We start from the raw sequence: 144179 nt of genomic DNA, 5'->3' as shown, positions 1-144179 counted from the left end.
TAGGGAGTGGAGCTGAGTTTTGAAATTTTTAAAAATTCTCAAAGAGATGTTAATGTGCAAAACAGTTTGGGAACTTCTGCACTAAGCGATTATTCTTGTTTTAAAATGTTTGCCCTCGTCTTCAGCAAGAACCATTTCCCAGTCATTAGTAAAACTGCTAATTCTGTAATGAAACAAAACCAAATCTCCATTCCTGTCTGTAAATAGAATTACCCAGCCAATTCCAGAAAGATTTACAGTAAGGTTTATGTTGTGTAAATGTGCTAAATTAAAGATTCCTTAAAGGGAACTTCATATTTGTGATCATATAAACATTGATTTAGTATTATGTCCAATAAAAAAATTTTAGCAAATTTTGTAGAAAATAAAATCCTATCCAAATTCTGTAGAACTATTTATTTTTGATCTGCTATCTAAGAATGGAAAACTATATACAGCAGTATCTTAAGAAAGGCAATCTTTAATTACATACATATTTCATTCATTTATTCATTTACCCATTCATTTATTCATGTATTAGTTTTTTATTGTAGAATTTTTTTCTTTTTAATTTTTTTTCTTTTTAATTCTTATGGGCACGTAGTGGGTGTATATAATTATGGGGAACATAAAATATTTTATATAGGCTTACAATGTGTAATACTCACCCGAGGGTAGCAGGGGATCCGTCACCTCAAGCATTCATGATCCCTTTGTGTTGTGAATGTTCTAATTGTACTCCCTGAGTAATTCTAAAATGTAACAAAATTATTGTTGTAATCACCCTGTTGTGCCATCAAATAGTAAATCTTATTCATTGTATATAACTGTATTTCTGTACCCATTAACCATTCCTATTCCCCCCACCTCACTACTCTTCCCAGCCTCTGGTAACTACCATTCTACTCTCTATCTCCATGAGTCTCCATGAGATCAATTGTTTTAATTTTTAGCTCCCACAAATGAGTAACAACATGCAAAGTTTATCTTTCTGTGCCTGGCTTATTTCACTTAACATAATCTCCTCCAGTTATATTCATATTGTTGCGTATGACAGACTCTCATTCATTCTTTATTGCTGAAAAGTGTACCATTGTGTATAGATACCGCATTTTTTTTTTTTTAATTTGAGACAGAGTCTCAATCTGTCGCCCAGGCTGGAGCCAGCTGGAGTGCAGTGGCACAATTTCAACTCAATGCAAATTATGCCTCTGGATTCAAAAGATCCTCCTGCCTCAGCCTCCCGAGTAGCTGGGATTACAGGTGAGCACCATCACACCTGGCTAATTTTTGTAATTTTAGTAGACACAGGGTTTCACCATGTTGGCCAGGCTGGTCTCGAACTCCTGTCCTCAAATGAACCGCCCAACTCAGCCTCCCAAAGTGCTGGGATTACAGGCATGAGCCACCACCCCTGGCCCACATATTCTTTATTCATTTTTTTTTGCTGAAGGACACTTAGCTTGCCCTCAAATCTTGGCTATTGTGAACAGTGCTGTGGTAACTATGAGAGGGCAGGTATCTCTTCAATATAGTGTTTTTCTTTCTTTTGGGTATATACCTAGCAGTAGAATTGTCAGATCATGTGGTAGTTATAGTTTTTGGTTTTTTAGGAATCTCTGTATGTTCCTCTAATTTATGTTCCCAACAACAGAGTAGGATTGCCTTTCCTCCACATCCTTGTCAGTATTCATTATAGTCTGTCCTTTGGATAAAAGCCATGTCAATTGGGGTGAGATGATATCTCATTATAGCTTTGATTTGCGTTTCTCTGATGATCGGTAATGTAGAGCACCTTTTCATATTCCTGTTTGCCATTTGTGTGTCTTCTTTTGAGAAATGTCTATTTAGATCTTTTGCCCGATTTTTAATTGGATTATTCAAATTATTTCCTATAGAGTTGTATGAGCTCCTTACATTACCTGGTTATTAATTCCTTATTAGATGGGTAGTTTGCAAATATTTTCCACCCTTCTGTGAGTTGGCTCTTCACTTGGTAGATTGTTTCCTTTGCTGTGCAGAAGTTTTTTTAGCTTAATGTGATCTCATTCATTCATTTTAGCTTTGGTTGCCTCTGCTTTTGGGATATTGCCCAAGAAATCTTTACCCTGAACAATGCCTGGAGAGTTTCCCCTATGTGTTCCTTTAGTAGTTTCATATATTCATGTCTTAGAAATAAGTCTTCAATCCATTTTGATTTGCTTTTTGAATATGGTGAGACACATGGATTTAGTTTCATTCTTCTGCAGATGGATATTCAGTTTTCCCCGCACCATTAATTGGGAGATTGTCTTTTCTCCAATGTATGTTGTTGGCACCTTTGTCAAAAATGAGTTCACGTAGATGTGTAGATTTTCTTCTGGGTTTCCTATTCTGTTAAACTAGTCTATGTGTCTTTTATACTGGTATTATATTGTTTTGGTTATTATAACTCTGTAGTATAATTTGAAGTCAGGTAATGTGACCCCTCTTGTTTTGTTATTTTTGCTCAGGAAGGCTTTGGCCCTTCAAGGTCTTTTGTGGTTCCATATAAATTTTAGGATTGTTATTTCTATTTCTGTGAAGAACGTCATTGGTATTTTGATAGGAATTGCATTGAATCTATAGATTGCTTTGGGTCCTATGGACATTTCAATACTCATTCTTACAATCTATGAACAAGAAATATCTTTTTATTATTTTTTTCTTTATTTATTTTCTTGCATCAATGTGTTATAGTTTTCATCGTAGAGATCTTTCACTTATTTAGTTATGTTTATTCCCAGGTATTTTATTTTACTCGTAGCTATTGTAAATGGGGTTACTTTCTTGATTTCTTTTGTAGATTGTTTGCTGTTGGCATATGGAAATGCTACTAACTTTTGAATGTTGATTTTGTATCCCGCAATTGTACTGAATTTGTTAGTCAGTTCTAAAGGTTTTCTTGGTTGAATCTTTAGGTTTTTCCAACTGTAAGATTATAGCATCTGCAAACAAGGATAATATGACTTCTTCCTTTACAATCTGAATGCATTTTATTTCTTTATCTTGTTTAATTGCTTTAGTTAGAACTTCCAGTACTATGTTGAATAAAAGTGGTAAAAGTGGGCATCCTTGTCTTTTTCCAGATCTTAGAGATTTTGCCCATTCAGTGTCATATTGCCTGTGGGTCTGTCACATATGGCTCTGAACTGTGTTGATGTATGTTCCTTTTATACCCAGGTTTTTGAGGGTTTTTTCATCACGAAGGAATGTTGAATTTTATCAAATGCTTTTTCAATATCAATTGAAATGATCACATCATTGTTATCTTTTATTCTGTTGATGTGATGTATCACATTGATTGATTTGCAAATGCTGAACCATCTTTGCATCCTTGGGATGAATCCCTCTTGGTCATGATAAACAATCTTTATAACATATTACTGAATTCAGTTTGTTACTATTTTGTTGAGGATTTTTGGGTCAATGTTCGTCAGAGATACAGGCCTGTAGTTTTCTTTTTCTGTTGTGTGTTTATCTGGTTTTGGCATCAGGGCAATCCTGACCTTATATGGTGATTTTGGAAGCATTCTCTCCTTTTTTGGGGGAACATTTTGGATAGGATTGGTATTAGCTCTCTTTAAATGTGTGTCAGAATTCATCAGTGAAACCATCAAGTCCTGGGCTTTTCTTCGCTAGGAGACTTTTTATTATGGTTTCATCTTGTTCCTTGTCATTTTCATTATTTCCTCATGGTTCAATCTTGGTAGGTTGCAGGTGTCTAGGAATTTATCCATTTCTTCTAGCTTTTCCAATTTATTGGCATAGAATTGCTCATAGTAGTCTCTAATGATCCTTTGAGTTTCTACAGTGCCAGTTATAATGTCCACTTTTTCATCTCTGCTTTTATTTATTTGAATCTACTTCCTTTTTTCTTAGTTTTGCTAAAGGTTTGTTGACTTTGTTTATCTTTTCAAAACACTATCATTTGACTTTTTGTATTTTTAGTAGTTTATTTCTGCTGTGATCTTTATTATTTGTTCTTCTACTAATTTGGATTTGGTTTGCTCTTGCTTTTCTAGTTCTTTAAGATACATTGTTAAGTTGTTAATTTGAAGTTTTCTACTTTTTGGATGTAGTCACTATTGCAATAAGATCTCCTCTTAATACTGTTTTTGTTGTACCTTATAGGTTTTTGTATCTTTTATTTCCATTTTCATTTGTTTCAATAAATTTTTAAACTACCTTCTTAATTTCTTCATTGACCCACTGGTCATTCAGTAGCATATTCTTTAATTTCCACGTGTTTGTATAGTTTCCAAAGTTCTTCTTATTACTGATTTCTAGTTTTATTCCATTGTTATCTGACAAGGTACTTGATATGATTTCAATTTTTTTTTTAATTTTTTAGGACTTGTTTTGTAATCTAACATATGGTCTATCTTTAAGAGTGATCCATGTGCTGAGGAGCATGTGTTAGTTTATTTTATTCTTAAATAAAGCATCAAGATACTTTCAAGCCTTTCTTCTGAGGTCTTCCCTCACCCTCTCCAACATGACCCTATAGGATAGAACATACCCCACATGGATTTCTCTCTCTCAGTCACATCTGGTCAACAGGAAATATTCACCCATTCCTTGTTCTGACAGACTTTGGGCAAGTAGGATAATTTGAATGGCAAGGAGAAGGTGTAAACTAAGAAAAAATAATAATAACTCCCCCTCATGTAGAAAGACATACTCCTCTACTTTTTTTATTTCAGAGCACTTTCTTTTAAAAATATGTACTTGCATATTCTTTCCCTGTCCCCTTGAGAGATATATATATATAAATCTTTTATTTAAAAGTTAAATAAACCTAATTCCAGCTTTATAACCCAGGAATATCATTCTTTAGGATCTGGGAGACACCTGTTTAAAATGGAATCAAGGAAAATAGAGCCCTATCTCCCAGTGGCGGGATAGGAGCCTACTAACTTGGTGGACCATGTAGCACAACATTGCAAAACTGTCTTCTGTCACACATATGAGAAGTTTTTTTTTTTTTTATAAAGCCTATTAGCTACCACAGATGGTCAGCCTAATTACCAAGTGAGTTTGCCATGCAGTCAAGTCCTCTTACTTGAAGACTGGTTATTGTTTTTCTTTCAAACACATATGTAATGAATTCTTTCTGCTTGCCTATGTAAAAAGGTAAGATTTCTTTCTGTCTCTGCAACCTCCTTCGAGATTTACTGTTTTTAGTGGATTGCCTGTGATACGCTTTGTATTCTGGTTTAATGTATATTTTACAATAAAACTATTTTATTTCTCTTTTATTGTTTTAGAGAGGTTTTCTGGGTTGAGATTTTTATTATTTATTTATTTATTTATTTATTTATTGAGATGGAGTCTCGCTCTGTCACCCAGGCTGGAGTGCAGTGGCAAGGTCTCGGCTCACTGCAACCTCCGCCTCCAGGGTTTGAGCGTTTCTCCTGCCTCAGCCTCCTGAGTAGCTGGGATTACAGGTGCCTGTCACCATTCCCAGCTAATTTTTGTGTTTTTAGTAGAAACAAGGTTTCACCATGTTGGCCACGCTGCTCTTTAACTTCTGATCTCTAATGATCCTCTTGCCTCAGCCTCCCAAGGTGCTGGAATTACAGGTGTGAACCACCACGCCTGGCTGAGATTTTGTTTTTAATCACACTTCCTCAACACAGTGCAGCAGCTTTCACTCTCTGGCTCTACCACCAAAACAACTCACTTTTCCTTTACCTCTAGAAGTATTCAGTAGTTCACTGTCTATTGACCTGTTATGAGTTAGGCACCTAAACAGAATTTTCCGTGGACTACCACCTCCTTTCCTTTCCTAAAAGAAGGATTGAGAACTGTGTTTAGGGTAACAACTTTCTCTAAAGAAATGTATTCATCAGTCACTTAATTTTCCTGTCTTTGACCTCTTTTTACAACTGTCATCTGACTTATGGATCTACCAAGAAATAGGAATAAATTTCTTGGAAACTTTCTAATTCCGCACATGGAAGTGAGAAGTTCATAGACATTTTGGTGTTCTTAAACTTATAGGGTAGAAAACATTTTCAAAAGTGGAGAAAGGAGCATTCTATTTAAATATTCTGCTCCAATTAAAATAGGTGGAATAGTAAAATATACATTATTCTTTGGAAATTAAGGATAAACTTTTTTTTGTGTATGAATTTTAAGCCATGTTCTTTTCACTGGTGACCATATTCTCATTAACAGATTTCCCCCTGAATATACAAAAATGTTGGATTGTGGATTTTTTATACTCATCATTACCTGTGTATCTGTGAAGTAAATTCATTATAAAAACACACTACATTTGACTTCCAACAGCCAAGATGTGTTAATTATAATTTTTAGTGTAACAATGTGTATGATTTACTTCAAAATATGTCTGCTATTGACAGTGTGATATCAGATAAAAATTGATTAAATTACCATTTAAGGAATTGTCCTAATTCAGAATTCATAGTCCAGAGCAGGCAGCTACATTTTCATCTGAAACACAAGCCTCAGCTATCCTTAACATGATTAACAACAGAGGTTTGCTATTTTGCACGACTATAATTGGTTTTCATTTGTAAAATAATGGCTTATTAGTGAATGATTGTTAGAAAGGGGTGTTCACTAGTGAAATTATTACTGGAAATATATTGTCTGGAAAAAAAGATTTTTAGAGACACCATTCTAATATGTATTAATAGACTTAAGACTCTAGCCAGTCTTGTACATGTTCTATACACTGAAGCATTGCTCTCCAGGCTTGATTCCAAACAAACCAGTTCAGAGGAGTCCTGATGCCCCGTATATGCAACATGAATATTGCAACATTTGTCTTAAGTAACCTTCTAAAATTTTTTTTCAGAGTACTCCCCAAAAAACAGAAAGCGAGGGTTTTTGGAGAGATTGCTTGTAGTCTAGTTTCAGGTTATTAAAAAATATGCATCTATCTGTTTCCTATCTCATGCTGTTACAGATCAAACGAAAAGAACCTAATAGTTTTGCACCACCAAACTCTTAATATTTTAGACCAGTTCAAAACAGCCAGCTGGAGATGGGACACTGGGGACCATGAGGAGGTGGGTTCCTGAAAGGTTCACAAAGCAGATGATATTCGAGTTGCATATTGAAAACTGAGTAGGCATTTCCCAAGTTGACAGGCAGGTGAAAGGGGAAACATTTCAGCAGGGGACAATTACATAGATTGTCCCAAGATGTGAAAGAGTGTGGATTATTTATTCAACTAAAGTATGGCTGAAACTTTGAGGTGTTAAGCTATAGATACAGGAAAAGCAAGATTATGAGGGGATCTATATGATCTACAGAAGTGTTCTTGAAGCTTTTTCTTAAACACAAGTCATAGTAAAATATTTTATATTACTCAAATATAAACACATAAAAATTAAAATCTCACGAAAATATTACATCTTACTGGGTAATGGGTACCCAGGTCTTTTGTATTCTATGCCTTTTGGTCTATTCCATTTTCTTTTATTTCATAAAAAATGTTGTTTTTAAGTAAATTGATTTTTTGACACATCATTCAGTCACTCCTACAGTATGAAAACTTTTCTCTGGAGACAACCCTGTAGAAAGTTGAGAGCTACTGAAAGGTTTTAAGCAAGTGTTTGTGATGTTTGCAAAGAACACTGTTCTGGTGATACAGAAAATGGATTAGAGATATAGAATTTAGCTGGAGGAAAAAAATAGGGAATAGTTACACTAGTCCAGACAAGAAATTGTGAGTGCATGATCTAGACATTAGCTTTGTGGATTGGGACATGGAAATCTCAGAGATAAATGGGTAAAATAAGGAAAACTTTCTCACTGAATCTAGGTTATTGTTTGGTGGTAAGGGTGGAGGCGGGATGACATGAAAGATTTGGGACTATGTTATGGACTAATGAATTAAATAACAAGTGTGTGTGTGTGTGTGGTCAGGGAGTAGCCCATAAATACAGAATAAAATGCAAAATATAGAGGAGAATTTCAATTCAGTTTTCTTTATTTTCTATTAAGAGAAGTTTACCACATTCTTTGTTCTCAGTGCGGTTTTGGGATTTTCCATGATTCTCTAATTTTCTTATACAGCATATTTTAGGAAGTATGCTGGCTATTTGTACCTTAGAAATTGTTTGGTTTAATGGATGCCAAACCTAATATTGCCTAAGACAGAATCCCTTTGGGAGAAGAATTCAAAGACATGCTTCACAAACTCCCCAATGGGTCATTATAGCAATCCTGTGACTGGAACGTTGCTATCACTGCTCTTTTTTACACGTATAAAAGATGAGTGCCTGGGATTTAGTGATTTCTGAAATTCACTCTATTTGGAGGCTTAGCTGGAACTAAAATCTGTTGTTTATCACTTTCTCCCACTGAAGTGTTTTTCTTAAAACCCACATGCATTATTATTCACTAATGACTTTGACTTATACTTTTAAGATGATCTTTCTATTTCACCTTAAAATTTTCCTGTACCTTCACATTTTCAGTCTTCCTTCAAGTCTGTCAGTAAGGTGTGCTGTTCTTTATTGCTAAGACTTTTCTCCAGCTGTTTTCATGGTTCTCACCACCTTTTTTTCTTCCAAGATCAATGTGCTGTTTCATTTGCTTTCCAGGATCGATATTTTTCAGATGCTCAACAGGCTCTTTAAGGATACTTTCTTTGGATTGTTATATTACCCCCATTTCTTTGTTGTTTAGAAACCACTTTTCTACTTTTAGTTGGCAAGGGTGGAAAACAAAATGATCTTTAGCTCTGGATAAAATACGTGTAAAACGAATCTGACCAGCCTAATTTATATATTTTAAAAGCTCATTCTTCCCAGCAAATTAAACAGCAGTAAAGATACAATGAACAACAATCTAAAATACTAAGGGGCAATACTAAAATACTAACACTAAATATTTAAACAGCAGTAAAGATACAATTAACAACAATCTGAAGTACTAAATGCAATCTAAATACTAATACTGGCTCTGTCGTGTACTATCAAATTTATTTACTGAAGCTTATATTTGCTAGAAATCCAGGTTGTGTGTGTGAGAGGGAGAGGGAGAAAAGGATACAAGAGTTATTTCACTCTATTTGCAATTTCTACTTATTGAAGTGGTAGATTAAATAAATATTAAATAGAATAAAGGTAGAAGTTGTGAATATTTTTGTGGTGTCAATGTAATTCACTGTGGTGTCTAGTGAATTTAATTTATGAACAAAAATCAATAAAACTTTCTGTCCTGTCTATCTTAATTTGGAATATTTAGAGGGTGGTGATGATCTGGAAGATAATAGTAAAGTATGAGAATTGAAAAGAAAAAGCCAGGCGCAGTGGCTCACGCCTGTAATCCAAGCACTTTGGGAGGCTGAGGCAGGCGGATCACTTGAGGTCAAAAGTTTGAAACCAGCCTGGCCAACCTGGTGAAACCTCATCTCTACTAAAAATGCAGATTAGCCAGGCCGGGTGGCAGGTGCCTATAATCCCAGCTACTACAGAGGCTGAGGCAAGAGAATCTTTTGAACCCCAGAGGCGGAGGTTGCAGTCAGTGAGATCACACCACTGCACTCCAGCCTGGGTGATACAGTGCGACTCTGTCTCAAGGAAAAAAAAAAAAAAAACCCAGAGAGAGAGAGAGAGAATTGAAAAATTAAAAAGTGGAATCTATTCAGTTTTGATATCTTAGTATGGGGAAATTAACTGTGCTGAAGACCATTTATAAAACTACTCGAACCTCTTATTCAAACATTTCTGTCATGATTTTTTACCGACAGGCATAACCTCAGAAGACAGGTTCTTTCCTAAGGAATATTAAAATTTGTTAGATAGAGTGGAAATAATCTAACTTAATTCTATCCCCTATTTGTAGTATATTTGCTAGATTATAAGTTATATTCTATAACCCCACATCCTGATATGTTGGAAAATTTCAAATTTCTTCATATGTATGCATTGATAACAACAACATTTTGAAAGAAACAGATATTGGTTGAATCCTGCCTCTGTTATTTACTACCAAATTTATTTTAAAATTTAATTAAAATATATATGGTTATTGTTGGATTTATGGGCTATTCGTGCAAAATAATGAGGATGGTGCTAGTCACACATTAATGAGGATGGTACTAGTCACACATTAGATGCCAAATAAATAGTGTTATTTATAAGTGACTATTTTCCCAAACTTGTAGTACATTCCTTTAAGTGTCAAATGTTAACACTTGAAAAATATTTTATAGAGAATATATCTACAAAGTCCTCATGTTTCACTACCATATTTAACTGTGTAACAGAATGGAAATGTTATTTTTAAGTAGTGTCCAGAGATGCAGCATTTCTTAGAGCTGTCTTAGAGACTGTGAGTTAAGAAACAGATGAGCGTTTGCATGAGTAGACATGCTTCAACCCAGAAAAGTTATTATGGCTGTTTATATATCAGAGTTATTTCTAAAATTTTCTTAGAATATTGGCTTTTATGGCTTTAAAATGTACAAAGCCAATTGTAGTGGTGCATGCCTGTAGTCCCAGCTTATTCAGGGTGCTAAGGCAGGAGAATCACTTGAGGCCATGAGTTCGAGACCAGCCTACACAACATAGAGAGACCCCATCTCAAAGAGAAATGCACAAAAATTCAAATAAATATTAATATATCAATTTTCCAAGACTCTTTTTTGGAAACATGTAGCTCATACAGAAAAAACTGAAAGAATAGTACAATTAATGCCCATATATCATCACCTAGGTCAATCAATGATTGGTAGATAAAGAGAGAGACTTTTTCTTTTTCTGGATCATTATGACAACTTATTCCTAAATATTTCAGTATATACTCCTTAGAACAATGCTATTTTTCTATATAAGCCTGAGACCAACATAGCTTTCACACCCAACAAACAATATTGATAGAAAATTACCATCTATTATTAAGGCCTTATTCGAAGTTTTTCCAATTGTCTCAGTTACAGTCATTGAAGTTTTACTGAAAACTTCAATATCCTATCTTGTTATTTAGTTGTCATGTCTCTTTATTATAAACTGAAACCATTTTCTAGCCATTAAATAATTATATATGTATATGTGCACATATGAAAGTATCTAATAATTCCTATTTCAGCAATCATTTTTATGAACAATTGGCATGGGATTTTGTTCTCATCCTTTCCATTTAAGCAAGATGCATTTTTTCCTTAATGTGGACAGTGAATTCTGATTGCTGTTATTTTCTTTTGAATTTTTCTGAATTTTTTTTAAATTTACAGTCAGATTAATCTATGAATTAGGTGGATTTTTTGGTGCCTTCCTTATCTTATTTAATGATCAACTTTATACTGTTTTCATAGAATTTACTTAAAAGCTTTTCTTCATTTTCTGTGATTTAGAATGTAACATTGGATCTACTTAATCTTTGAAGCTTTGGTAGGATTTTTCTGTGAAACTATTTCGGTGTGCTGGGTTTTTTTTGTTATTGTTGATATTTCTTGTTTTCTCATTTTTTGTAAGATAATTATTTGATAGCTTTTCTGTTTTCCTGATTTATATTTTCTATGTTTCTCTAAGAAACTGGTGGAAGCTTTAATCAAATATGATCAATCAAAAGGTCTTTATTCTAACACCACTTGGATTTCAGATTTGCTGATCTCTTTTGGGAGGTCCCAAGTGGCTCATTCATCATTTCTGATTACCATGGACTGTGGTCTTTATTTTCAGTCTTTTATTATTTACTCTTTTTCCTTAGGGTAGGTGTTTGTTTTAACCAATTTAAAGCTCTCCTTAATTTAAGTACTCATCATTGCTATTACTAGGGAGAGCAGCTTCCTCCCATAAGTGATAAAAATGTTTATTAGAGAAAATGGATGCATAATTCCACAATTCTTTGTCTCTCTAAAATAATGAATGTTCTTTTCCTGGCTGTGCTATCTGTGATTGCATTCTCTGCTGGATGCCATAAATCAAGGACTGTTTTAAATTCTTGTTGATGGAAAACTTACTTTTTGGTCAGAGTCTCAGCTGAAAATTGTTTATATCCATTTAATGGCAGCATGACAATCCCTCTCTCCTTTTATAGCTATTAAAACTCAAAACAAAACAAAACAAAAACTTGTTCAATTCAACTATGCCTATTTTAAAGTATTTGACGAATTTATTAAAAACTATCACCATGTTTCTATTTCAGAGGCTTCCCCATATTCACTTCAAACAAATTTTGTTACTAATTGTGTCTATATTGTTACATTCACTGAAGTGTTCAACCCAATTCACAGTTTGCATTTGTGTGGCCAAGGCTCCCACTCACTTTTCACAACTATCCTATATATAGAAAACTGAACAGTGAACTTCAGAATATAACATACAAGATTGATTAATGACCAGATTCATCATTTTGAGAAATAATTTAATTTATGTTTATCAACAATTAATTCCATCAATTACATAATTGTGTGATTTCAAACGTTTTTAGTTATTTTTACAAGCTAAAGTCTTCGTACTAGAAGAAATGTCAGAGAAGTGTTTAGAAATGGTTGTATACTTAGGCAATTGCAGAATTTCCCCTAAACGTAGTGCTAGTTCACTCACTTCTTCCATGTTATGTATTTTGTTCAAAGCATCTAAGACCAACGTGTTATGACAATACTATTATCTTCAATGCATTACAGGATGAAGAAAGACTTTAGGGCCAATTTTATCCCTACTTTGTAATATTTTCTCATCCTCCGTCCCAAATCCCATACACAAATTAGAGTGCTCTAGTGCCACCACCTACCACTTACTATAGTTACCATCTCAATAGTGAATAGTGGTGAAAGACAAAAAGCTACTTCCAGGATGTTGTTTCTTTTTTCTTCTCTCTCTCTCTCTCTCTCTCTCTCTCTGTGTCTCTCTTTACTGCTCAATAGAAAATTTCATGGTGATGCTGTTTGCTGGAGGTGTTAACGAGCAATGTGCAAACAATGTGTATAAGAGAAAATGTCTCTCTTTGGTCCTTTCTTCCTGGTCAAGTGCTAGATAACAAACATAAATGGTGAAAAAATAGGGACAAATTTTAGTCATTTTTATATTCTCATTGACAAACGGACAAGATGAAGTCATTCCTTGAAAGAGTAAGATCATTATATCAAATATATTCCTTATAGCTTTTAAGATCCCTCAGTGTCACTTAAATTGTTGCAGGAAGTCTGTGGCTTATTGATAACTGGTTTGTTTTTATTTCTATAAGAGAGTATGGCAAATAGTGAATTAAGTGACAGAGCACTTGGACTTTAAGTGCTTCTAGCATCCAGGCTGTTGTCCTGAAATTATTGTGCACTTTGGAAATGATTTCTTCTTGTATATAATCTGTTCTTTCTAAATTAAGAGTCAGAAAACTACCAACCTTGGGCCAAATCTAGCCTTCTGCCTGTTGTTATAAATAAAGTTTTATTTGAACACAGTAATGCCCATCTGTTTAGGTACTTCTGGCTGCTTTCCTGCTACAATGGCAAGGCTGAAAAATTGCAACAGATAACACATATAACCTGCAAAGCCAAAATATTTACTTTCTATGCTTCTATAGGAAAAGTTTGCCAACCCTTGCACTAAATGGTTGTACTTTGGTTCACTTGTAAAGTAGCTTCTCTTGCTCTGTTTCTATTCTGTTTTTTTATGATTTAAATACTGCTTATAGAAAAATCATTACCAAATGAGGGATAGAATAAGAAAGGCTTTCTATATTGCTACTTACTGTTACATATGAAAATGAATAACAGATTCAGTTATCTTTCCTCTATGTCCTCAACTTCAAGGGGGCACTAGTAATAGATTCATGATAGATGGATAGATTATAGATATAGATATAGATATGAGCTATATATAGATGATTTATCCATATGGATTCCCAATGTGATTTATACCTTGTTTCAATCAACTTTACAAAAAAAACTCATTTCCTAGATCCTGTCAGATTCTTGTTTCTTTAGTAACTCACTCAAATGTAACAAGTTAGCTCTTAGCCCATTTTTATCTGTTTTATCACCAAACCAACCTCATATTTATTTTATAATATCTTACATAATTGGGATATTAGCTGTCCGTGGTAGATTGATCACATGTGGCAATTTTGTCCTCCACCAAGGAACCCAAATTAGATATTTTACAGAAATACAATTGTCTAAATCAGGAAAGAAACACAGAACAGGAAAAGATTAACAGTGAAGGGGAAATATGAAAGCATATTTGAAAGATTGCGTGTTAGTTTAAATGTGTCTTAGCAGACAGAAAAAGCTACAATCTGCTAAGTAAATAGGAGGCTAATTTGCCATTAAGAGATCCAAAGTGGAAAGCCATTAGGGAAACAACTAGGGAAATCTTAATAAAATCTTCAGTTTATTTGTTTTGATAAATACGTTATGTTATGAGACAGGTTAACATGAAGAGAAGAAGTTGGGTGAACTATTTTTGTAATTCTTTTATAAGCCTAAAATTATTTCAAGATAAGTTGTTTTAAAAAGACACTTTCATCTCATTAAACAGTTCAGCACCTAGTAGGGAAACACATGGATAGAAATGCAAAGAAAAAAACATCAATAGTAATGAATATCATGCCACAAAAGCTCTGATAATGGTTTCCCCAAGGTACCATGGAAACCCAACGTAATTATTGATAACCCAAATCATACTATGTGAAATGGAAGCAGCTAGATATCAGGCACGCCTTCTTGGAAAAGGTGTGTCCACACTTTATTGTAAAAAATGAGTAAGATATATCAAGGATCTATAGTCTAAATTTGTTCCCTAAAAATCCCCTTGTACCAGTATTGGGAGAAGGGGCCTTCGAGGAAGTGTTCAGGTCATCAGTGATTTGACCACATGAATGCTACAGGGCATTAGAAATGTGATTAAGAGTGGAAGGTTTTAAATACTATTAATTGAGTAAAACTCAGGATAATTTAGTATCATTTGGATTTGGGGTTGTTGAAATATGAAAATCTAGAATGAACCTAGGTGATTACATAGAAAACTAGTTGCCGAAAAGTACCAGTCCCCAACATTTAGAAAAAAAGGGATAAGCAGGTTTGGTTGCAGGGAATGACTGCAGAGAATCATTCCCATTTTTACCTGTTATTTTCAACTGGACACAAAATTATTTTAAGCAGCTGTTAAAACTCAGCAGAGTCACCCTACATTAGCTATAAATTTAGAAATCATTTTCCACTTGAAAATATGGAATTAAATATATTTACATAGGGAAAGTTTAAAGTAAAGAGAACAAACAAAAATGAAACTCTGGGCAAACCAACATTTGAGTAAAGTGAAGGAAGATAACACTGCAAAGGAAATTAAACAAATCTAACACAAAAAAAGGGAGGAGAAACAAAGTAAAAGTCAGTGGTTTCCCAGGAGGCAAAAGAAAAAAAGTTTCAAGAAAAAAGGAGAGCCCAAAACTCGCAAATATTCTGGGTATCAAATGATAAAATGATTAAAAATATTTGGGGTCTGTAACTAGCAACTTATTGATAAACTTAAGAAAGCTATTTTAGAAGTCAGAATGAGGTGTATTGAATTGGATAAAGAAATACAGAAGAGTTGACCCTATTGACTTTCATATGCAAATGATAAAAATACCATTAAAAGGTTATTTATGATTGTATAAATTGTAAGCACATGTATATAATGATCACAAAGTGCAAGTAGAGAGGCTGGAGAAAGGAGAAAAAGAGAGAATTCATGGTAGAAAAGTCCCCTGAGGATCTTAAATGAAATTGAGTCCTTGCCCCAAGTGCAAATTTTATTGTTGATCAGGAGACAAGACTTCTTTAATACATAAAGACCAATAGAGAAGAGATAATCAAATAAATTATAATAGAACACTTCCCTGAGCCAAATAAATACTTCAGACTAAAATGACTTAGCTTGTTGGGCACCTTTAATATGAGAGATAAATATCTATTTGAAACAACTTCAGCAAAGTGTTTAAATTGAAAAATAAATACAATTTTAGGCCTTGAAAAAGATAAAAGAGGTATACTATTTCCTTCTACTGTATCTGCAATACAGAAAACAAGAAAGTCTATAAAACATGTACAGTTTGTGAGATAAAAATAACTGTGATCTCATTCATGATTTGGCTCTCTGCTTGTCTATTGTTGGTGTATAAGAATGCTTGTGATTTTTGTATATTGATCTTGTATCCTGAGACTTTGCTGAAGTTGCTCATCAGCCTAAGCAGATGGGGTTTCCTCGATATACAATCATGTCATCTGCAAAGAGAGACAATTTGACTTCCTCTCTTCGTATTTGGATGCCCTTTGTTTCTTTCTCTTGCCTGATTGCCCTGGCCAGAACTTCCACTACTATGTTGAACAGGAGTGGTGAGAGACGGCATACTTGTCCTGTGCTGGTTTTCAAAGGGAATGCTTCTAGCTTTTGCCCATTCAGTATGATATTGGCTGTGGGTTTATCATAAATGGCTCTTATTGTTTTGATATATGTTCCATCAATATCTGGTTTACCAAGAGTTTTTAACATGAAGGGATGTTGAATTTTATCAAAGGCCTTCTCTGTGTCTATTGAGATAATCATGCGGTTTTTGTCATTAGTACAGGTAATGTGATGAATTACGTTTATTGATTTGCATATGTTGAACCAGCCTTGTATCCCAGGGATGAAGCTAACTTGGTTGTGGTGGATATGCTTTTTGATGTGCCGCTGGATTTGGTTTGCAGTATTTTATTCAGGATTTTCACATCAATGTTCATCATGGATATTGGTATGAAGTATTCTTTTCTTTTCTTTATTTCTTCTTAATTAAAAAAAAAAGGATACATGCGCAGAACGTGCAAATTTGTTACGTAGGTATATGTGTGCTGTGGTGGTTTGCTGCACCTATTGACCCATAAGTTTTCTTTTTTTGTTGTATCTCTGCCAGGTTTTAGTATCAGGATAATGTTGACCTCATAAAATGAGGTAGGAAAAAGTCCCTCCTTTTCAATTGTTTGGAATAGTTTCAGAAGAAATGGTACTGGCTCCTCTTTGTATCTCTGGTAGAATTCAGCTGTAAATTCATCTGGTCCTGGGCTTTTTTTGGTTGGCAGGCTATTTATTACTGCCTCAATTACAGAACTTGATATTGGTCTATTCAGGGATTCAACTTCTTCCTGTTTTAGTCTTGGGAGGGTGTATGTGTCCAAGAATTTATCCATTTCTTCTAAGTTTTCTAGATTATTTGCATAGAGATTTTTTTTCCCAAGAGTCATTTGAATTTATTTGTATTGTTTAAGTGCTAAAGAAGTATGTATTATTTCATTCAAAATTTTTCACTTTGTCTACAGAGCCAAACTGCAGGTAATTGTACTTGTAGCTCTTAGTAAACATATTATGTATTTGAAAACACATATTTCTCAATTTAAAGAATTTTGCAGTCGAAGAAATGAAGACTATCATGCTATTACTAAGAGCTGCATAGAGATATTTATAGTATTCTCTGATTGTTGTTTGTGTTTCTGCAGTGTCTGTGGTGATATCCCCTTTATCATTTTTATTGTGCCTATTTGATTCTTTTCTCTTTTCTTCATTAGTCTAGATAGCAGTCTATCTATTTTATTAATTTTTTTGGGAAAAAAAAACAGGTCCTGGATTCATTTATTTTTTTTAAGGTATTTTTGTGTCTCTATCTCTTTGAGTTCCACTCTGATCTTGGTTAATTCTGTCTTCTGCTAGTTCTGGATTTGTTGGTTCTTGCTTCTCTAGTTCTTTTAGTTGTGATGTTAGGGTGTCAATTTGAGCTCTTTGTAGCTTTTGTATGTGGGCATTTAGTGCTATAAATTTCCCTCTTAACAGTGTTTTAGCTTTGTTCCAGAAATTCTGGTACATTTTCTCTTGGTTCTCATTGGTTTCAAATAACTTCTTGATTTCTCCCTTAATTCCATTATTTACCCAGGAGTCAATCAGGTGCAGGTTTTTCAATTTCCATGTATTTATGTGGTTTTGAGTGAGTTTCTTAATCTTGAGTTCCAATTTGATTGCACTGTGGTCTGAGAGACTGTTTGTTATTATTTCAGTTCTTTTGCATTTTCTGAGGAGTGTTTTACTTCCAATTATGTGATCAATTTTAGAGTAAGTGCCATGTGGCACTGTAAAGACTGTATATTCTGTTGTTTAAGGGTGGAGAATTCTGTAGATATCTATCAGGTCCACCTGATCCAGAGCTGAGCTCAAGTCCTGATTAACTGTATTAATTTTCTGTCTTGATGATCTGTCTAATATTGACAATGGGGTGTTAAATTCTCTCACTATTAGTGTGTGGGGATCTAAGCCACTTTGTAGGTTTCTAAGAACTCTCATTCACAATTGCTACAAAAAATAAAATATCTAGGAATACAGCTAACAAGGGATGTGAAGAACCTCTTCAGGGAGAACTACAAACCACTGCTGAGAGTAATAAGAGAGGACACAAACAAATGGAAAAACATTCCATGCTCATGGATATGAAGAATCAATATTGTGAAAATAGCCATTCTGCCTAAAGTAATTTATACATTCAATGCTATTCCCATCAAGCTACCAGTGACTTTTTTTGCAGAATTAGAAAAAACCTACTTTAAATTTTATATGGAACCAAAAAAGAGCCCACATTGCCAAGACAATCCTAAGCAAAAATAACAAAGCTTGAGGCATCATGCTACCCAACTTCAAACTATACTACAAGGCTACAGCAACCAAAACAACATGGTACTTGTACCAAAACAGACATAGACCAATGAAACAGAAAAGAGACCTCAGAAATAACACCACACATCTACAACCATCCGATCTTTGACAAACCTGACAAAAACAAGTAATAGGAAAAGGATTCTCTACTTAATAAATGGCTCTGTGAAAACTGGTTGGCTATATGCAGAAAATTGAAACTGGACCCCTCCCTTACATCTTATACAAAAATTAACTCAAGAAGGATTAAAGACTTAATTGTAAAGCCTCAAAATACAACAACTCTAGAAGAAAACCTAGGCAATACCATTCAGAACATAGGCAAGGGAAAGTATTTCATGACCAAAACATCAAAAGCAATTGAAACAAAAGCAAAAGTTGACAAATGGAACCTAATTAAACTAAAGAGCTTTGGCACAGCAAAAGAAACTATCATCAGAGTGAACAGGCAATCAACGGAATGGGAGAAAACAGGTGCAATCTAACCATCTGATGAAGATCTAACATCCAGAATCTACAAGAAACATAAACACATTTACAAAACAAAACAAAAAAAACCCTATCAAAAAGTGGGCAAAGGACATGAACAGACACTTCTCAAAAGAAGACATTTATGAGGCCAACTAATATATGAAAAAAAGCTCAACATCACTGATCATTAGAGAAATGCAAATTAAAACCACAATGAGATACCATCTCACGCCAGTCAGAATGGCAATTATTAAAAAGTCAGGAAACAACAGATGCTGGTGAGACTGTGGAGAAATGGGAACACTTTTACACTGCTGGGGGAATGCAAATTAGTTCAATCATTGTGGAAGACAGTGTGTCGATTCCTCAAGGACCTGGAACAAGAAATACCATTTGACCCAGAAATCCCATTATTGGGTATATACCCAAAGGAATATAAATCATTCTATTATAAAGATACATGCATGTGTTTTTATTTTATTGCAGCACTATTCACAATGGCAACAACATGGAATCAACCCAAATGCCCATCAATGATAAAATAGATAAAGAAAATGTGGTACATATATACCATGGAATACTATGCAGTTATAGAAAGGAACGAGACCATATCCTTTGCAGGGACGTGGATGAAGCTGGAAGTCATTATCCTCAGCAAAGTAACAAAGGAACAGAAAATCAAACATGATGTGTTCTCACTCATAAGCAGGAGCTGAACAATGAGAACACATGGACACAGGGAGGGTAACAACACTCACTGGGGGCTGTTGGGGGAGGACAATGTGGTGACAGCATTAGGGAAAATAGCTAATACATGCTGGGTTTAATATCTAGGTGACAGGTTGATAGGTGCAGAAACAAGGTGGGGAGAGCATTAGGGAAAAGAGCTAATGCATGCTGGTCTTAATACATAGGTGATGAGTTGATAGGTGCAGCAAACCACCCCATGGCACATGTTTACATATATAATTAAACCTGCATGTCCTGCACATATATACCAGATCTAAAATAAAATACAAATTTTGTAAAAGCCCTGAGATCTAATAACCCTATTCTTTCACAGACATATGAAGACTAAAATGAACTTTCATGCTTTTAAGAAGAAATTACTTAATGTCCCAGAAAAATGGCATGCCCTCTGTCATTTCTTTCAAGATTGTTCAAATGTCACCCTTTAAAGAATGTTTTTTAAACACTCTTAATAATGTTTCATTACTCCCTATCTCTTAACCCTGTCTGATTTTCTTGATATCACTTTTCATCACCAAATAATACAGTGTATAGTTGTTTGTCTGCATTTTTCACTGCAGTTTCTGCACTGCCTAAAACAACATCTGGAATCTGAGTGCTTAGTAAAATATATATACCAATGGCAGAAAATAAACTTTATGGTCTTTACTGGCTTTTACAAGTAGAAGGGGATATTTTCTGCTTAAAAAAAAGAGAGATAATATAAGGAACTTATAAACATGAGGAAAGTGATCCAAGTTTTTAATTGTTTTGGAGAGTTGAAAAGGTAATTAAATATAAGAAGCCAAAGGGATGCTGAAGGTCATTTATTGGTTCATTTACTTATTCGTTCAGCTACATTTACTGAGTTCTTACTATATTAACATCATTTCTTCCCTCTTGCCCTCTCAAGGACTTTGCTCTTTGGGTTCTTTAAGATTTGCATCATTTCTTTCTCTCTTTCTCAGTCATTACTGTCTTCCTTTTTATTGAGTGTTTCCATAGTCATGTAAACATGCGCTAGGAAATAGTATTCTATAGTGTTTTTCCTCTGACTCCACATCCCGCCTCAATCTCTACTCATTTTTTTCTGCTGCCCATAACAACCAAATATCTCCAGTTACATTATCACATCATCCACTATTTTCTAAATGTGGTAGAAGTTTTAAACTTTCAAGAATATAGTAACTCATGTACTATGAACATGTGCAATGCCAAAACTATAATTAACAAATATTAATATTTTGTCATATTGCTTGTGACTTTTGTCCATCAGTGGATGAATGCATAAAGAAAACATGGCACATATACATGAAAGGATACCACTGAGCCTCAAGAAAGAAGAAAATCCTGTCATTTGTGACAACATGGATTAACGTGGAGGATATTACGTTAAGTAAAATAAGCCAGTCATACAAAAATAGATACATAGACCAAAGTAACAAAATAGAGACCCCTGAAGTAAAACCACACATCTGCCACCAACAGATCTTCAACAAAGTGGACAAAAACAAACAATGGGAAAAGAATATCCTATTTAATAAGTGGCGCTGGGAAAACTGGCTAGCCATATGCAAAAGAATGAAACTGAGCCCTTACCTCCCACCATATATAAAAATTAATTCAAGATGGATTAAAGACTTTTAAATGTAAGATGTCAAATTGTAAAAATCCTGGAGGAAAACCTAGGAAATACTGTTTGGGACATCAACCTTAGCAAAGAATTTTTAAGTCCTTAAAAGCTAATGGAACAAAAACAAAGATTGACAATTGGGACCTAATTAAACTAAAGAGTTGCACAGTGAAAGAAACTATCAACAGAGTAAACAGGGAACCTACAGAATAGGAGAAAACATTTGCAAACTATGCATCTGACAAAGGGCTAATATCCAGAATCTATAAGGAACTTAAACAAATCAAATAAAGGAAAACAAAGAAGTTAAGTAGGCAAAGAACATGAACAGACACTGCTCAAAGGAAAACATACAACCAGCCAACAAACATATGAAAAAATGCTCAGAATAACTAATCATCAGAGAAATGTAAATCAGAACTATAATGAGATATCATTTCATACCCGTCAAAATGGCTATTATTAATACGTGTAGAAAATAACAGATATTGGTGAGGTTGCAGAGAAAAGGGAATGCTTTTCTGTGGGAAGTAGTTTGGAGATTTCTCAAATAACTAAAAATAGAATTACAGTTTCACCCAGCAATTCCATTACTGGCTATATACCCAAAAGAAAATAAATTGTTCTACCAAAAAGACACCTGCACTCATATGTTTATTACAGCACTATTCACAGTGGCAAACACATGGAATCAGCTTAGGTGCCCATCAACAGTGGATGTGGATTAAAAAAAAAAAAGTTACATTTACACCATGGAATACTATGCAGTCATAAAAAGGAATGAAATCATGTCCTTTGCAGCAACATGGATTCAGTTGGAGGCCATTATCCTAAGAAAATTAGCACAGAAACAGAAAACTAAATACCATGTGTTCTCGCTTATAAGTGGGAGATAAATGTTGGGTACACATGAACACAAAGATGGAAACAGTAAACACTGGAGATTCTGAAGAGGGAGAAGAAAGGAGAGAGCAAGGGTTGAAAAATTACCTGTAGCATTCTATGTTCACTACTTGATTGATGGGATTATAGAAGCCCAAACCTCATATCACTCAATATGCCCATGTAACAAACCTGCATGTGTACCTCCTGAATCTAAAATATAAATAATAAGGAAAAATAAATAAATAGATAAAACAAGCCAGTCACAGAAAGCCAAATATTGCATGATCTTACTTACATGTGGAATCTAAAAAAGTGAAATTCATAGACGTAGAGAGTTAAAAAGTAACTATACCAGATGTTGGAGTGGTGAGGTAGAGGGGTAGGATTAGAAAATGTTGGGCAAAGGACACAAAATTTCAGGAATAAGTTCAAAAGATCTATTGTACAACATTGTGACTATGGTTAATAACAATATATTGTATTCTTGAAAATTCATAAGAGAATAGATATTGTTACTACCAAAAAAGTGATAACTATATGAAGTAATGCACACATTAACTAGCTAAATTTAGCCATTCCACAATGTGTACATATATATATGTGTGTGTGTGTGTTCTATTTTTCAAAATATCATGTTGTATATAAGTATATAAAATTTGATTTGCCAATTTAAAAAAATAAAACAAAATTGTTAAAAAAACATTTCTCAGTGAATAAAGTTGTGGGTGACATATTCATCCTGGCCTGCATTAAATTTAAATTTAGAACTGAAGATAAATAAAGTAAATGCTAATAAATCATTAAAAAATACTACATACTATACATTTCCTAAATTAACAGAAGGAGAAATGTAAAATGAAAGTCTGGAACATATATAAATTATAAAAAAGAAAACATAAATGTTACAAACAAAAACCATTCTATATAGAAAGATAATTTTATGAGCAAATACATATATAAATTAATGTAAACAGATTAACCTCCATTTTTATATGCTATAATATTAGTTAATAATCAAGCTTATTTCTGAAATAATGCTTAATTCGAAGGGAAAATAAAAATGGAAAGAATATAGAAAACAATGAACCATAAACACAGGAATGCAGATATCTCTTTGATATACTAAATTTCTTGCTTACATATTCACCCAGAAGTGGGATCCCTGGATCATATGGTAGCTCTATTTTTAGTTTTTTGAGAAACCTCCTAAATGTTATCCATAGTGGCTGTACTAATTTACATCCCTACCAACATTGTACCCGGGTTTTCTTTTCTCCACACTCTCCCCAGCATTTGTTATTGCCTATCTTTAGGATAAAAGCCATTTTTAACCAGGGTAGGATAACATCTCAAGGTAATTTTGATTTGCATTTCACTTGTGATTAATGATATTGAGCACTTTTTTCATATGCCAATTACCCATGTATATGTCTTCTTTTGAAAAATGACTATTCAGTTTATTTTGTTCATTTAAAAATCAGATTATTTATTTTTCTACTATTCAGTTTTTTGAGTTCTTTATGTATTCTGGTTATTAATCCCTTGCCAGATATTTTGCAGATATTTTCTTCCATCCTGTACATTGCCTCTTCACCTTGATTGTTTTCTTTGCTGTGCAAAAGCTTTTTAGCTTGGTATGATACCAGTTGTCCATTTTTAATTCAGGTGCTTGTGCTTTTGACATCTTAGTCAAGAAATCTTTGCCCAGAACAATGTCCTGAAGCATTTATCAATGTTTTCTTCCAGTAGTTTTATTGTTTCAGGTCTTATATTTAAGTATTTAATCCATTTTATTTTATATTTATATATGGTTAAATATAGGGGTCTAGTTTCATTCTTCTGCATATAGATATCTAGATTTTCCAGAACAATTTGTTGAAGACTACCCTTTCCTGAGTGTATGTTCTTGGCACCTTTGTTGAAAATGTGTTGACTATAAATGTGTAGATTTATTTCTGGGTTCTATATTCTATTCCATTTGTCTACATGTCTGTTTTTATGCCAGCATCATGCTATTTTGGGTTTGTAGTATAATTTGAAATCAGGTAATTAATGCTTCCAATTTTATACTTTTTGCTCAGTGTTACTTTGGCTATTTTGAGTCTTCTGTGATTCTTATAAATTTTAAGATTTTTCCTATTTCTGTGAGAAATTTTGTTGGTATTTTAATAGGAATTGTATTGAATCTATAAATCAATTTGGGTGGTGTGGACATTTTAACAATATTGACTCTTCTATTTATGAACATGGGGTTTCTTTCCATATTTTTCATGTCTTCTTCAATTTCTTTCATCAATTTTTTATAGTTTTCATTGAAGAGATCTATTGCTTCTTTGGTTATATTTATTCCATGGTATTTTATCTTATTTTCTGTAAGTGCATTGCTTTCTTGATTTCTTTTTCAGATTGTTCACTGTTTGCATATAGAAATGCTTCCAAGTTTTGTGTGTTGATTTTGCATCCTGTAGATTTACTTAATTCATTTATCAGTGCCAATCGTTCATTAATCTTTAGATTTTTCCAAATATAAGATCATATTGTCTGAAAACAAGGACATTTTGACTTCTTTCTTTCTTATTTAGATGTCTTTTATTTATTTCTCATGTCTAATTGCTCTGGATAATATTTCCAGTACGACATTGAATGAAAGTGGTAAAAGTGGGCATCCTTGTCTTGTTCCAGATTTTAGAGGAAAGACTCAGATTTTCTCCATTCAGTATGATGCTAGCTGTGGGAAATGCCCATCAAGGGATGCATAGATAAAGAAAATGTGGTATAGATACATGATGGAATATTATTCCACCATAAGAATAAAATCCTGTCATTTGTAATAACACAGATTGAACCAGAGGACATTAGGTTAAGTGAAATAAGCCAGGCATGGAAAGAAAAATGTCACATGTTCTCACATATAAGTGGGAGCTACAAAAAATTAATCTCATGAAGGTAGTAAAGAAAATCATGGTTACTAGAGTGTGGGAAGGGAAGTGGGGAGAAGGAGAGTAAGAGGTGTTGATTAATGGGCACAAAAGTACAGTCAGATAGAAGAAATAAGATGTAGTGTTTGGTAACACAGTAGGGTGACTTTAGTTAATAATAATATATTGTATTTCAAAATTGCTTGATAAGCAGATTTGGAATGTACACAAATAAAAAAATAAATGTTTGAGATAATAGATATCCCAATTATTCCGACTTGTTTATTACACATTGCATGCTTTTCTCAAAATATCACATGCACCCCATGAATATGTATAAGTATTATGTATCCATAAAAATTAAAATAAGAAAGTGATGATACTAAAACAAATATGTATTAGAACCTATGAAGTCTAGCTAAAATATGCCCTATAAGGGCAAATACAAATTAGAAATAAGAGTCTTAATTTTTCCTATTGAAAATAAGAGAAGAGACTTCCTCCTTCCCCCTTTCCTTGTCTTAGAGCATTCACTTTAAAAAATCTGTCAGTTCTTTCTTTGTCCCCTTGAAATGATGTAAATATTTTAAACTGCTAAATAAATAATTGGACAAATAAAAATTACCACCTTTACAACTCGTGCATGGATTTCTCAAAAACCAGAAAGCCATCTCTTTGACATATAATCATCAAAAAGGGCACTATTCCATTTTGTGGGGAGAACAACAGCCAGATTTTGTGCAGACACCTTGGTGCATAACTACTTTTAGTCATAAAGATTTGAGCCTTTTATTTTTATTTTGGATAAAGCCAATTAACACAGACAGCCACGCAAATTACCAAGTGAAAACTGAATAAACTGGGCATGGCCAATAGTGCTGTCCAGTCCTCATACTTCAAAACTAGTTGTTTTCTTGAGAACATGTCTGTTATTGGTTCTATCTGCTTATCTATATAAAAGGGTGATATTTTATTATACCTGAAATCCTCTAGATTACCTGTGCTGCACCTCACATTCTAATTCAATGCTAGTCCAATAATAAAATTATTTTATTTCTCTTATACCTTTGTGGAAAGCTTTCTGAGTTGGGAAGAGATTTTGCTTTTAATTGTAATTCCCCTACACCAGTGGAAGATCCAATGCTTAAGTACTGACATTACAGAAACTCAAAAGAAAAAAGATTAATAATTAAAGCTATTTGTCAGTGTTTTTTACCATGTTAATAAATCAGAAGACATAATTACACAATTATCTCCCTTATATTTTTAGTAAGAATTATTAACATTCATTTGGAATTAATTTATGTTAGGTGATTCTTTCTTTGTTCTCTTGATTCTCAATCTTTATTTTTCTTTAATTCAATTTTTATTTCATTTAAAGCATCTCCTAAGTTATTCTTAGGAGAATATCAGATGGTAATAACCTTTCTGATTCTATGCACATCTGAAAATAATTTTGTTTTTTTTATCACACTGAGTGGCTCTGAATAGGACTTATAAACCAAAAGCAAAATTCTAAGCCTCCCAACCATCTGAACTGACCACCTCCTTGGCCAAGGGGATCCCAAAGAAACCTGAAAAACTAGTTCAGGTGATGATGAGAAGGGAGGTTGGACACGACCTTACACCCCCTCCCTTTGGAGTTTAGGCACAACTGACCAGCAATAACATTAAAATAAAGTTCATAAGATGGACAAAACAGATTCTTTGTAGCAATAAGATAACTAATTCCAACCTGACTCTGGTATAGCACCACAAGACAGACAGTGGTTCCTGAGAGAAATCAAAGTATTTTACTCCAAAATATATTCATTTGACATATTTTGATATGACTTTGCAAAGCTGTCTTGTGTGGAGGAATTTTGCATTCTGTAGAGAATCTTCCCTTTGTAGGTCTTTTCTGGATCTTTTTAAGGTCGGAAGAGAGATTTACCAACTACTCTCTCTGCAGCCTGCTACTTGGAGTCTTCATCCTCTTACCAAGAACCTTGGCTTCTACAACTCCCCTTATCTTAACTCAAGTGTTTCTTTTTATTTGTTTTTTCAACTTTTATTTTAGAATCAGGGGTTACATGTGAAGGACTGTTACAGAGGTATATTGCATGGTGCTGAGGTTTTGGATATGACTGAATAAGTTTCCCTGGTATTCAGCATAGTACCCAAAAGGTAGTTTTTCAGCCCTTGGCCCCATCCCTCTCTCTCTGCTGTAGTATTCCCCATGCCTATTGTCTCATCTTTATGTCCATGTGTCCTGCATGTTAGCTCTAACCTATAACTGTTTCTGCATTAATTCAATTAGAGTTATGGCCTCCAGCTTTTTCCATGTTGCTGCAAAAGACACGATTTTGTGTATATGTATCACATGTTCTTTATCCAATCCACTGTTGATGGGCACTTAGGTTGTTTCCATGTTTTGGCTATTGTGAATGGCACTGTGATGAACAGACAGGTACACGTGTCCTTTAAAGAAATCACAAATAACAAAAATAAATAGAAAAACATTCCATGCTCAAGGATTAGAAGAATCAATATCATTAAAATGGCCACACTGCCCAAAGCAATATGCAGATTCAATACTATTCCTTCCTCAAGCATTTCTTTCTGCTGACTTCAACTCTAGGCAAAGCTTAACTCTTTTCAACCAAATTGCCAATCATAAAATCTTTGGATCCAACTATGACCTGTAACTCATTCCCACCTCCAGCTTCCAGGTATCTCACCTTTCTGGGCCATCTATACTTTACATGTATTGATTTATGTATTTGCCTATAGCTTCTTTCTCTCTAAGATACATAAAACCACACCATACCCCAACCATCTCAGATGCATGTTCTCAGGACTTCTTGAGATTATACCCCAGGTCATGGTTACTCATATTTGGCTTAAAATAAGCCTCTTTAAATATTTTACAGTTTGTTTTTTTAATCAACAGATTTTATTTTATTTTTTTTTAAATTTATTTATTTTATTATTATTATTATTATACTTTAGGTTTTATGGTACATGTGCGCAATGTGCAGGTAAGTTACATATGTATACCTGTGCCATGCTGGTGCGGTGCACCCACTAACTCGTCATCTAGCATTAGGTATATTTCCTAATGCTATCCCTCCTCCCTCCCCCCACCCCACAACAGTCCCCGAAGTGTGATGTTCCCCTTCCTGTGTCCATGTGTTCTCATTGTTCAATTCCCACCTATGAGTGAGAATATGCGGTGTTTGGTTTTTTGTTCTTGCGATAGTTTACTGAGAATGATGATTTCCAATTTCATCCATGTCCCTACAAAGGACATGAACTCATCATTTTTTATGGCTGCATAGTATTCCATGGTGTATATGTGCCACATTTTCTTAATCCAGTCTATCATTGTTGGACATTTGGGTTGGTTCCAAGTCTTTGCTATTGTGAATAATGCTGCAGTAAACATACGTGTGCATGTGTCTTTATAGCAGCATGATTTATGGTCCTTTGGGTATATACCCAGTAATGGGATGGCTGGGTCGAATGGAATTTCTAGTTCTAGATCCCTGAGGAATCGCCACACTGACTTCCACAAGGGTTGAACTAGTTTACAGTCCCACCAGCAGTGTAAAAGTGTTCCTATTTCTCCACATCCTCTCCAGCACCTGTTGTTTCCTGACTTTTTAATGATTGCCATTCTAACTGGTGTGAGATGGTATCTCATTGTGGTTTTGATTTGCATTTCTCTGATGGCCAGTGATGGTAAGCATTTTTTCATGTGTTTTTTGGCTGCATAAATGTCTTCTTTTGAGAAGTGTCTGTTCATGTCCTTTGCCCAATTTTGATGGGGTTGTTTGTTTTTTTCTTGTAAATTTGTTGGAGTTCATTGTAGATTCTGGATATTAGCCCTTTGTCAGATGAGTAGGTTGCGAAAATTTTCTCCCATTTTGTAGATTGCCTGTTCACTCTGATGGTAGTTTCTTTTGCTGTGCAGAAGCTCTTTAGTTTAATTAGATCCCATTTGTCAATTTTGGCTTTTGTTGCCATTGCTTTTGGTGTTTTAGACATGAAGTCCTTGCCCATGCCTATGTCCTGAATGGTAATGCCTAGGTTTTCTTCTAGGGTTTTTATGGTTTTAGGTCTAACATTTAAGTCTTTAATCCATCTTGAATTGATTTTTGTATAAGGTGTAAGGAAGGGATCCAGTTTCAGCTTTCTACATATGGCTAGTCAGTTTTCCCAGCACCATTTATTAAATAGGGAATCCTTTCCCCATTTCTTGTTTTTCTCAGGTTTGTCAAAGATCAGATAGTTGTAGATATGTGGCATTATTTCTGAGGGCTCTGTTCTGTTCCATTGATCTATATCTCTGTTTTGGTACCAGTACCATGCTGTTTTGGTTACTGTAGCCTTGTAGTATAGTTTGAAGTCAGGTAGTGTGATGCCTCCAGCTTTGTTCTTTTGGCTTAGGATTGACTTGGCGATGCGGGCTCTTTTTTGGTTCCATATGAACTTTAAAGTAGTTTTTTCCAATTCCGTGAAGAAAGTCATTGGTAGCTTGATGGGGATGGCATTGAATCTGTAAATTACCTAGGGAAGGATGGCCATTTTCACGATATTGATTCTTCCTACCCAAGAGCATGGAATGTTCTTCCATTTGTTTGTATCCTCTTTTATTTCCTTGAGCAGTGGTTTGTAGTTCTCCTTGAAGAGGTCCTTCACATCCCTTGTAAGTTGGATTCCTAGGTATTTTATTCTCTTTGAAGCAATTGTGAATGGGAGTTCACTCATGATTTGGCTCTCTGTCTGTCTGTTATTGATGTATAAGAATGCTTGTGATTTTTGTACATTGATTTTGTATCCTGAGACTTTGCTGAAGTTGCTTATCAGCTTAAGGAGATTTTGGGCTGAGACAATGGGGTTTTCTAGATATACAATCATGTCATCTGCAAACAGGGACAATTTGACTTCCTCTTTTCCTAATTGAATACCCTTGATTTCCTTCTCCTGCCTAATTGCCCTGGCCAGAACTTCCAACACTATGTTGAATAGAAGTGGTAAGAGAGGTCATCCCTGTCTTGTGCCAGTTTTCAAAGGGAATGCTTCCAGTTTTTGCCCATTCAGTATGATATTGGCTGTGGGTTTGTCATAGATAGCTCTTATTATTTTGAGATACGTCCCATCAATACCTAATTTATTGAGAGTTTTTAGCATGAAGGGTTGTTGAATTTTGTCAAAGGCCTTTTCTGCATCTATTGAGATAATCATGTGGTTTTTGTCTTTGGTTCTGTTTATATGTTGGATTACATTTATTGATTTGCGTATATTGAACCAGCCTTGCATCCCAGGGATGAAGCCCCCTTGATCATGGTGGATAAGCTTTTTGATGTGCTGCTGGATTCTGTTTGCCAGTATTTTATTGAGGATTTTTGCATCAATGTTCATCAAGGATATTGGTCTAAAATTCTCTTTTTTTGTTGTGTCTCTGCCAGGCTTTGGTATCAGGATGATGCTGGCCTCATAAAATGAGTTAGGGAGGATTCCCTCTTTTTCTATTGATTGGAATAGTTTCAGAAGGAATGGTACCAGTTCCTCCTTGCACCTCTGGTAGAATTCGGCTGTGAACCGGTCTGGTCCTGGACTTTTTTTGGTTGGTAAGCTATTGATTATTGCCACAATTTCAGCTCCTGTATTGGTCTATTCAGAGATTCAACTTCTTCCTGGTTTAGTCTTGGGAGGGTGTATTGTTGAGGAATTTATCCATTTCTTTTAGATTTTCTAGTTTACTTGCGTAGAGGTGTTTGTAGTATTCTCTGATGGTAGTTTGTATTTCTGTGGGATCGGTGGTGATATCCCCTTTATCATTTTTTATTGCATCTATTTGATTCTTCTCTCTTTTTTTCTTTATTAATCTTGCTAGCAGTCTATCAACTTTGTTGATCCTTTCAAAAAACCAGCTCCTGGATTCATTAATTTTTTGAAGGGTTTTTTGTGTCTCTATTTCCTTCAGTTCTGCTCTGATTTTAGTTATTTCTTGCCTTCTGCTAGCTTTTGAATGTGTTTGCTCTTGCTTTTCTAGTTCTTTTAATTGTGATGTTAGGGTGTCAATTTTGGATCTTTCCTGCTTTCTCTTGTGGGCATTTAGTGCTATAAATTTCCCTCTACACACTGCTTTGAATGCATCCCAGAGATTCTGGTATGTTGTGTCTTGGTTCTCGTTGGTTTCCAAGAACGTCTTTATTTCTGCCTTCATTTCGTTATGTACCCAGTAGTCATTCAGGAGCAGGTTGTTCAGTTTCCATGTAGTTGAGCAGTTTTGAGTGAGATTCTTAATCCTGAGTTCTAGCTTGATTGCACTGTGATCTGAGAGATAGTTTGTTATAATTTCTGTTCTTTTACATTTATTGAGGAGAGCTTTACTTCCAAGTATGTGGTCAATTTTGGAATAGGTGTGGTGTGGTGCTGAAAATAATGTATATTCTGTTGATTTGGGGTGGAGAGTTCTGTAGATGTCTATTAGGTCCGCTTGGTGCAGAGCTGAGTTCAATTCCTGGGTATCCTTGTTGACTTTCTGTCTCGTTGATCTGTCTAATGTTGACAGTGGGGTGTTAAAGTCTCCCATTATTAATGTGTGGGAGTCTAAGTCTCTTTGTAGGTCACTCAGGACTTGCTTTATGAATCTGGGTGCTCCTGTATTGGGTGCATATATATTTAGGATAGTTAGCTCTTCTTGTTGAATTAATCCCTTTACCATTATGTAACAGCCTTCTTTGTCTCTTTTGATCTTTGTTGGTTTAAAGTCTGTTTTATCAGAGACTAGGATTGCAACCCCTGCCTTTTTTTGTTTTCCATTTGCTTGGTAGATCTTCCTCCATCCCTTTATTTTGAGCCTATGTGTGTCTCTGCACGTGAGATGGGTTTCCTGAATACAGCACACTGATGGATCTTGAGTCTTTATCCAATTTGCCAGTCTGTGTCTTTTAATTGGAGCATTTAGTCCATTTACATTTAAAGTTAATATTGTTATGTGTGAATTTGATCCTGTCATTATGATGTTAGCTGGTTATTTTGCTCGTTAGTTGATGCAGTCTCTTCCTAGTCTCGATGGTCTTTACATTTTGGCATGATTTTGCAGCGGCTGGTACCGGTTGTGCCTTTCCATGTTTAGCACTTCCTTCAGGAGCTCTTTTAGGGCAGGCCTGGTGGTGACAAAATCTCTCAGCATTTGCTTGTCTGTAAAGTATTTTATTTCTCCTTCACTTATAAAGCTTAGTTTGGCTGGATATGAAATTCTGGGTTGAAAATTTTTTTCTTTAAGAATGTTGAATATTGGCCCCCACTCTCTTCTGGCTTGTAGGGTTTCTGCCGAGAGATCCGCTGTTAGTCTGATGGGCTTCCCTTTGATGGTAACCCGACCTTTCTCTCTGGCTGCCCTTAACATTTTTTCCTTCATTTCAACTTTGGTGAATCTGACAATTATGTGTCTTGGAGTTGCTCTTCTCGAGGAGTATCTTTGTGGCGTTCTCTGTATTTCCTGAATCTGAATGTTGGCCTGCCTTGCTAGATTGGGGAAGTTCTCCTGGAGAATATCCTGCAGAGTGTTTTCCAACTTGGTTCCATTCTCCCCGTCACTTTCAGGTACACCAATCAGACGTAGATTTGGTCTTTTCACATAGTCCCACATTTCTTGGAGGCTTTGCTCGTTTCTTTTTATTCTTTTCTCTCTAAACTTCCCTTCTCACTTCATTACATTCATTTCATCTTCCAGGGCTGATACCTTTTCTTCCATTTGATCGCATCGGCTCCTGAGGCTTCTGTATTCTTCACGTAGTTCTTGAGCCTTGGTTTTCAGCTCCATCAGCTCCTTTAAGCACTTCTCTGTATTGGTTATTCTAGTTATACATTCTTCTAAATTTTTTTCAAAGTTTTCAACTTCTTTGCCTTTGTTTTGAATATCCTCCCGTAGCTCGGAGTAATTTGGTCATCTGAAGCCTTCTTCTCTCAGCTCGTCAAAGTCATTCTCCGTCCAGCTGGTGAGGAACTGCGTTCCTTTTGAGGAGGAGAGGTACTCTGCTTTTTAGAGTTTCCAGTTTTTCTGCTCTGTTTTTTCCCCATCTTTGTGGTTTTATCTACGTTTGGTCTTTGATGATGGTGCTGTACAGATGGGTTTTTGGTGTGGATGTCCTTTCTGTTAGTTTTCCTTCTAACAGACAGGACCCTCAGCTGCAGGTCTGTTGGAGTACCTGGCCAGCCGTGTGAGGTGTCAGTCTGCCCCTGCTGGGGGGTGCCTCCCAGTTAGGCTGCACGGGGGTCAGGGGTCAGGGACCCATTTGAGGAGGCAGTCTGCCCGTTCTCAGATCTCCAGCTGCGTGCTGGGAGAACCACTGCTCTCCTCAAAGCTGTCAGACAGGGACATTTAAGTCTGCAGAGATTACTGCTGTCTTTTTGTTTGCCTGTGCCCTGCCCCCAGAGGTGGAGCCTACAGAGGCAGGCAGGCCTCCTTGAGCTGTGGTGGGCTCCACCCAGTTCAAGCTTCCAGGCTGCTTTGTTTACCTAAGCGAGCCTGGGCAATGGCGGGTGCCCCTCCCCCAGCCTCGCTGCCGACTTGCTGTTTGATCTCAGACTGCTGTGCTAGCAATCAGCGAGACTCCGTGGGCATAGGACCCTCTGAGCCAGGTGCGGGCTATAATCTTCTGGGGCACCATTTCCTAAGCCCGTTGGAAAAGCACAGTATTCGGGTGGGAGTGGCCCGATTTTCCAGGTGCCGTCTGTCACCCCTGGAAAGGGAACTCCCTGACCCCTTGCGCTTCCCGAGTGAGGCAATGCCTCGCCCCTGCTTCGGCTGGCGCACGGTGCACTCACCCACTGACCTGCGCCCACTGTCTGGCACTCCCTAGTGAGATGAACACGGTACCTCAGATGGAAATGCAGAAATCACCCGTCTTCTGCGTCACTCACGCTGGGAGCTGTAGACCGGAGCTGTTCCTATTCGGCCATCTTGGCTCCTCCCCCCTAATCAACAGATTTTAAATTCAACTTTTTTTCCTTAAAACCTTTCTCAACATTGTTCTATTGTCTGGAAGCATTGGATCTTACAAATAAAAAAAGGTAGAAGCATTTCTGATTTTGGTTTGTAGGTCTCTTTGGAATTTGTTGTCATCTTTAATAATTTTCATTGCATTATTGGTGTTGAAAATTCACTAAAACCCAGCTAAATATAAATAGTTGTTCATTCTTCCTGTTATTTAGTGAGCATTTCATCTGAAAGTTTATATTTCTTCAATATTAACAATTCTTTTTCTATTTGCTTTTCTTCCCCTTTACTCATTCTTATTTTTCCTTCTGTTATTCTGTCAAATAAGTACTGGAATTTTAGGGTAAATACTCAATTTTTAAACTATTTCTATTGTATTTACTAGTCTTATAATTTTGCAGTAATTTCAGGGAGAATCCTCTGGTCCAATTTTCCAAGTCACTGAAGATTGGGCAATCAAGTTATACAGTTATTTTATTGGGATATTTTCCGTGATCATAAAATTGTTACTTTAAAAAATCTTTAGGTATTTATTTTCATAGATGCCATATTTTCTTCAATTTTTCAGAGAGTGTTCAGCTTAATTTTTTTGTCATTTATATGTTAGTTTTCTTAGTTGAGTCAGTTGCTTCTCTTCATGCTGCTTGTCTTTCTCAAAAGTTTTGTGATTCTTGATTGTCTGTGTATCATTAGGATTTGAAATATCTTATTTCCCAGATTGGGCACTTTAGGCTACCCTGGTCATGTTAAGGGGTCATATGAGAGATTCCTGGGTTCCTCGGCAGGCATTTTGTCTTCTTCTTATGGAGGCTTTCCATTACTTGTGAATATATGTTTCTACAGTAGACACTGCCTGTATTTAAGCCCCAGTTCCCACACTCATTGATCTGGTTTGGTAAAAATATTACTGCCCACAGCTCAACAAGAAGGTAGGTGGGAGGAGCCATGGCAGCAGAGGAACTCCCATATCCATGCCACCTTCTATTTGTGATCCTAAGCACTTCCTGCTTCATTTATCTGCTGCTTCAATGTTTAGGAATTTCTGGAATGGTCCTAATGTTCCAGTAGTCTCTTACTGTAAATGCCTTGAGCTGTGATTTTTCTAGCTTTATTTCTCTTCCACTTATAACTGATGTTTTTTGAATTTTTTTCAGGAATGTGTCAATATCTGTGGTCCATTTATAACATTCTAGTTTTGCATGACTACTATAGTGTGGATAGTTCTGTAACATCTATGCCATTTTAGATTACACTGGACAAATAAAATTTTTTTTAAAGTCTTGCCAATTTCTTCTTTGCCAATTCTTCTTCATTGGATAATTCCAATGATCAGCAGATTTTAACTTATATAAAGTTGTTATCTTATATCTTTCAAACAGCATTATATAATACATGATGAATTTCTGTATTTCATACATTCTTCAAAGTAAAAGCACTTATTTGGAAATTATTAAATATATTTTCTTAAAATACATGTAGTTCAGAAATTAACATACCCTAAAACTATATTATATACAGATAGTAGGATAACCTGAATGTGTTTATATTAAAACCCAGAATTTCATTTAAAAAGAAGGAATAGGGGGAGAATGCAGAACAGAAAACAGCATGATGACACTTGTCTCAGATGTATCCTTTCTTCTCTGAGCCTTATGGTGAGAGTGAGCTGCTGGCTAAGCCAAATGGGACATTTCTACTAGAAACTCTGTGAGACAAGAGGGTACAAGGAGTACTACATTTTTTTCCAGGTATCAAAGTGCTAACTCAAGTGAGGAAAAGAAATATTTTGTATACTTCTCGACAAACCAAAAATGGCTTCAAGGCTTAAGCACAATGAGGAAACAAGAGACCAGAATGGCAAATTAGCACCTTGTAAGTCTGCAAGCTTGGAAGCATCCACAGCAGCCTTAGCAGAGGCATTGTTGGGCCCAGTGGATAGTAGCAGTAGTGACAGAATAGAGACTCCAACCTCAAATGCCTGCTCAGGTTAGAGAATATCTAACATTTAACACTGAACTTATGTGAGACATTCCCAGAAACTGAAACTTTGCAGGTAAAATCTTACATCAATTCATTGTGTCCAGAGCCAACAAAATACCGATTATAAAATAAAATTATCACATGGTTAGAATGTATAACTACTAGCAAGACACATGAGGTTCTTTAAGTTGTTTTGCTGCAGAAATTACCATCTTATAAATTTTTGCAGTGTTATTCTATCATCGTGATTACATAGAAATGCAATTTATAAGGTTTTTTCCATGGACCTAAATCCTGTCATAAATTTGCAATCAATACTGTGCTTAATAACTTAATAACAACCAGGATGGAAATTATACACACACATACATAAACACTCACACACACGTACACACACACACACAAACACACACACACAGAGATTTATTTTAGGGAATGGGATCATGCAATTATGGGGACCGGCAAGTTTGAAATCTATACGGCAGGCTGAAAATTCAGGTAAAAAGTTGATGTTGTAGTCCTGAGTCATAAATCTATAGGGCTGGTGAGCAGACTGGAAATGTGGGCAGTATTTCTACATTGCAGTTTTGCAGCAGCATTCTGTCCCAAAAACTGGGAAACCTCAGTTTTTGCTTTGAAACTCTTCAAATAATTAGAGGAGGCCTACTCCCATTATGGAGGTAATCTTTTTAACTTAAAGTCAACTGATTATAAACGTTAGTCATATCTACAAAATACCATTACAGCAAAATCTAGACTAGCGTTTGACCAAACAACTGGGCACCATATCCTAGCCAAATTGACACACAACCATCACACATATCTAAAATCTGAATCTGACTCAAAATTGATTGCAACTTAAAATATAGGTTGGCCTAGTGGCAATCTTGAATGAGTTGTCACTGCTTGTTCACATACAAATAATAAAAGCTTTACTATCATTTTTTTCAGAATAAATATCTGTGCTGTGGAGGAAATTCTGGAGAATAACTTTTAGGAACCAAATTTTTATCAATATTGATAGGGAGATGGAATCGTCAGACCACTTAACATTCCCAAAGCAACAGTACAAAGTAGAATACTTCCACTGACTTGCAAAGCCAGTTCAAAAACCAGCAACAATGGTTTTGTCATTTTTTTATAGATTACTTTAGAAAATTTGTATCAAAAACTAACCCTCATAATGGCATGAAAAGTATTTTGGGGGGATAACAGATGTTAACAGCTCGAAATTTAAACAGGATTCAAAGGATAACCAGTTGCTATTATCTTCCATTGTATGTATTAACAATAATAATATACATTAAAATTATGCATAGTCTAAAAGTTATCTTTCAAAATTGATAAAATAAAAATTATAAAAACAAAAGAAAGCATTGCTATACTTTAATTCCTAGCATTTTTAAAATCTGATACAGTATACAAAATACTGTTGCATCTTACAGTATTAAATGAACATATCATGGTAAATACAAGGACATACTTAAAATATGATGACATTTTGTATATCGAAATCAAAAACTGTGTCTACTTTATATAGACAGTATCTTCTCTGTTTATATGTCAAGCTAATGTTAAGAAGTCTGATCCATATGGCCTGTTACAACAGTGTATCATGCTAAGAAAACAGCCAAGTTATTTCCAGTACATTTAGAGAATTAATTTGTGTTCTAATGATTTGGTTACTTAAGTTACCTGAACTACTAAGAAGTCTCTGTCAATAACTCTCAGGCTTAACTAGGTGAAATAGAAAAGAAATAATTTGGGGGTAATAAGATGGTATGAATTGGTTAGTAGAGTCGAATTTAGAGTTTCCTTTCTTTGTTTCTAAAAATTGTTAAAGAAAACTTGTCTAACCTTATGTATTTTAAAACTTAGGAAAAATATAAGCTTCTATTACATTTTAAGAGAATGCAATGGATCCATCAAAACTGGCAAAAAAAATTAGTCAAGCAAGGTTACAATGCAATACAAAAATCATAATTTTTGAGGAAATCGATATTGCTGTTTTATCTTTGCATATTCCTGTTAATTTTTATTGTTTTATTTCATTTCATATTTTAAATTTAATTGTAAAAATACTGATCTACCCTCTTAAATTTTTAAGTATACATTACATTATTGTTGACTACAGATACCATGTTGTTCAGCAGATATCTAGAGCTTATTTATCTTGCTTGACTGAAACTTTATGCCCATTGATTAGTAATTTCCTGCTCGTTTTATTTTGTATTGTTTACTTTTTGTATGTGGCTAGTCATTACCTTGGTCCAAAATGGTAACATGTGAGTTGCCCTATATATTATTTTCATTCAAGGAGTCAGAGGGTATTTAATCTTTATGTCCTAGCAGATGAAAATATTTGGGTACATGCTACATTTCAATGAAAAATGAGACCAGACATTAAAGATAGAAGAAAGGAGACTTCATAGAAATACATGGTGAGTTATCAGTTTGAAATGTTTATGGTGGATAATTACAACTAAAATTTGAGTAAGAGTAATAGTTATAAATTTATTTGAAGAACCATACTATAATGGGAAATTCCATAATAACCCAGAACAAAACATATTTCTAGAAAGATAAATTTATCATTTAAATTTAACACATCACTTGAGAAAAAATACAATGAAGGTAATGTTAAAAATGTATTATCTACCTTAATAAACTTGAATGCTTTAAATTTCTGAACCAAAAGATGAAATATTCCAAATGAAAAAATAAAGACAATCCATGTGCTTTCTATTTACCAGAACAAAGTATTAAATATTAAAAATACACAAAAATATACCAGGATAAATGCAATAAAATCAAAGTTAAAATAATTATATTAATACCTGATACTGAACATTCAAAGTTGAAACAGATTCTTTCTATATAGAAACGTATTGATGGAGAGGAAACAAGGATAAATATGGATACATAGTATATACTAAATTAAAATCACTATAAGGCTGGGCACTGTGGCTCAGGCCTGTAATCCCAGCACTTTGGGTGGCCAAGGCAGGCAGATAACTTAAGGCCAGGAGTATGAGACAGCCTAGCTAACATGGTGAAACCCTGTCTCTACTAAAAATACAAAAATTAGCAGGGCATAGTGGCACGCACCTGTAGTCCCAGCTACATGGGAGGCTGAGGCAGAAGAATTGCTTGAACCTGGGAGGTGTAGCTTGCAGTGAGCCAAGATTGCACCACTATACTCCAGCCTGGATGACAGAGCAAGACTCGCCCAAGTGACAGAGTGAGATTCTAAAAAAAAAAGACTGATTCTATTCATAATAGCTCCTGAAGTTATCTATTTTGTGGAATAAATATAGCAAAATATTTGAAAGATGTTTAGTAAACTAATAGAGAGGTATAGAAGATCCACACATGGGAAGAATTTATATATTATAAAAATCTCAATTATTCTCACATCATTCTAAATAAATTCAATCAAAACCCCAAAAAGAACTTGCCTAAATAGCAAGCTCATTTTAAGGTTAAAACAGTATAATAAATATTGTTCAGTATGTGAGGCAATTTCGTAAAAGAAAAACAAAGAGCCAAATAAATCAATAATTAATACTGATACGATGGTTCATCAATTTGGAAAAAAATAAAATAGATCCCATTTTCACATCTTGTCTTACGCTAACATAGAAAATACCGTAGAGTAGGTGTTTGGTTTTGTTTTGTTTTCGAGACAGAGTCTCGCCCTGTCACCCAGGCTAGAGTACCGTGGCATGATCTTGGCTCACTGCAACCGCAGCCTCCCGGGTTCAAGTGATTCTCCAGCCTCAGCCCCCTGAGTAGCTAGGACTACAGGTATGCACCTCCACACTCGGCTAATTTTTGTGTTTTTAGTAGAGATGGGATTCGCCTGTTGACCAGGCTGGTCTCGAACTCCTGTCCTCAAGTGATCTGCCCACTTCATCCTCTCAAAGTGCTGGGATTACAAGTGTGAGCCACTGCTCCCAGCCGAGTAGGTGGTTTAAACAACAGAAATTTATTTTCTCTTGGTTCCAATGGCTAGAAGTTAAAGATCAGGGTTCCAGGATGCCTGGATTCTGGTGAGGGCTCACTTTCTGGCTTGCAGAGTGCCATTCTCCTCACTGCGTGGCTCACATGGCCTTTCCTCAGTTCGTGCACATGGAGAGAGAAATATGACTCTTTCTCTTCTTCTTATAAGGCTACCAATTCTATAGAACCAGGATCCTACTCTTAGGACCTTAATTACCTCCAAAAATCCTGACTCCAGATATAGTCATCTTGGGGATAGGGCTTCAGCACACCTATATGAAAACAACGGTTATATGATTTCAAAGGTCCACATATATAAACAAAGAAAAACTATTAATATATAGATGATAATATAATAGTAATTTTATAACCTACTATTTCTCTATTTGTTCCTCCATTTATCAGGAAATATCAAAACTGTTAGCATTTAAACAATGTGTTATTAATAGAGGAATTTACATTTTTTCCCAATGGACTAGAAAAGTCTGAGAGAGAGACTGATGTATGCAAGGGATGGATTTTATTTCCAACCAATATATAAGGAGAGACAAGTCAACAAACAATCTTTGAACAATGGACTATTCATATGATGATTACTAAAAATTTTTATCTCTAGTGAGGATTTCTATCCTGAATTTTTCCAATAGAATTTGAGCTCCTTGAACATTAATATTATAATTTTTTTTGAGATGGAATCTTGCTCTGTCACCCAGGCTGGAGTGCAGTGGCATGATCAATATCATTTCTTAATTATAAGTTATCCCCATGTTTCAGAGCCCATGGTTCATTCATTAAGATAATCATAACAGTTGTGGACTATAAGCAGTTTATCTGTAACACTTAAAAATAATAGTTTAGGCATTATTTAAATAGTATAAATACTTCTAATTTTACCTAACGTCTGTAATGATAGGAAACAATGAACGGGGAGGGAAAAGTTCATGTGATCTTCCATTTTATTGAGAATATTACATTAACTTGCTAACAAATTCACTACAGATAAAAGCATTAATCAAGATGATCAGAATAAAGAATCTTATGAAAAAAGTAAATATCTATATGCACAATTTAAAGGACTGTCAGTATTGCTGCAGTGTCACTTCACATGACTCATGATTACATCCAAGGGCTGTCTCGGGGAGAAAGGGAAAAGAAGACAACGGGAACGAAGAGCTCTTTCAAAGAGGTTTGCCATAAAGGAGAGCATAGAAATAGGATGGTAGCTGAAGGATGATATGGGGTAAAAAGACTTTGAAAATATGAAAGATAGAGCCAGGCGTGGAGGCTCACGCCTGTAATCTCAGCACACTGGGAGGCTGAGGTGGGTGGATCACTAGGTCAGGAGATCAAGACCATCCTGGCCAACATGGTAAAACCCAGTGTCTACTAAAAATACAAAAATTAGTTAGGCAGGGTGGCGCACATCTGTAATCCCAGCTACTCAGGAAGCTGAGGCAGGATAATCACTTGAACCCAGGAGGTGGAGGCTGCAGTGAGCGGAGATCGTGCCAGTGCACTCCAGCCTGAGAGACAGAGTGAGACTCCATCTCAAAAAATATATATATACACATATGTATATATATACACACATACACACACGTGTGTGTATATACACACATACACACATACACACGTGTGTGTATATACACATACACACATACACACGTGTATATACACACACATACACACACGTGTGTGTATATACACACACACGTGTGTATATACGCATATACGTATGTATGAGAGACAGTACAGCACACATGTATGCTGATAAGATGATCAAAATAAAAAGGGGATGATGTTGGTGCTATAAAGAGAGATTGGCCAATAGATTATATTTGAGCAGATGGTTATCGATATGATGATTACTCATTGGCAATAACTTGTTAACTTGTATAACACTCATTGGCAATTAACTTGTATAACACTCTTCATTTGGCCAGCTTTATTTACTTTCTCTTAATGTTATTGGTGCATGACTTAGTAAGATAGCTAATAATACAAGCGAAAGGTGTGTGCCTGCACCTTATTTTTTAAATTGTTGTAAATAATTTGTTATGATAAATTTTTGAATTGCTTCATCGAAATCATTAGCATTGTCACTTGAGTATTACATATTTTTAAAAATACCAATTTATAGAACCACCAGTATAAGTGAATGCTACAATTGTGACATTCTTATGTTATTTATCTTGAGATCTGCGTCCATAGAATCTCTAAGGTGTTTGAACCACACATCCCTAATTTGCTCCCATACTCAGTTTTCCAGCAGTATATTCAACATCTTCATTCAAAGGCCTAATAAACACTTTCAGAATTAAGTTTGTCTAGACTACATTCCCTTTATCACACTCTATCCTTCTCACACCTGGATCCTCTGACAATTTTCCTTTTCTGAAACTGACTTTCAGGATTATAGGAAAGGTAAACATAAAAAATAAGTTTTTGGGTTATATTATTAACACTTAATCTTTCTCCCACAGTTCACATTAAATCTATCAGTAAATATTTTCATATCTGCTTTTAAAATATTTCAAAGACTAGATCATTTTCAGTGTTTATACCATCACCAGCTTATTAAAACCATCATCATCTCCCATTTGCACATTTCAGTATCCTCTAAATTGGTCTTACAGGTCTTCACTTATCCACCAGAGTATATGTTCTTGAAAGTGTCAATAATGGTCTTTTACAACACATTAGATTGTGTAAGAATTCTGTTACAACCACTTAATAGCTTGCAAAATTATTTACAATCAGTGAGATCAAGAGGGACTTTTCATTAAAAAAATTACACCATCAGAATAGTAGAGGTTTTCTTAAACAAGATCTAAAAAACAAAGTCAAGAATGATTTTATACATTTGAATACATCCATAGTCAACACTTCCATAAAATAACCCAAATTTAACACAGCCAGCAAAATCAGAGAATACATTTGTATCATAAAACAAATATCAAACTATCCATAATTCACACATATTAATAAAAAAGACAAAAAGGTCCAATAGAAAATATAGCAAAGACCAACAAATTCACAAAATATTAAACATAAATGTCTAATAAACAAAAATAAGCCAAAGCTAACTACTTCGGTGGAATAAAATCAATGCATCAGGTATCATTTTCATATAGATTGAAAAAAGCATTAAAGTCTGATAATACTAAAGATCAGTGAAGATATTGAGAAACAACTGATAGAGCTTTAAATTTAGAACAAGCATTCAGGGTAATCTGGAATATATTTTTAAATGTTATATGCTCATATAATTCATCGATTTCATTTCTAGGGAAACAGCACAAAATGAGATGTAAGAAAATAGAACAGTGAGAAATTTGCAAGTACCTAATGTTTTTGATAAGGGAAAGGCTAACTAAACATATGTTCATACAATTAAATATTATGTGGCAATTAAAAGTATGAATAGATCAATATGAACTAATGTGTCTATATTGTCAAGGAATATTATTGAAAGGGAAAGCAGTCCGAGAAAAAAACATAAAAATATAGGGTGTGATAAGCTTCCATACACCTGTGTTTGTGTGTGTAGATACACGTATTTGGATATGTGCATACATATGCTGTGAATATATATTCACAACACAATAATACATATATTTTCTATGACCACACATATGGATAGTACTATACTTAAGCACAATTCTTTGAAAAATCCCAAATTGATGTGTTTTTAATGAGATTAATACAAAATCATCTGTATTATCCAAATAATTGCAATGCCATCATAAAGACACATATTAACTGTTTCTGAAATATTGCACTAAAACACTTCAAATTTCTTTTTTTCTTAAAATAAATAGAAGAGTGGGAAAATATTCAGTAAAATAGTCAAATGTTGTTAGATAAAATTTTTCTATTAATCTGTGATGTCTTGTTTTTTGATAAATTATCTCATGAAATGTATTCATGAAAAAGGGCATATATTTCATATTCCACTGATGAAATTTACCAAGTTAGATGATAAAAATGTGACAGAATATAAATTTCATTGTCTAAGAGTATAAGTAACAGCTGGTAAGTATCTCTAAATGCACCTTGTAGAACTACCTTGAATAGTGAGCCAGATATTTCTATATTAAGTACTCTGAAACAGAGTTGATAATGCAATAGGCATCTCCATCCCACCCTACACAAACGCTGCAAATTTCATATTACTGGAGGTTATAACTATTTCTGCCATTTCACCTTTTTACAAATAATTGAGAGACCAAACACTCTAACCCCCAATTTGACCTGGCCCAAGTTAAACAAACCTTAAATTTCAAATTTGGGCTGTATCTTTATGTGAATAAAGGTTGCCACTAGTAGTCAATGGTACTATAATTCAGCATATCTTTGCAATAAATTTATCTGGAAACTTCTCTAAAAAATAATGTAAAATAAAATTTTGGGGGGAGTGTATTTGCATGTAGAAAAAAATGCAACTTTGCTCTTCAATATGAATTTAGACTGTATTGCCTCTAAGAAATTTTTATTTCTCCTTGAGTCCTTTGTGTTGTGTGGGTGTGTGTATGTTCCAAAAATAACTCACCAAAGTAAATAGTATTACAGAAGCAATGAAGAAGTCATCTTTTTATTTCCAGTGGGAAAAATCATTAAGGATAACAGACCTGAGATGTCAGATTACAACTTGGCCTGTTCCGCTGGACATGACTAGTAAAAGCCCAACTTGGACGTTGTCATGATGTTAATTTCTAATTGGAAAGGTCAAATATAGGAAGTTCTCTGCTGAGGGCCTCTCATATCTCGTGGATTTCCCTGATGGAAGACCTAAGTGGTCACCCAAGTAGTGCTGGATGAAAACAGGCAGGCCAACTTGGAGAAAGAGAAGCAAGACAAGACTAGAAACTGGGTTATACCCACAGGAATCTGTGCGAAATGATAACCACATTGGGGGAGAGATGGATAACTTCTCTCTCTCCTCTATTTTTCTTCCCCCATTTCTCCCTTTTAAAAAAATAAAATTACTTTAAGTTCCCGGGATACATGTGCAGAATGTGCAGGTTTGTTACATAAGTATACATGTACCATGGTAGTTTCCTGCACCTATCAACCCATCATCTCGGTTTTAAGCACCGCATGCATTAGGTATTTGTCCTAATGCTCTCCCTCCCCTCCCTGTGAGCTCTTAACATTCAGTTTTAAGTGTTATCTCCTACACTTTTAGCCATCCATTTAATCTCAGATCTTCAGTAAAAAACTACTGTGTATATATATCGTCCTGTTCACAATGCATAGGGGAATTAAAACATGAATTTAAGAAAAGGGAATTAATTCTGGCTTTGAGTTCTGAGTAGTTTCAGCAACATCATCACAGGAAAACATTGGAGGTAACAGCAGTGGTTTGAAAAATGGCTCAAGAAAAATGTAATAACAGAAGATAAAGCCAGGGGATGCAGCTACCAAGTAGGTAATTCAGGAAGGAACAGGAGGCATTCCATTTCTTCCAAATATGCTAGAAAAGTAATAGGGATAGAAATATGGTTTATATAACATTATAATGTATTATATAACCAGAACCAGCCCACTTATCTTAAACCATCAAATTGGCCAAAAACACTGTATAATGCCTACAACTAGCTTTTAATTGTCATTAGAGAATTCTATAAAACAAAATATTAATTGATTCTGAATTAATAGGTAAAAATATACTTTGTGGTAGGAAAGAGACAGAGATTCTTGACTTTCTTATTTCCACCTGGTGAAAGCCAGAAGGCTTGGATAATATAGAAACGATACAGAGAATAATTAGAAAAGAAATATAAAATAGAAATATTTGTGTATTCCGCATTATATAATGATGTGAATAATTAGTATTTCTTGAAATGAAATTTTTTTTTAGTGGAAACAGCTAAGATTTTTTAGCTATGCCTACAGGTCCTGGAAGATTTTGAACAGTTCAGAATCTAAATGGTTTAAAATTTTTCTTAGAATTGTAAAGTTTGACAAAACTCACTGTGGAATGTTTCAGGTTCAGCTGTACTATTTCTGGTATATTTCTACCTCATCAAACCAATCTTCAAAACTATTTTGGATTGGCACCCATGGCCCGTGAATCTGGCATAATTCTTCCTGATGGCAGTCACACCACCCTGACAGATGGGTCTGACTGCAGCCATGTCAGTGGGCAAGAATGCCCATCAATTTTAATTAAAGTTTGCAGGTTTTCTGAAATGGTAGTCATGCTGAAGTTTTTCCTACCTAATTTTAGTCTTCTATATAGCAAAATTTGCCCTAGTTTTTGCCTCTCAGTTCTTCCTTTTCACAACTTATCTATGCACAAGCATTGAGTTTTCATGCTGACTTCTGGGTTTATATTCCTTATGTTATTTTGTTCTTATTTCTCCCCTTCAAATCCTTCGACATCATGTTCTTATTCTGTATTGACAACTCCAAAACTTTTTAGTTCTGTATCCATTCTATCTAGTTTTGCCTCAGTCATTGCTTATTCTTGGCCTTTCCAGTCAAGGCTCCACCATTTCTTATGTGGATTACTAGGTAGTAATCTTAGTAACAGCCTCCTGTGCCCCTACTTTCTCTTCTCAACATGGCAGATGGTGAGGTTCATTTAAAAGAAATAACTCACATCATGTCACCCATCTGTTGAAATGCCTCCAATGTATTTGAGTGTCTCTCACAGTAAAAGCCAAATTACTTTAAAAAGCTATTAGGACATAAATGATCTGATCTGAGATTTTTCTTTTATATCTCTCAATATTTATCTCCTATCACTCTTCCTGTTTATTTATTTATATTTTAACTGAACTCCACGTACCTCAATCTCCTTGCTGTTCTTTGAAAACGTGAAACAGGCTCTCATCTGAGAGCACAGGATCTGTTCTTCCATTACCTGAAATAGTCTTCCCCCAATATCTGTGTGATGTATTTCCTCTACATATATATCCTTCTATATATATATATATATATATATAGACAAAAATATACACAGGTAAATACAAATTGTTATAGTGTATACATGGATCAGTATACATATGTATATTTCCTAGCTTTGTCTGCTGAAAGGTTCTAAACACAATAACACCCAGGTAGCAATGAGCACAACAACTAGGACTATAATCATACTTACTAAGTAGCATTCTCTAATAAATGAAACCAGAACTCCCTGGATAAATTTTAGAGCCGGTGCAGGAAAAATACCAAGATAAGCCTGGAGCAACTTGTATTGTCAGAAAGTAAGGACACACACACACACACACACACACACACACACACACGTAGTATATAGTATATATATGATATCTGTGTAGTATATTCGGTGTGTATATATATACATAATGCTGCAAAAGGAACCAGGAGCCACCCTAAAATAGGTTCCATTGACCAAAGATAAAACTATGTGCAAAAAATAAATAATGATAGTATTGGTTTATAGCCCAAAGAATAAAATAAATATATTGAGTCTATGGTGATATAAATGATAGAATAAGTAAATGTGAAAGAAGGAACAAATCTTCCTTATGAAAGGATTTCAAATAAATGTAAAAGAGAATGAGTGAAATAAAAAATTCATCCTTAGAACACCACAGCAATAATTGCTTCAGTAAAGATCCATCGAACCATGAAACTGTAAAAAGAAACATAATGGTTAGGTAGATCTAAATAAATTGTTTTCTCCAACATATCTGTTAATTACTCTAGTGGTGTCAACTTATGCCCACATACCCTTTGATACTCTTCTCTCGAGCAAGTGAAGAGTAATCCCCTCCCCTTTGGGTTTAGACTGGACTTAGTGACTCTCTTCTAGCAAGCCCAGTAAGGAAAGGGAAAAGTGGTAACTTTATTCTGGAGAAACCTGGCAGACACCACCTTACCCAGTGATCATGGCTAGCACCACCAGTGATGTCACGTTGATAACACGGACTTTCTCATGTGATGTGATGACAGGGGCCCTTCACCTCTGTTCTGTTCTTCATCCAAACTCATTGCCCCAGTCCAAAAATCAGAAAACATCAGCAAACCAAAAATTGAGGGACATCCTACAAAATGCTTGGCCAATACTTTTAAAAAGTGCAAGGTTATAAAAAACAAGGGACCAACCAAGAAACTGTTATAGATCAGAGCAGACTAAGGAGACACCATAACCAGAAGCCACATAGTCTCCTAGATTACATCCAGGACAAAGCACATTAGTGGAAAAAACAGGAAATCAAAATAGTTTGTAGTATAAAAGTATTGTGGTCAAGTTAATTTTTCATTTTGATAAAGGTACCATGGATATGTGAGATGTCAATCTTAAAAGAATCTCTGTGAAAGACCTAGGGGACTTCCTGTACTATCTTTAAAATTTTTTCATAATTTAAAGTTATTCTAAAATTTAAAAAACCTCTTTCCAGACAGAGCCATATTTTCATTTTTTATTTATTAAAAAACAAAACCACATTTTACTGTTTTGGAGGATTTTCACCTTCATCTAAGGCAATATCTTATTTTATATTTCTGCATATAATCATGTTTCATAATGCCAAAAAAAGTTTTAGGAACTACACTCATTATAGCAGGTTTTGATTTTTTAATTTGTTTTTAAAGTATGGTTTTATTTATTATTACCCCTTGATTCTTCTCTCTATTCTCACTTCCCTAGAATACCACTCTCAACTAGTCTATATCATTTCAAAATTGCACTGAAACATTTCTTTGATCAGCTCTTTATTAATGAGTTATCATGAGGAAACAGGAGAACAGGGCTTCCTCCTAATTAGTGGTATGAGTTTAAGCTTGATGTCTTCTTCTGTGAACTGTTACTTAATTAGATTAGTGGTTTTACACTGTCTTAGCCACTGAGCTTTTTATTCAAAGTATGTATCTCTCCTTCTCCAAAATGTCTGAGGAATAACATATTCTATACGATTCAAAAGTCTTGAAATAACTATCATTTTGAAAATATATTCTGCTATTCATTAAGGCTATGAATTTCAGGTATCTCTAGTGCTGATATCACTTGGGAGTGAATATCTACCGTTTAATGATGGTTTACAGGACTTTATTTCTCCTTTACTCAGAACTGTGTATAAGGCCATAATGACCTAGTTCAAACCACATTTCCAGCCCAATTTCATCAACTTCCCTGGAAAAGTTTGGTCCAGCCACATATGCTTTAGCCCATTTTTCTTACATCACTCAGGTAAGAATGCTCATTCCCTATTTTCTACCTTGTGAACTCCATTTTCTCTCTCAAGCCTTATAAATTCCCTAAGCACAGAGACACCTTTAATTTTACTCCCATCAGATTTTTAAGTAGTGGGTTTTTTGTTGTTGTTGTTGTTGTTTGTTTTAGTTACTATGAAACTCTACTATGATTATATTTTATTTTTGTTTACATAGCTGTATTTAACAATGAAATCTTCATTCCCTGAGATTAAAAACTGTGACTTATTTAATTTCATGTCCTTACTCCATCTGGAATCCATCAGTGCCTAGCACATCATTTAGTATTACAGAGAGCACATGGTGCCAACACATTTATTTAAAACGAAATGCTTGAACTTATGAGGAATGAAAAAGAATACATTTAAAATTCTTTATAACCTACATTGGACTCCAGATAGTTTATACTCTAAAATATTTAAATGGATTAATTAAAACATTCCTTAGAGCTTACAGTTCTGTTACCAGGCAGCTTAACTTCAAAACACATTATTAAACTTTTTTTCCCTTTCTACTGGTTTTCAAGTAAAACCTTGAAACTGCAGAAGTCTTTTCCCTTATCCTTAAAAGAGACGGCACATCCCTGCCTTTCTCACCATGTATACTCCCTTCACATTTATTTAATTGTATTCTAATATCTATTTACATGCCTTCTTAGAAATTCCAGGGGCTCATCTTGAGACAGACAGACAAATCCTGGGGACCCAATTGCAAAATTCTGGAGATTACTTCAAAGTCACAACCCAGCCATACTTGAGACAATGCCAGCCTGCAATCCAGGTGGGCTGGGACCCAAGATAGCCACGGGAAAAAGACACCAGACATTGTACTCAGCACATTTATTGTGTGCCTTCCTTATCGAATTTTCTCTTCTTAAACTCTTGCCTTCCCACCAGAAATCGAAGCGGTTGCTTTGGGTAGGAAATCGGCCACTTCCTCATTTCTAGTTTTGATTAATAAAAACACTTTCTTTCTACCAGATCTTGCTCTTTTTCACTGGACTCTGCCAGCCATGAGCATCCTGACCCATGTCAGTCCCATTTCCACTCAGTACTTTACTTTTACACCTTTAGTGATGCTCCATACAAGATAAACTATTTTGTGTAAGTTTTGAATAAAAAGTGCTTATAATATCATTGCTCATTTAAATATTCATGCAATGCATATTTATAAGTATAATGGAAGAGGAGCTAAACTAGTGTCCACGAGTGGAAACTTCCTTAATAAATGGTAAAAACAGCCAACTTAAACCAGATCTATAGCATCAATATACATTAGAATTGTCAGGATGGAACATCGAATCGTATTACATTATCTTGAGCAAGAGACATACACACTCAATTAAGATACAAAGAAGTTGAAATAAAGTCAACATTTTTTTAAGAAGAATATTTTGTCAAGAATATCACAGGAAAAATTTTAACTTCCTTGTGAAATATCACCTGTGCATAAGATGGGAATCTTTCCACTTATTATTTTCTTGAAAATTGCCATGTGTGAAAAGTAAATTACTATCAACTTTTAGTTCCAGCCAACATGGCATAGGCTCATTCCTCCCAGCTACTCCTTCTTACAATTAAAAAATCCTGGACAAAACACAACAAGCAAAGACAGAAAGACTCTGGATGGTGGAAAGAAGAAGGCAGCCTACCTCAGGACACCAGGACTTGCAGAATGACATGAGAACAAGTTTGATGGTTTCCATATTGCCTCCCATATACCCCAGCCAGAGTGCTGCTAACGCCTCCAACCTAGAACTACTAACAGACACAGATTTAAAAATAATTTTAAAAAAGAAGCACCTAAGAAAGTCTGCTTCCTCTAGCTAAGGAAAAACGGTGACCTAACAACGGAAAATCTTCTTGCCCATTCCCAAGATGGGAAATAAATACATATAAAGGTATTCAACTCCCCCCAACTCTAGCCATCACCAAAAGAAACTGATACTCCCAGTTCCTGTCTTCCTTCACCTTCTCACCCTCACCTCCCCCTAGTTTCAGCAGAGATGAACAGGAAGCTCATCATAAACCTATCTCTTGTTGCAGAGGCAAAAACTAGCTGCCCAGTTGTATCAGAGAGGCTGAGCAGGGAGCTAATCTTCCCACAACTGCTGGAATCATACAGTGGTATTATTACTCAATCGGGACAGTGTCAGCAGGATCCAGTGGGAAGATTAGTCTCCACCCTCACCCAGCATCAAGGAGAATGAACCAGATAGTGACAATTACCTTGGGCTAGTCAGCATTTCACATCCTGGTGTAAGCAGGACCCAGTGGGAAGCTGATCTTCCACACACCCAGCAGCAAACCCATTGAATGGGGTAATGCAAAGCAAGGCTAGTCAGTACTCTAGTTCCTACACCCCACCCCTGAAAATGGGGCTCAATGAGAAGGTGAGCCTCTTCCACCAACTGGAAACAAATAGACATAATGAGGCAGTTTGAGGTGGAACAGGATGGTATTCTGTGCCTACCCCCAAGAGTCACTCGGACCCAAAAGTGAGCTGAGCTTTTACCTCCATCCAGTAATCAAGGAAGTAGAATAAGGTGGTGGGAGGCTTAACTCTCAAAAGTCAACAGTAAATACAACAACAAACAATCCAATTAGAAAATGGGCAAAAGACGCATCATATGCTTCATCACAGAGGATATAAGATGGGAAATAAGTACATAAAAAGGTATTCAACATCGTTAGCCACACAGAATGCAAATCAGATATACACACTTATGAGAATAGCTAAAATAGAAAATAGAAACACCAAATACTGGCGAGAATGCAGAGAATCACTCATACATTGCAGGTGGGAACATAAAATAGCACAGCTACTCTAAAAGCTTCTTATAGTACTAAACATGCTCTTACCGCATATCCCAGAAATTGTACTACTGGAACGAAAAAAAGCTCCATTTATTTCAGCAAAATGAAAACTTTTTACACAAAATCCTGTGCACGAATGTTTGTGACAGCTTTATTTGTAATAAATTCCAAACTGGAAACAACCCAATGCCCTTCAAAAGGTGACTTGTTAAACAAAATGTGGTACATCCATGCCGTGGAATATAACTCAGTAATAAAAAAGGAACACTATTAATACATACAACATGGGTGGATCTCAAGGGAGTTATGATGAGTAAAATTAAAAGCCAGTCCCAAACATTACATAATGTAGGATTCCAATTATATAATAATTTTGAAATGACAAAATTCTAGAAAAGAGGACAAATTAGTCATTTTCAGTGTTTATGGAGGTGTGGACAGGAGGGAGGTGGGTGTGGTTATAAAAGGGTAGTAAGAGGGATTCTGGTGATGGAATCATTTGTATCTTGACAGTATTGGTTGTCACAAACCCACAATGATAAATTTGCATATAACTAAATATGTACATACACACACATGCACTTGAGTGCATGCAAAACTTGAAAAACCTAAATAAGGTTGAAGATATGTATCAATGTTAATTTTCTTGTTGTTATTTTGTATTATAATTATGTAATACTGATGATACCATTGTAGAACTAATTTAAGGGTATATGGAATCTATATTATTTCTTAGGCTGCATGTGAATCTACAATTATCTTATAAATGTTTCTTTAAAGTAAATTGTGAAGTATTTAAAGTCGATGCAACTCAGTAAAGAATACTGCTTTGTTATGCTTAGCCGTAGCACTCTATATTTCTGTTAGAAAAGGGATGTTTTTCTGAAACTTTAAATCATAAGCCATGCCTGGAATTATCACCTTTGTCCTGCAATATGCTTTGAAATATTTTCATGAATTCAGAGTTACACAAGCTGATAGTATAAGGCCCACCACTGCTGAGAGAAGAAAGTACTTTTAATAAACACACAGAGTTCCTCTAATCTAGTAAAAGATCAATCCTAATATAATCCTTGTACAGAATTTCGTAAGTGTGAGAAATGCTAAATATTAACAGTCCTATAACAAATCTATGCATGCTTAGAAAAAGTAACACACAGGCACACAAATACACACACACACAGATGTGATGTTACAATGTTCCACTAAGCACTGATAACCATGTACTTTGTATTTTGTAACCATTTTGATACAGGGTGAACATTTTCTAAAAAATAAATGTGAGCTTTTTAGGAAATGTATATTTTAATGTTCTATTAAGAGACATATTCTGAGTAAATGATAAGTATTTTCAAAGCATTGGGTAGTTTCCAATGGGCTGAAGATATAAAACCTAACATTATTGTAAAACAAGAAATAAAAGTTTACTTATTAAATGTAGGCTGGGCGTGGTGACTCACGCCTGGAATTCTGGCACTTTGAGAGGTCAAGGCTCCCAAGGATTACTTGAGCCCAGGAGTTCGAGGCTGCAGTGAGCCATGATTGTGCCACTGCACTTCAGCCTGGGTGGCAGAGCAAGACCCTGTCTCTTAAAACATAAAATAAAATAAAATGTAAATTTTAATTTCCAATGAAGGGATACATTCTGACAAAGCAACCTCTTGGGAACCTAAAACATGAAATGATATAAAAACAAAGTATATTGTTGTTCCCAGTGAAAATAGTTGTTATCTTTTTGTATCATTATTGTCAAGGTTGAAACAGGAAGTACCTGAATGATATCTCAAGCAATGCACGTTAAACTAAAGACAGGACAGCATTAAAGAACATGGTGACTCCTAAAGAGATATGATTGATTGATGGATCATATTTTAAAAGTCTTGATACTTGAGGTCAAGGAATGAAGATAAAAACTACCTGAAATTTTTCAAAAACAAAGTAAAAGGTGACATCACATCAGAACAAGAGTGAAAACTATGGAGGGAGAAACAACCAAAAAAGAAACTCTAAATTAAAATTAAAAACTTCCAGGGGCCAGGCACGGTGGCTCACGCCTGTAATCCCAGCACTTGGGGAGGCTGAGCCTTGTGGATCAGCTGAGGTCAGTAGTTTGAGACCAGCCTAGCCAACGTGGTGAAACTCCATCTCTACTAAAAATACAAAAACTTAGCTGGTCGTGGTGGTGGACACTTGTAATCCCAGCTACTCGGGAGGCTGAGACAGGAGAATCCCTTGAACCTGAGAGGTGGAGGTCGCAGTGAGCCGAGGTTGCACCACTGTACTCCAGCCTGGGCAACAAAAGTGAAACTCCATCTCAAAAAAACAAAAACAAAACAAACAAACAAACAAAACTGTCAGGGGCAAAAATACTTGACAGCATAGTTAGTTATTACATAAACCTTCATTCCCCGTGGCCCTGATAACATCAAGACAAAACCAAAAGATGCTAGGCTGAACCAGGAAGGGAAGTGTAATAACTTTATTGGATTGGACTGCCTTAGCCTTAGTGAGTGTGGGCGAAGTGAGAGGAACTTGTACGTTAGTGGATATAATCACAAGTGCATTTTTTGAAGAGAGCTCTTTGTTCTGTTCAGTTTAAATGGAATCTGTAAAAAAAGGGAAAATGGGATGTTATAAAGTTACCTTTCTCAATATCCTGCAGGTGAAAGGGATTTCTGACTCATATCAATAAAATATTTAAATTGAGACATTGAAAATTTGTGTTTGAACATAAATTAGAAAATAAAATTCATACTTTAATACCTTTTTTATCTTTACTATTCTAAAGAAACTGTAGGCTTAAGAAGATCTGGTGGGCAAGTCAAATTTATGAACAGAGTTAAGAACATTGAAAAATTGTGACCAGGAATATAAATAGAATGTTAGAATGTCTTTCCACTGTGAAAATGAAGCTTTATAGAACTTGTAGACATGGCAAAAATTCTATTTCTCAAAATCATAAAGAGAAACAGACAAAAAGGCTGGTCATAGGTCAGTTACCTTGATAGATCTGGTCAGATTGTGAAAGGGGCTCAGGCACTGAAAGGATAAATTACTTTTTACCTGCCTGAAAAAGGCCAAGGGAAAAAAAGCATCTTTGGGGCTGAAAACTATTAGAACATTGTAGCTGTCTTGTGGAAATTGTTAATATCCAGGACAGCCACATTAGTTATTTTGAAGAAAAAGTGTAGATTATGAGGAGGATATGGTTGTCTCATTATTGTTAGTAAAAAGATAGAGATGACTTATTTAGTACGTTAGGGTAAATGTGCTTCTATTTTTAGTCAATTATTAAATATTTAATTTTATTAAATATTAATATATTTAATATTAATTAAAATTAACATATTAAATATTTAATTTTATTAAAAATTTAAATTTTTAATAATTTCCCAGATGATGTTCATGTGCTAATCTAAGGACTACACTTTGAGAACCACTACCCTAGAAGAATTCAGAACAGGAAAGTTATCACTGTTGACTGGAATAGCTGAGCATGTTTTGCAGAGTGATGAATACATATTTAATTGTTATCAGTATATAATTTGTATTCAGGCAGTCAATGGTAAATTCAATAGTTATTTTGTTACTGTTTTTTTCCCCCTCCTGCTCCTTTTCCTTTGCCTTCTTATTTTCTTCTCTTCTTCTTTGGGCTGAGAATAAATCGTCTCCAAAATCCTTCATTATAATCTTAATTTTTTCTTAAGAAATCATGTGTGTGTCTTAGTAATTTAAACTGCTACATTCCTATGTGGTGCTGACCAATTTCTCAGCAACATTTTCCAGCTACATGTATAACTTGCCAAACATAGTTGTCTCTCCAGTAAACCAATCAGTCTGATTCCACTGACCACAGCAAACTTCATTATTGAAGCAAGGGAACAAATTGGGCTGCTATAATGAATGCCATACACAGATAAACTCTGCAGTGTCAGCAATGTTTGCTCAACATTTCTGAATGCAAAACCAATTTAAATAGTGAAATGTCAGGATAAAGATATAATAGGATGTAGGGACATAAGGCCAGATTTTTTTTACATTACTCAATGGAAAATTTTACCCAAAGGAACTTTTCTTTAACTCTAATAAACTTACTTTTATTTTTGAGATACATGAATTGTGGGGTTTTTTAAATTTTTGGCTGGTTATTTTTCCAATCAAAAGGTATCATATTTTATATAAAAATGCAGTGTTATTGTGTTTCCTCTCTTCAAATTATATCTTTGGTACTCTATCTGGAAAAGAGAGAGGGGCAAGAAGATTTATTATTTTTAAAATAGCTAAAATCTGTTTTTAAAATGACATAATGTACTTTATGATGCATGTGCCAACATATTTATATTAAGCATTAAAGTATAATCACAGCACTTTTACAGGAAGATGCTGATTATATATGTTTTCTATATCACTCACATAAGCATCTTTCTATGAGTGACAAATTGAAATCTTTAAACTCAGGTTTCTGCTGGTTACCAGTTTATTTTATTGAAAAATTGAATAGACTCCATTTTAACCTGCACATGCTGACCAAAGAGAAATTTAAAGTAATGATTTTTTTACTATAAATCCAAACAGACTTTATCCACATCATTTATATGGATGTAATATCTACCTATCTACCTTTTTATTCCAATTCAATATTATAGTAAGTTCTTTTAAATAAAATGTAATCTTTATGGTTAATGCCACCCACCTATGACCTAATTAATATGTAAATATTGGGTAGGTACATACCATGAAGAATTAAATAACTGATTAGTTTATTTTAGTTTTACTTTATTGTAAATTAAGACACTTTAACTTTTTGGTTGTTAAAGCAATGTGCATAAGTAAATGTAGAAACCAGAATCATTTAAAAAATAATTACAATCTAATATAGGTAAATGGAAGGTTTTATTTGAAGAAACAATAAGTTAAGTTGGATATGACTTGTTAAAACGCACCATAGCATTCAGCCTTTAATATTTTAAACATGTCAATTAAAAACAAAAGTCTTTTTTAAAGTAGTAGAAGCTTATAGCAACTTGAGAATAAAAGTAAAAGCAAACATTTCAAGTAAATAAAAATGACAAAGTTATTGATGTCTAATGCAACCCATCACACCCCCTGCTAAGATGAATCAGTCCTCAATCTGGTATTTTTAAACACTATCAGAGATGTCATATCTAGTTTTTGAATAGTTATTTCTCAATTTTGTTTTATTCTCATGACCTTTGCAGCCAAATATATGCTAGATTTTAATTTTTCTAAATTATGATCAATTCTTAGCACTGACACCAAAGTGAGTAGGTAGATTCTAATCAAGGACACCCTTACTCACGTCAGAATCTCAAATATCTATGGAAGTGCTTTTGGTGTCATACAACTTCATGGTCAAAACAATTACTTTTTATTGAACATTTGAGGACCCACACTTATTCTCACTGCTGTTTTAATTAACACTGGCTTCAAATCCTGTAAATTATATTAATATATTTTAAAAAATAACATATGGAGCACCTGCACAATCTTGGATCTGAAAGCCTAAGTACCTGCTCCAGAAAGAATTCATTGTCTTATGTCTGTAGCTATTTTTTGATCAAGAAAGCCATTAAACTTGACTTCGTATCACCAAATAGGAAGAACAGCAGCACAATTAATAATGTGCTAATATTCATAAACTGAATTAATTAAATGATTTGTGTAAGGGGTCTCATCCATGTTTTTGTTTGTACTTTGCACGAAGTATTGGGTATATTGACATTATTTTTCAGACTAGGAAATGAAGCCCATAACTTTAAATGAAAGAACTTTAAATGAAAGAACTTTAAATGAAATAACTAATACATATTTATGGAATATTTAAATATTGTTGAAATGTATTGGAGAAAGTCTTAGTCATCATTTAGTTCAATTGCCCATTGTTAGAGGACATGCATTCAAGTCTTGAACCAGAATAAGTTATCTAAATAGCTCTAAGCCTTAATTGCCCATCTGTAAAATTGAATAAGTATGCCAAATTCATAGCAAACTGATAATGATATGTGAGAAGCAAAAGTAATCTGCCTATGATTTTTATTTGAATGCAAGTAGGTATCTAGGCATCCCAACAATTTAGAGTAACCTTTTTGGAAAATATTTGCATATTATTCATTTTTACATAAGTAGTAAAAACACATGATACAGAATTCTAAAGGAAAATTTTAAAAGGAAAAGAATAAAAAGTAAATATCGACCATATTCCTTTTCTCCAAGATTAATTTAAACTGTTTGTTTTAGAAACTTTTTTTGTTTTATTATAACAAACCATTTGTTTTAGAAACATAATTTTTTATTAAAGAAATTGTTTCTCTTCGGGGTGCAGTGGCTCACGCCGGTAAACCCAGCACTTTGGGAGGCCGAGGCGAGTAGATTACTTGAGATCAGGAGTTCGAGACCAGCCTGGCCAATATGGGGAAACTCCCATTTCTACTAAAAATACAAAAATTAGCCAGACGTGGTGGCACGCACCTGTAATCCCAGCTACTACTGAGGCTGAGGCAGGAGACTCTCTTGAACCCGGGAGGTGGAGCTGGCAGTAAGTTGAGATGGCTCCACTGCACTCCAGCCTGAGTTACAGTGTGAGACTAAGAAAGAAAGAAGAAATTATTTCTCAGCCACACACAACCTTCACTGCACACTCCATCAGAATCATCAGTGTTCTCCCTGCACATGCATTCATTCAGGAGAGAAGAAGGGTTTCTGATGTGATACCTTAAACCATCTGATCTAGACTGGCTGCCCTGGAGCACAGCAATTATTCTCCATCATTACCATTTGGATTCCCTCCCTTTCTCTCATGTGTTTGCCTCCCCTTTTTTCATTTTCTGGTTTGTACTCTTGTTTGAGTAAAACATATACTCCAGCAGTTTAGGGAGAAAGAGCATGTAGGAAGTAAATTTTTGACACTTAATAATCTCTGAAAGCATTTTCCTTTTTCACTTTCACTTGGCTAGCAAAAAAATTCCAGTTGGAAATCAGTTTCCTCCATACTTTTAAAAGTTTTGCTTACAGTATATTTAATAGAATCTTCTAGCTTTCAGTGTTGCCCATAGTTATATTCTCAAATCCTAAATTTGAAATATTCTAAATTTTCCACAATATGCTTTAAAGAAAATATATTTTTAAAAGCCATCAACTGTTTCTCAACAGGCAGCTCACCATGAAATATATAAATAAATAAGGAAGCTCAGAACGCCCCAGCCTCACCAGGCACTCAGAGCTTGTGCTTGTAACCTGTTCCAACACTCCTACACAGGAGCACAGAAGTGTTGGGGAAAAAGAATTAAAAACAAAATATTTTTCTAGCCCAGATAACTTCTCCACAGAGATAAAAGAGAGGGGGAAAAAAAAAGAAGTTTATTATTGAATAATAAAGTCAGAATGTGATGTGCATCAGTGGCAATCCGCTCATAGATTTTATACAGTCACCCTTTCAGATAGGCAATCAGAGACGACCCAGCGCATACATATTCTCAGGATAAACAATGACTGGCCATGAAGTAAGAGGACTTGACAGCACCATTTGTCACACATAGTTAATCCTAAATTCACTTGGTAATTGTGGTGACCATCTGTGTTAGCTAAATGATTTATTCAAAGGAAAAATAAGCTTCTCGTGTCTTCATGACAGGAAGTAGTGTTGCCATTTGGAGCAGGACGTCTGCCCAAATTCAGCTCCAATGGAAATAGGGATGCCTTTCTTGATGATTACAGTTGGAAGAGAGGCAGAAAGGTGGCAAGAGGCTTATTTAGCTTTTAAAAATATTTGCATACATTTCAAAGAGACAGAGAACTTATAATTACAAGTTTTCTAAAATACATGCAGACGGAGTGGAGGTGTCTTTTTACTTATTTTTAACAGGGAGAATTAAGTCTCTTGTTTTAATCTGAATTTGCCCTTACACAAGCAAAAGTTTCCAGACATCTGAGGAAAGCCTCATAAATGAAAGACAGAATGCCATGGAAGAAAAAAGAGGAAGAAGAAAACTTGGAAATAAAACTTTTCATATTCTTAGAAAATATGACACTTATTTAAAAAACAATTTTATTTATAATCATTCAAACAATAAAAAAGAAGTCCTTGGAAATAAAAACTTAAAAGTAGTAAAATAAATAAAAATAGGAAGTAAAGCCAAGGAAATCTACTGGATGGTAGAGATTTGGGGAAAATGGTAGGGGGGGAAGGAAGAGAAAGGGAGAAAAAGAAAGACAAGGGAAATATAGAAATTAGAGAACCAAAAATTGAATTATAGAAGCTCCAAAACTAGAGAATAGAGAAAACAGGAGGAAAGCATCAATTAATTAGTGCTACTTAGCAAAATCCTTTTACTAGATGCGTGGAAGGTTACTGTTCCCTGGATTCTACACGCATTTTATGTGTTTTTAATATCATACAAATTTGCAAATAACTGAATAAGTCATCTTTAGCAACTCATTTATATTTCTCTTGGTTTCAGGTTTTGTTTGTTTAATCATTAATGTAAAAAAATGGTCTTAAAGATAATCTTGGACTCTTTCAAATCCAAAATTGAATTAATTCTAGTACAAAGCTTAGCTCAACATGTTACTTTTCCTCATGGTATAATAGCTGGTCACCACTGGCTCTTTAGTACCTCCAATATAGAGTTTCTGAGTCCAATTTCAAAGTATTATTTAACAACAAACCAATACCATAGATGAATCAGTAAGCTCAGTATTTGGAACTGAAGTATATGAATTCCAATATGTGGAGATAAAGGAAGATGAAAAGATAAGTGAACTGTAGTTTGGGACAGAAGGAGAAATAAAGAGAAATAGTACTTTCACTTTGAGTCTTCTTTCCATGCTAGGTTAGAATGTAAGATATTAACTCATTTCTTGCTTCCAGCATTATAATCAAATTACAATGGTTAAAACTACACATGGTAGGCTGATCATATACTCAGTTTATCCTGGTGATCAGTCAATGCTTTTTAATTATTTTATTACTCCCTTTCATCCTGATAAGTAAATTTTGAGAGGAAATTATCTAGTCACATTATTCTCCAAGAAGTTTTTTTTAAAGTAGGATATAAAAAAGTAATGATCAGTAGTAAAAATAGCAACCAGCAGTCCTGAGAATCATTGGCATTTAGAAGAGTGTCATCAATTTCTTAATCAATAGGAAATTTAGAGGGACTAAATATTGTCTTTTACTGCCTTTGTTCGGAGATGTTCATTAAAACAGTCAGGGCAAAAAGACGTGAGAAAGGCAGAAGGGGGAAAAGATAAGAAGAATATCCCTGCTGGGCATATTGAGATGACACCAGCAGATGCTTCAGGTGACTCTGTAGCATCAGCATTGTGGCCTAGCTGTCAATAGTTAGCAAGCATCACTGAACATGCTTCAAATGGGAGCACCTACTACCAATTTCAAGACAGAAAGCACATTAAAATCACATAAAATATCAAAACATAGTATGTGTTAACTACACTTTTAAAAACCTTTAAGTGAGGAAAACTTTTCTAAGTTTGACCAATACTCTAGAAACCAAAATTATTTTTTAATTGAAAGCTTAAAAGCAATAATAAAAATTATTCTGAATGAAAAAAATAAATCAAGCAAAGAACAAGTCTGGGGAAAAATTAACACCTATGGCAGAAAATAAGATAATTTTATTAATTAAACAAAAACACACCCAATAAAGAAATAGACAATATTAGTAGACAATTTACAAAACATAAGATACTTTGAGAAAACAGTAACAACAGCAAATGACCATCAAGGATCTGAATGTCCCACTGCATAATAGAAGCAATGTAAAATAAAAGTCAGATATATATATTTTTTCAATTCCCCAGTTGAAAAATATATATGTGTGTATGTAGTGTTTATTAACATTTTGTTGCTGGAGGGTGCTATGGCTTGAATAGGTCTCCCAAAGATCTTGTGTTGAAAATTTAATCCCCAATGCAACAGTTTTGAGAGGTGAGACCTTTAAGAGGTGACTAGATTATGATGATTCTGCACTTGTGAGTGGATTAATGTCATTATCAGGGGAGTGCATTAGTTATCTGAAGAATGGGTTTGTTATAAAAGCAAATTCAAACCCCTCTTGCTCTCTTGTGGATACTCTTGTGCCCTTCTGCCTTTCACCATGGGATGATACCACAAGAAGACCCTCACTAAGTGAGGCCCTAGCCTTGGACTTTCCAGCCTCCAGAACCATGAGCCAAATGTTTCTGTTGTTTATAAATTACTCAGTCTGTGGTATCCTGTTATACCAACAGCAAAATAGACTAAGGCAGAGTCGATTGGAAACATGCTTTTATGTTTTTTTGATTGTAGTATACATTTTTTATGTTTTTCTAGAGGGCAATTTGCCATTAGCTCTGTAAATTTTAACAGCATATATACTTTGCCCAGCACTTCTCCTGATACATATTCACCCAGACTTTCCAAAGAGTCTTCTCATCTGTTTTTCATCATTGCATTTAATTTATTGATAAAAAACTGCAAATATCAAAAATAAATATCAGCTTGATTTTTTAATGTAATCTACAATTAAAATTTAAATATAATTAATCAATAAAATAAATGGAGGCGATTTTTATGGACAACTCTTTAGAAATATTATCGGGAGGAATAAGCATGCTTGAGAACAGTAAATATGTAGCAAAATCCCACCTGTTGGCTCTTACTCTGCTAAGCATGCATAACAAAATGCTAACATTTGCAATACTTGGGGTCATTTGGGAGGAGGTAATAGAAGATAATTTTTATTGTTCATCACACAAACTATTTGTTTTTTTATCTTTATAAAATTATTTTGTACTGCTTTTATTTTAAAATAAATAATGTACAGCAGCATTTTAAGAACTTGAAAAAGTGATTTCTAAATACAAGCTCTAGGAGACTTTAAATATTTTAGTACCATTTGTCATTTTAAAATATTGAGCTTTCCTAAAGTAATTCCAATAAATAAAAAGTCAAATAGATAAGGAAGTTTTAGGAATTGAAGCATATATTCTATTGAAATTATGCAAAAGTATACTATTTAGCAATCATAAGTTAAGCCCTTAAGTCTACACAACAGATGCTACTGAACAGACTATTCATGTCTTCTGTGCCCACTGAACCTATTGATAAAGTAATGACCTTCTATGTGCTGATTCTCTTTTGCAGGCTGAAGGATCAGTGTCCTCAGATTGCTTAGGCAAGTTGCTTCACCTCCCTGAACTTCAATTTCAACACCACTTAAATGAAAATAACAATGCCTTCCTGCTAGTAATGAGGACTGAATGAATCAGAATTAAAAGGGTAAATGTGTAAAAGCATAGCTACTGAATAAATGTTGCTTGAATATAAGTTTTTAAATATTTGATAATAATGTGTTTCCACTGCACTGGAAGAAAGTGTGTGAACATCCAAACAAGAAGAGAAGGTCATTCATATTTAATATTCAATGTCCCCTCACTCCTTTACACTCACTGCACAACATCTCTGAAAAGATGAAGACTTGGGGACAGTGGATGTTTATAAATAGTTGCTGATAAATGTGTTTGCTTGCTACCCTGTGGCCCAAGGCTTTTACTTTATGAATATTGAAAGAACATAATCAAATCTATCCAGCTCTGAACTAATGTAATAGTAACAGTCTTTCTGAATGCCATGGCTTTGGAGCATATTTCATGGTAAAGCAGCTAAACAGCTACTGCAGCAAGAGGTGAGCCTACACTGGCCACCACCTGCAATCAGAGTTGTTCCAGAGCCAATCCAGATCATGGTTCTCTCTTGAGGCCTTCAGACCAAGGTGCAGGTACAGCTTTTCTCCCTTCATTTTTACATTTTTCTTCTTTCCCTTTTGCTCTTGTTAAGAGCTACCTGTATAAAGTACTTTATTATTCGTCTTCTAAGAGCAAAGGGAAAATTCAATGAGCCTATTTGAACCTTGGTAATGCAACATTAATTAAGCTGAGACTTCACCAAACAAGACATATACCATAATAATGTATTCAGTCCCAGCACATACAAAATGTAGCAAAATGGACAGGCTTCAAAAAAGTTTTATCTCTATGTAAGAGAATAATTTTCTTACCACAGTGCTTTCTGTGAAATCACAGATTTTTTAAATCACAATAAAAAAAATAGGCCATGCTGTTACAGCCAGTATTAAATTTTAATTGATCGATAAAATAATAATAATTGCTAACATTTGTAGGTGTTTACCATGTATCAAGCTTTGTTACAAACACTTGATGTGTATTCTCTTTCAAAATCTTCATGACATTATGACATAAGTCCTATTATGTCCCATTTTACTGATGGTCATTTGATTTTGTTGTTGTTGTTGCTTAACTTATTTCCATAGATTATTGGGGAACAGATGGTGTTTGGTTAGATAGGTAAGTTCTTTAGTGGTGATTTGTGAGATTTTGGTGTACCCATCACCTGAGCAGTATACATTGCACCCTATTTGTAGTCTTGTATCCCTCAGCCCCTTCCCACCCTTTCCCTCTGAGTCTCCAAAGTCCACTGTGTTATTCTTATGCCTTCACATCCTCTAGCTTAGTTCCCACTTATGAGAACATCCGATGTTTGGTTTTCCATTCCTGAGTTACTTCACTTAGAATACTAGTCTCCAGTGTCATTCAGGTCATTGCAAATGCCATTAATTTATTCCTTTTATGGCTGAGTAGTATTCCATTTTGTGTGTGTGTGTGTGTGTGTGTGTGTGTATCACAGTTTCTTTATCCACTTGTTGATTGATGGGCATTTGGTTTGGTTCCACATTTTTGCAAATGTGAATTGTGCTGCTATAAACATGTGTGTGCAAGTATTTTTTTTTTTTACATAATGACTTCTTTTCGTCTGGATAGATATCCAGTAGTGTAATTGCTGGATCAATGGTAGATCTACTTTTAGTTCTTTGAGGAATCTCCACACTGTTCTCCATAGTGGTTGTACTAGTTTACATTCCCAACAGCAGTGTAGAAGTTTTCACTGTTCACTGCATCCACACCAATATCTATTATTATTTTTTTTTATTTTTTGATTATGGCCATTCTTGGTCATTTGAAAGAAGAGGAAAAACTGGAAAGAGAAAGAGCAAAGAGGAAAATTTTCTGAAGTACATTTTGAGCAAAATTTGCCACTTTCATTTTCTTGAGAGACTATAAAAATAACTTGCAGGAGATTTGCAATTGTTTTTGGAAGACAGATATTCATGTTTCTAATTTGACACAGAGCAAAGATGAGACCATGAGGCATACAGTGTGTATGTATATATGCATATTTGTGTGTATCTATTTAAGTGTGTATGGAGGAAATTGCATGTGTTCTCTATATGTGAGGATCACATCAGAATCCTCAAATTTAAATCTGATCACGAAACAGTACTTATTCTTCTGTAAGCTTAAACTAAACAAGTAATGCTCATTTATTATACGTAAATAGATTTTTGCCTAAATTAATATTTTTCTTGTCACTTTGGTATTTTTTGCTTTTTATTTTTGTTTTATCTGAAGGATAAACAGTGATTCTAAGCAAATAAGAATTACTGCCATATCAATGATATATTACTCTTCTGTTAATTAATTTTCAAAAAATGTAGACTTTTAACTAAATATAAAATAATTTGCAGAATAGAAAAAAGGTGTTAAGTAAATAAAAAGAATATGAAAACTTTGGATATTTCTGGCTTAACATCAATCATACCTTTATGCATATATATTAATCAAAATTACAAAAAAATTTATCTAAAGATTAAGTATTAAGAAAACTTACATAGGTAGAATTGAAAAGATTTCTTTCTTATAATGGTTTTCCTATAGAATGTTAAGGTACATTTCTTTTATATGTAATTTATTAATTTTTATTACTTCAAAGTCAAGAATGATAAATCTTTAAAATTCAATCTATGATTTTATTGACCAACAGCTTAACAGAAATAGAACCTCAGATTTTAAAATCTTATTGTCATTTACTCAAGTATTATCTCAATAAAATGCATGTTAATATTTTTTAAAAATGTCTTCAGGAAAAATATAAGCAAGAATTTTTATCCTATACCCTGAAGAACTGAACAATTTCTAAGGCTAGAATTCTTAGCTGATTGATACTGTATAGTTTGTTCATGCTTCACAAAGCTCAAGATCTTTTTATAAATCAATCGCTTGAGATGAGATGTTTTTTCATTGTAATATACAATGTGTGTTGTCTCCTCCTAAACAAATTTCTTATCACAAAGGTATAAGTAAAAGTGTCTCAAATATAAACTTAATGTCTGATGCACACGTTCTACGTGTATAAGCATGCTATGAAATAAAAATCTGATCTTTTGTTTCTAACTCATACACACTAGATTTGCCTTTTATGTTTCTCACTACTAAATTTTAAAAGCTTACTTATAAAATCATTATAAGTATCCAAAATGCTATTTTCAGAATAGTTGCTATCTGTGGGTGAAAGAGAAGTTTGACATTTATTTACTTATGATTTGCCCTGAGAGATAGACTTAGAGGAAAATGATAGGAACATTGGCTGTCAGTTTGAGGATAAGCATTAATCTTCATAAGCAGCACAGGGCTGAGTTCATATGATATATTTCTACAAAGAGACAATTTTTGGAATGAATCTAATATATTCTAATTTTTGGAAATGATACTTTCTAACTTACAAACAACTAAATTATAAAGTTACTAGACTGCGAAGGACTCTTGACATCCAGCTAGCTCTGTTACATGAGCTGTGGCCACTTCTTTGTTTGAAGCCCACTGCGAAAACCTATCTATTAGGAAACATCTACAAGGAAAATAAGACAGTGTTTTGTTTTCATGTGAGGCATTGAATTTAGTGTAAACTTGAACGTGTCTTGATTTTCATCTCACCCCACTTCATCCCAAAATATTAGTTATAAATTTATTTCTGAGAGTATAAAGGAGGGCTGTTTTCTCCAAGGTCACTTTTCATGCAAAAAAATGAAAAAGCTACTCTCCCTGTACCTGTCTCCATGCCAATCCTGGTGAATTATCAGGACTTTGTGTTTCAGAAACCTAGACAGTTCTTATGCATGGGGGTAATCGATAGCATATTGCCTGTTTCTATGGGAAAAAATAAACTTGGTAAATGGAGCATACTACCCCACTGTTAAGATCCTGGGTAATTTTATGTCTGATTTTTCAAGATAGAAAATACAAATGTGTTGTATAATGGTACTGAAGATGGTCTCAGCCATACACTTGAAAAGCAGAAAAATATCTGAGAACTGATAGAAAGTCAGAGTTTCTACAACATTCATGGAGATCGGAGTCTGAGAGGAACTCCTTGGAGAAGCAGAACATCATATGAAATGTCCATGTTGATGCCTATGAGAACTAGACAATGGGCATTTTAGCTATGGGTGACTGAGGGAAAATGTCATGCTAAACTTGACATGGAGAAAATGGAGCCAACAGCAGAGATAGCTATCATGTGATAATTAATAGCACCTCCCAAAGAGGTTGTCAGAGTATCCAAAGAAATAATCTATATAATGGTCTTGACATATAATAAGTCTTCAATATTTCTTAGATATTTTTATTATCATTCTAAATATTCTTCATACATTTCTACTTAAGTATGTGTTGAGTTCTAAGACTTGCCTAGTCTTAGAACAATTTTTTTCCATGATGACTGAGGACACTTATGGAGCTTAATTCACACTTACATTGACTTATTAAACACACACACACACACACACACACACATACACACTTCATTGACAAGAGAAGCTAACTTCCTTGAAGGGATATAAACTGAGGCATAGAACAGAAAAAAAGAGAAAAATAAGAGAAATTGTCTGTCTCCCTCATGTCCAAAATTTTTCATTGTTACTTAATATGTTGGTATCCACTTTCATAAGTAAATTTAGCATAAAATTTAAGGAGCTCTTGAAGAATTTATGAAAAACATAGGAATTTTTTAAAGTACAATGTAATTTTATTATAACATTTTAGCCTAAAAGGTGGACATAGATAGACTATATACAAATCTTGAAAGAGAAGTTTAATTATATAAAGTGTGCTTAGGATATAAGGCGGAGCTCAGCATATCTCTTGGCAATAGAGATGCATCATTAAACAATTTTGTTGTGTGAATATCACAGTGTGTGTGTGTACTTATATAGACCTAGATAGTATAGCCTACTACCCACCTAGGATCTACGGTATAGCCTATTGCTCCTAGTCTACAAACCTGTACAGGTATTACTTCAGTTTAATACTATAGGCAGTTGTAACACAGTAATGGTATTTGTGTATTTAAACACGTCTAAACATAGGAAAGATACAGTAAACATATGGTATTATAATCTTATGAGACCACTGTCATACATATGACCTGTTGTTGACTGAAATGTTATTACAACATGTCCATAGTCTAGTTTTTATAGCCATCCATATGGATATTTCATATGATGTTCTGCTTCTCCAAGGAGTTCCTCTCAAACAGGCTCAGATCTCCATGAATGTTGTAGAAACTCTGACTTTCTGCGGATCCCAGATATTTCAATGCTTTTCCAGCGTCTGGAAGAAACTATCTTCAGTATTAAAAGCTACTACAACATAATAAAATTTCAGTCAACAGCAGATCACATATATGACAGTGGTCCCATAAGATTATAATACCATAGGTTTACTGTATCTTTCCTATGTTTAGATAAGTTTAAATACACAAATACCATTACCATGTTACAACTGCCTATAGTATTCAGTACAGTAATATCTGTACAGGTTTGTAGCCTAGGAGCAATAGGCTATACCTTAGATGCTAGGTATGTAATAGGCTATACTATCTAAATTTATATAAGTACATATATACACTCTGTGATATGGTTTGGCTGTGTCCCCACCCAAATCTCATCTTGAATTGTAGCTCCCATAATCCCCACATGCCGTTGTGGGAGGTAATTGAATCATGGGGGCAGGTTTTCCTATGCTGTTCTTGTGATAGTGAATATGTCTATTGAGATCTGGTGGTTATATAAAGGGCAGTTCCCCTGCACATGCTCTCTTGCCTGCCACCATGTAAGATGTGCCTTTGCTTCTATTTTGCCTTATGCCATGATTCTGAGGCCTCCTCAGCCATGTGGAACTGTGAGTCCATTAAACCTCTTTTTCTTTATAAATTACCCAGTCTTGCGTATTTCTTCACCGCAGTATGAAAATGGACTAATACAGTAAATTGACACCAGTAGAGTGGGGCACTGCTATTAAGATACCCAAAAATGTGGAAGATACCCAAAAATGGTATCCAGACAGAGGTTGGAACAGTTTGGAGGACACAGAAGGAGACAAGAAAATGTAGGAAAGTTTGGAACTTCTTAGAGACTTGGAGGGCTCAGAAGACAGGAAGATGTGGGAAAGTTTGGAACTTCCTAGAGACTTGTTGAATGGTTTTGACCAAAAAGTCCAGGCTAACGTGATCTCAGATGGAGATGAGGAACTTATTGGGAACTGGAGCAAAGATGATTCTTGCTATGCTTTACCAAAGAGACTGGCAGCATTTTTCTCCTGCCCTAGAGATCAGTGAAGCTTTGAATTTGAGAGAGATGACTTAGGATATCTGGTGGAAGAAATTTCTAAGCAATAAAGCATTCAACAGGTGACTTGGGTGCTCTTAGAAACATTCTGTTTTGCCAGGCACCGGTGGCTCATGCCTGTAATCCCAGCACTTTGGGAGGCCGAGGTGGGCGGATCATGAGGTCAAGAGATCGAGACCATCCTGGCCAACATTGTGAAACCCTGTATCTACCAAAAATACAAAAATTAGCTGGGCATGCTGGCATGTGCCTGTAGTCCAAGCTACTTGGGAGGCTGAGGCAGGAGAATTGCTTGAACCCAGGAGACAGAGGTTGCAGTGAGCTGAGATCACAGCACTGAACTCCAGCCTGGGTGATAGTGCGAGACTATATCTCGAAAAAAAAAAAATCAGTGTTATGTATTCACAAAGATATGGTTGGGAATTAGAACTTATATTTAAAAGGGAAGTAATAAATTTTGGAAAGTTTGCAGCCTGATGATTCAACAGAAAAGAAAAAACAATTTTCTGAGGAGAAATTCAAGCCAGCTACAGAAATGTCCATAAGTAATGAGCAGCCAAATGTTAATTGCCAAGACAATGGGGAAAATGTCTCCAGGGCACGTCAGGGACCTTCATGGCAGCCCCCCATCACTAGCTGGGAGGCCTATGAGAAAAAAATGGTTTCATGGGCCAGCCACAGGGCCTTTCTTCTTTGTGTAGTCTCAGACTTGGTGCCCTGCATTGATGCCCAGCCTTGGCCAAAAGGAGCCAACATAGAGCTCAGGGCATTGCAAACCCCAAGTCTTGGCAGCTTACACAGCTTACACAGAGTGTTGGGACTGAGAGTGCACAAAAGTCGAGAATTGAAGTTTGGGAACCTCCCCCTAGATTTCAGAGGAGGAATGGAAACTCCTGGATGTCCAGGTAGAGGTGTGCTGCAGGGGTGGAGCCCTCATGGAGAACCTCTGCTAAGGCAGTATGGAAAGGAAATGTGGGGCAGGAGCCCCCACACACACAGTCCCCACTGCGGAACTGTCAAGTGGAGCTGTGAGAAGAAGGCCACCATTCTCCAGACCCAAGGATGCTAAATCCACCAATAGCTTGTACTGTGTCCCTGGAAAAGCCACAGACACTTAACTCCAGCCCGTAAAAGCAGCCAAGAGGTAGGCTGTACCCTGCAAAGCCACAGGGGAGGGGCTGCCCAAGACCAATGGAGATATATATATATATATTTTTTATATATATATGTATTTATATATTTTTATTTATATATATTTATATCTATATGTCACATATTCTGACATAGATTTAATTGGAGTAACTGAAGGATAAGATATAAATAAAAGGGCAAAAAATACATGAAAAAGAAAAAATGTATGGCTCAAAATGCCCAAAATAGTGAAATATATCAAATCAAGGGTACAAGAAGCCCAAAGACCCGAAGTAAGATGAATAACACACACATTCACAAACAGACATATTTTTAAATTGCTAACCTCCCTCCCCCCCAAAAAAACCCCAAATTTTAAAGGCAGCCAGAGGAGAAAAAGGACATTGGTACGAATTCATGGTATGAATGTTTTTGTCCTCTCTAAAATTCATGTGTTGAAAACCTAATTCCCAATGCAACAGTGTTGGAAGGTGGGGCCTAATGGAAGGTGTTTAAATCATGTGGTTTCCACCACTATAAATAGATAAAAGCCTTTAATAAAAAGGGTTTACAGGAGTGGATTTTTTGTCTTCTGCTCTCCTGCCATATGAAGACACAGACTTCATCTCATTTTGCCCTTCTTTCTTCTGTCATGTGAGGATGCAACAAGAAGGGCCTCACCAGATGCCAGTTGCTGGCACATTGATCCTGGACTTCCCAGCCTCCACAACTATGAGAAAATAAATCTCCATTCTTTATAAATTATTCAGTCTGTGGTATTCTGATATAGCAGCACAAAACAAACCAAGACAGACACATTACATACAGAAAAACAAAGATAAAAAATATAGCTGGACATGGTGGCTCACATTTGTAATCCAAGCATTTGGAGAGACTGAGGCAGGAGAATCAAGTAAGCCCCGGAGCTTGAGACTAGTTTGAGCAAACTGTCTGTAGAGACCCTGTCCCTATCAAAAGTGAAAAAAATTTAAATAAATTATGCAGGTGTGATAGTGTATGCCTGTGTCCCAGCTACTCAGGAACCTGAGGTGGAAGAATCCCTTGAGCCTAGGAGGTTAAGGCTGCAGTGAGTCATGACCATGCCACTGCACTCCAACCTGGGCGACAGAGCAAGACTTTGTCAAAAAAAAAAAAAAAAAGAAAGAAAGGAAAGAAAGAAAAAAAAGAAAGAAAGAAAGAAAGAAGAAAAATGGGAGAGAGAATTATAGTAGACCTATATTGCATATATAACGCATATTTCTTCAGGAAATACGCATTCAGAAGCCAATGAATTGACTTGTTTAAAGTACTGAATGGAAAAAAAAAAACCTGTCAACCCAGAATTCTCTAACAAGTAGAAATAGCTTTACAAAATGAAATTAACACAAACACTTTTTCTGACAAAAACTGAGAAAATTCATTGCCAGTAGGTACACAATACAAGAAATGCTAAAGGGAGATCTTCAGGCAGAAGGAATATGAATGCAGACAGAAACTTGAATCTACACAAAGAAATTGTGAGCTCTGGAAATAGTAAAAATGAAACACAAATAATAATCTATTTTTAAAGTTTTAAATTGTTTGTTTCTTGTTGTATACCTTGTTCTTTTACCATATTTATGGGAAGTGTCATCTCTTAATACCTAACATTTTTCGTTTATATTTTATTTTCCTTGTAACCATGATTTTATTTTGTTTTTAAAACAAAGCCATTAGCATCTTGATTGTACTATGTAAACTTTATCATGGGAAAGAAAAGCCTTCCTGTAAGTGGATCTAAAAGATCAAATATTTCTATATGAATTCTAATGGTTGTAGTTGATAATTACTCAATTTTGGGGTAAAGCCTATCAAACAGTAAAGGAGTAATGATTTTACATGTACAAATTATGTTCATATAAGAATAACGGCAAAAATGAAGCACAAGGTGAAATGTTTTAATTTTTGGTGTTGTTGACGTTAAAAGACTTGCTTATTAACGCTTAGCAGCATGAAGCAGTTTTAACAGACGGGTGAAAAATCTCTGTCAACAGTGTTATAACCTTGCCATTATCTGAAATGCAGCCAATAAAAATGCACTTCGTTTGTGTGGCTGAAAGTCTGTCAGTTTATTCCTGTTCTTGAACAAAAGCTGTGTAAATGACATTTTGGCATTTGTATTTTACATCAAATATGGCCATAGAGAAATAAACCTTTGATGAACTACTTCCATATGTATCTCATTAAAAATTCATAAAAGATTTTATTTGCCAAAGAAAAAGCAAAATGCTATTTTCCAGAATCAAATAAAAAATGATAGCAATAAAACAAATTTTCTCCAATTACAATTATTATGTTCACACTAAATACATAGCAAATTATCTATCCTCCCATATCCTCCCACAAAGTTTAACAAAATATTAGAGAAGCATCAGAAATTAGGACCTAAGGAGATTATTATTGCATCATGCACCCAAAAATATAGCCAAACATAACCTATAAACATTTCTCTCATTGTATGACATCTGTAAATGAATAAATAAAATTTAAAGAAACAAAAATGGTATATAAATAGTAGTATTCCAGTGTCTCATTTTAAGGAGTGGAAGATGTCTGAAGTATCAATTAACTTATTCAATCCAGTTCCTAATACTAAAGAGAAGAATACATCAGAAGTGTATGTGTTATACCTTGTTCTTCTTTCCCTGTCACTTGTTACAAGGAAAGCTTGGCTTGACTCAGTTGCTTTATCCACAAAGCCCAGGTTCTATCACCAGGGCTGTGTGAAGTAATCTCTCAGCAAATGGCTTTGCTGCTTCGGGGCCATCCCCCCAAGCACAGGACACATGAAAATATGATGCACTCTTGTCCTATGGTTTAGCTTCTGTAGTGCTCTCATTTACCCTCCTCCTCTGAGTCTTGCTCTCTCCTCAGAGTCCTATCAATCGGCTCATCCAGCTCATCCAGCCCACCCTTCGATAACCCACAATGAGTTCAGGCTTTTAGCGAGAGCCTGGAGAGATAGTGTCATCTAATATTTTATCTGGGGCCAGCAAATACTAAGAAACTAGAAAAAGTTTGAATTGGGGCAAAGGTAACATATTGAAAACAAAAAAAAATTTATTATCCCAATATTACACTCTGCTATGTATGACTATCAAATACATAATGGATAATCAGGTCACCCAAAAAAAATTCGGGCTGGGCCTTCAAAAGTACATAATATCTGCATGAGACTAGTAATAGAAGGTGTTATTCCATGCATCAGGAATCTAAAAGAAACAAAAGGAAATGGAAACAAGGGCAGTGAGAATAATGACTCCACCGTAGTTTTTATTCTATTAGAAGGAAAGCAGAGCTAAGAATGGAAGTGTCTGAAAGCAGATATGGAAGGGTTAAATCATTCATTTCCTTATAAGTAAACTAGAGATTTTACTTGATACAAGAAGAAAAAGAAAACGTATGACTCCCCCCACAACAGAGGAAAATTAAAATGTTTTAGGAAGATTTGAAAAATAAAAATACCGTGTAGAATGAATGTGTGAAGTAGAGAGAAGACATAAGGAGACTTCTTATGCATTCTTGTTTAATCTTTACTCTGTGTGAGAATACTCTTCTTAAAGTATTATACCCTCTTCTCATATTGTCTCAGAAAGGGAGTTCATATTGTAACCCATTGCCATGGTTATATATTTATGCTGAAGCTTTCCATATACAATTTCCTACATTGTGAAATAAATTACCTGTTTTACAAATAGTAATTTCTCTTTCAGAACTCAAATTACAATGTTCTAAAACTTTGTAAACCATACAACTAATTTAATAAATCATAAGTGAAAGATATATTCATTCTTTCTTGTATATAAAATATATACCTCATTTTTTACACTGAAATTCAAATTCTCTTTACCAGTTATTTTCCTAGATCCAAACTCATCATCTGTTCTGCGATACTAGGGCTAGGACTTGGCAAACCATACTCTTGCTTTGCCAACTAGCTCCGTATTAGATTCTGACAACAAGGAATATTTAAAAAGAGACCGAAAGGCTGGAAGAATCAAAAAGATACATGCCCCTTGCTATTTCATTTCAAATCCTTTTTGCTTCCTGTTCCTGTTGTTGCTTCAGGAAAGCTTCTTCGCCCTGGAAATAGTTCCAGTGGCAGCATTTGATACTGGTTTGCAGTTTTTCTAATACTCCTAAAATAAGGCTCATGACATTCCCTCAGAGACCCCAGATAAACCCAGCCAGTATCTCTTCCTCAGATACGTGAATTTCATAGATGGAGAGACTCATTCATGCTTCTAAGTTTTAATAATTTTAAACTCTTCCTTTTGTCACTAAGCCCTAAGGTTGTCGAATACTTCTTGCTGTTATTACCTGCGTGTTACTTTGGTGGTTGCTTTAGCCTTTTTTATTTTTTCAACCAGTAGTTAACAATTCTTTATGTTAAATTCTTTCTGTTAAAATAACTGATGTGGTGTATATCTCCTTATTGAACCTCCCTGGCTGAAAAAGACATTGGTACCAGGAGCGAGGACTCAAAAACAGAACCCTTCAAAGATGGAAGTTTGAAATTGGCTTGGTTATGTCTCTGGTAGAGAACACAGCACTGAGCTCCTTACAAGTGGCAAATGGATGGAGCTAACCCACAACATGTAGTGCCATCATGATTAATCACATTACTGCCTCTGTTTTATGTTGATGAAGCAAGTTCCTTGGGGCACCAAGCGACTGCTTCTCTCAACTGTTGACTGTAGTCAGGATGACTCCAAGGAGTGCACTGGGTTATTTACAGAAACAAAACAACAAGCTCAGCCCTGTCACAGCTCAAATTAGAGTCAGATAACTGCAGAAATTCTATAACAGTACTAAAATAAACCCTTATTGTTTATAGCTACAGGCCTGGTCTTAATTAAAATCAGACATAAATTTTAATTGAGTGGGTTGCAAAAGTATAACAGAAGTCGAATTTGCAGCCTCATCAATTCTCTCATGTAAACGTTAGGATATTGCTTGGGAAAGAATGGGATACTCATAATTGAAAAGATTTCATTGGATTGGATACAAATTAAGCTGAGAATCTTCAACCCCAAGTCACCCTGAACCTCCCTTGCCAGTAGAAGTAGTTTCTTCTTTTGTTTCTGACACCAGTCTTTCCCTACCGGAAGATCCTATACTATAACCTTACCTTGGGGCTCACAAACGGATGCTTATTCTCAAGGTCTTCTTGTTGTTATTCTGTCCACAATGAGAATCATATCCCAGCATGATCCAGAAAGACAAATACCAAGTCTGACTAGGGTAGAAATAGATTATATATCAAAATAATTGCGAGAGTTTTGTACATTTATGTTGGCAGAAATCTGGAATGTAATTTAGGGTTACATCTATGTGTAATTAGAATTAAACCCAAAATTTAATTCTGTAATTTATAATAAATTCTACAAACACTGTATATCATTTATAGTATATACCAATAAATGGTACCAGTGACTTGTGTAGTGCTGAGTTCTTTCATATATTACCTAATTTAATTTGCCCTTATCCTTAGTAAGACTCTAACTATTATCCCCATTTTATAGATAAGGCTAGAGGGATTCAACTAATTAAATTTAGACTGTTAAAAAAAGTGCAGAATATGAATATCCTTTGGCAGGTGTTATTTACATTTTTAAAATATAGTATTCTTCTTGATTTAAGAAAATGCTTTATTTTCTGGTATGAAAAATCATGTTAATAATCTTGCCTTAGTTCAGAATCCTTCATTCTTATATTCAAGATATACAATTTATAGACATTTTAGCAAAGGTAAGACAGAAATCAATATTTTTAGCATTTTCTTTTTTAAATAAAATGTTCCCTGTCTTCTTTTATAATTTTATTTGTTAACTTTTATGTTTTTACCTTAATTTTATGTTTTTACTTTATCGCATCTCATCTTACAATGAATTCTCCCCAAAATGTCATGTTGTATTGACTAGGTGTCACTACCTGAAAACTTTGATGTTTGTTGAGTTCATCCCCGGTCATTTCTAATGCACTGTTGGGTATTAGGTAGAATTGAGCAGACTCTACAATGGAGAGGCATGTGTGTACACCACCAGGCCACAAGGCAGAAGTGTTGTCTCTATTTCCTCCCTTCCTCTAAAAATATTCAGTATTTCATAGACAAGAAAACAGTACATGCACCTGACTGAGCCTGCACATTGGAGTCTGGCCGACTTGAAGCTGAGTGAATCGAGGCCCATCACTGGAACACTCTGGGTTTCATTTTCCTCATCTGTGAGAAAAGAACAACAATGTTTGCTCCTGGAATTACTGTGAGGACTTTATGGGATTAAAGCAAAGCCTTTAGTTAACATGGTGCTGCCTGATACATGCACCCAGTGTTATTAATAGGTTTGATGGTTAATATTGAGTGTCAACTTGATTGGATTGAAGGATGCAAAATATTGTTCCTGGGTGTGTCTATGAGGGTGTTGCCAAAGGAGATTAACATCTGAGTCAGTGGACTAGGAGAGGCAGACCCACCTTCAATCTGGGTGGGCACCATCTAATCAGCTGCCAGTGTGGCTAGAATAAAGCAGGCAGAAGAATGTGGAAGGACTTGAGTTTCTGAGTCTTCAGGCTTTTACCTTTCTCCAATGCTGGATGCTTCCCGCCCTCAAACATCAGACTCCAGGTTCTTCAGCTTTTGGATTCTTGGACTTACACCAGTGGTTTGCCAGGAGCTTTCAAGCCTTCAGCCACAAACTGAAGGCTGCACTGTTGGCTTCCCTACTTTTGAGTTTTTTGGACTTGGACTGGCTTTCTTGCTCCTCAGCTCGCAGGTGGCCTATTGTGGGACTTCACCTTGTGATTGTGTGAGTCAGCACTCCTTAATAAACTTCCCTTCATATACACATCTAACCTGTTACTTCTGCACCTTTAGAAAACCCTGACTAATACAATAGGCTATGCCCTGGAATTAAAATGAGTACTCCTTCTACTATATAGTAACAAAATGACTTTGTGTGTCTGTGAGCTGTGTGTGTTTGTATAAGAGAGAGAGAAAAACAGAATCTGAGAGAAGAAAAGAATAAAACAAGGGGAAGGGAAGAAAATTTGTGTTTACGGAAAGATGTTTTAGGAAAAGAGGATTAACATGAGTTTTCTGTTAAAGTAAAATATTTAACTTTAGTTACAGAATGCCATAATAACATCAAGTCTCTAATGACACAGGAAAAATAAAGTACAAATTTAAGGCAATTATTACATAATTATGTTTCAAATTTTTTGCTATGAGTAAGCAAGGAATTTGTAATCTGAAATAGAAAATTAATGTATTAAATTGTTACCTTCAAGTTTATTCTGCCTAAATAATTAGAGCTAAATAAAACATTTGAATCTTTAAAAATGCATAGATTACTCACATTTAATTTACTGAAAATTCGGGTCAATTCAAAAATATTCTGTAATTAAGTGTTTACAGAAAATATTTCTGTTCTGGCACGTTTAAGGAAATGTGTAGTAAACACAAACGGCCAAGGTTGCATAACAGACATTATATGAATTCATTTTTTATTAGAAATATTCAATGTTTGTTTTAAACCATAAAATGTAGTTCAATCATCTCTCTACACATTTGCAGATGCTTTCTTGTTAAACTAGGAAACTCGATATGCTGGTGAGCCTGCTGATGGAGGTTAGGAGTAGTCCTGGCAAAGTTGCCTTGGCCTCTTTCCTGGAGGCACTTTTGGAAGGAGATGACTTTTGCCTCCCACATTTGCTGTCCAATCCACCATTGAGCATCGGTACAGCAGATGGGTGCTGCCACGTACCTGCAGTCAGTGCTACCTCCACTTCTTCATGAACTTAGTTACCTGTTCTACTTTCCTTGTAACTCCTTCTCATAAATATTTATTGATGCCCTGATATGTGCAAGACAGAACCAAGGTGAGCATAGATACAAATCCTTATCCTGAGAGCTTTACTCACCTTTTACATCCCAGTCTTGTTTCTGACATTTTCCTGGTCAAGTTACTTCATGTCTGGCACAGATTGGATTCCTTTGTACATATTACTCTCACTTCTGTATTATATTTTTATGCTATATGTGCTCTTTTATAGCATATGGGAGGCAAAAGTCATCTCCATCCAAAAGTGCCACCAGGAAAGAGGTCAAGGCAACTGTACTAACCTCCATCAGGTTGTTCTGTTTTATCAGCTGTCCCAAATCTCCATGCTTAATTACACTTTCAGAACTTACTTCTTCATAACTTATATACAGATTATTATGGAACAGGGGTTTCTTAGTCATTCCAGTCAAACTGAGGAACTTTTTGTTTGTTTATTTTAACATACATGTGCCCTGTTGACCCTAAGAGTGCCTGATTCTATAGGTCCATATGGTGTCCTGGTTTTATGTTTTCTGTCCAGGTTTGTTAATATGTCTGACTCTGATTACTTAATCGCTGAGTCCAAAGTCACCTCTGTGTTATGAGAATACAGTTGTCTCTCAGTATCCATGAGAGATTCGTTCCAGAACCCCTACAGATACTCAAGTCCCTTTTGTATCTGGATGCTCAAGTCCCTTTTATAAAATGGTGTTGTACTTGCATATGACCTATACACATCCTCCTGAATACTTCAGATCATCACTAGGTTACTTATAACTGCTAATGCAATGCCCAACATTGCTTCATCGCATGAATTCAATGTCATACTCAGCACACAGCAAATTCAAGTTCTGTTTTTTGGAATTTTGTAACATTTTTTTCCAAAATATTTTTGATCAGCAATTGGCAGAATCCATGGATGTGGCACTCTCAGATATAAAGGGAGGACTGTATGTCCTTTTCTTGAATTTTGAGAGTCAAATTTCCTGATGTGATTTAGGGAATAATTTAGCGTATTTTGGTTTTGGCACTGAAAGGTAGGAGATGGGGTGGAGAGGAGGACACAACGTGCAAACGATAGCAAAATCAAGTTCTAATATTTAGCTAGGGAATGTAATTGATGTAGCCTGACTAGGCATATTCAATATATATATAACACTTCATAGGTCAACAATTGGTGGATATGCTCTGTCTATGCTCTAAAGATAGAATCACAGAGCTCTGTAGCTGCTTCCTTAAGGGCTGCCTCAGCTACAGCATTGGCAGAAGTCACGTCCTTCCCAGGGCAGCTTACATGGAGTGACTAAATGAAGCAGGGATATAAAGTCCTGGCCATCCCACCCAAACCAGGATCTGGGATGAGAAATCTCACTTTTGAGCTGCCCACTAAGTTGATTGAGGTTTGTTGAGCCTGCACAGCTCTTGAACTTCTTTCTCTGCACAATCCTGCTTCCTCCTCTTCCATTCACAGGTTTTGGTTCATAATAAACATCTTTCAACACGTGCCTTCAAACAATCTAACTTGTGACGAATGAAGCAAACAGGAGTGTATATGCAGACCAAAAAAAAAAAAAAAAAAAGAATATGTGAAATCTTCATCTTGTAATGTTAAACTTCCAGTTCTGTTTAGACATCAGTGTTGTTAGGACACAGTTCATTAGAATATAGATTATGAAGATCTCGGTCTCGTCAAGTAACTGTGCTTACAAGAAATGGAACCAATAAACAATTATAATACAATAAGCCATAAACATCTGGCCTATTAAAACTTTATAAATTAAATTTCTGTTGCAAAAAATGGATAAACTATAGATTTGGTGGATTCTCCTTTTTCTGCTTAAATCTGATGAAAGCCAGCATTTGTTTTTTTCTCATGTAAGATGAGAAACTTTGTCTAAAGTGAAGTAGTCACAACCTCTACATCTACCTGTCTTTCAAAATCCCCTTTCTTCTCTTTCAGGTGAAGCAGTGCTCCTCCTAGCCAAGAATTATGCATCAGAACACTTCTTTCTTCTACATCCTCTGGGACTTCATTCTATCAATTTGCTCTTCTTTTTTTTTGCCTTCAACCTCCATCTTTTTGTGATGATAAATAAGTACTCACATATACACACATTGAAAAACACAGAAATAAGGTGCTTTGTTTTGTGGAGACACTTTTTCCTTTTCCAATTCCAACAGGTATGCATGTTTGAACTGCTTTATTTCAAAAGAATAAAACAAGATTTTCAAATATAAATAAGCATATTAAAAAGCATAAAATAATACTTTTAATAAAATTCATATCATATTTAGGTACAATAAACAATATTTGCTAAATATGTTAACTTATTTTTCATCTCATTTTTCTATTTTATGTCTGTAATTTAACTATTGTTAGTACTCTAACACATATATGCATTTTATATATTTTTTATTAATAGTGGTGCACAATTGAAATTTTGATAACTCGAATTAAAGAAAATTGGTTTCATATAATATCTTCCTGCAATATTTGAATACATACAAAAATCCTTACCAAAAGCTAAGATATAAATCTATGTACCTCTATTTTTAATCCAAAGTCATTTTATAACTTGGGAAAGTAATTGAAAACACATTTTTCCTGTAAAGAAACACACTAAGCATTTTTTTGATATAAAATTTAATGAGTCCATTGCTAAGCAAATATTACCATTGGGGGTGAAGGACATATGAGTGCTATCTGTATTATTTCTTATAACTGCTTATGTATCTACAATATCTCAAAATAAAAAGTTAAAATTAATGAGTCAAAAGTTATCAGGGTTGAATTTTTGATTCTTACAGGTTGCATGAATAATATTATCAGATAATATACACAAGATCAGAGTTGCAAGATAATATTAACTTTATCTAAATTGTTCATGAATAGTTTCAGATATATCTTTTGAAACTGAGCATTTTAATGTACATGTATTGTAATACAAAGGTAGATTAAAAGTTATTCTAAAAATTGAGTGTACAGAGTAGAAAGTTCAAAATCTCTCTCACCAAGCCTTATTCATAATTCCAGTCCTTTTCTCAGAAAAATCCATTGTTACTCATTATATTTGTTTTATTCAGTACGAGTGTTTTCAACATATTTTTAGGTCACTACAATAAAGATTAATATGTTTAACAGCTATATCACATTTAACATCTGCTTGAATTGGATGTGCCATAAATCACTTAACCATTTTTCTATTAATAAAATTACATTAATATCCAATAGTTTATTATTACAGTAAAAGATGCAATTAAACATTTCTACATATCTCTTTGTCTAAATGTAAATATATTTCCATAGGAAATCAAACTGTTTGATTTTGAATATTTACATTTAAGTTCTGAGGGCTTTCAAATTGTCCTCTACAACATATTAATAGAACTTTATGAAAGTATGATTTTCCCCACATACTGTTAAATGTAATATTAACAAATGAAGAGTGATAACATGGTGGGCAAACCATTAGATATTTTGGTTATTTTAACTTCATTTTACTGATTACTAAAGGTATTTGGCATTGTTCATATGCTCATAGGCCATTTGAGTTACTTCTTCTGTGAATTGCTTGTGCAATTCCTCTACTTAATAGTCTATTGTCTTGCTTGTGGTAGTTCTTTTTATTATGTACATTAATCATTTTATAATGATATGTTTCAAACGTTTCTCTTAGTTTTTTCCTGTACATTGTTAAAATATTGAGATGACCTGAAAATATTTGTTTCAAGCTCTCTGAATTTTATTTTTTATTGTTTAAAAAATAATATAAATCATAACTGTGTTTTAATTCAGTTTTTTATTGTCTGTATTTGTGTAAATTTTTATTTGGAAATTTAATGAATGCAGTTTTTTTGTAGTGAAAGAAAATTATAGTTTTATTTTTGTTTTTCAGTTGGATGAGCAAATTGGTTCATTATTATTTTGTGAATAGTGAATCATATTTCAATGATTTTAAATGTCAAATTTATACACACTAAAGTCTGCTATCATCATAGGTCTATAATTATCTGGCTATGCTTTCACTAAAAATACCTTTTAGTCACTATATCTTTAAAATGTGTTTTTACATCTTATAAGCAACAATACTCTTATTTGTTGAATTTTCTAGGTATAAAATCACATAGCAGAAATTTTATCTATTACTAAGCAATATTAAATCTGTTACTTTGTTACTGTTACTTCAAGTACCCATAGAACCATTCTGTTTTTTATTTTTAGTACACTATTCAATACATTACATGAAATATTCAACAATTTCTCATATAATAGGCTTTGTATTGGATGATTTTTGCCTGACTGTAGACTAATGTAAGTATTCTGAAGATGTTTAAGATGAGCTAGGTTATGATGTTTGGTAAGTTAGATGTATTAAATGCATTTTCAGTTCACAATATTTTCAGCTTACAATGAGTTTATCAAAATGTAATCCACTCATAAGTAAAAGAGCATTTGCATTTCTTTTTATTGCTAACTTGAATGGAAATATTGATAGTATTTCCTCTTTAAGAATTGTTTGGTGGACCTCATGAAATATTTAAGGATGAAGCTCAAACTCTCTAGTAATCAGGTAAATACAAATTAAGAACAAATCATACTATTGCACATCTATTGACATTTAGTGACACTTAATGAAATCAGTGAAAAATCAATACTAAATGGTTAGTATATTGTAGAGAAACAGAGCGTTTCATACACAAATGTGGGAAGTGTTCATTACTCCAGCTGTTTTGGAAAGCAATATGTCGATATCTAGAAGAACTGAGGAAGGACATGGTCCTTTGATTATTATGTTATTAGTGCAGCGAATTCTATAAATATACATGGTTTTACATTGGTTCATAATTTGTGAAAACAATTGTTCATGAATGTCATCAATGCTAAATGAAATGGAAACAATAGGTAACAAATGGGAAAAATGCGCTATATTTAGACAAGGAAATATAATGTACTATATTTACACAAGGAAGTATAACATATTATATTTACATAAGAAATTGTAATGAACTCTCTGGCCATTTTAGAAGTTATATGTTTTACCATAGATTCATTGCAAAAATATGACTTAAAAGCATCAAGTTGAAGAATGATATAGCATAATGACAGTTACATTAAGTTTTAAAATAATTCAAAAGGCCCATAATAAAATTGGTTTTAAAACCCAGCATAGGAGAGTAACAAGCATAGAGGCAAAGGATACACTCCAAGTTTGGGATAATGGCTTTCTCTAATAAAAGATGCCTCACAGGGTGGGAAATAGTAGGTTCATAGGTTAAGGGCTTTAAACTGGAATTCATCTTTAAACATTTTGATCTGAAGGATATATCTTAAGGTTTGTTATTATGAATGTTGGATACACAGATATTTTTTCTAATTGCTGGTGCTGGAAATGTTTCATTAAAATTGTATTTTACTTTGTTTTTAGAACAGGAAACAAAATACTACTTATGGAGAGGATATTTCCTTCTAGGTTTAACTTTTCTTACGTTTAACAAAATATTTTTGAAGACATACAGGAAGAGATAGATACAATGCAATATGTTGAGGTATCATCAGACAGATATAATACAATATAATTTTTAAGTGTAAAAATTAAATCATTAAATTAAAATTAAATCATTAAAGCAACTATGGCAGTGTATGACAGCCTATTTTAAGACTCTGATTTAAGTGATAGTGATTGGCATGGAGTAAAGGGTGGAAGATGGAAAAAAAAAAAACATACCAATGACTACTTTAATCAACTTCTTTGTTTTTCAGAGAAACAAACCAAGAAGCATAGTGCTCACATGACTTCCTAAGGTCATACTACTTTCTATTCTGGGCTCTTTTCTCAGCACGGCCGTGTGTTCAATCTCCTGTGCATTCCCAAATTTTTTGATTTCGTTTTAAGATGTTCCCTTATTAACATAATCAATTCTATGAGCATTTTTCTAAACATTTAACTTACCTACATAGAAATGTAATATAAGGTTTGCAATTTGCAGTAATAACAATCTATTTCTCCCATGTTTTGAAATCTTTATACAAAATACAAGAGTCTGATTATTGTTTGTTTTTGTTTTGTTTTGTTTTCATGGGTATAAGTATTCTATTTTCAACATACCTTTAAACATATTGATTTCTGTCTGGATTGCTTTGTGGACACTAATTTCTTATGTGCAATGTTCTTTATGTAAAACTATAATTTTGTGTCATTAAAAGCTATTGAAATGTTCATAATGACCCATGAATCAATACCAAATATTTATTCTAACCCCTCCTCTCCCTTGTTATATCTAACTCAACTGTAATTAAGCCCAATGTTTTCTTTCAGTCTCTCCCCAAAGAACTCCTGTATTTTCTGTGTTACTGCAACATGATTTCCATGTCTGCTGCTCTGCCAACATCACCTTGTCCCTCAGGAAAGGAGCTGTGCACAAAGGCATAGTCTTTAAAGAAGAAAGTAGACCTGAAATATCTCCATGACCACTACTCAATATTGCTCCAGAGCTCTGTAGAATACTAATGTTCACTCAGAGGAGTAACGAATAAACAAACACAATTATATATATTTAAACTATTGTACTATTGTTTTTTCTATAAAAATGATTTGAAAACAGTCCAGGTAATCTTGGATTTGAATGAAATCTATCATGATTTCCAGTTATCAGTTACAAAACTGGTCAATTAAATTAATGAAAAGTTTTTGGTATAGCCAAGTTGTTCATGTTTTTAGAACAGAAAATACATTTTAGTTTCTTGTATTTTAAATTGTTGTTTAGCAACATTATTTTTAGCCTTGCAATAAATGTAACAATAGAAATTAGTGTCAGTTATAATATTATTTCTTAGGCTATTTAATACATGCCAGCTATTAAAATACAACTCAAGGTGGTCGTTAATTTCTTTAGCAATCAAAGAAATAACATTTTAGTAGCATTTAGTGATGCCATGGGTAGTTGATATTATTCAAGTGTTGCCTTCTATTCATATTTAAATTGTGATAGTTGGAGGAAAAGTTCACATTAGTAAACTATTGATAAAATGCACATTTTTCTATGTGATTTTTGTGTATATTTCTGTGTGTGTGTGTGTTTGTGTGTGTGTATGAAAGAGACAGAGACAGAGATAAATTTTTGTCTTTGATTATGAAGGGTTTTCCACGATTCCCTACAACAACACTCAACTCTCAGCTTCTTTTCTATCTGATATATGGATTGTTTGAACAGTTTTGGAGAGTTGCATATCAAACTTCCTTCATCAAAATTAAAGCACAAGTCAGTAATACAATTAACCTTGCAAGAGAAATCAAGATGAAATAAATGTTTTATTTTGGCTGCTAGGGAATAGTAAACCAGATATCAATAATTCCTTGATTTAGAGTATCACACTCTTTTAATGTGCATGCTATTTGTTTTGTCTGTGGTTATTTTGAAATATTCCATATAAATTGTTGGATAGTAATATATTTGAGAAGCTTGGTATATATTGTATTATATACACAACTGGTTAATTTCCTGCAGTGTAACAAATTGTATTTCGGGGAGTTATTATTTATACTGGATACACTGGAAAGAAATTATTTTCATCTATACCAGACAACCTCTAAAAGTTAACACGTAACATCAAAATTCTGGGAAATTTAATCAATGTTAAATAAGACACAAAAGTGCCTATGCATGGATCAAGGGTGAGTAAATACAAGCTTCAGGCTGAAACTAGCCTGATTTCTGTTTTACAATAATAAATAAAGTTTTATTGGAAAAGGGACTTGCTATTTGGCTCTTTACAGAAAATATTTGTCAGCTTCTGCCCTTGATAAATCCTTGGATGGCCTTCATACATATATGACATTGAAAGAACATGCCATTCACCTTTAGCTGAAATTTTCAAATTTTTGATAATTTTTATAACAAAATTAATTTTAACTGCACAATTAGTTAGCATTTGAAATATCTTAATTACATATCCACTTTTGAATATGGCAAATTTCTTTATAGGGAGTACTCAAAGTCCATGTCAAAGGATTCATATGGAGCCTTAGAAATAATTTTTATAAACTGAGTGATGTTTAAGAAATGTGGTTTTTAGAAAGACATTCTAGGCTCTAGTGCCCTAATATGAATGAGATCTGTGAGTCTGACAATCCCAACAGCCTAAAATTCACAAAGCAGAAATATAGGCTTGAAGTTCTAGTTCTCCCCACCTAATAGAAACCTATCCCCTGATTCTGGTGGCTATGTATTCTAAAGGTGAGGACATTTCTCACTATTCCAGCTCACTTATATGGTTTTCTCTTCAGAATTTGTTATTTACATAAAGATAGTGGAAGAAAATTTTGTAAATATTCTGAAATTATTTCATTCAGGTCTGTTTCTCTAAACAGAATGGGAGCTCCCTGAGTAAGATCTTGTGTGTGTAACTTCTTTTATATTCAGGGGATATGTTCAATAATCCTAACTTATTCCAAAGGACAGTACCAGGCACACAGGTGCTGATCAGTTAATAAATGTGATACATAGATAGATAGATAGATAGATAGATAGACAGATGATAGATGGATAGATAGATAGATAGATAGATAGATAGATGTACGATTAAAAATATTTAAAATATTAACAGCTAGGACAAGAGAAGTTATGCTAATCTTTAAGAATAAAAATTACTTAAATCTATTGTCCTATACAACGCATCTGGCTTTTAACAAGCATTTATTAGGCATACTAAAAGGTAAGTAAATAACAGAGTCTGAAAAGAACAAAGAAATTACTAGAACTCAATTTGGATGTGACCCAGGCATACGAATTATCCAGAAGAAGTTTCACATAACTATGAATGACATGTTAAAGTTTCTATTGGAAAACATTCACAGCACACAAGATCAGAAAGATAATTTCAGGAGAGAGATGAAAATTATAAAAAAGAATTAATGAAAATGCTAGAAGTCAAAAACGTTATAACGGAAATGAAGAATGCTGAGAAAAGTAGTGCTAAATAGAAAAAAAAGTACAAACACAATAATCACACTTCCAAGAATTGCCTGTAGACAATATGGAATGACATAACATAATCAAAATTGTAATTGAGAAAGTGGAAGAAGAAATACTTGAATAAATGATCACGAAAGCAAACATTATTTTTTTCAAAATTAGTGACAGACACTAAACCCCAAATCCAATAATATCAGAGGACACCAAACAGGATGAAAGTAATAAATAATTTACCAAGGTCACAGTATTCAAGACCAATACACAAAAAGTCAATTATATTCCTATATATGAGAAATGCACACAGTGAAATTTGAAATCAAACACAAATACTACTTATAACACCCCCCTCAAAATGGGGCATTTAGGTATAAACCTAAACAAAATATGTGCATGATATTTATGCTGAATGTTACAAATTCTGATGAAAGAAATCAAAGAAGACCTTCATAGACAGAGATGTATACCATATCAATTATCCCCAATTTGATCTATAAATTCAACACAATTCCAACAAAAATTACTTAAAACTGTATAAGAAAAATCTAAGAGTTGGCCAGGTGACACATCTGAGTACCAAACAAATATCTGCTTATCTCATTACATAAAAGCCATTCTATCTCAACCTGCAGAGCAGGTCCAATTGCCCTTGCTAGAATAGGTAGTCTACTTTTTACCTGCCGATTTTTTGTAGAGAGAAAACAAAAGTTCCTGGGCAGCAGATTTAGCTTAAAGTTTACTCACTTTTGTTTCCTCTGGTAGAAGTATTCCCTTTCCTGGAAAGAGAACCATTAAATCAACAGAGACTCAAGTTGAGGGAAAAATTCCCCACGGGGGTCATTGGGTGAGGGTAATGGGAGCCATATCTGTTTCTACCCCTTGCTATATTTTATACAATGAGCTTGCAGACTGTATAATGGTTATTAATTTAGAGTGGTTTCATGTCAGATGACAACTCATCTTCATGGGCATCATCTCAAAACTGGCACCTGCACTGAAACTTCATCAGGCTGCTCTTCCATTGCTTTATTGCTGTATGCTGCTAATTTCTGGGTGATTCCATATATGGTATATGATAGAACCAGCACACCCCATTCTCATGCATTAATTTCTGCAACTTCTGGACTATTAAGGTGTGGTGTATTTTAATACATTGTGCTGTGTTGGTGGATCAAACATTTTGTGAGTTCATGTGCATGTGCCCTATGCACAGGAAATGCACAGACATGCAGTGAAAAGAGTTGGTTATTGTCAGAACGAATTAATTACTACCTTGTGTAGAGTAGAAAGGATATAGTACCAATTTGCTACTATGTGGTTTGTTTCTCTTGTTAATAATGTTATATCAGTGACTTATCATTGATTTCTATTGATGTCAAGTTAGATATTTGGCAGTAACAGTAGTTAGATTAATCTTGGTAAATGGGAGCCTGTAGTTGTGAGTCCAGGCATAGGCTCCATCCCCTGCCACTATGACTACCATATTCAAGCACCTATTGTGGAATCTATGCAATTTTGGAGGAGGAAAAGTTTATATTCTCTTTAAAGCCCTAGATAAAAAGGCTTGGGATTCATAAAACTGGCTTCATTTCAAGCTCTGGTCCTGATCTGGTTTATGTTGTTCTCTCTCTCTCTCTCTCTCTCTGTGTGTGTGTGTGTGTGTGTGTGTGTGTGTGTGTGTATGTGTGCCATATATTAGGAACAGAACACTTAGTTTCGTTAAGCCAGGATCACGGTCACATGCCAGCACTTATGGCTTGTTACAACAAAAATTGCCAATCTATTAGGTTGGTGCAAATGTAATTGAGGTTTTTGCAATTTAAATGTAATGGCAAAAACAGCAATTGCTTTTGCACCAACCTAATACAAACTATATGAGAATACTACTCTAATGTATTTGTTGCATGCTCTATTTGAGCCTACACGAGCGTGTTCTTCCTATAACTAGGTATATTATTGCTTATATGATACATATAATTTTAGCAGTTTTCAGTTGACTTTTTAAAGTATGCAAAATATGTGACTATATCACTTGTAAAATTTGTAAGGTTTTTTTTGTGCTAATAGTTAGGCCCCTTCGTTTTTCTGTCTAAATTGCATTATTTACAGCTTTTGAAATAATGTTAAATGATAATGATGCCAGCAGAATTTTTTTCATTTAAAATTAATTTTTTTCCTATTTAAATGTGGAAGTCTTACCCATTCATTCTTTGTTTCAGCCTGTTATTTTGAGATAATTTTTTACAGAAAAATTATAGATAAAGAGAGTTTTCATAACCCATCCTCAACTTCCCTAATACTTTTAGTTCTGTGAGTTTCCACAGTACATTCCAGTATATTCTCCGCTCCTTTTTAGTTGTTTCCTGTTTCAGGCAAACATAAAACAATTTTTGTAAACAAGGAAAATAGCATCAATACAGTAATATTAACTCATTGATGACATTATTCAACATTGTGCACTTGGCCTGCATATGACTGTTCCTCCTCAGACAGGACTGACTCTCCAAACCCCTGTTGAATTTAGTTGTCCTGTCTCCTTTGTCTTTTCTAATATTTGACAGTTCTTCAGTCTTCTTTGGCTTTCAGGGCTGTGTTAAGTCTGCTCAGGCTGATAAAACAAAATACCATAGACTGGATAGCTTAACCAATTGACACTTACCTCTCACAGTTCTGGAGGCTAGGAAGTCCAAGATCAAGGTGCCAGGCAATTTGGTTCCTAGTAAGAGCTCTCCTTCTGGCTTGCCGCTGCCTGTCTCCTCACTGTGTCCTTACATGGTGAAGAGGGAGAGCTGTGATCTCTTTTCCTCTTCTTAGAAGGACACTAGGCCAGGCATAGTGGCTCAGGCCTGTAATCTCAGCACTTTGGGAGGCCAAGGAGGGCAGATCACGTTGTCAAGAGATCGAGACTATCCTGGCCAACATGGTGAAACCCCGTCTCTACTAAAAATACAAAAACTGGCTGGGCATGGTGGCACTCACCTGTAGTCCCAACTACTCAGGAGGATGAGGCAGGAGAATCGCTGAAACTCAGGAGGCAGAGGTTGCAGTGAACCAAAATTGCTCCACTGCACTCCAGCCGAGGTGACAGAGTGAGACTCCATCTCAAGAAAAAAAAAAAAAAAAAAAAAATTAAGGACACTAACTCCATTAGGGGATCATGCCCTCATGACCTCATCTAAACCTAATTTCCTCACAAAGGCCCCATCTCCCAATACCTTACACTGGTGGGGAGGGCTTCGATATATAAATTTGGAGGGGAAGGACACAAATTTTCAGTCCATTACAAGGACCTTGACACTTTTGAAGGTCACTGGCCAGCTATTTTGTAAAACGTCCTCAATTTGAATTTGTCAAATTTTTTCTTATTTTTATGTAGTTACATGGTTTTGGCAGGAATAGTGATATGAACCTTATCTTATTATTCCATTTAGAAGCTTGAAATGTGACTATCAAATGTTTCTGTTTTTTAACAGAGCATCGGAGATTAAAGGTAACTATGGGCTGTGGACCAAGAGAATTAAGGCCAGCACACAGCTATTAAATATATATTTTAGGCCCGTTAACCATAGCTTCAAGTAGATACTGGCGGATCTTGACCAGAACGAATGCTTATTCTCAACATCGATTTGCATAGCTGGCAAGAGAGACAAATGCCTCAAACTCTGTTAGAGGCCTACAAAATAAAATGTTATTTTATTTTGTACCCCCTGCTTTTCAGCTGATCAAGGAATCCATTTTACTGGCGATTCAGTAAAACAAGAGGGATAATAAGAGACTGAAGACATAGTTTGCATGATTAAGTGAACTTGTATTAAAATTTAATATGTATGGAAATAAATGTTAGTCACCATTAGACATCTTGCTGAAATATTATGGGCTGTGGGAAGGCAGGAAATAAGGATAGGAGGTAACACAAGAATTTATATAATTTACATAAATATCATTCCTACTTCCTCCAATTTTTCTTTTCCTCTGTCAAATATTATACTGCTGAGAGCAAGCCTGCATTATGTCTTCTAGAAGACGAATCCATTCATAAATATGACACCATGACAATACATCTGGATATCTCTGTCTGAATCCCTAAAATAAGGATAAGCTGAGTCATTCCACTCCTCACCTTTCTAATCTGGGATTATTGATCCCTGACTCTTTTCTATGTAGTGGATAAAACAACCCTGTATGTTTGTCTGTATGAAGCCTACTTCATATGACAGAGAATAGACAAAGGGGAAGCACTGACTCCACTCATGGGGCATCTAGCCCTGTGGATCAGTTTTCTGGTTGAGCCTGATCATTCCACTCTAGTGGGTAAGGTCTAAGGGAAAATCAACAACAGAGAAATAGGTAAGAAACATTCCTGACAGAGCTGATAAATGAAAAATGCCAAAATAAACAGCTAATGTAACACTGATGACCCATGAGAAGTTACTCATTTCCTATTACAGGTGAATTCTAAACATGTAGAATGTATTCTCACCAATCACACTCAGAATTGTTTCACTTAGCAAGGACTGCCAGGAAAAATAGTTCCTTGTGTTATACAATCTTCAGAGGCTTCTGCATAGAATGGAAAGACAACAATGTGGAGTTTTGGTCCTACACTCACTTTTAAATCAAAATATTCTCATTCCTTACATTAAACTTCTGTATCAGATATCGTTTGAAAAATATGATTCTTCTGATTTTTTTTTTAAAAGCTCTTAAACCTGAAATAGCAGATAGTAGCATTTAATTAGCTGGCCACTAAAATGGAATTCAATTGAAAAGAATTCTATGTCTCAAAATTGTATAAGATATCAGGGCTTATTTGTTTGTGTGTGTCTGTGTGTTTATGTGCACGCACATGAACACACAGATGCATGTGTTTCTCAAGTGAGCAAAATTCAGTACTTCTGGAAAGAAAAATACACAAGAAAGGAAATCCAGCTTAAAATAACCTAAATCTATATGTCTTTACAAAAGAAAATCAACAAAATGAGTTAAATGTAGTCGGCAATGAGTTTGCTGTTTAATGATATCAGGAAATGAGCCAAATGCTTGATATTGTTCAGTTGTGGAAAGCATTTCAGATGAAATTCAGCTGAATGAGTGTCAAAGTCATATCATCTTCAGTTTAATGTGTCATAGGGAGAAAAAAAATACGATATATGCATCATTACCAAACCAAGTTAAAGTGTTATCTTTTCACAAGCTACAAAAAGCCAGAAAAATAAAATAATGATGTTTCCTGGACAGGGAGTGATAAATCATTTCTTTTATTACAGAGTCTAGTATTGTTTCTGAATCTTTAAAATAAGGTAAGTATTCTTCAGCTACACATGGAGAAATAGCCTAAAACTCTCTAAGACATGCTGGAGAAAAAAAGCCATTGAGAAATGAAGTAAAATGTATTAAAAAATAATAATTTCTTCCTGAAAAAATACAAAAGATACTGTTTTTATAATAGATTTTAAAAGGTAGAAAGTTAATACAGTAATTTAGAAGACAAATATTTGAAAAATGTGACCAGCCTATATAAAGAGTGAAAATTTTAGTAAAAGAAATTTAAATAAATTGAAATCTCAAAGGAGAGCTATCTTGATTTCACATCAGAATTAACAATTGGAATGGATTTCAGAAAACACAAAACAAGTTACTCTCTAGGAATACACTGAATGACAAGTGCTCAAGTTAAGTCCCAGAGGAAATTAGTGGGCAAAATTTATTTGAAGAAGTAATTATCTAAAGTAAGAAACCCAATAAGATTTTCAAACACTGAAACGAAAAATTTCCCTCGTAAAGCTCTTTAAGAGTGGGACAAATAAATTTCTCTATATTCTGGCCTTTTTTTAAAAGCAGTTTCTTTCTCACCCTGTCCAGTAAAATTATAAATAAAATCCATCAAACCTGAAATCTGTCAAATGGTAAATTGCTTAAAACGTATTGGGCAAGAGGTTTCAAAGGCTAAAGAGAAAAAGATATTATGTTTTCCTATTTAATTTACTTTGTCTTGATGACCTTCCACAAGTTCACATTTTTAATAAATTATTGGTTTTGATAAACATAATGACAAACTGACTGATTTTTTATTCTGACACGGATGGATATAATTGGCTAACATGTTTAGTTAATGTTAAATTTAAATGGAGTAATTTATTCATTGTATACTTGGAGTCTTGTTTTCACAACAAAAATAATTACGATTTTGCACTTCATACCCATTATATTTTAGAAGGTATAAGCATAGTAGCTCAAAGAAACTAAAAAATATATAGTTTAAATTTCATACTTTAATAAATGTATTTTAATAAGAGAACAAGCTCAGAGCAGGGATGTCCCTTATAGCTCATTGGGTACTACTGGTGTGGAATACCATTTGTGTTCTTAGCTATGTCTTTTCCATGTCTCTACATCTCCCTGGACAGCATCTGCCTTCATGGCTGTTAGCCCTGGTAAAAGTATCTTTCTTTGATCCTTATAGCCCAAGGGAAGATAGTAACATCTTCCTGTTGCTATTCTTTGGATTGCTTCATGGCCCCTGTGTGGCTTTTTAGTTCTTCCGACAGGCTAACTAGTTCTGAGATTTACATGTTCTCCATTTTACTGCATGGTATGGGCTCTGTTCTCCAGACTGAAGGGCATGGGACACTAACATGTCACAAAGTAATTACTGAACATCACATACAGCAAAGTAGAATAACTGATGTTTACAATGGTGACTTTAAGAAGGCACGTCAAGGTAGATTCAGTATATTATTATCTCTCTTTTACTGTTTTGTTAGATCAATCAATGTTAGGCCATCCTGGAAGCTCACTCAACCCATGTTATGGGACCAATACTCACCACAGTTAAGGTTAATGAAAAATACTCAACCTGAGTAATTCTCTAACCCAGTATTTGGACTATGGTCACACCTCGAGGGTTTTTCAAACCTGTTGGCATAATTCCAGATGCCACTAATCTGACATTTTCTGATGCATTAACTTCTAAAGGCTTACCTGCCTTTCTCCTGTCTACACTGATACGTTGGTATTATACTACCATTATGGTTTATGATAGCTGCATTTTAATTATTATTCCGTCCTTGTTTAATTGCTTTTCTGTTAGGTTCATTCTTTTCTGGAATTATATTCCTCTCCTAGATCACTGACATCCAGGCTATCTATCACTGTTTTTACTCCTTCCATAGGCACATCTACATTTAACCCTGAACACCTGCATAGATAACCAGGCCTGACCTTCAGTCCGGATCATTTGGCTGTTTCCAAACCCCAGTTGTGAAAGAAGCACATATTGTTTTGTATTTCCATGAAAAAAAAATTTAAATTAAAAAATAACTTAGCTGGACACTTGATGATGCAGACAGATATGAACATAGATATTGCCTCATAGGCTTTGCCAAGCTACCTTCAGAAACTCCTAGAATTTAATAGATTTATGGGGTGGGTTTTATTATTTTTTAAACATTTTTCTTCAAGATAATGCTATTCATCTGTCCTAGTCTGTTTTCATGCTGCTGATAAAGACATATCCAAGACTGGGCAATTTACAAAACAAAGAGGTTTAATCGACTTACAGTTCCACATGGTTGGGGAGGCCTCACAATCATAGTGGAAGGCAAGGAGGAGCAAGTCACCTCTTACATGGATGGTGGCAGGCAAAGAGAGAGCTTGTACAGGGAAACTCCCATTTTTAAAACCATCAGATCTCATGAGACTCATTCACTATCATAAGAACAGCTCAAGAAAGGCCTGTCCCCATAGTTCAATCACCTCCCACTAGGTCCCTTCCACAACACATGGGAGTTACAATTCAAGATGAGATTTGGGTGGGGACACAGCTAAACCATATTATCATCCCAGATAAATGATTTTAAAAACTTGTTTGATACTCCCAAAACAAAGTTCCAGTTAACACTGATAATTTGTTTTAATTTAAGCTTACTTATAAGATTCAAAACCCATATTGTAATCAACTTTATATTCCAAAGCCAGAAATATTTATTTATTAATTAAACATTTTCTAAGTGTTTGATATATGACAGTCTGGGAGAATAAATCATGACTTAAGCCATTAAAATAGGTAGTTTAATGTAATACACATAACATGATAAGGATACAGAATGTCATAATAACATAATTTATTTAGGTAAATCTGCTCCATCTCCCACATTGTCTCTTTTGTATGCTTTTAACCTGAAAAGGTCATTAAAATAGAAATTTTTTTTACAGACACATATTTTGTATTTGTGAGAGAAGTTAGAACTACCATCTCTTTAATATTTTACTAGGAAATTCAAAAATATGACCCAAATTTAACTGTTTATTCTTACTGTCTATCTTATTTACGTGATTCCTTTGCAATAATCAGAATTATCACCTTTTGCATCCTAAAAAAGACTGGACCTTTTTTATCTTTGTCTCTCTATAAATATTTGTTCATGGTAGAAACATCTTTATATATCCAAATTCTACCCACCATTCATAAATGGTAAAGCCCCAGTTAAAGTCTTTTTCCATTAAAGTTCTTTATATTATTTTTGCCCACAACTAAACTCATAATATGTATTCTCTTTTATTTCTCTTGTGTAACCCTGCTATATCCCTCATTATAATACATAAACTATTATAATCTTTTGCATCATTTTTTTAATCAAAATAAGCTTCTTTTTATACAGTTTCTATAATAAGCTGTTAACTGTAATAATTTGTTTGTTTGTTTGAGACAGTGGCTTCCTCTGTTACCAAGGCTGGAGTGCAGTGTCATAACAGCTCACTTCAACCTCAACCTCCCAGGCTCAAGTAATTCTCTCACCTTAACCTTTCAAGTAGCTGGGACTACAGGCCTGCATCACCACACCAGACTAATATTTATTTTTTGTAGAGATGGGGTCTCATTATACTGCTCTAGCTGGTCTCAAACCCCTGAGCTCAAGTGAGCCTCCCACCTTGGCTGCCTAAAGGGCTGGTATTATAGGTATGAGGATTAGAGGTGTGAGCCCTGACACCCAGCCTGTTAACTATGATAAACTCAGAGCTTCTGTAGTACAAAACACATGACAAGACCTCTTACAATCCTTCATACACAGAAGATGTTAAATGCATGTGTTCTTTTTAAATATAACTGCATTGATATATGGGCACTATGTTGTCATTTTTTGTATTGGTATTTTATTTCATCTGTCTGAAGCAGAATGTAAACTCTAGTGAGAAGGAACCACGTCATATGCAAGTTTATCTACACTATAATACCTAAACTAGACTTGAATGAGTAAATATTGGTCATAGATATACAAAAAACCCTGGGAAGTATCATGGAAAAATGTGTAGGGGGTTCCTGTGCCATGAGTTGGAGAAAAACCTAGAGAAAGGGAACATATGCAAAGACTGTGTGGTAGAAAAAAAGCATGGCACAGTTGAAGAACTAAAAGAAGTTGAGGATAACAGAACAGACATCAAAGGGTAACACAGGCCCAGGGAAAAGTGCTGGGACCCCTCCATGTCAGACTATAGGACATGCTTATAGTTAAGTCTGTATCCCACGTGTAAAGGTAAATCATCTAAATGTTTATGCCAGGAAACATAAGTAGATGTCTGTTTTTTTAAATATGCCTTTACTGCAGAATGCAAATTCCAGGGGTCTCCAACACGTCTGAGGGAAAAGTTACCGAGGGCCTACTGCTCTAGATTAGGTGGAGTATGATTGTAGCTTAGATTAAGGTGGTGGCAGTGCAGATGGAGAGAAGCTGAAATATTTGAAAGATATTTAAGTTAAAGTTGATAGGATATGGCAAGACGTATTGTTGGGAAACATCATATGTTTAATCTTAAACACGTCAAATTTCAGTTGTCCATAAGGCCTCCTAGTTGCTACCTTAGGAAGGCATTTGGACATAAGCTCAGAGGAGAGGTCTGGGCAATCAATACTCAATAGCAGAATTTAGACTACGGTGATATATAATGCCATATAAAGAGTCAGTAGAGAGAGGGTATCAGCACTTTAAGGAAACCCCCTATTCCATGTCCATGGAAATGAAAAGAAACCAGGGAAGGAGAATGAGAAGGAGCAATGCCCAGGGGAAAATAACAAGAGAAAGCACAATCACACAAGCCAATGAGAGTGTTTTAGGAATAAAGAAGGAAGATGAGGACTGAAAATACACATGAGCTTTAACAACATGGAACCCCTGTTTTGAGACATACGGGGATGACAAGTGTGTGCCAAGTGAATAAATTAATCCTGTGGTTATAAAAAAATATGTCTTGAGAAGTCGGGCTGTGGATAGAAGACAAGAGGTAAGTCAAGTGGTGGAGGAATACATGGTGTTAAGGGAGGAATTTTTTTTCAGTCATGTTTATAATAGTCATAGAATTAATCCAAGTAAAAACAACTAGTGAATATAGAGAAGAAAGAAGGAATAACTGATAACGCTCAGAAAAAAAGTGTGAGGAAACTCCCACTTTAAAAAGTATTTAAAGCATGGGGGATTATTTTGCTTTAGCTAAGGGGAGCCATAACTTCACTAATGAAACCAATCTAAAAAGAATGGCTGATGTTAAAGATGTGTCAAAGATGGTTGGATTATAACTGTGATATTGAGGATTTAATAGTGTTGTAGCTAATATCCTTAAATGTTCTCCATGAGGTACATATGAAAAAAGAGAGAGTGGTATTTTTAAAGATATTGAAAAAGATTTGAAATAGTTTGCAAAGAATGAGAATTTGAAATTACAGAGCAATGTAATAAAATTTGAGAGTAACTGAGCCAACGAGGTGTATGCTTGGGACATCTTAAAAGCAAATAAAGCAGTTAAAAGTAATATTCCATTTGTGATATAGCAATCTTGAGGGAGAGAGATGAAACAATAATGTACATTTCTCTCAGGATTGAAGTAAACAAGATGAAAAGGCTTTTTTCTATGGCAGAATAATATCTGGGGCTATTTCTTGATGCAGACATGCACATATGAACACAGTTTCCTAACACTCTTTGCCCTTTCTTCAAAGAATCAGCAGCATTCCTTGCCTGAGGAAGACAGTAGAACTAAAGGATTTTTTTCTCTAGGGCATCAAAGTTTTTGATTTTGGGGAGTCCAAACTTTTGAATATAAAAAGCTAAGAACCTGAAGGACTAGAGGAATGCACACTGTATTTGAAACAATGCTTGTATTATTTAAGCAGGTTTAGGATTATCTTTTAAAAAGATACCCCAAAACACAGTGGTATAAACAAGGCAAAAATGTATGCCATTCTCATATAATAATCTGAGGTTGTGGTCTAGTCGAGTACAGAGGCTTGTACATAATCAGTCTTCACTCTTTCAGAGCTTCCTGATGTCACTGGTTTAATTTGAAGGTACAGAATCAATCATTGTTTTGACCTCTGACAGGCTTCCAATTATGGTTTTATCCCTCAATCTAGAAGGCAGGCTACAGGCATCAAGAGTCTGCCTTAGCAAAGCTGTACTCCCTTCCTTCTCTGCTTTCAACATATGCAAGTACGGCGTGATTTCTTCTCCCACCTGTAGGTCTTTGGTGAGAGAAGAAACTGACACAAACCAATATTAATTCTGAAAGCACTTGTAAATTCAGTCAGCCTGTGGCCTGGATTCCAATATACTGCAAGCAGCAGTTATACCTGGCTATGGATTAACAGGATTTGCAAGTTTCCTAGTACACAATATATGCTTCCTCAGTGCATTCCAGTCAACTGTTAAAAAAATTAGATTTTATTTTAGTGACCAACTTTTGGTAGAAAATTATGTTAGTTAGGATAAAGACTTAGCTATAAAGAACCTAGAACATTTTATCAAGAAAGCTGCCCTATCTACATAAAATCCAGAGTCTTCTCAAGAAAAGTCAATGTCTTTGTTGCTCTTAGGTACCCATGACCCTCCTAAACATGTTTCCCTTTCATTTATAAGACCATCTTTAGAATTAGGATGTTTACTTCAGCTCCTGGCAATAATTAACATTCCATGAAAAAAAAAACCTGGAATGTGACAGAAAAATTACCTAAACCTTAGGAACAAAGAAAAAAATGGATGGTAAATCTTTTCAATGTCTTAGGGAAGCAAAGTCCACACAAGCACTAGAGAATGTACTTAGTTAACCTCACTGTTATTAATTAACAGTCTCAGTCTCAGTGAAGATGCTTGCTAATTTGTTAATGTTATGACCCTGTTAGCCACTATCCTGTTTGATATGTAACTCAATCATCTTATTTTGACTTTTTTTGTTAAATTGCCTATAATATTCTTGATTTTCAGATGGTCTTTTAACCTGTCATAACATCTTGCTTGTTCCCTCGTTAATTATTATGTTAAATAGTATCTTTGACACATACTCTTTTCCTATTTGCTTCAGTGCCATAATATTTTATCTTTCTGAAAATTATACTTTATTAAGGGCAAGCCATTCCATCTAATGGCATAACCTATTAAGTTGTTAATATCACATGCACGTATATATCTTTGGTCATAACTTGGTAACATGGCCATATCTAACTTCGAAGGAGGCTAAGAAATATAATTGGCATTTTTTTCATAGTGGCAAATTTCCCAATTAAAATTTTAAAAATTTCATAATAAAGGAAGGGGGAAATGGATATTGAAGGTCGCCTATCAGTTTACAACAGCCATAGTTATCAGTCATAACTAGTTTTCTCACCCTAGAGGAAATAACAGTTTCCTGGCCTACTAAATAAAAATAGATTTAAAAAAAGGGGAGGGGGACACAGAATGTTAGACGCTGGAACTTACCCCTCTATAAAATACTCTTCTATATGCTCAAAGCTGGGCTCATATAAAAGGGGAAATGAAGCCAGGCACAGTGGCTCATGCCTGTAATCTCATACCAGCACAAGTAGAAGCACTCAATTCTTTCGTTGCAGTAAAAAAGCAGCCATAGATTATACTTTCACACATTTTGGGATATAACTAAAGTTGAGTGTGTGTGTGTGTGTGTGTGCGCAGTAAAGTTGAATTGAATTGCACGCTGTATAAAAATCAACAATCTGTATTGAGGTTGATTCTAATTCAGTCAGAAACTTTCTTTTGTATACATAAAGTACTTTTTACAAATTTGTACAAATAATTGTTTATTAGTTATGTTCATATACAAATTAATTTAAACACTTGTGGACAGAAGAGATACTGTACTATGATATCCTTAAAGTTCTAATAAATATTAGTATTCCCCAAAATAATTAAATTGGAAGTGAATAAAAAGGCTGAAATTCATTAAAATTAAATTTTTCTTGATTGTTTTAATGACAGTTTGTATTTTACATCTTATTACTGTCAATTTCATGTTGAATCACCATTTCCTTTACAGTTATATTGATAAGCAGTAGCATATTTGATGTTATCTTCACTTATAAGCAATTGTATGACTCAATTAAATTGCAAGGGTCTGGCCATCATAAGTTATTGATTTTTGAGTTACTGTATTCTATAATATAGTCATTTAGCATATATTTCTCAAGTTTTTTCTTGCATATAAATAAAAATATAATACTCTGATTTGCTTAGATATTTAGAATAGAGTATTACTATAATAATCCTAATTTTTATGTTCTTCTCCTTCCAAATTCTCAGTAATACAGTAATATTGGCATTAAAAAGTCATTACTTTGCTTCTATACACCAGCTTTTATAGGTAAAGGGCACCTATATGTATTGCATGCTCATTTTAGAACTGTCAATGTTATTTAATAATTTTATTCATAATGTTAAAAAGCTATGTTTCCTGTACAACCTGCAGAACCAAGAGCCAATTAAGCTTCCTTACTTTATAAATTACCTAGTCTGAGGTATTTTTTAATAGCAATGCAAAAATGGACTAATAGAGAGATGGTACTGACACCACTAAGAGTAAGAGCTGGCTAGGTCATTCTCTGCAAGTACAGGATGAGAGCAGGTAGCTGTAATGAAAGGAAGTTGCACACTTACATTGAAAGTAAGGTTAGGGTAAGGGGGCACACTTTCTATAGGTCAAGGGGACATTTAAATACCTGAAAAATATCTTATCTAAGATTTTATTTGAAGATGTGAAGAAATTCACTAGACTAATGGAAGAAAGCAGGAGATGAGGGGAAGGTATACAAGGTATAAGCAGAGTGTGAAAGTCTCCAATGGGAGATTCCCAGAAAAAAAAAAAAAGTTAGATATTCCACATGAGAGAGACAACTCCAATAGCTAGATACTAGATATGGCAGAAGATGGGACAAGAAACTTTGGCTAAGTAAAGTCATCTATGTCTCTTTACCATTAACGATTTATTGCCAACCCTAGAGAACCAAGAAGCAATGCAAACATGAAAAGGAAGGAAAAAACATCCCCTGCTGATGTGAAAGGTTTGGCAGGGTCAGGGGTGGAGAACTACGTAGGCAAGAAATTGGAGTTTTGCTATTAGACAAGACTAAACTTTTTAATACCTGAAACTATTTTTAAACACATGAAAGTGACCTGCAAAGTTGTAGCATCTACTGCAAGTATTGGTAAAGTGCAGGGAAGAGAGAATATTTAAAGTAGTTGTGAAAAAAATGAAAACAAAAACATGGTATTAACCTAATACATGAGTTGTTGATAGTATTTATTTCTCTTTGAATCTGAATGGTTGAATTTCCCTTGACAAATACGCTTATTCCTCCTATCTTTGGGCATACATTTAATATTGTAAAAGTAAGTTTTTAGTGACCACTGTGAATTAGGATTATACTTTTAAATGCTTCTTGTTAAACCATGTAGAATTCCCCTGAAATAGAATGATTTGTTGCATGTAACTGCACATAAATATTGCCACCCCATTCTCTACTGAAAATTGCAGTAAATACGTTACATGGAAACCTTCACATCATTATCTTTTATTAAAAATATAAATGATAGATCAATTTAGAAGATCACTTTCCATGTTGCCTACTTTTGATACATTATTGTACACTTAATGGAGATGATCAGAGGAAGTTATATATTTTTGTCAATGGACTTCAAAAATATTTACAATTTAAAATTTTAATGAAAGTCACTTATATTGATCCAAAGTGTCATGTAAGAATTTAAGTGACAAATTCTTTTGTGCTTCATTGGTAAATGATTTTCTTCTCAAAATTTCATCTGTATTGTACCTTCCTCCACTTCTAAATTGATATGCTTTTAAAATACATTTTCTAAGCTGTCTGTCCTTAAACAATAAATTGAGATCTCAATTAATATATGAATCCCATAAAATGTTTGTGATCATGGGGAAGTGTCGTGCTATTCAAATCAGTGGTCAAAGAGAGATGAAAGATTTAATGCGGAAAGAAACAATGGACAGTTTCACCTCATGTACCAAAGTTATGGGATGAATTAAAATGAACCTTTGAAGAGAAATAATCCAGCTTTTCTTTGTGACCTTGATTTGACTTGTAATAAAATATAATATACTCCATTAATTATTTATAAATGCATATGATCATAAGACACATTTAGAATTTGCATGTACAAGTTTGACTGTTTGAACAAAAAATTTCTTGTTCTCCTTTAACCGTGATTCTCACTTCTTTATTTTAAAATATCCTTTCAATTTTGTTGTATTTTAATGTAAAGTTTATTGTTAAACTTGCATATTTTACATATTTTCTTTGCACAAAATTGAAACCATGGTAATCAAATAACAAAATTATAAATTTCTGTATATTAAGAATGAAATAGGTTGTTTGATTTAAGTAAATAGCCTTACCGTCTAAGCTAGCTACATTCATACAGCATTTTCTACTGCTTTAACACTTTAAAGTAGCAAGATGTTATTGCTCCTAATTATATGATAAGATGTTAGAAGCATTGCATCTATATATAATCTAAGTTTTAGATAAAAGGGTTGTATTTGTAACCAGCCTGTTTTTGGGAGATACAAATGATAAGTTAAGCCTCAGATACATTGAGGTAAAGTATCAATGAAATATCAAATATGAAATTCCCAATATCTTTTTATTATTTTGTTTTGTTTTTATCCAAATGAAACTAAACTAATCTAAATTAGACCCCTCATGCTGGAATTAAATTTCCTCCTGCCAAGATTATCTCTATCCAGTTTTCCTTGCATACTGTGATAACAGAGTTCATAAATGCAGAGCATATACGTACTTTTAGTATATTATTAAATTGAAATGTATGTGCCTTAAGACTTCTTAGTAATACTAGTCTAAGTAATTGTTTTAGAATTTTCTCTGGAATTTGCACTAGGTAAACCACTGAATGGCTCAACAAGTGATCTCTTTTCAACAGAACAAGATTTTTATTAAGCATCGATGGCATCATATATATTCATCTTTTATATTTTCAATTGAAAATATTAAATTCACAGGTTTTTTTTCAACATGTCTGGCTTAATACTGTCCTTGAAAATCTTGAGCAAGTAAATTTGTTTTCTACTGTTGCCATAACAAATTATCAAAACTTTAGTGGCTTGAAATCACACAAATTTATTATCTTACAGTTCTTAAATCAGAAGCCTGGCATGGGCCTCCACAGACTAAAATCAAGGTGTCAGCCAGGCTGCATTCCTTTGGGAGGCTCTAAGGAAGAATCTGTGTCCCCACCTTTTGTCACTCCTAGAGGATTCTAGATCCCACATCCCTTGATTCAGGGATCCCTTCCTCCATCTTCAAAGTCAGTAGCATAGCAGTTCTCTGACTTTGTGTCTGTCATCACAGCTCCTTCTCTGACCACAAGTGAGAAAAATTTCTGCTTTTAATGACTTCTGTAATGACATTGTCCCCACCTGGATAATCCAGGCTAATTTTGCCATCTTATGGCTTTTAATCTTAATCATATTTGGAAAGTCCATTTTGCCATATAAGGTAACATTTTCACAGGTTTCAGGGATTAGGAGGTGGACAACTTTGGGAAAGAGGGGTATTATTCTTCTACCACACCCGGAAAACAATAAGCAAACTTCTTCACATAAACAACAAGAAAACAATTGAAAAGCTAGACTTTTATCATATTATCTAAGAAGATGGGTGCAAGCTTAGGCTCAAAATATGAATTTTTATATGCTAAAAATAATTTGTGAATAGTTGTAAAAGTCGCACATGCTTTTTCTGTGCCATGTGAGAACAAAACTAGGGAAAAGGGAAATACAAAATCTAATACATTTCAAGCCTTTAAGGACTGATCAAAAATTTGAACAGTGCTAACCTCTGTAAAACATAATTTGTGGGAGACTCTACCTCAGTAGATCTCAGTGCTACAGTAATAATATCTGAATTACTGAAGAAGGTAATTGACATGAAACGTTACCTGCAGGAGTTTTTAACACTGATAAATCGGGTTTGCTTCACAATGCCTTTAAAACTATATGCATTAACACATCTGTGTGTCTGTTGTTTATATGATCTTACATTATGAGTCTCTACAGATTTTTTCTGTCTCGACCTGTTTTTCTTGGATGCCTGTTCTCTTAGGAGAAAAAATAAAATCTGCTTAAAGAAGCAGATTCTCATTTTAAAAGGGTTTAGAGCACAGATTCTTAAATATTTGGTCTCAGACACCTCTTAACATTCTTAAAAATTAACAGAAATTCCAATGAGATTTTGCAATAGCAATTATGTCTCTAAATATTTACCATGTTAGTAATTAAAACTGATAATTTACAAAATAGTTTGTTAATTCATTTAAAATAACAATAAAACCATTGTTAGTACTGCATTTTAGGAGAAATGTAATTTTTAAAACTAGAAAATATAACAAACAGAATACAATTGTTATACATTTTTTGCAAATCTGTTTAAGGAATAAGTCACACAGTTTCTTAGAATTATTTTGAAAATAGGCCAGGTACAGTGGCTCATGCCTGTAATCCCAGCACTTTAGAAAGCGAGGGCAGGAGAATAGCTTCAGCTCAGGAGTTTGAGATCATCCTGGATAACATAGCAAGATCCCATCTCCCCCCAAAATTAAAAAATTATCCATGCATAGAGGCACACAACTCTAGTCCCCGCTACTCGGGAGGGAGAGGTTGAGCCCTGCAGGTTGAGGCAGCAGTGAGCTGAGATCACACTACTGCACTCAAACCTGGACAACAGAGTATGACCCTCTCTCCAAAAAAAAAAAAAAAAGAAAAAGAAAAAAGAAAGAAAACATAAGTTTTATATCACAGATCCTCTAAAAGGTTCTAAAAGACCAGTGAACTGGTATGCAAGTATGTGAAAAGCACTTGACTCCCTAGGATACAGCATGGATGTGCAGGCTACATGTATGGGGTGCATTGGTGGAGGGGCTGCAATAGAACATAATTTTCTAAGACTCTGTGATCACACTGGTTCATGCTGCCTGCAAAGAAGAGAAATATATAGAAGGACTCAAGTAGACAGACATACCATAGGGACAAAGGACATCCTCTGAGGCTGAAAAGATTTTAAGGCTTCATAATGCTTGTGAAGAGAAAAAGCAAGAGGTTTTAATAAGTGTTTCCAATACCTTCATACTTGGTATTATGAATTCAAGAAAAAAATGTCATGCCAAAAATCAAAATTCATGTTGGAGTAGCACTTCTTTATAACTAAATGGTGTTTCCTATTTGTAATATGAGAAAATGAGAACTCATAAGTAATACAAAGCTCCTTTTCTTATATTTCCATTTTTCTTAACTGAATATATCCTCTATGTCTTTATCTTAAAACATATTCTTATTTTGCTTTAAATAAGGTTAATAACCCAGTATATAACACATTATTATAGTCCTTAATATTAGAGCCTACAAATAGGATTTGGAATTATGAAACACAACTTGAGTTCATGGCTCTGCAACCTCAAAATGATCTAGAACAAGTTGATTCATTTTACGGCCCTTTCCTTGTCTGTAAACTAGAGCTATTATCATATAACCTGCAAGGTTACAGGAAGAACTAAATTAAGTAATACATTTGTTAAGTTAAGGCACTGAAGAAAAATGCTAAATATAGGATTACTACAATAAATTTCTTATTATGATTATAATTTCATCCTGATTATTTTTAATATGATCTTTCACTAGGTATTTGCTTAAAATAGTCCAGTTAGATCTTTGAAGATTCACTTATTTTTATGCTAATTTTAAAATAATTAAATTATTATTTCATAAGGTTAAAAAACTTAAAATAAAAATTGAATTTTGGGAGTTCCATTTTTGATAATGGCAAAATAGCTTTATCAGGGTAATTCTTTGCCAGCAACAATTATAAACTATAACTACTATAATATATATATTTGAAGACACTAACGAGCAACAAAAACTAGACAGATGCTTGGTGGCAAACGATGTTTGAAAGAAGGGAAGTAAATTAGGTAAACTTTATATTTATGAATCTTTTCACAGAAGGAATTCCCTAGTGCATATAGTGTTTGGGGGAAATAGTTCCAGTAAAACATGTATAGCATACTGTCAGGAAGGGTAAGAGATTAGAAGATGAGGTTGCCAGAGTACTGGAAATTGACAAGGAACTTTTCAAATAGAGAGGAGCACAGAAGGAGACTTTCCGAAGTATTCATGCGCAAAACTTAAACACTGGTTGAATCATAAACTGTGGGTGAACACAGAATGACAGTCCAAGAAACCCATCAAGAAGCAATAGCTGGAAGGTGAAAAAGCTAAGTAGAAATTTCATCAATTATAGAGATAAAGAAGATAATTTAGAATGCAAGTTCTATCACATTAGAAGTGCTTGGACAAAATCTCGAGACTTCAGTGAAATCCAAGATGAGCCACAACTTAGAAGAGAAAACTATGCATTAGGTTAATGATAGTTCTGTAAAACTAAGAACAAAACTGAAATAAACCAGTTACAACAAGGCCTAAAATTAAACTGACAAAAGATCAATTTAATCTGTTTGAAATTAATTGGTTTCTAGAACAAAATTCAACAATCTTCTGATAAATATTAAAAAATAAATCTAAGGTGTCTAGAATTAATGCCTAAAACATGCAGTATACAAAAATTTACTAGACATGCAAATTAAAAGAAAAATGTGACCCCTAAAAATAGAAAAACCAGTGTATGGATTTGTAACCACACACAACCTAGATGTTTGAGTTAGCAGTAATCTACTTTAAAATAACTAACTAAACATATTAATCCATGTATAGGAAAACATGGCTAAAATGAGGTAAGATAAAAAAAAATTAAAAAGAGTTTTTTTTGTTGTTTAAAGAGACCAGAGAAAACTCCTAGAAAATAATTCAAAACCAGAAATCAGTAACTCATTGAATGGACTAAATAGCAGATTGGATCTTCTAGAAGAAGGAAGTGGAACAAGATGACTGACTAGAAGCCTCCAGCGATCTTCCCATCTGAAGAAATACCAAATTGAAAAACTATCCAAAAACAATTATCTTCTAAAGCTCCCTTAGAAGAACCAAAATTCAGTTGAACAATTACAGTACCTGATTTTAACATCATGTCAAAGAAAGAGGCACTGAAGAGGGTAGGAAAGACAGTCTTGAAATGCCAACACCACCGCTCCCCCATCCCCAGCAGTGGCTGTGTGGCATGGTAAGAGAATATGTGAGCTTGGGGGAGGGAGAGCACAGTAATTATGGAATTTTGCATTAGAACTCAGTGCTGCCCTGTAACAGCAGAAAGCAACATGGAGCAGAATTAAAGGTAGCACCATGAAGGATGCATTTAGACCAGTGCCAGCCAGAGAAAATTCACCCATTCCAGTGGTCAGAACCTGAGTTCTGGGCAGCTGCAGCACTGTGAGCTAAAGTTCTCTGGGGTTCTAAGCAAACTTGAAAGGCAGTCTAGGCCACCAGGACTCAAATTCCTGGGCAAGTCCTCGTGTTGTGCTGGGCTCAGAGCTAGTAAACTTGGAAAGTATATGACCTAGTGAGACAATAGCGGGGATGGCCAAGAAAGTGTTTGTGTCACCCCTCTCACAACCCTAGGCAGCACAGCTCATAGCTCTGGGAGAAATGCCTTCCTTCTGCTTGAGAAGAGGAGATAAAAGAGCAAGGAGGACTTTGTCATGCAACTTGAATACCAGATTAGCCCCAGTAGAATAGGGCACCAGGCAGAGCCCCGAGGTCTCCATTCTAGGCACCAGCTCCTGGTCAACATTTCTGGGCCAGAAGGGAACACAGACTGGCCAGAAAGGAACTTGTGGCCTTGAAGGGAAGGACCCAGTCCTGGAAGGATTCATCATCTGCTAAATAAAAGGCCACTGGGCCTTGAATAAACATCAGTGGTATTCAGCAGTTCTCACTTCAGGCCTTGGGTGAGACCCAGGGTCACACTGTCTTCAGGTATTCCCAACTCTAATGGCCATGGGGAGAGACTCCTTTTTCTCAATGATAGGAGAGGAAAGAGTAAAGGAAACATTATCTTGCAGCTTGAGTGCCAGTTCAGCAACAGTGGCATAAAGCACCAAAAGGGCTCCTGGGATCTCAAATTCCAGGCAGGGACCCCTCTGGATCTCTGGATCTGCTATAGGCCAGAGGGAAGCCTTTTACCCTGAAGGGAGAGAAACAAATATGGCAGCATTCACCAAAGGCTGGCTGAAGAGCCATTGGGCCTTGAGTGAACTCTAGCAGTAGCCAGGTAGTAATCCCTGCAGGCCTGGAGCAACGGTGGCCATGGGAAGGGATTCATTCTGCATTACAACATGAGAGGAAAGAATGAGAAGAACTTTGTCTTGCAGCTTGGGTGCCAGCTCAGACACAGTAGAATAGAGTGTCAGGTAGATTCCTAAGGTTTCCAAGTCCAGGCTCAGGCTTCCAAATGGCATTGCAGGAACTACCCTAGGCCAAGGGGAAGCTCACCCTGAAGAGTATGATACAAGCTTGGCTGAATTCACCTGCTGACTGAAGAGCCTGGGTGCCTTGAGTGAACATCAGCATTAACCAGAGTGTGGTTGCCACTGACCTTGGGTTACACCCAGTGCTGTGCTGGCTTTGGATCTGACCCAGTACAGTTTTAGTGGTGGTGGACACAAGAGACCTTATGTCACCTCTCCCCCAGCTCTAGGCATCTCAGCATGGAGAGAGAGATTCTGTTTGGGAGAAAGTAAGGGAAGTGAACAAGAGTCTCTGCCTGGTAATCCAGGGAAGTTTTCTGGGTATTACCTAAGAACACCAAGGTGGTACCTCTTTGAATATGTAACAGTCATCTTATTGGGCTTGAGGTGTCTCTCCATGCATATATGGCTGCAGTAACAAAAGATTTAGATCACAACTCTCAATTTCCTTTTAACACTTCAAAAACCTGCCTAAGAAGGATGAATACAAGGAAGCCAAGACTGTAAAGATTACAATACAAACCTAACTCATTAAAGCTGAGACACTGATGAACATCCACAAGTGTAAATACCATCCAGGAAAACATGGTCTCCCCAAAAAAACTAAATAAGGCACCAGTGACCAATCCTGGAGTAACAGAGATATGTAACCTTTCAAGTGAAAATTTCAAAATAGCTGTTTTGAGGAAGCTCAACAAAATTCAAGACAGCACAGGGAAGGAATTCAGATTCTTATTAGATAAATTTAGCAAAGAGATTGAAATAGTTTTTTAAAATCAAGTAGAAACTTTGGAGCAGGAAAATTCAATTGACATACTGAAGAATGCATTTGAATCACTCAACAGCAGAATTGATTAAGCAGAAGAAAGAATTAGTGAACTTGAAGACAGGCTATTTGAAAATATACAGTCAAGGCCATCTAGAACATCTATTAGTTATAACAAAATGTGCCAAAATGGCACATCTATTAGTTATTGGCCTTAAAGAGGAGGTAGACAGTGAAATAATGGTAAAAAGTTTACTCAAATAGATAATAACAGAGAACTTCCAAACCTAGGGAAATATGTCAATATTCTAGTACAGGAAGGTTATAGAATACCAAGAGGTTTAACCTAAATCAGACTACCTCAAGGCATCTGTTTAATAATCAAACTCCTAGAGGTCAAGGATAAAAAAGGATCTTAAAAGCAGCAAAACAAATAAAACAAATAATATGAAAAGTATCTCCAGTATCTCTGGCAGCAAACTACTCAGTGGGAAACTTACAGGGCAGGAGAGAGTAGCATGACATATTTAAAGGGCTGAAAGGAAAACTTGTATCTTAGAAGATATCTAGTGAAAATATTTTTCAAACAAAGAAAAGAAATAAATATTTTCCCAAGCAAGCAAATTCTAAGGAATTTTATCAGCACCAGTGATATGGTTTGGATCTGTGTCCCCACCCAAATCTCATATCAATTTGTAATCTCCAGTGTTGGAGGTGGGGCCAGATGAGAGGTGATTGTAGTATGGGGGCAGTTTCTTATGGTTTAACACCATCTCCCTTGGTGCTGTCATACCGAGAGCGAGATATTATGAAATCTGTTTGTTTAAAAGTGAGTAGCACCTCCCCTCTTTCTATTCCTCTTGCTCTGGCCATGTAATATGTACCTGTTTCCTCCTCAACTTCTGCCATGTTTGCAAGTTTTCTGAGTCCTCCCCAGAAGCAGATATCAGCATCATGCTTCCTATACAGCCTGTGGAACCACAAGGCAATTAAACCTCTTTTCTTTACAAATTACCCAGTTTCAGATTTTTGTATGGCAATGGAAGAATGAACTAATAAAGAAAACTAGTACCAGGAGTGGGGCATTGCTATGAAGATACCTGAAAATATGGAAGCAGCTTTGGAACTGAGTAACAGGCAGAGGTTGGAATGGTTTGGTGGGCTCAGAAGAAGACAGAAAGATGAGGGAAGGTTTGGAACTTCCTAGAGATTTGTTAAACGGTTGTTACCAAAATGCTGATAGTGATATGAACAGTGAATTCCAGGCTGAGGAGGTCTCAGATGGAAATGAGGAACTTACTGGGAACTGGAATAAAGGTCACTTTTGTTATGCTTTTACAAAGAGACCAGCAGCACTGTGCTCCTGCTCTAGGGATCTGTGGAACTTTGAACCTGAGAGAGATGATTTAGGGTATCTGGTGGAAAAAATTTCTAAGCAGCAAAGTGTTCAAGATGTAGCCTGGCTACTTCTACAAACCTCGGCTCATATGCATGAGCAAAGAAATTATCTAAAATAGGAACTTATATTTAAAAGAAAAGAAGAGCATTAAAAGTTTGAAAATTTTGCACCTGGTCATGTGGTAGAAAGAGAAAACCTATCTGCAGGGAAGAATTCAAGCCAGCTGCAGCAATGTGCATAAATAAAAGAAAGGCAAGTACTAATAACTAATAATGGGGAAAATACATAAAGGCATTTCAGAGATCTTCTTCACATCCTCTCCTATCACAGGCTGGAGGCCTAGGGGGAAAGATGGTTTTGTGAGCTAGGCCCAGGGCCCCTCCACCCTGCACAGGCTCAGGAAATTGCTCCAGCATGCCAGCCACTCCACCTCAGCAGCAGCAAAATAAAATGCCCCAAATACAGCTCAGGCTGCTGCTTCAGAGGATACAAGCCACAAGCCTTGGCAGTTTCCACATGGTGTTAAATGTGCAGGTGCACAGAGTGTAAGAGTTGAGGCTTGGGAGCCTCCACCTAGATTTTAGACAATGTATGGAAAAATCCTGAATGTTCAGACAGAAGCCTGCTGCAGGCATGGAGCCCTCATGGAGAATCTCTACTAGAAAGGAGGGGAAATATGATATTGGAGCCCCTACACAGATTTCCCACTGAGGCACAGTGTAGTGAAGCTATGAGAAGAGGGCCACCATCCTCCAGATCCCAGAACGGTAGATCTACCAGCAGATTGTACCCTGTTCCTGGAAAAGCCACAGGCACTGAATACCTGATTGTGAAAGCAGTTGTGGGGAATATACCCTGCAATGCCTGAGGGATGAAGCTGCCCAAGGTCTTGGGAGCTCACCCCTTCTACCAGTATGCACTGGATGTGAGATATGGAGTCAAAAGAGATTATTTTGGAGCTTTAAGATTTAGTGACTGCCTTGCTGGGTTTCAGACTTGCATGGGGCCTGTAGCCCTTTTTTTTTTTTTTTTTTTTTTTTTTTCTGAATGATTTCTCCCTTTTGGAACAGAAGTATTTATCCAATGCCTGTACTTCCATTGTATCTTGGAAGTAACTAACTTGTTTTTGATTTTACAGGCTCATAGGCAAGAGACTTTGTCTCAGATGAGACTTTAGACTTTGGAATTTTGAATTAATCCTAGAATGAGTTAAGACTTTGAGGGACTGTTGGAAAAGTATGATTGTATTTTGCAATGTGAGAAGGACATAAGATTTGGGAAAGGTCAGGGGGAAAATATTATGGCTTGGATCTGTGTCCCCACTATGTCAAATTGTAATTCCCATTGTTGGAGGTAGGGCCTCGTGGGAGGTGACTGAATCATGGGGGCAGTTTCTCATGGTTTAACACCATCCTACTTAGTGCTGTCATGACAAAAGTGAGTCTTCATGAGATCTGGCTGTTTAAAAGTGTGCAGCATGTCCCCCCCTCTCTCTTCCTACTGCTCTGGCCACGTAAGATGTGCCTGCTTCCCCTTCATTTTCCACCATGATTGAAAGTTTTCTGAGGCCTCACCAGAAGCAGAATCCAATATAATGCTTCCTGTACAGACTGCAGAACTGTGAGCCAATTAAACTTCTTTCTTTATAAATTACCAAGTTTCACGTATTTCTTTGTAAGAAACCAAGAACAGACAAATACAACCAGACTTGTGCTACAATAAATAATAGAGTTCTTCAATCTGAATGAAAAGCATAGTAATGAACAACAAGAAATCATCTGAAGGTATTAAACTCACTGGTAATAGTAAGGACACAGATAAACAAAATGTATTAACACTGAAATTGTGCTGTGTAAATTCTTCATATCTTGAGTAAAGACTAAAGAATAAACCTATGAAAAATAATAACTACAACTTTTTAAGACATAGGCAGAATAATAAGATAAAAAAGAAACCACAAAAAAGCAGGGGAAATTAATTTAAAGTGTAGTGTTTCTATTACTTCTTGCTTCACTTCCTTGTTAATCTGTTTCATTTTTACAATCAGTGTTGTCATCAGTATAAAATAATAGGTTATAGCAAGATATTCACAAGCTCATGGTAACTTAAAGTCAAAATACCTACAATTAATATACAAAAAAAAAAGCAAGACATTAATACATATCGCCAGAGAAAACAATCTTCACAAAAAGGAAGACAGGATGGAAAAAAGGAATTAAGAATCAACAAAACAACCAGAAAACAAATAACAAAATGGCAGGAGTAAGTCTTAATTTTCACTAATAATATTGAATGTAAATGGACTAAGCTCTCTAATCAAAGGACATAGAGTGCCTGAATGGATTTAAAAAAAAAAAAGCCCCACCTACCTGCTACCTACAAGAAACTCCCTTCACCAATGAAGACACACATAGACAGAAAACAAAGAAATGGAAAAAATATTCCATGGAAATAAGAAAAACTAAAGAGCAGGAGTGCCTATACTTATATCAAACAAAATATATTTCAAGACAAAAACTATAAAAACAGACAAAGAAGGTCATTATATAATGATAAAGGAGTCAGGTCAGCAAGTGAATATAACAATTATAAATATATATGCACCCAATACTGGAGCACGCAGTATAGAAAGCAAATATTATTAGAGCTAATAAGAGAGATAGATCCTAATACAATAATAGCTGGATACTTCAATACCCCAATTTCAGCAGTGAACAGAGAGAAATTCAATAAAGAAGCATCAGACTTAATCTGCACTGTAGATTTTATGGGCCCAACAGATATTTCAGAAACTTGATCCAAATGGCTGCAGAATAGACATTCTTCTCAGCTCATGCATCATTTTCAGGGATAGACCACTTGTTAGGCCACAAAACAAGTCTGAAAAATAGCTTTAAAAAAAAAAAGCAGTTATGGGGAATATACCCTGCAATGCCTGAGGGGCAAAGCTGCCCAAAGTCTTGGGAGCTCACCCCTTCTACCAGTATGCACTGGATGTGAGATATGGAGTCAAAAGAGATGACTTTGGAGCTTTAAGAGTTAGTGAGTGCCTTGCTGGGTTTCAGACTTGCATGGGGCCTGTAGCCCTTTTTTTTTTGGATGATTTCTCCCTTTTGGAACAGAAGTTATTTATCCAATGCCTGTATTTCCATTGCATCTTGGAAGTAACTAACTTGTTTTTTTTTTATTTTACAGGCTAATAGGCAAAAGAGACTTTGTGTCAGATGAGACTTTAGACTTTGGAATTTTGAGTTAATGCTGCAATGAGTTCAGATTTGAGGGACTGTTGGAAAAGAATGATTGTATTTTGCAATGTGAGAAACGCATGAGATTTGGGATAGGCCAGGGGAAAAATATTATCTTCTTTGATCACAATGGAATAAAACTAGAAATCAATAACAATGGGAACTTTGGAAAGTAGGCCAACATATGGGAATTAAACAATATGCTCCTAAATGACCAGTGGGTCAATGAAGAAATTAAGAAAAAAAATTATCAAATTTCTTGGTAACACAACCAATGGAAATGGAAACACAACATATGGAAACCTACAGGATACAACAAAAGCAGTAGTAAGAAAAAAGTTTATAGCAACAAGTACCCCATCAAAAAAGTAGAAAAACTTCAAATAAACAATGTAACAACACATCTTAAAGAATTAGAAAACCAGAAGCAAACCAAACCCAAACTTAGCAGAAGAAATAATAAAAATCAGAGCATAAATAAATAAAATTGAAAAAAAAAGAGCAGCAAAAAAAGGTTGTTTTTTGAAAGGTTAAAATTGACTAACCTTTAGCCAGACTAGGAAAAAAGAAAGAAAATGCAAATAAATAAAATTAGAAATGAAAAAGGAAACATTACACCGGATACAGCAGAAATTAAAAGGCTCATTAGAGACTACTATGATCTATCATATGCCAATAAATTGGAAAAACTAGAAGAAATTGATAAATTCTGAGATACATACAACATACCAAGATTGAACCATGAAGAAATCTAAAACCTGAATAGACTAATAATAAGTAATGAGATGGAAGCTATAAAAATTTTTTAAAAATCTCCCAGCAAAGAAAGGTTTGAGACCTGAAGGCTTTATAGCCAAATCTTACCTAAGATTTAAAGAAGAACTAATACCAATTCTAATCAAACTATTATGAAAAATACGGCAGCAAGGAATACTTCCAAATTCATTCTACAACTCATTGGCATATCTGAATGAGAGGGAGAGAGAGAAAGCTACATGAAGAAAATATTTGAGGATATTATTCATGAAAATTTCCACAATATTGCTAAAGAGATTGACATTCAAATCTAGAAAATTCAGAGAAGCCCTATAAAATAATACAAAAGACCACCATCCCCAAGACACATAGTCAACAGGTTGATCAAGGACAACGCAAAAGAAAAAATATTAAAGATAGCTAGAGAGAAGGGTAAGGTCATCTACAAAGGCAACCTCATCAGGATAACAGCAGACCTTTCAGTAGAAACCATACAAGCCAGAAGAGATTAGCAGCCTATACTTAGTATTATTAAAGAAAATAAATTCCAACCATAATTTCATATCCAGCCTAAGTTTCATAAGTGAAAGAGAATAAAATCCTTTTCCCACAGGCAGAATCTAAGGGAATTTGTTACTGCCATATCTGACTTACAAGAGATGCTTAAGAGAGTGATAAACATGGAAAAGAAAGACTGTTACCAGCACCAAAATAACACAGTCAGCTACATAGACCATTGGCACTATAAAGCGAATAGCCAATCAAGTCTACATAATAACCAACTAACAATATTATGACAGGCTCAAATCCACACATATCAATATTGACCTTGATTGTAAATGAACTAAACACCCCCATTTAAAAGGCACAGAGTGGAAAGTTGAAAAAAGAAGCAAAACCAAACTCTATGCTATCTTCAAGAGACCCAACTCACATGCAAGGACATAGGCTCAAAGTAGAAGAATGAAGAAGGATCTATCATACAAACAGAAATCCAGAAGGGTAGGGCCTGCTATTCTTATTTCAGACCAAACAGATGTTAAACCAACAATGATCAGAAAGAACAAAGAAAGGCATTACATAATAATAAAGGGTTCAATTCAACAAGAAGACTTAACTATCCTAATATATATGGCACCCAACACTGGAGCAGCCAGATTCATAAAACAAGTTCCTAGAGACTTACAAAGAAACTTATATAAATACACAATAATTGTAGGAGACTTCAACACCCACTGACTAATTGAACAAACCATGAAGGCAGGAAACTAACAGAAATTTTTGGTACCTAAACTTGACACTTGATCAAGTGACTCTCATAGACATTTACAGAGCACTCCACCCAACAAAAACAAAAGATACATTCTTCCCATCTGCACCTGGCACACAGACTAAAGTTGACCGCATGCTCAGTAACAAAGCAATTCTCAGCAAATCCAAAAAATATATACACTAAAATTATCCCAATTCACTCTCAGACAACACGGCAATAAAAATAGAAATGAGTACCAAGAAGATCTTGAAAAACCATACAACTAAATTAAAATTTAAAAATCTGTTCTGGAATTACTTTTGGGCAAAAAAATAAAATTAAATTAATTACAACCACTATGGAAAACAGTGTGGAGCGTCCTTAAAGAACTAAGAGTAGATTTACCATTGATTCAGCAATCCCACTACTGGTTATCTACCCAGAGGAAAGGAGTCATTACACAAAAAAGATACCTGCATACACATGTTTACAACAGCAAAATTCGCAATTGCAAAAATATGGAGCCAGCCTGAATGTCCATCCATCAATGAGTGGATAGAGAAAATTTGAGATATATATATACACACACACATATATAAATAGATATACACACATATATATACATATATATACACACATATATATAAACACACACATATATACACACACACCCTGATATACATATATACATACATCATATATATACACACTATATATATATATGCACACAACACCACATACATATATATGTGTGTATATATGTATATATGTGTATATATGTATATATACACACACATACACACACCATGGAATACTACTCAGCCATAAAAAGGAATGAAATAATGGCATTTGCAGCAACCTGGATGGAATTGTAGACCATTATTCTAAGTGAAGTAATTCAGGAATGGAAAATCAAACATCGTATGTTCTCACTCATAAATGGGAGCTAGGTTATGAGGATGCCAAGGCATAGAAATGACATAATGGACTTGGGGACACAGAGGGAAGGGTGGTAGCCCATCAACAGTAGACTGGATAAAGAAAATGTGGTACATATACACCGTAGAATACTACCCAGTCATTAAAAAAAGAATGAGATCATGTCCTTTGCGGCAACATGGATGGAGTTAGAGGCCATTACCCTAAGTGAAGTAATGCAGGAACAGAAAAACAAATACCACATTTCTTACTTATGAGTGGGAGCTAAACATTGAACACACGTGGACACAAAGAAGGGAACAATAGACACTGGGGCCTACTTTTGGGTGGAGGATGATAGGTGGAGGATGAAGACTGAAAGCTACCTATATGGTATTACTTGGGTGACTATATGGGTGCCAAAATTATCTGTAGTACATAGTGATACATTACGCTGATTACATGGGGGCCAAAATTATTTGTACAGCAAACCCCTGTGAACATGCAATTTACCCACATAACTAACCTGCACATGTATTCCTTGAACCTGAAATAAAAGTTGGAAAAATAAAGATAAAAAGAAGTCTGATGGAAGCTATACATTCATGGCCTACACTTAGCAGAAGAAAAGATTGAAAATGTTGCAAACATAGCAAAATTTAAACACAGAGTGGTAATAAATGAAAACAAAGATATAAATATAACATTAGTAAATTGTATGATACCACCAAGTAGCCGAATATACACACAATTCGAGTCTCCATATGAGCTGGGAAGAGGGTCTGAAAAAAGATATTTGAGAAAATATTGGCCAAAAATTTTCCAAATTTGATCAAAAGTATAAAACCACAAATTCAAAAAGCTCAACCAATGCCAAAAATTATATAACTGAAGAAAACGACATTAAAGCATATCACAGTCAATTTTCTGAAATCAGTAACAAAGAGAAAACTTAAACACAGTCAGTGGGGGTAAAAATTAAATTGTATGTAGAGGAGTAACGATAACAGTGACACCAGATTTCTTTTCAAACACAGTGTAAGCATGAAGACAGTGGAGCTATATCTTTAAATTGCTAAGAGGAAAGAATTCTATACCCAGTGAGAATATACTAGAATTCTACACCAAGTGAAAATATACTTCAAAAACAAAGGTAAAATAACCATTTTATACCATACAAGAGCTCAAAGACTGAAGCACACATAAATATGCGTAACAAGCAATGTTAAAGTAAATTTGTCAGGTAGAAGGAAAATGTTACTATGTGGAATTATGAATCTACCAAAAGGGATAAAGAAATAAACAGCATCAGAAAGTTAATTATAAGTAAATTATATAGAGAAATTATATATTACATATTTATCTATTACATTATAATATGTATTTTTTAAAGATAATGAGCATATAAAAATATAATCATGTATTATAGGATTTATAACATATACAGAAGTAAAATGCAATACAACAGTGGCACCAAATTCTGAAAGGGAGAAATGATGTTCACTATTTTAAGTTTCCCACACTATATTTGAAATGTTATAATATCATTTGAAGTAAGAATATAATAATCTTTTAAATATACATATATTATAAAAGTATAGCAACTGCAAAAATAATACAACCTAGGGTTATAATTACAGTCAACATAGATTTTTAAAAATAGATTATAAAGCTATACAATACAAAAGAAGAAAGAAAATGGAAAATCAAACATAGTATAAATTAGACAAATAGAAACTATAACAATTCATTTAGACTTAAACCCACCTATATCAAACCTCACATTACATTTAAATGTCATCTTCAAAAGACACACTTTTGATATAATGACAGAAAGAGTTTAAAAGTAAATGAAAGAAATACTACATAAGCTAACACTGATCCCAAAAAATCTGGAATTGGTTTTGTATAAAGCAGATTTAAAAGCAGAAAATATTACCAGGTACAAGACAGGTCGTTTTATAATAAGAAAAAGTTATCTCATCCAGAAGATGTAACAATTTTAAATGTTTATGAACTTAACAGCAGAACCTAAATATATTTGAAGGAAAATTGATAGGAGTTGAAGAAGAAATAAACAAGTTGATGACTTTATTTTTAGATTTTTCTAAGTTTCTTTTTCAGGAGGAAATAGAAAAAATAGAAAATTAATAAGTATACAGAGAACTTAAATAAAACTATCAACCAACTTGACCGAAATGATAGTCATTAGAAACTCTATATAGAACCACTAGAATATACATTATTTTCCAATCGACGTAGACATTTGCCAAGATAGCATATGCTCCACAAAACAAGTCTCACATAAAACGTAAGTAATCTGACCACAACGGAAGTTAATTAGAAACCTGAAAGATTAGAAAATTAGAAACAAAAAAAAAAATGTGGAATTTTCCCTATAATGAGTTGAATAGTGTCAACTAAAATTCCCACCCTTCCCAGAACCTCAAAATTTGAACTTATTTAGAAACAGGGTTTTTGCAGATGTAACTACTTAAGTAAAGATGAGGTCATAATTCTTTATGACTTGCGTCCTTATAAGAGGAGAAAAGACACATAGACACACCCACAGAACACCATGTGATGGCAGAGAGATCGGAGTGATTTAACCAAGGAATTCCAAGACCTGCCAGCCACCATTAGAAGCCAGATGTCTGCAAGAAATCATTCTTTTTCAAAGTCTTAAAGAGAGAGCAAAGTTCTGCTGACACTTTGATTTCAGACTTCTAGCCTTCATAACAGTAAGAAAGTAAGTTTCTTTGGTTTTAAACCACCCAGCTTGTGGTATATTTTTATGGCAACTCTAGGAAACTAATACATTTGCCAAATATTTATAAACAAAAGTATATGTTTTTAAATAACCCATGGGTCAAAGAAGAAATCAAAAGGGAAATCAAAGTGTTTTCAGCTGAATGAAAATGAAAGCACAAGAACTCAAAATTTTGATGATGTGGCTAAAGTACATTTGGGGAATAAAATGTAATAAACAGCTGTATTAAAAAGAAAAGTTCAGCTTCTAGGACACATTCAAGCATTTAAAAAAAAGAAGAAGAAATAAAAAGAAAGAGCAAAGTGGACCCAAATTAAGCAGAAGACGTAGAATAATAAACATTAAAATACAAATTCATGAAATAGAAAACAGAAAATGAATAGAAAAAAATCAATGGAACCAATCTAGTTATTTGAGTATATCAATAAAAGCGATAAACTTCTAGTCAGACAAATCATGGAAAAAAGAGAAAGGAAACAAATTACAAATAACAGAAATGAAACACATGTTCACTCCAGTTTTTACGGTTACTACAGAGGCTGAGGTGGGAGGATCACCTCAGCCCAGTAAGTCAAGGCTGCAATGAGCTGTGATCTGCACTCCAGCCTGGTTGGCAAAGCAAGACCCTGTCCTCCTCCCGGCCACCAAAAATCTAAAAGAAATAGAAATAGTCAAGGAATTAATTATCTCCTGAAGTCTCTAGAGGGAGTGGGGCCCTGCTAACACCTCTATTTTGGCCCCAGACCCCAGCGATACCGATTTCAGACGTCTGAATAAGGGAGAAAATTTCTGCTATTTAAGAGGATGGTAATTTTTACTGTGGCACTATTCACAATAGCAAAGACTTGGAACCAACCCAAATGTCCATCAATGATAGCCTGGATTAAGAAAATGTGGCACATATACACCATGGAATACTATGCAGCCATAAAAAAGGATGAGTTCATGTCCTTAAAGTAATTTAGTCAGGCAGAAGGAAAATGATACTATGTGGAATTATGAATCTATGAAAAGGGATAAAGAAATAAAAAGCATCAGAAAGTTAATTATAAGTAAATTATATAAATTTAAAATGTAAATGAAAATACAGGCATACCTCACTTTATCACTCTGTTGTGGTTCATGATACTGCACTTTTTTCAAATTGAACGTTTGTGGGAACCTTGTGTAAAGCAAGTCTTTTGGAGCAATTTTTCCAACAGCACGTGCTTACTTCATGTCTCTGGCTCACATTTCGGTAATATGTGCAGCATTTCCAACTTTTTCAGTCTTATTATATCTGCTGTGGTGACCTGTAATCAGTGATCTTTGATGGTACTATTTTAGCTGTTTTGGACACCACAAACTATACCCATATAAGACAGAAAACAAAATCAATAAATGTGTGGTTCTGACTGCTCAATTGACTGGCCATTCCCCATCTCTCTCCCTCTCCCAGGGCCTCCCTATTCTCTTAGGGACAACAATATTGGAATTAGGCCAATCAATAACTCTATCATGGCTTCTGAGTGTTCAAGTGAAAGGAGAAGTTGAACGTTTCTCAATTTAAATCAAAAGCTATAAATGATAAAGCTTGGTCAGGAAAGCTTGTTGAAAGCCAAGATAGGCTAAAAGTTAGGCCTCTTGTGCTGAATAGCCAAGACGTAAATGCAAAGAAAAAGTTATTGAAGAAAATTTAAAGTGCTACTCCTGTGAACATACAATGATAAGAAGGCAAAACAGCCTCATTGATGATAGGAAGAAAATTTTACTAAGTCCGGGTAGAAGATCAAACCAGCCACATTTCCTTAAGCCAAAATCTAATCCATAGAAAGGCCCTAACTCTTTTCAGTTCTATGAAGGCTGAGAGGGATGAGGAAGCTCCAAAAGAAAAGATAGAAGCTAGCAGAGGTGATTCATGAGATTTAAGGAGAGAAGTTATCTCCATAGCATAAAAGTACAAGGTGAAGCAGCAAGTGCTAATGTAGAAGGAGCAGCATGTTATCCAGATGATCAAGCTTAGATCATTGATGAAGGTGGCTTCAGAAAACAGATTTTCACTGTAGACAAAACAGATTTTATTGGAATAAGATACCATCCAGGACATTCACAGCTAGAAAGGAGAAGTCAATGCCTGGCTTCAAAGCTTAAAGACAGGTTAACTCTCTTTTTAGGACCTAATGCAGTTGATGCGATTAACTTGAAATGTTCATTTACCATTGCAAAAATCTTACAGCCCTTAAGAATTATACTAAATCTACTCTGCCTGTGCTCTAGAAATGGAAGAAAAAAGCCTGGATGATAGCACATCTGTTTACAGCATGGTTTACTGAATATTTTAAGCCCACTCTTGAGACCTAGAGCTCAAAAAGAAAGATTCCTTTCAAAATATTACTGCTCATAGACAATGCACCTGGTGACCCAAGAGCTCTGATGGAGATGTAGAAAGAGATCAAGGCTGTTTGCATGCCTAATAACACAGCAACCATTCTGTAGCCCATGGATCAAGGAGTAATTTTGACTTTCAATTCTAATTTTTTAAGATTTAGATTTCATAAGGCTATCCCTGCCATAGATTGTGATTCTTCTGAGGGATCTGGGTAAAGCAAATTGAAAATCTTGCTTTCTCAAATCTTGCTTTCAAAAGAATTCACCATCCCAGGTGTCATTAAAAACATTTGTGATTCATGGAAGGAGCTCAAAATATCTACATTAACAGGAGTTTGGAAGAAGTTGATTTCAACTCTCATGGATAACTTTGAGGGGTTCAAGACATCAGTAGAGAAGGCCTTGCAACGTGGTAGAAATAGCTAAATAATAATACTAAATAATACTAAAGATGAGAGTAAATTGCTGCAATCTCATGATAAAACTTTCTTGGGTGAGGAGTTGCTTCTCATGGATGAGGAAAGGAAGTGGTTTCCTGAGATGGAATATATTCCTGGTGAAGAGGCTGTGAACACTGTTGAAACGAAAGCAAAAGATTTACAATATTACATAAACTTAGTTAATAAAGCAGTGGCAGGGTTTGAGAGGCTTGATTATAATTTTGAAATAAACTCTACTGTGGGTAAAATGTTATTAAACAGCTTTGCAAACTACAGAGAAACCTTCTGTGAAAGGAAGACATGACTGGCATTTGAATCAGTGTACTAAGTAGAGAAGATGTGCTCTCACCCAGGGTGGGAGGGCACCATGAATCAACTGAGGGCCTGGAAAGAGCAAAAAGGCAAATTCCCTTTCTCTCTCCTAGAACTGAGGCACTCTACTTCTCCTTCTTCTCTCAGAACTCCAGGTCTTTGGCCTTTGGGCTCTGGGACTTACACCAGTGGTCTCTCAGTTTCTCAGGCCGTTGGCCTCAGACTGAGAGTTATACCATCGGCTTTCATATTCTGAGGCCTTTTGACTTGGACTAAGCCAGCTTCCCTGGTTCTCCAGCTTAAAGATGGCCTATTGTAAAATTTCTCAGCCTCCATAATCTCATGAGTCAATTCACCTAATAAATCCCCTCTCATATATCTCTCTATCTCTATCTATCTATCTATCTATCTTCTATCTATCGATTATCATCTATCTACATCTATCTATCTTATTGGTTTCTCTGGAGAACCCTGTCTAATACAGACTTAAAGTTCACAATAGTGTAACCTCTCCCAAGAATGTAACCCCTTAGAAAGCCTATAACCTCCCCCAAAGAAATTCTCACTCTCATATTAGTCCACACTCAGCCTCCAGAAATTCCTTAAAATTACCTTGTGTTTCTACCAGTTCAAGTCTTCAGAGGGCTCAGGTAAGGAGATGTAACCTGTTACTCTGGATTTGCCTGTCTTTAGATTTTGGGGTAATCACACTTGCCCCGTGACTTCAGTCTTCTGATGGGTCCAAAAATGTCACTGGGTTTCAGTTTGATCAGATTTTTTTGTTTGTTTTTAAGATGTGAGTGAGAACTTCCAAGGTCTTATGACAAAGATAAAACCAGAAACTCCAAAAACGGTTTTTGAAACACTCAAAATGCTATTTCTAAGCTTGTGAGTCTATGAATAATATATTTTGGTATTGTAACAAACGACAGAGAAACAATGAGATGTTCAACATATTGCCTTATAATGAACTCTTACAATGTCTGCTTTTATCTACAATTTTATAAATGTAAACTACAGATAAGCAAGGGGTAATTATAACTCTGGTTCTAAAGCAGATTAACATGCCACATTTTTTTTCATACTTTTCAGAGTTTAAAACCCATTTTATCTGTTACTTAATTTATATATGAAGTTAATAAAACAAAAGGCTACAATAATAGTAACAGAGTAATAATGATGTGTTTCTCATCTTTAATATAATGTTTTACTTCTGGTGTAGACAAGAATCACAAAAGATTTGCATGGAAGAGCCAGCAAAGATCCCTTCAAACCACTGTCAAGGGGAGTGGAATTTTAAGATACACGCAGGGCATTCTCTTTTTATTTTTTTGAGACGAAATCTCACTCTGTCACCCAGGCTGGAGTGCAGTGGCATGATCTCAGCTCACTGCAACCTCTGCCTCCTGGGTTCAAGCAATTCTTCTGCCTCAGCCTCTCAAGTAGCTGGGACTACAGGCGTGTGCCCCCACAATCGGCTAATTTTTGTACTTTTAGTAGAGATGGAGTTTCACCATATTGGCCAAGCTGGTGTCGAACTCCTGACCTCATGATTCATCTGCCTCGGCCTCTCAAAGTGCTGGGATTACAGGCGTGAGCCACTGTGCCCGGCCGGGCATTCTTCATAACAAATGTTACTTTCAGGGAAAAGTCTTAATAGGACTTTGTTTCAAAGGGATTAAGTTTATCACTCTCTTCCTCCTTCTAGGATTTCTGCTTCAACTAATTAGGGAACAAAGGCTAAGAATTACTTAAAAGTCACAGACCAAGGACACAGATCCACTGAAAGATAGAGATTTCATCATAAGATTAGGGAAGGCTTCCACTTCCCCACCCCTTATCATCATACCAACAGGACTTACTGCTGAAAGTCCTGCAAGATACAAATTTGAAAAGAAGCATGTAGAGAAGCCTGAAATCAGCAAAGGAAATAAAAACAAGGACATCAGAAGCGTTTGAAACATCCTGGCAACACAGATACAGCAAACATTAAACACAGCACAATGCCTAGCCAGATTAAAATAAAACCTCAAATTCAAGGCCAATATATGTCCTGTTGTCAACATATTGCTATTATTTGCTTTTAATTAGATCTTGTTTTCTCTTTATAGATAAATCCATACACATGAATTGCAAGAACAGTTGTTGTTGTTGTTTTCTTTTGAGGCAAGGTCTCTGTCACCCAGGTTGGAGTGCAGTGGCATGAGCACAGCTCACTGCAGTCTGGAACTCTTGCACTCAAGCGATTCTCTCACCACAGCCTTCCAAGTAGCTGGGGCTACAGGTACATGCCACCACGCCAATTGGATTTTTTGTTTGTTTGTTTGTTTTTCCAAAACCGGGAGTCTCACTATCTTGCCCAGGCTAGTCTCAAACTCCTGGCTTCAAGTGATCCCCACCTCACCCTCCCAAATTGCTGAGAATACAGGCAAAGAACAGAGTTTTAGAAACATTTCTACGGTAGTAACAGAAAGAAAAAACAGAGCTGACTTAAGTGTCTCAGATCCTCAAAATAGTTTTAATTGAATATATATTTGATCTCAGGTAAAAAAGGATTTTTTGTCAGGATTATATATGTAGTAGATTCATTTCCTACCTTTTATTTATGTGATTGGCCTTCTCATAAACCTTCATGGAAGAAAATTTAAAATTTTTCTGAAATTTTAAAGTTTTCCTGGTACCAAGGCATAAGATTAATAAATAACTTATGAGGCCTAGGCGGGTGGATCACGAGGTCAGGAGACCAAGACCATCCTGGCTAACATGGTGAAACCCCGTCTCTACCAAAAATACAAAAAATTAGCCAGGTGTGGTGGCGGGCACCTGCAGTCCCAGCTACTCTGGAGGCTGAGGCAGGAGAATGGCGTGAACCCAGGGGGCGGAGCTTGCAGTGAGCTGAGATCACGCCACTGCACTCAAGCCTGGGTGACAGAGCAAGTCTCCATCTCAAAATAAAATAAAATTAAATAAATAAATAAATAAATAAATAACGTATGCTTTCAAAGAGAATAAACATAAACTAGAATTAGGAAGTTATAGAAACTTTGCTTTAAAAAAATCTCACCAAGTCAGGACAATCATGGTTTCACATAAATATTAGGTTGGTGCAAAAGTAATTGGAGTTTTTGCCATTAAATTACTATTGCACCAACCTAATATTAGTATCACCCTATTTGACTCTAAAAATTCATCTTTAAGACCCTTTGAGATTTGGCCTCTGATCATTTTTCCAGTCTCATTTTGTGCCACCCTCCCTAAACACATCTCCCTTTAGATATTCAACCTTTCCTTTGGTTTTATGAATACCCTAAACAACTGGCATGAGCTTTTTTTCTATGCCAGAATCACTCTGCCTCCAGTTCAATGGTCAACTCTTACTCATTTCCCAAGTTACACTTGAAACGTTTCTTCCCTAGGGAGGCTTTCTTTGACACTACAGTCTTATACCCAAATTAATTCATTAATTCTCCATTAATTGCTCTAATAAAACTTTCACTTCCCTTTTGTAGTCTTCCCATCATTGTAGGTGCAGACTTTGTTTAATATCTATATTCTCTTCTAGACTGTAAGCTCCATCAAGGCAAAAACCAAGTCATCTTTGTGACTTCTCTTCTCCTGGAGTCTGCTACAGGAGTGATTGGCACAAAGAAAGAGTTTGTAAATATGATAAGATACATGAAATGTAATTACTCTCCTTATCTCTATCACACAAATAAAGAAACTGAGATTTTTAAAAGTTTATATATAATCTTCAGTCATATTCCTGGTAAACAATAAGGAATTATTTTTAAGCTCACATAAAGAGAATTTACTTAAAAAAATAAAATTATAAAGGAAGCTTGGGACACAACAAAAATATACAATTTCTATTAATACACTTACAAAGACATGAGAATATACCATATAAAAAATTATGAAACTATGCTAAAGAACAAAAAAGAAATTTTTGAAACTTTTGTTTTTGGCTCAGGGGTACATGTGCAGGTTTGAAATACATGTAAACTCATATCATGGGGGTCTGTTGTACAGATTATTTCATCACCCAGATACTAAGCCTAGTACCCAATATTTATCTTTTCTACTCTTCTCCCTCCTCCCGCCCTGTACTCTCAAGTGGACCACAGTGTCTATTGTTCCCTTCTTTGTGTTCATTAGTTATCACCATTTAGCTCCCACTTATAAGTGAGTACATATGGTATTTGGCTTTCTTTTCCTGTGTCAAGTTTGCTAAAGATAATGGCCTCCAGCTTCATTGGTTTTCCTGCAAAAGACATGATCTCATTCTTTTTTGTGTGTGCATAGTATTCTATGGTGTATGTAGGCCACATTTTCTTTATGCAATTTGTCATTGATGGGCATTAAAGTTAACGCCATGTCTTCGCTATTGTAAATAGTGCTGCAATGAACATTTGTATGCATGTGTATTTATGGTAGAATAATTTGTATTCCTTTGGGTATATACCCAGTAATGAAATTCTTGGGTCAAATGGTAGTTCTGTTTTTAGCTCTTTGAGAAATCACCATACTGCTTTCCACAATGGTTGAACTAATTTACACTCCCACCGAAAGTGGTGTTTGCTTTTCTCTACAATCTCATCAGTATCTGTTATTTTTTTACTTTTTCATAATAGCCATTCTGACTGATGTGAGATGGTATCTCATTTTGGTTTTGATTTGCATTTCTCTAATGATCAGTGATATTGAGGTTTTTTTCATACGCTTCTTGGCCACATGTATGCCTTATCTTAAAAAAAGTCTGTTTCTGTCCTTTGCCCTCTTTTTAATGAGGTTGTTTTTCTCTTGTAAATTTGTTTAAGTTCCTTATAGATGCTGGATATTAAACCTTTGTCAGATGCATAGTTTGCAAAACTTTCCTCCCATTCTGTAGGTTGTTTACTCTGTTGATGATAGTTTCTTTTGCTGTGCAGGAGCTCTTAAGTTTAATTGCATCCCATTCATCAATTTTTGCTTTTGTTGCAATTGTTTTTGGCATCTTTGTCACCAATCTTTTCCCATTTCTATTCCAGGATGGTATTGTCTAGGTTGTCTTCCAGGGATTTTATAGTTTTGGGTTTTACATTTAAGTCTTTAAGTCACCTTGAGTTGATTTTTGCGTATGGTGTAAGGAAGTGGTCCAGTTTCAACCTTTTGCTTCCAGCACCATTTATTAAATAGGGACTGTTTTCCCCACGGCTTGTTTTTGTCATCCTTGTCAAAGATCACATAGTCATAGGTCTTATTTCTGGACTCTATTATTCTGTTTCATTGGTCCATGTGTCTGTTTTTGTAGCAGTACCATGCTGTTTTGTTTACTGTGGCTCTGTAGTATAGTTTAAAGTTGGATAACGTGATGCTTCCAGCTTTGTTCTTTTTGCTTAGGATTGCCTTGGCTATTTGGGACCCTTTTTGGTTCCAAATGAACTTAAAAATAGCTTTTTCTACTTCTGTGAAGAAGGTCATTGGTAGTTTGATAGAAACAGCATTGGCCAGGTGTAGTGGCTCATGCCTGTAATCTCAGCACTTTGGGAGGCCCATGAAGGTGGATCGCCTGAGGTCAGGAGTTCAAGACCAGCTTGGTAAACATGGTGAAACTCCATCTCTTCAAAAAATACAACAAGTATCCAGGTGTGGTGGTACACATCTGTAATCCCAACTACTCAGGAGGCTGAGGAACAAGAATCACTTGAACCCGACAGGCAGAGGTTGCAGTGACCTGAAATTCTGCCATTGCACTCCAGCCTGGGCAATAGAATGAGATTCTGTCTCAAAAAAAAAAAAAAAAAAGAAATTTAAAAAAAGACAAAAAAATAGCATTGAATGTGTAAATTGCTTTGGGTAGTATGGCCATTTTAATGATATTGATTCTTTTTAACCATGAGCATGGAATGTTTTTCCATTTGTTTATGTCATCTCTGATTTCTTCAAGCAGTGTTTTGTAATTCTCATTGTAGAGATCTTTCACCTCCCTGGTTAGCTGTATTTTATTTTTGGTGGCAATTGTGAATGGGATTGTCTTCCCAATTTGGCTCTTGGCTTGACTATTATTGGTGGGTAGCGATGCTAGTGATTTTTGTACATTGATTTTGTATCCTGAGACTTTGCTGAATTTGTTTAACAGCTTACAGAGCTTTTGGGCCAAGACCATGTGGTTTTCTAGGTATAGAAACATGTCTGCAAAGATGGATAGTTTGACTTCCTCTCTTCCTATTTGGATGCGCTTTATTTCTTTCTGTTGCCTGATTGTTCTGACCAGGACTTCCAATACCATGCTGAATGGGAGTGGAGATAAAGGACATCCTTGTCTTGTGCTGCTTTTCAAGGGGAATGCTTCCAGCTTTTCCCCATTCAAAGTAACATTGGCTGTGGGTTTTTCATAGATGACTCTTATTATTTTGGGGTATGTTCCTTTAATACCTAGTTTATAGAGAGTTTTTAACATGAAGGAATGTTTAATTTTATCAAAAGTTTTTCTGCATCTATTGAGATTATCATTTTTTTTAGTTCTGTTTATGTGATGAATCACATTTATTGATTGGCGTAGGTTGAATCAATCTTGCATACCAGAGATGAAGCCTGCTTGATGTTGGTGAATTTGTTGAGGATTATTGCATAGTGTTCATCAAGGATACTGGCTTGAAGTTTTCTTCTTTTATTGTGTCTCTGCCAGGTTTTGGTATCAGGATGGTGCTGCCCACATAGAATGAGTAGGGGAGAAGTTCTTCTTCCTCAATTTTGTGTAACAGTATCAGCAGGAATGGCACTTGCTCCTATTTGTACATCTGGTATAATTATTCTGTGAATCCTTCTGGTCCTGGGCTTTTTTTTTTAGTTGGTAGGGTAGGCTATTTATTATGCATACAACATTGGAATTTGTTATTGGTCTGTTCAGGGAATCAATTTCTTCCTGGTTCAGTCTTGGGAAGGTGTATGTGTCCAGGAATTTATCCATCTCTTCTCCGTTTTTTAGTTTGTGTGCATAGAGGTGTTTATAGGAGTTTGTGATGGTTATTTTTATGTCTGTGAGATCAGTGGTACCATCTCCTTTGTCATTTCTAATTGTGTTTATTTGCGTATTCTTTTTTATTAGTCTAGCTAGAGGCTTATCTATGTTATTAATTAAAAAGAATCAACTCCTGGATTTGTTGATCTTTTAAATGGTTTTTCATATTTTGGCTTCCTTCAGTTCAACTCTGATTTTGTTTATTTATTGTATTCTGCTAGCTTTGGGGTTGATTTGTTCTTGCTTCTCTAATTATTTAAGTTGTGATGTTAGGTTATTAACTTGAAATTTTTCTAATTTTATGATGTGGGCATTTAGTGCTACGAATTTCCCTCAACACTGTGTTAGCTATGTCCCAGAGATTCTGGTATGTTGTAACTTTGTTCTCATTATTTTCAAAAATCTTTTTAATTTCTGCCTTAATTTCATTCTTTCCCAAAAGTTATTCAGGAGATTATTGCCAATGTAATCACATAGTTTTGAGTGATTTTTTTTAAATCTTGACTTATATTTATATTGTGCTGTGGTCCCTGTGTGTACCTGGTATAATTTCAATTCTTTCGCATTTGTTGAGGATTGTTTTATGTCCAGTTTATGGACATATGTGGTAGATTTTAGAGTAAATTCCATGTGGTAATGTGAGGAATTTATATTCTGTTGTTTAGAGGTGAAGAGTTCTGTAGATATCTATCAGATCCATTTGGTCTAATGTTGAGTTCAGGTCCCAAATATCTTTGTTAATTTTCTGCCTCAATGATCTCTCTAATACTGCTAGTGGAGTGTTGAAGTCTCCCACTATTATTCTGTGGGAGTCTAAGTCTCTTTGTGGGTCTCTAAAAGTTGCTTTATGAATCTGGGTACTCTTGCATTGGGTGCAAATATATTTAGGATAGTTAAGTCTTCTTGTTGAATTGAACCCTTTACCATTATGTAATGTTCTTCTTTGTCTTTCTCGCTCATTGTTTTTTTAGAGTCTGTTCTGTCTGAAAATAGAATTGCAACCCCTGCTTTTTTCTGATTTCCATTTGCTTGGTAGATTTTCCTGCATCCCTTTATTTTTAGCCGATGGGTGTCATTATGTGTGTGACAGTCTCTGGAAGACATCTTGCCATTGGGTCTTGCTTTTTTATCCAAGCTTGTCACTCTGTGTCTTTTAAACGAAGCATTCATCCCATTTACATTCAACATTAGTATTAATATATGTGGATTTGATCCTTCATTGTGTTGTTACAGGTTATTACAGGTTATTGTGTTGTTACAGGTTATTACTGGTTATTTTGTTGTTATAGGTTATTATGCTGTGTGTTACAGGTTATTATGCTGGCTTATTTGTGTGATTGCTTTACAGTGTCACTGGTCTGTGTATTTAAGTGTGTTGTATTAACTGGTAACAGTTTTTCCTTTCTTTATTTAGTGCTCCTTTCAAGATCTCTTGTAAGGAAGGTCTGGAGGTAACTAACTCCCTCAACATTTGCTTATCTGAAAATGATCTTAGTTCTTTTTTACTTGGAAATCTTAGTTTGGTTGGATATGAAATTGTTGGTTGAAGACTTTTTTCTTTAAAATGTTGAATAGAGACCACATTTCTTCTGACTTGCAGGGTTTGAGCTGAGAGGTCTGCCATTAGCCTGATGGGGTTCCCCTTATAGGTGACCTGCCCTTTCTCTCTAGCTGCCTTTAACTTCTTTCATTCATTTCAAGCTTGGAAAATCCAATGATTATGTGTCTTGAGGATAATGAGCTTGTGTAGAATCTGGTAGGAGTTCTCTGTATTTTCTGCCAACAGGCTCCTGTAGCAAGGTTGGGGACTTTTTCATGAACAATATCTTTAAATATGTATTCCAAGTTGTTTGTTTTCTCCCCATCCCTTTGAGGGATGCCAATGATTTGTAGATTTTGGCTTCTTCACATAACCCCATATTTCTCAAGGTTTTGTCCTTCCTTTTCATTCATTTTCTTTATTTTTGTCTGAATGTCTTATTACAAAAAGCCAATCTTCAAGTTCCGAAATTCTTTCCTCTGCTTGGTCTATTCTGCTGTTAATACTCGTGATTGCATTGTGAAATTCTTGCAGTGTGTTTTTCAGCTCTGTCAGATATGTTTGGTTCTTTTTTATAACAGCTGTTTTATCTTTCAGCTCCTGTATTGTTTAATTGTGATTCTTAGTTTTCTTGGATCACGTTTTGCCATTCTCCTGAATTTTGGTGATCTTCATTTACATCCATATTCTGAATTATATCTCTGTCATTTCAGTCAGGTCAGCCTGGTTAAGAACCCTGTTGAAGAACTGCTGCGATCATTTGGAGGACATGCAACACTGTGGCCATTTGAGTTATTGGAGTTCTTGCATTGGTTTTTTTCTCATCTCTGCATGTGGGTGTTCCTTTAACTGCAGCGCACACTGAGTACAGTAAATAGACTAATTTTCTAGATGTTTTCATAGGGCAAGGCTTTGTACAGGGTCTTTATTTGAAGCTAACTTCTTGTTTTTGGTTTCATGTTAGCAAGGTATTTTTGGTGTTACAGCTTTGGGATGTGACGCAGTAGGTGGCGCTTAGGTGTACTGATCAGTTGATCTTGCTTGGTCATGTGGCTCCCCTGTGTTTCCTCAGAGTTGCAACTTTGGTCCCTCTCAATGCTCTGAAAGTATGGGTTCCTTCCCCACTTTAGTGCTAGCTGTAGATCACAGCTTGGCACTCCAGGGCTGCCCACTTCAACTCTGGGGTGATCTCAGGGTGTATTTTCCTTCCCCAAGATTTTTTAAAGCAGCTTAAAAAATCATTTCTTTTCTAACAAAGAGCAGCCTGAAAAATCGAGTTGCAAACATAGATAAGCAAGCTGGAAGCTTGCACAGGTGAATGCCAGCGGCTGTGCCAATAGAAAAGGGCTACCTGGGGGCCAGGTATGTTCAACATGGAGGCTCCATCTTCCCTTTTCTTTTTCACCACGTGTACAGTAAAGAAACGGGCAATGTGATGCCAGCAAGGCAGAGAACCCATCTGCGTAATAAAAGATTAGGGTGGGAGCGGCCAGATTTTCACACCGTATGCAAATAGCACACCTGGTCCAACCAATCTTGCATATTCTGTGTAAATCAGACACCAGCTCCTCAGGCTCATCTATAAAACTTGCTGCATTTCATCACAGAAGTGGCAACCCATTTCTCCAGGACCCTTCTCTGTAGCAAGAGCTTCTCTCCTTTTCTCATATATTGGACTTCCACTCTGAACATCACTCTTGTGTCTGTATCCTAGTTTCGTATAGCTCAGAGACAACGAATCTTGAGTAGACCCCAGACAACGATGCCACTTCACAATCAGCCCAGGATGAGGGTTTGTTCTATGAGCCAAAGTCCAGGATTTCCTGTCTGGTGACAAGCACAGAGTGAGGGGCACCTATGGGAGACAAACCTCTCCTCTCCTTGGGTTGACTGCAGTTTGTTGGAGGTGCAGATAAGGCACTTAGGGTCTTTGTTCATTCATTAGTCTGATGGTGACAAGGGCAGTTCCACTGCAGAAGGAGTGGCAGAGGCTTTTAGTTACCCTTGGGGGCTCCATCTCCAAGAAATGTGGAGCTGCTGTTAGTGAGGGTGTTCAGCCAGTGGGCTGTGGTGGCTGTACTCCTGGCATGACCTTGGGGTTCCACTTGTTGGGGAGCAGGGTGTTGAAGGCTCATAAGCAACAGAGATTGGCCTCTTCTCTGTATGGTGGCTGTGGCATGCTGTAAGCTTGAGTGTAGCCCTCAGGCTCTTTGTTTCTTCCTCAAACCAAGGGCAGCAGAAATAGAACTATTACTGTGGCAGTGGCAGAGGGGCTGTTGTAAGTATCTAGGAGCCTCTCCCCAGGGAAACTCCAGTCCACTACCAGTGGGTATGCTTAGCCATGGATGGGGCAACTGTTCTGCATTCATGAGCCAGGGGCCTTGCCTGGTGAAAAGTGGGGGTGAGGGTTCCCAGGGAAGAGGAGCTGGACTCCTCTCCGTATGGTGGCTGCAGTGTGCTGAAGATGCCAGCGTAATAACTAGGCTCTTTGTTCCTTCTCTGGGCTGTTAGGGCTGTAGGGCCGCACCACTGTAGGGGCAGAGGTGTTGTGGGTTGACTTTGGGGCTTCCTCCTTGGAGAAATGCTGGGCTGCCTCTGATTGCAGTGATAGTGTGGGGTAAGAATGGTTGTGCTGGAGTTCCAGGTTGAGTGGCCCTACCCAGTTAGGAGAGGTGAGGACCAGGATCTGCATGGAGAACAGTCTGGCCACTTTTCTGTGAGGTAGTTCCTCTGTGCTGGGGGTCCGGACCAGCCCTTGGTCCACACAGACTCTCCCAAGCCTGGAGACAGGAAAGGTGAAGGCAGCAAGACAGCAAAGATGCCAACCTATCCCTCCCATTGAGAGCTCTGTCCAAGGAGTTGCAGAGCTGCTACTGGCTCAATATTCCTGGCAGGGAGTTGCTGGAGATCCAGGACAAGAGGACCTGCCCATTGAGGAGGTACGGAAACAGGCACCCATGTAACAGATTTAACACTTTTCTATAGGGCTGCTGCAGTATGCAGCAGCTGTGCCACTTCAGGATCTAGTTGTCTTGGACTCCCTAGAGCCCTAAGGCCACAGTGGCTGAGGCTGTGAATCAGCAAAGATGGTCATCTGCCCCTGACCAGGGAGCTCTAGTCTTATACCCAGAAGGTGTATGACTGCTACCCATGCCAGTTTATCTTTGGGATTGATGTCAGATTAATATGAGTATGTAATTAGTATGATTATGTTCTACTCTTTAGAACATACCTCAAAATAATAAGAGCATTCTATGACAAACCCACAGGCAACATCAAACTGAATGGGCAAAAGCTGGAAGCATTTCCCTTGAGAACCAGACAAGAAAATGGTGGTCACTTTTACCACTCCTATTCAACATAGTATTGAAAGTTCTAGCCATAGCAATCAGGGGAGAGAAAGAAATGAAAGGCATCTAAATATCAAAGAGATGAAGTAAAGCTATCTCTTTGCAGATGATATCATTCTATGTCTAGAAAACCCCATAGTCTCTGCCCAAAAGCTCCCAGGTCTGATAAAAAAAGTTCAGCAAAGTTTCAGGATATCAATGTATGAAAATCAGTAGAATTTTATACACCAACAACATCCCAGTTGGGTGGCAAATCAGTAATGCAACCCCACTTACAATAGCCACACAAAAATAAAATATCTAGGAATACAGCTAACCATGGAGGTGAAAATCTCTACAAGAATTACAAAATACTACTGAAAGAAATCAGAGATGACACAGACAAATGGAGAAGTATTCCATGTTCACGGATAAGAAGAATCAATATTGTCAAAATGGCCATACAGTTCCAAGCAAATTACACATTCAGTGCTATTCTTCCCAAACTACCAATGACATTCTTCACAGAATTAGAAAAAAAAAAACTATTCTAAAATTCAGATGGAACAAAAAAGAGCTCAAATAGCCAAGGCAATTCTAAGCAAAAAGAACAAAGCTGGAAGCATCACCTTACCCAACTTCAAACTACAAGGCTACAATATTAGTGTCCAAAAGAGCATGGTACTGGTACAAAATAGACACACAAACCAACAGAACAGGTTATAGAGCCTAGAAATAAAGCTATACATCTACAACCATCTGATCTTTGACAAAGATTACAATAACAAGCAATGAGAAAAGGATTCAATAAATGATGCAGGGAAAACTGGCTAGCCATATGCAAAAGATTGAAACGGGACCCCTTTCTTATGCCATATACAAAAATCAACTCAAGATGGATTAAAGACTTCTATTAGTCCATTTTCACATTGCTATAAAGAACTATCTGAGACTTGGAAACTTATAATAAAAAAAAGAGGTTTAATTGACTCACAGTTCCACAGGCTGTACAGGAAGCATGGCTGTGGAGGCCTCAGGAAACTTACAACCATGGTGGAAGAAGAAGAGGAAGAAGGCATGTCCTACATGGCTGGAGCAAGAGGAAGAGTGAGTAAAGGGGGAGATGCCACACACTTTCAAACGACCAGATCTCATGAGAACTCACTATCACAAGAACAGCAAGGGAGAAGTCCACCCCAGTGATCCAATCACTTCCCACCAGGCCCTTCCTCCAACACTGGGTATTAAAATTTGACATGATATTTGGGCAGGGACACAAATCCAAACCATATCATTCTACCCTTGGCCCCTCCCAATCTTATGTCCTTCTCACATTGCAAAATACAACTATCCCTCCTCAACAGCCCCCCAAGTCTTAACTCATTTCAGCATTAACTCAAAAGTCCAGAGTCCAAAGTCTCATCTGAAACAAGGCAAGTTCCTTCTACCTATGAGCCTGTAAAATAAAAAAAAAAAGTTAGTTACTTCCAAGATACAATGAGGGTACAGTCATTGTGTCAATATCCCTGTCCCAAAAGGGAGAAATCAGCCAAAACAAAGAGGCTAAAGGCCCCATGCAAGTCCAAAACCCAGCAGGGCAATCATTAAACCTTAAAGCTCCAAAATAATCCCCTTTGACTCCATGTCTCATATCCAGTCCACACTGATTCAAGGGGCAGGCTTTCAAGGCATTGGGCAGCTCCACACCTGTGACTCTGCAGGTACAGCCCCCTCGGCTGTTTTCATGGACTGGTGTTGAGTGCATGTGGCTTTTCCAGGAACACAGTGCAAGCTGCTGGTGGATCTACCATTCTGGAGTCCGGAGGATGGTGGCCCTCTTCTCACAGCTCCCCTACGAAATTCCCCAGAGGGAACTCTGTGTGGGAGTTTCAACCCCATATTTCCCCACCACACTGCCCTAGTAGAGGTTCCATTAGGGCTTCACCTCAGCAGCAAACTTCTGCTTAGATATTCAGGAATTGCCATACATCCTCTGAAATCTGGACAGAGGCTCCCATGCCTCAACTCTTGCCCTCTGCATAGCCACAGGCTTAACACCACATGGAAGCCACCAAGGCATACAGCTTACACCCTCTGGAGCAGTGGCCTGAGACATATCTGAGGCCCATTTAGTTACAGCTGGAGCTGGAGCAGCTGGGATGCAGGAAGCAGTGTCCTGAGATCGTGCAGGGAAGCAGGGCCCTCACCTCTGCCCACGAATCCATTCTTTCCATTCTAGGCCTCCAGGCATGTGATGGGAGATGCTGCCATGAAGTTCTCTGAAATAACTTTGAGGCATTTTCCCCATTGTCTTGGCTATTGACATCATTCAGCTCCTCATTATTATGCAAATTTCTGCAACCAGCTTCAATTCATCCCCAGAAAATGGGTTTTTCTTTTCTACTACATTGTCAGGCTGCAAATTTTCCTAACTGTTATGCTCTGCTTTCCTTTTAAATATAAAAAAAGTTCCAGTTTCAGATTATCTCTTTGCTCATGCATATAACTTACTCTGTTAGAAGCAGCCAGACAACATCTTGAATGCTTTGCTGTTTAGAAATTCCTTCTGCCAAATACTCTAAATCATCTCTCTCAAGTTCAAACTTCCACAGATCTCCAGGTAAGAGGCAAAATGCCTCCAAACTCTTTGCTAACGCATAACAAAAGTGACCTTTGCTCCAGTTCCCAATAAGTTTCTCATCTCCATCTGAAACCACCTCAACCTGGACTTCATTATCCATATCACTATCAGCATTTTGTTACCAAGAATTTAACAAGTCTCTAGAAAGTTCAAAACTTTCTCTCATCTTCCTGTCTTCTTCTGAGCTCTCCAAACTGTTCCAACCTCTGCCCATTAGCCCCTTGCAAAGCTGCTTCCACACCATTCTCACATTGCTATGAGAAACTAGCTGAGACTGGTTAATTTATAAAGAAAAGAGGTTTAATTGACTCACAGTTCTGCAGGCTGTACAGGCAGCATGGTTGTGGAGTCCTCAGGTAACTTACAATCATGGCAAAAGGCAAAGAAGAAGGAGGCACATCCTACATGGCTGGAACAGGATGAAGAGATAATGAAGTGGGAGGTGCTGCACACTCCCAAACAACCAGATCTTGTGAGAACTCACTCACAATTGTGAGAACAGCAAGGGGGAAATCTGCCCCCATTAGCCAATCACCTCCCACCAGGCCTGTTCTCCAACATTGGGGATTATAATTTGACATGAGATTTGGGAGGGGACGCAAATCCAAACCATATCAAGACTTAAGTGTGAAACCTAAAACTATAAAAACCTTGGAAGATAACCTAGGAAATACCATTCTGGACATAGGCCTTGGCAAAGATTTCATGAGAAGACACCAAAAGCAACTGCAGCAAAAACAAAAATTGACAAGTGGGACCTAATCAAATCAAAGTGATTCTGTACAACAAAAAAAACTATCAATGGAGTAAACAGACAACCCACAGTATTAGAGAAAATATTTGCACACTATGCATCTGACAAAGGCCTAATATCCAGCATCTGTAAGGAACTTAAATTAACAAACAACAAACAAACAATCCCACTAAAAAGTGGGCAAAGAACATGAACAGACACTTTTCAGAAGTCTTACGTGTGGCCAACAAGTATATGAAAAAAGTTCAATATCACTAATCATTAAAGAAATACAAATAAAGCTACACTGAGATACCATCTTATGCCAGTCAGAAGGCTATTATTAAAAAGTCAAAATATAACAGATGTTTACAAGGTTGCAGAGAAAAGGGAACACTTATACACTGCTGGTGGAAATGTAAACTAATTCAGCAACTGTGGAAAGTAGTCTGGAGTCTTCTCAAACAACTTAAAATGGAAGTACCATTTAACCAGCAATTCCATTATTGAGGATTTATCCAAAGGAATGTAAATTGTTATATCATAAAGACACATGCACATGTATGTTCATCACAGCACTATTCACAATAGCAAAGACATGGAATCAACCTGGATGCCCATCAACAATAGACTGGATAAAGAAAATGTGTACATATAAACCATGGAATACTACTCAACCATAAAATATAATAAGAACATGTCCTTTGCAGCAACATGGATGGAGCTGGAGGTCATTATCCTAAATGAACTAATGCAGGAACAGAAAACCAACTACCACATGTTCTCACTGATAAGTGGGACCTTAATCTTGACTACCCACAAAAACAGGAAGAGAAAAATAGACACCAGAGCCTACTTGAGGGTAGAAGGTGAAAGGAAGGTAAGGATTAAAAACCTACCTATTGGGTACTGTGCTTATTTCCTGACTTATGAAATAATTTGTACAGCAAATCTCTGTGATATGCAAATTACCTATATAACAAACTTGCACATGCACCCCTAAAACTAAAAGTTTAAAAAGTCTACCTTTTAATCAGTTACTCTGCCCAGCCTATAAATTTTTGTTAAAATCTTGTTCAATGACATTTTCTGAAACCAAAAATGTAAATTATTCCAATGCAATATATTGTACACTTAAAACTGATGCTAAACAGAAATACTCCTTAAGACTTCATAATATAGTTCAACATATCAATGGAATACAATATTTGAAGACAAAGTTCTTGTATTAGTTTTCCTGGGCTATCATAGCAAAGTACCATAACTGAATGGCCTAAACAAATAAATGCATTGTCTCACAATACTGGAGATTGAAACTGCAAGATCAAGGTATCAAGAGGGTTGGTTCTTTCTGAGAGCTGGGAGGAAGAATCTGTTTCATGCCTCCCCACTAGCTGCTGGTGGTCTGCTAGCACTCCTGGGAATTCCTTGGCTTGCAGAAGCATTTTCCTAAGTGCTTCTTTAATTTCATCTGGCATTCTTCTTATGTGTATGATTGGCTTCAAAATTTCTCCTTTTAATAAGAACACACATCATATTGGATTGGGGCACACCTTAATGACTTCATTTTAACTTCATTACCTCTGTAAAGACCCTATCTCCAAATAATGTCATATTCTATGATACTGGGAGTTAGGCCTTCAATATATAAACTTGGGGACGCACAATTGAACTAATAACAGTCATAGTTGATCCATTGGTATGATTAATGTAGTATTAAGTAGAGTGACTATACTTCCAACTATAACATCAAGTAACACTTACTTGTAAATTCATAATAATGTTAACTGAAACGATAGATGCAAGCCTCTTTAAACCTGGATTCCTTTTTATAAGACTTCCTTTTTTTCATGTTCTCAAAAATATTTAATGATACAGAAGTTCATCTCTTCACTGAAAAGAGCTGGACAGAAACCATACATGTAGTAGGACCCAGATTTTGTAAAACACACACACACAGCAAAACCCCAGATGAGATACCCTTGCAATGTCACAGTGATTACCTATGTGGTGGTGGACTTGAGGATCATTTTCTACGTGTGTAAGTGGCATGTAAAATTTTAATAGCAACGATGGGGGTTTATGAAAAACTTTCAGGAGTGCATTATCAATGGGGGCCATGGAGCTTGCTTCCCCAAGGGCTCTTTGACCATAGGAAACTTGGCAGCAAGAACAATTTTAAGATGACCCTGCCCAGAGGCAGGATGAGTAAGTAGCTGCAGATTCATTTAGTTTCTGCATCATTCCAACATGACTGTGGAAAATACAATTGTGGTGCTGGCCTCCCAAGAGTTTATCATCTAATCAAGGCAGGCCACAAACTAAGAGTTACCAATGGTTTCCTACATGCCGGAGGCTGTGCTAAATCCTTTATAGACATGACCTCACTTACCCCTCACCAGGAACACTGAGGGAGAGACAATTACCACATCTTCAAAAAACAGTATAGAGTAAGAATATTTCAGGAAAAATTAATGACAAGAAGTTATCAAATTTTTTATTCTTATGCAAAGTAAAAGAAAATGATTTAGAGCATTCTACAATTCTTAAAGATAAGTTTTATTGAAGGAAGAAAATGTTTAATGTCACAGCATAGATTTTATATTAAATGTAGTAAACATCTGTTTAGGTGTTTACTTTTTGAAATTGTAAAATCAATGAAATATGAAAAAATGTTGTATATAATTTTAAGTTTTACAGAGAGGATGTAAATGTAGTCATGTATGTCGTTTTCTGAGATCCAATGTCTTCACAAAAGTTATGATAATTAAAATGGTACTCCGAAATTGATATAATTGTAAAACAACTCGCATCTAATTCTAAGCTGTGATAATTGAGCCTAGAGTGAGATTTATTCTGTGGTTAAGAAAGGCAATGGCATTTACAACTAGAATAAATTAAAGCAAATGAAGAGGAAAATTTTGTTCTGTATAATATATAGTTGATTATAGTCTTAATTGGCTATGCCAATCCATGTTCATCAATAGGGGATATGGTGTGTGCAAAAAATGAGGAAAAATTTATCACCAACGCATAGCCTTTGTTTCACAAGCAGAGAAATTGTTGTAATACAATCTATCTGAATTTCTTAATGCCATACTGAAAGTATTCAAAAATGTGGGTAAAACACAACATCGCTGAACATTATTTCTCTTATACTTTGATTTGGAGAGAGAATTTGAAAGTATTTCTGTTGCTTTGGATAAACTTATCTCTTCATGATATCTATCCCTTTAAAGAAATTATATTGTATTTAACTCTGTATGTTTATTAAAATTGCAACAATTAATTCATTAGTTTAAATATAATTTTTGAAAAGAACTATTACATCAATATATTTGGATTTCAATTCTGAATGCAAGATTATTACTGACGTGTAGTAGGCGTGTAGTAGGTAGAATTATAGGCGTGTAGTAGGTAGAATAATGCTGCCTCAAAGATGTCCATGTCCCAATTCCCAGAATCTGTGAGTATGTTAACTTCCATGGCAAAAGATGTGATTTATCAATTTGTATTTGTGATGGACATATTTGTAGATTAGACTATGGATATAATTAAGTCAAGGATCTTGAGATAGGAAGGCTATGATGGAACATCCAGGAGGGACTCAATGGAATCACAAGCATTTACATCCATGTAAAAGGGAGGCAGGAGCATCAGCATCAAGGAAAGAGATATAATGACAGAAGCAGAGGTCAAAGTGATGTGATAGCTCGTGTTGAAGACAGAAGAGATCTATGAGTGAGCAGCCTTCTAAAAGACAGAAAAGGAAGGAAATTTAATCTCACCTAGAGTTTTCAGAAGGAACACAACTCTGCTAACATCTTGATTTTAGCTTCTTGAGACCCATTTCAGACTTCAGACTGTAACATAATATATTGTTATTGTTTTAAGCCATTAAATTTGTGATAATTTGTTACAACAGCAAAAGGAAAATAAAACAGATCAATTTTATGATTATAAGAAGCTAATAACAATAAAAATAATATCAACCTTTTAAAAAATTCTTAGAACTAAACATATCCTTTGTGACTCAGCAATGGCACCTGTGAATATTTATGCTACAAAAAATGAAAACTATGTCCATATAAGCTTCATTTGTAATAACCAAATACTGAAAAGAACCCAAATTTCCTTTAATGTGTGAATGATCGAGCCAACTCTGCTATATCTTATGAGTCTTTAGTAATTTATTAGTACACAGGGAGATCACATACGTATGTTCTATTTCATTGCTATTAGATGCAGAGTAAGTAAACTCATTTTCTGTTTAAATACAAGAAGATGGGGAGGAAAAGGTAGATGAAGAGCAGGAATAAGGAGGACAAAGAGGAAGAAGAAAAGCCACCAAAATAATACAAGCATGATTGCCTATAAAATATAGCTTTACCGGCCAGGCATGGTGGATCATGCCTATAATCTCAGCACTTTGGGAGGCTGAGGTGGCTGGATCACGAGGTCAAGAAATCGATACCATCCTGGCCAACACGGTGAAACCCTGTATCTACCAAAAATAAAAAAAGATTAGCTGGTCATTGTGGCACGCACCTGTAGTCCTAGCTTCTTGGGAGGCTGAGGCAGGAGAATTGCTTGAACCTAGGAGGCGGAGGTTGCAATGAGCCAAGATCGCACCACTGCACTCCAGCCTGGTGACAGAGTGAGACTCCATCTTAAAAAAATATATATATATATAAAATATATATATATTTATAATATATATCATATATGTAGTATATATTATAATATTTGTAACACAATATATTTATAATATAATAATATAATATTTATTATATATGTAATATATATTATAAAATATATGTAATATAATTATAACATATAATATATATTATATGTTGTATATTATAAATATATATATTATAAATTCTTCCTTGATTCTTGGTGAAGCTATATATATGTATATATCAAGGAAGAATTTATAATAGCATACTTGAAACATTTGGCACTTGAAGTTTAGTGTATCAAGAAGGCTTATATACTTTAAATATAAATACATTTGCAACTCATTGTCTTCTATGCATCTTATATAAGGAATATAAAAGTTTCCAGCAATTCACTATCTTCTGAGCTAAATATAAATATTCATTTTTTGAAATAATTCTTCCCACATCAAGGATTCTTCAACTAGGAAATGTATTTTTTGCAACTCATTCAAATAGGAAAATGTTATGTAGAAAAC

At 35.4% G+C, this 144179-nt stretch overlaps 1 long non-coding RNA gene across 1 annotated transcript; it reads right to left on the bottom strand.

Annotated features, from left to right (window-relative positions):
• Positions 1–90393: 90393 nt before the first annotated feature.
• LOC134739886 (uncharacterized) lies at positions 90394–142846 on the bottom strand. The gene is made up of 4 exons (XR_010126977.1): positions 142771–142846; positions 138563–138658; positions 90754–90875; positions 90394–90541 (listed from the first exon to the last, which is right to left on the bottom strand). It is a non-coding gene; the product is annotated as an uncharacterized LOC134739886 (long non-coding RNA).
• Positions 142847–144179: the final 1333 nt, after the last annotated feature.

The sequence above is a fragment of the Pongo pygmaeus genome, chromosome 6 (genome assembly GCF_028885625.2).
Source record: "Pongo pygmaeus isolate AG05252 chromosome 6, NHGRI_mPonPyg2-v2.0_pri, whole genome shotgun sequence".
NCBI classification, from domain to species: Eukaryota; Metazoa; Chordata; class Mammalia; order Primates; family Hominidae; genus Pongo; species Pongo pygmaeus.
This window is presented reverse-complemented; position numbering and strand designations above follow the sequence as displayed.